Here is a 144,179-nt window from a genome sequence, read left to right as displayed (position 1 = left end):
GGTCTTCGTCGGACACAACATAGAGTTGATCTTCAGTTTCCCATAGAGCTGGAGCACTGTACATTTGCTCTGGATGACCACTTGCAACATTGTTTCTTGAGGGTCTAATGCAAAGGTTGTCCCAAACGGCAGCCACGGAATCCAGATCATCTTAAAAATGTTAATGTTAAAGAATTGTTTCAAACCGATTTATTTGATCTAGATTAGGACATGAAAACAGCAAAAACGTGTTTTATATTGTATTGATCATTGCAGGTAACAGTAACATATTTTATAGTAAAGAGAAATATAAAATATGTGTCGAAGAAAGTTTACATGTATGAAGTCGTTACTTTATGTAGGAACAGTTCTACTTGCATGACATAATACAATAAAGTGTACCTGAACAATAGCCATGAAACGAAATTGGATAAGGTTTTTGTCCAAGAAATCTCCCCTGAAATCCCCATTTTCCCCGAGACCTTTGAACGTTTCAATCCAAAAATGTGTACATTCCTTTCTTAGAAATGACCACCAGACTTCGATTCTTTGATTTGATGTACTGGAACCATCAATGAAGCATCTTCCGTCTTGTGGATCTGTATTGTCACGTCGAAGATACTGTTGGTACTCTCGGACATGTACATTTTCTGTACCATGGTCAGCCCTTACAATGCGTGGGCAACCTCTGTGGGTCCTAACGGCCTCTAAAAAGTATCCACCAATTACCTTTGGATTGTTGTTGGTACTGTTGACCTAGATCCATATTACTTTTCTTGAAAATCCACAAACACAAGCGTGGATACAAAGTCCAAATGGTTTAAGTTTATCATATCCATCTACATGCCAAACAAAATTTGGTCCTTTGGCATAATAGGAACGCCGACGTTAGTCGCCGAACTCTCCTTGATGCAACTCCCACTGGATCTAGATGGCGCAAAATAAGTCGAATGTCTTCCATTCTAGCCTTTACACCACTTTGTTGACATCTAGCGTACATGATACGGTAGCAACACAGTTGTCCTGAAGCTGATAGTTAATCCTGTATAAAACTCACAACATCCACGAGAGGGCTGAATCTACGACGACTCAGATTCATAGTCCTTAGAATTCTCTTAAGGTGCCGCACACTTAGTTTGAATCCATAGATGTTATCAAGAATGTACACAATATCCTTGTAATTGATTCAGAGATGGAAATAATGTGATATTACTTCACTGCGAAGGTCTTGATTCATAATATGACCAAGTTTCATAAGTAATGGAATGATGAAAAGTATAAAAAATGGCCGACCAAAACTGCAATTCTATTGGTTAACTTATCTCGTGGCCACGACTTATTATCTCATGGCCACGACTTATTATCTCGTGGCCACAACTTATTATATCGTGGACACAACTTATTATCTCGTGACCACAACTTATTATGTCGTGGCCACGCCTTATTATCTCGTGGCCACGCCTAATTATATCGTGACCACAACTTATTATGTCGTGGCCACGCCTTATTATCTCGTGGCCACGACTTATTATCTCATGGTCACGACTTATTATATCGTGGCCACAACTTAATATCTCGTGGCCACAACTTATTACCTCGAGGCCGCGACTTATTATATCGTAGCCACAACTTATTATCTCGTAGCCACAACTTGTTATGTCGTGGCCACGCCTTATTATCTCGTGGCCACGACTTATCATCTCGTGGCCTCGACTTATTATCTCGTGGCCACGCCGTACTATTGATATTTATTTTCTCATCCGATGTCCCTTCTACGGTTCCGTATGATGGAGTCGAAAATATGAAAGGAGTTAAACGAATCAAGTTATACAGAAAAAGGTGTAACAATATTTATGTATATATTTACTACACGCGACGCATTAGACCTACATCTAGTCTCTGAAATAAACATATCTTACAGAAAATAAACAGTTGTTAAATTATCGAAATAAAAATATAATACAAAGGAGCCCAGAGACTCTTTATTTTTAGATACTGTAATAATCTAGACTTGCCGAACATTATAGACTTGCATGGGCTGGATTGGATTTTTTTGTATCAGGGTCTGTAAAACACTAGCGACGCATTGACAGCGAAACAAACAACTTGTTTAAAAATCAACCAGTGTCGTTGTTTGGTTTATAATGAAGGATGAATTAAAGTCTGGACGGCAGCTTGTTCTCAGCAGCTTCTACAATTTTGGCATCTTTAAATTCTATCAATAATTATATAATAATATAACCGTAATCTTTAGACTCGCATATGTACAGGGGATTGGGTGGCTTAGCGTTGACTTGTTTGAGCTTGGTTTGATTCTCCATATGGTTCCATATGTTAAGCCCATCCTTTGTGTGTCTTACAGTATTGATTGGAATATTAATAAATATTAATAAATAAATAATTAAAATTAAAATAAAATTGTACAACTATAATCACTCGGTATTTCTACTGACGCCGGATTTATTTCGAAATGCTGTGCGTTTTGTTTGTCACTTAATTCACAAACAAACAAACAACACAACTAGGACTAGCGAGGATGCAGGACCAGTACAATGTCAGGACATGGCAAATTAGCCAAGTGCTCACACCCCCTCCCCCACCCACCCACCCACCTCGCCCCACCAAAACGATTTGTATGGTAATTTGTTTGGTGTGATTACTTTAAAAGGGTATGCTCTCATTCAGGTCAATTTACATCGTCTAATTTATATTACCACCTATTGGTCTGTTTGTTCCTTATACATACAATAAATAAATAGCTGTAAAAACACGAGATAAGAGCATGAAATATGCACAGCGGTACCCCATGCAACACAAGGAACACTGCCTCGAACCATTACGCATGTGTAAAAACAGCAATAAAACTTATGACCGCCTATAAATATACAAAGCCAAACTATCCGAAATAAATACAATAAATCAACAGAAGGGTCATCCATTTAGATTTACGACACATTACCTACTCAAAACCTGCATATCGAGGTACGAGCAGTAAAGCCTGGAATCTAAGCGTGGAGTCGGCCAAGGAGTGGGTCTTCCACTTCCTTCTTTCAACCTTTCCAGCGGAGAAACTGGCCCCCTGATCAGGAAAGGGGCGGTGAGCGTGTATGTCAGAAACACGCCTACCCTCATGTTCTTCGCAGGAATGCAATAAATAAAAATAATAGTGACCCATATATCCTACAAGGCCGAAAAAAAGAAATATTGACCAATGTATTCTATGAGGCCGGACTTCGTGTGGTTAGTGTTAAGGTGGCGATGGTTCCTGGTAAAGTTGGAATAAACATGGTGGAATCCCCCATACGTCCACCGACAAGGCCGCCAGATGGGAAAAGAGACTCGTGCTAATTTGAACCTGTTTGATACGAATGGTTTATTGGCCGGAATAATATGAGTATATATATATATATATATATATTGTGTGTGGTAGTTCATCGGGTTTTAGCGGTGAGTTCGAATCCCATTACTGGTACAACGTGAGAAGCCAGTTATTGTGTATCCAGTCTTGCTGAAATAGTGTGGTGTTAAAACCATACTCGCTTAGTAACAAAAAAAAATAAATGACTAACTCACTGAACATATAATACAACAATAATGAAACTGTAATAATCACAAGTACAACTGTATGTTTTAAGTGACCGTGGTAATGGAAGAATTGATGGTTCTTCAGCAGTATTCTAGAAATTGGCTTCACACTTGGCACTCCTATGGGGAGTCGAATCCGGGCCTTCGGGCATCCCCACCCCCAACCCCGGTACCGGGATTTGGATTAATGAGATTCCATTATTTAAAGAGCGTGCTGCGCGAGATGCGAGATGCGAGATGCGAGATTCCGAACAAATGGAAAGTAATAAAGAAAGGACACATTTACCACCCTCCCGACAGACGGTCAGTCACCCCGAGACGAGAAGCAGGGGCGTGGCCCATGGGGATGGCGTTCACATGTCTGACGTGAAAGGTGGGGGTGAGAGGAGGGACACTTGTTCTGTTTATACAGCAGAGGAGGGTCCGGGGAGGGAGAGTTCCGGAATTCTTATCAGGGATGTCTTAGCTATCTACTTTATGTTCGACAGACAGGTTGGGCACTAGCCTTGCAGTCCCGAGACTGACATTCTTGGAAAGACTGCCGTTAGTGTACCGAACCACTTATCCAAGTCGTGTTTAGTTCAAGTTTAGTTCATTTTTAGTTCGAATATCACACACCAGAGATATTTGTTTGTAAATTTTTCCATATGTGTGAAATGGATTAGAACTACGTAATTATGCGGCCCGTGGGTGGCAAAACAAACAGGGTTTATTGTTTCATTAAACCATGCAGCTATCGAGTTTCCGACCTCGCTTGCTCTAAGCCTCGCTTTAGACAAACAATGTAATTACCGAGTAATCACTATATTCAAAATTCCAAAAAAACGGAAATCTCTCCACAAATAAATGGAACGACTGTAGCAGTATGTAATACAGCTGTAGCAGTATGTAATACAGCTGTAGCGGGATGTTGATGTTGTTCACTGTATTGTACGGGATGTTCTTTGAATATGAAGGTCAGGTTTGACGAATCCTATCCAACTTACCATGTCGTAGTTTATAATGGATGTCCCACTGAAACACAAAGTATATTGACTCGGAGTCAACCTGCCTTTTTCCCACCAAATTAATGCCGAACGCCAGGCAGGGTAACGACAAGCACCATCTTTTAATGTATTTTAGTATGACTCAGGCAAGGATCCGAACCACCGACCACCAGCCCTCCGGGCAGACGCTTTATCCACTAGACCATCTCTGAGTCCGGACTGGTACGAGCCGCCACAGCCGCATGTTCACTATATTAATTAACTAATGCTAAAACGTGACTAAAACACCGTTTGTAACCCTGAAGATCCGGATTAGACTTCAGCAACCCGTGCTCGTCAGAGGGGCGACTATGGTTGTCGTAAGAGGCGACTTACGGAATAGGGTGGTCAGGCTCGCTTACTTGGTTGATGCCTGTATCCCATTTGCGTGGATAGATGCTCATGATAACAGTCACTAGATTGCCTGATCCAGATTCGATTATTTACAGACCGCCATCATATAGCTAGAATATTGCTATTATAAACAAGTAAAACCCCATTTGACCATAGCCACCCTGATGTTAGACTAAAGACCTGCATCACGTCGGGCTCCCCCCATCCCCCTCCCAACCCACCCACCCCCTCCCTAGCTTGCACGCCGTGATGTGACTGAAATACTGTTCACAAACTCAGTCCGATTCATCAGAATTAAATTTTAATTTTCAGTTATCAAGAAGATCTATATGATCACGTGCGTGTCATGATATGCGTGCGTGGTGTGTGTGTGTGTGTGTGTGTGTGTGTGTGTGTGTGTGTGTGTGTGTGTGTGTGTGTGTGTGTGTGTGTGTGTGTGTGTGTGTGTGTGTGCGTGCGTGCGTGTGTGTGTGTGTATACACCAACAATGTAATTATGAAACAGTTGAAATCGAATCACCGTTTCCAACTTTCTCTTGATATCACACATCATGATATTATTAGAAGTGATAACTTTGACCCACTCGATTCTCCTACACCGGCGAAGTATCCACTTGTGACATGCAACAACACAGTCCCAGCCATCCTCTGTGATTAACCATTGTCCCTTTGCGGGGAACTGCCCACAGCAAGGTCTTGTAAGAAGCCATCTCACCTATAACACAGCTGATAAAATAGACACGCTGCGATATCACCGGCGGTAGCTGTAATTCCTAATGGCGACCAGTATGTTTTGAGTTGTCTTCGTACATTACCTAATTGCTGTGTGACATAGGCCACCGTCCGTTTACTGCCAGAACGTGTTTTATTGCAACTGGGGCAACCACGCCCCAGCCCCATGTCTCCCCAACTTTGGATGATCTTTGTAATAGATTTGAAATTGTCGAAGGCTACCGGAATTTACCGATATATATTTTTTTACTCCTTGCAATATTGGTAGATGAAAAATAATGATGTAAAAGGGGCTTATTTTAAATACGTATTGACAATAAACATTAATGTGTTGGTAATAAAAAAAAATGTTTGTTTTGAAGCAATGATGGAAACAAGCGCCCTTCTCAAGAATATTTTATAAATAACTAGCCAGGAAACACAATACGCGTATCACACTCGGAGAAGCCACAAGGATATGCCACCATTAAGACATACGGATATGTCTACACATTTCCAGGGAAATTTAGAATAAACTACACGACTGTCAACACGTAAAGTTATTGTTTCGTTTTGTAGGTGATAGTGGTCAGTCTCGCTGTAATACAGGCCATGACTATTTACTTCGCGGAAAACAGCTAATGCTGTGGCATTGCTGAAACCACCAATGTGGTAGGAAAGTCCTCACTTTCCTTGTAGTGTGTGTGTGTGTGTGTGTGTGTGTGTGTGTGTGTGTGTGTGTGTGTGTGTGTGTGTCATCACTATAAGTGGTGTCTCCACGCCACTGAGGGGTAAACGCCTATATGACACTTGTGACATTGGGAGCTCCTCCCACATTAAGCTAAGACGGCGTAATATAACTGAAATACAGTTCAATGAAGTGGCGACTATAGTCATAGGCGACTATGCTTGACGTAAGAGGCGACTAACGGGATCTGGTGGCCATGATCGCTGACTTGGTTGATGCATGTCATCGTATCCCAGTTGCGTGGATCGATGCTCATGATTTCAATCACTGAATTGTCTGGTCCAGACTCGATTATTAACAGACCGTCGTTATATACTTTGCTGGAATATTGCTGAGTGCGACTTTAAACAACAAACAAACAAACACAAACTCACTCACTGATACAACATAAATACAATATAGAAACTGCTAGGAAAGCATGACATGATGCCGGGTTACATAATGACAAGACGCAGAAGCTAAACAGAAGCAAAGCAGTAGCAAGGGAGAAGCAAGAGCAAGGCAGGCGCAATGCAGGCGCAATGCAGTAGCAAAACCCTAGCAAGTAGAGAAAGCAGATGCAAAGCAGGCGAAAAGCCAATGCAGAACATGCGCAAAAAAGAGAAAGCAGGTGCATTGCAGGTGCAAGGTACGCGCAAAGCAGGAGCAAAACATGCGCAAAAATGAGCAAGCAGACGCAGTGCAACAGCAAAGCAGGAGCAAGGCAGATGCAAAGCAGGTCGAAAGCAGATGCAAAGTGGGAGCAATGCAGTAGCAACCGTTGCGCAAAACACAGCAAGCAGGTGCATTGCAGGTGCAAGGTACGCGCAAAGCAGGAGCAAAGTACGCGCAAAGCAGTAGTAACACAGCATGCAGTACAAAGCAGACGCAAGGCAGGTGAAAAGCAGTAGCAAATCAGTTGCAACACAGAAGAAAATTAGAGCGCTCAAATTATAAGTAACACTGGCTTGCACTTGCCCTGCCAGCCTGAAGTACAGCGTAGGATGAAATACAGCTTCAACGTCGAACGCGTGTATACGGGAATATATGCATAATTGAAGCAAGGATGAGAGTGAAGCCAAATTTCCGTTAATATCAAAGACCATATACATGTATGGTCTCTTGTTAATATCAAGACAAAATCGCTTCAGTGTGTCCTTCTTGTTGTATTAGTGGCAGAATCTTTTATATAACACTTTGCAATTCCTGGAATGCCAATGGCGAGAAAATGACCCACACATGCGCAGTGAACATGAAACGCTGAACCGTCACATCTGAGATCACTCCGCCAGGCACGTAGGGACTATATTTCATCCGTCCTGTGACTGCCCCAAACCCACGCACTGTCTGGCGATATAATGGCATGCGTCCTCAGCAAGCAAATTACGTCGCTAATTAATCTGTGTTTATGTTACGGCTTTTGAACTCATCCCTTGCATTCCATATTGGAATCGCAGCAGGTGTTATCGTAAAGAGAGGTGCCATCATTTGCACGGGATTTGTTTGTAACATCACGGACTTGTATGGTTACATACAAACAAGCACAGTATAGATGTAACTGTATATAAGAACTCATCAACGATGCTGTTGATAACGACAGTGTTCAGCATTTGTAAGCGACGTGTGTTGTTGTTACAAAAGAGAAAAGCTTTTTTCAAATTTTAAATAATTGATTTTCTGCCCGCCATGTGTCATGTAACAGTATCATGTAAGCAACATTCCCAATTTAGATTAAATATTTTTATAAATATTTTAAGGACTTAAATGAAATCACTAAAATATATTTGTCAAATGAAAGGATATAAGGACATCTTGAAATATTCAGATTAATGTCCCCCTTTTCTTGAAACATAAAGTTTTTATTTTCATTTAAAGTTCATTTAAAAAATAAAACAACAAGATATTCATGTATTTTCTCTAAACCGACAAACCCCACTCATCCAATTATGAATTTTGGTCTCGGGAGACCAAGTCTTCGAAGGCAGCACAGTTGCCTCCCTTAGGCGTGATTGGGGGTTCGAGTCCCAGATTATGTTTCTAGCTTTTGCAGCACCATCTCTGTGCCCATGGGTTTCACCAATGTGGCACGCGTCTACGACATGCATCACCCCGGGCTGTCCTCCCATATCAAGCTGATACGCAGTGACATTATTGGAGTACTGTATAAAGCGGTGTTAAACCAAATTAACTCACTCACACAATTAGATCTGATGTTCTCGCTTGGTGACTTGGATAATAAATGGTTTGAATATCTCAACATGGGTACAATATGTGAAGCCTATCTCTTTACACAAGCACATCCAGTTATTTAGCACGGGAGTTTCAATGTGAAAACATCCGATGCTGATACCTTTTCACAAAATTCGATATCCATACAGTGACAAGCACAGGTTGAATGATTCAATGGGTTTGACAAGGCAGATCCTGTGATGAAGGGTACTGGGATTTTTGCAACATTGTCCTCAACGGACGAGGTTGATACTGATCACACAGATTTTGGAGTTTGGTAGTTACCATGATGTTGTTGTTTCTCTAGTTTTCGTTTTCAACAATAGAATTAAAGAAATGATTGAAGCAATTTAATATAAAAAACACACTTTCGTGTCATTATTGTTAGAAAGAGATATGGTTACTGGCGTTGTACTAGGTAGCTAACATTATATTCATCTTGCATTGATATATGGTAATACATTCGGAATTGATGTATGATGGTAAATATGCATGCAACATAGAAAACAAAGGGAAGATGCGATCTTACTCCAACTTTTCAATGAAAATGTCCATACAGCTGGAAAGTATTTTAGCCCTTCTAACTACACTAAGGGAAAAAAGAAACTATTCCTCTCAAATGATTTTATCATATGTTTGATTTTCAATTTAAGGTAGCGATATTATATCCCCAAAAATGAAATGTACTGGCACTTATATAATGAGTCAGCACTCCAAGAATTTCTAGATTGATTTACATTTTTAAAGATTATTTGATTTTTAAAGCTTTTAAATTTTTTTAAAAATCACGTAATACACATGTGCTGATATCTCAGAGATCTTATCCTTGAAAATCAATAAATTTGGGTGTTTTTTCGCACAAATTTCAAACATGGTAGAGGTCATTGTGATTACAAATTCAATTATTACCAATGTTTTCGTTGAACCAACTCTTTTTACACAGAATTACCCAGCCACAGATTACCTTTTACAAACTGTTGCAGGAATAAGAGATTGTTATATAAACATAACCAAATTAAACAACAGCTCTTTCAATTTTCAATTACTTAAAAAACAAACTCGGTATACTTGCGCCTCAGTATATATATCTCCATGCAATATAGAACATTTTCAAAATCGTATTTATTTTCCAGTGAAACATAACTTCCTTGTCATAAGATGCGACACACACACTCACACTTTAACTATAGATGAATAATTATTAAAAAGTCCTTTCCCTGTTATAGTCTAGTTTACGTCATATCGGCGACATAGAACTATCTACACGAAGCTAGAGCGTGAGTTGTCAGGCCAGATACATTATGCACTTACAAACTCATAACATATTTACATGGTTTTAACTTAGCTGTTTTATTTTAAGTCCTTTGTCTTGCTTCCGCTCAGCCACCATGGTAATGCAGCAGGAAGTGATTTGTCATACACGGTTTTGCGTAAAATACAAACAAGCCACCTTTAGTGTTGTATATATTGTACAAAATCATACAAGGTAAATGTGTACCTGTATTGAACAAACAGATCTCCTTTAGTGTTGTTCACACACACACACACACACACACACACACACACACACACACAAGTAGTTTGGGATAAGGGTCCAAGCACTCCAGGGTACATAAAGATACATTTCCTACACTAAATGATCATACCTTCTGGTTAAAGGGGTTCGATTTAAGTGATGAAATCTTAACTGTCTTTATGCGTACTTATTACCCGAGAACATATCCTATTTTCCTGAATAAATACATTTAATACAACAAATTCGTTCATACCTGTCAATCCTTTGCGATATTTTCTATAATACTGTACACGCAGATGTATTTAACAATATATGTTTAAAGTAACTAAACAAAACAGGAATTAAGGTATATAGATTTTAATCGCATATTTTTTAAAGCACTGTAAAATATTGAAGGAGGGTTCATCATTTACATTAACAACCCTTATATATTTGACATTGTCAAAACGTGTGTAGTCTTAAAATGCCCGTCAGACAGCATTAATATTCCTTTGTTTGCCTACACGCATCTAAAGCAAAATACGTCATAAAAAAATCACCACATTAAAAAGACGTTGCTCTTCCCCACTACGCCTATCACAGTTAATAGCTTCGAATACAATGTCTGATTTGTCGACGTGTCTTATTACTCGACACGTGAAGAATTCCATTGGCAGACTGGCGTTCAACTGGCACGCGTATCCTAACATTAACACCTCAATAAAACGCCATTCCATATGCCCCATACAGAGGAGACATCTCCAAAGGGTCCGCGTGATGAATTCAACATCGTCCCGCAACATTTAGAGTGGTTTAAAATACAGAAGCCTAGTTTGCACAGTAATATATGACTTAATGAACAAAGCCTGTTATCGGGACGTCTCCTAGATGGCGCTATTTGTAGACGTAATGGCGGGACGGAAGGGGAGGTAATTCTCGCATGCTTTTATGCATTGCATATGGGCGCAAATAGCTTTTCGTGGCCTAAGTTCACCTTCTATTGCACTGCTACACCTTAAGTTAGCCCAATATTGTTTGATGGTTATTTAGTCATACCTTTGGTATTTCATTGTTTTCAAACCTATTTTAAGCATCATACATATCATACAGTTAAAGCAAAATTGCGTTGGTTAGGCAAACTGTAACGAGTCTTTTATGTTTAAACAATTTACGAAAATTCAAAGAATGGCATCTGCATATGATTGGCTTAAATAATTTCTGATAGTTTAACTTAAAGAAAGGTTGACTTAGTGGTCACAATATGTGATGAATTAAAACATTTTGAGGCACCAACAAGCTGATCACATGTTCGTTATAATCAGTGCGTTGTTGAGAGTTACAGTATATACACATTTTTATAAAGTTATAAAGGATATAAGTAATAATTATCTAAAACAACTGGAAACTTTTTAACAACGATCTAAGAATTAAGTCCCTTTCAAAAGGCATTATATATTTTCAACTACGTGTATATATTTGGACTCTGTACACCTGTTTCGTGTAATGACATGTGGCTAACTGTTCCACCATGATGACTATATCTATACAGACTGACAGACAATTTATTCTTATTTTGTGGCCACGAGGCCAATAGTACAGTGACAGTTTTAAAAAAGGTATGCCTAGGGCGCCTGTTAACATCAGCAATTCTATACAGTTGTAGACAATTTGCATTTATCGTTTGACATTTTGTTTAAAAAAAGTGAGTCGTTAAATAATGTTTTGTATTTTGGGATTTTAGAAGATGTATAAATTTTTGTTGATTTAGGTTGCTGGTATAGAAATTAGGAATGTATTTATTTATTTCTACATTCAAATAATATATTGAGTTTATCTTCATGCAAGTTTAAACAATACTGGCACATAGCTATACAATCATCATTAAATTTTGATTCTCTAAACAGTTGAATATTTAAATTAAAGACACCAAACAGAAATCGTATGATAATGTGTTGATATGAACATAAACGTAATACACTGGCGTTTGACATATGTTACATCTTGATATTTACATAAAAGTAAACACAATTAGCCGCGCTCACCGGGTGACTACTGGTGTCTGATTGGATGATATAAGAGTAGGCGGGGCATGCGCTACATGAACGATGTCACTACATTCGTATCTTTGTCTGCAGTTGTTTTGTGGGCGTTATGATTAAATAAGCGATTCCTGAAGTTATTATGTTTGACTATTTATTTGCATTAATTGACTTCAAAATGTTTGCGTTTACGACACAGTGTGCGCACCGTTCCTGAATCAATGAACTAATTATTGAATGTTCATTTCAACGCTTGTGCGCTTTTGAATTGAGACAGCACTAAATGTATAGATGAAGCTGAGTTTTTCCAATATCCCAGAGGTGAGGTGAAATGGGGTTTAACGTCGCGTCCAAGATTACAGATATACAGCATATATACAACAAAAGACCGGGACTAAAAAATAAGTTCGTTATATCGGTCAGTTCGTTATAAGCGTGTTCGTTATAACTGTAGTTTACTCTATATCATTTCTCAGATAGCCCTGCCCCCAAACTGTTTAAGCTGCGGCTTCTGTGACCGCATTGAATATTTCGTAGAGTGCGTGAGCCTTGTTTCAACGCAACTTTGAACAGTATTCCAGGTATATTGCGACGTGTCAGGATATGGAGCTTACAAATCTAGAAACAGGGTGTACTGAGCTTCGAACTCAAGGTCATAGCTTGGTTGCTGTTGCTCCAAAGGGACGCAACTCTGCACAGCGAATTGTGGCGCCATTGATGACAGGTATCCCTTTTAAACCACCTGTATTGACAGCCACAGGCTGGGTTTTCCGGTCTTCTAACTGTAATGCTATTACATCCAGAGGGTAGCTGATCTGTTACAGTTATCATTCATCACAGAGCGGAGGGGATCCTGATGGTCGAGATGTTGGCTCGTTACGCCGAACACCCGGTGTAAAGTCTATTACTGATGTTCCCTGTTATGAAATGGCTACGCTCACTCACTCACTCACTCACTCACTCACTCACTGTGAAAGACGGTCCATTATAGATCCACACAAAATGAAAGACCAATGTAACTGTGGACGGGTTGGTGCTAATAGTTAAACTGGCTGACCGTGTGTCGTACGCCGACGCATAGATGATCATACTGTCGATCACTGGTTTGTCGGTTTTGCTGTAGTTGAAATACTGACGAATGCTGCATAAAAGAATGAAATCACTTACACATAATAATTTTAAGGTGATTGAACAACACATTCCGCTGTTTGTACGTTTATTTCTCTGTTTAGGAAACCGATGTATAAGAGCAGTAGCTTAAACACAACAACACAACACTACACATGTGTAACATACCACAACACAAAAACATTAGTTTTGCACAGTGAATTCGGAATATCTGCATTTAATTTAAATCAAAGCCAATCATGATGATAAAAATAGGTAATATAATCAGCTATATAATCAGCATAACAAAAAAAATATAAGACAGAAATGTTTTGTGTATGAACGATTTGATGGACTGTCATGTTAGTCCTAAAATATAGCAGCGAACATAGAACGCTATAAACATAAACAATACAACACAATACAAAACACAACATAACAAATATATCACAACAGCTGCAACATGTTGCATAGCAACACACAAGAAACACAATATGAACATGTACACAAAACAAAACAAAGAAAACACAATAAAACACAATAAACACGGAACACAACACGACAAAGATAAAACAATATAACACAATGAACAAAGATAGAGCAATAAATCACAATAAACACGGAACACAACACAACAAAGATAAAACAACATAACACAATAAACACGGAACACAACACGACAAAGATAAAACAACATAACACAATAAACACGGAACACAACACAACAAAGATAAGGCAATAAATCACAATAAACCTCGGAGCACAACAAAGATAAAACAATATAACGCAATGAACACGGAACACAACACAACAAAGTTAAAACAATTTAACACAATAAACATATCACAACATTCATGACATATAACTCAACACGAGAAACATGAAATATTACAACACAATAACAGGCATCCGAGAACACAAGAAGCATAACCTATGACATGACATTAACATAACATGGGTACAATGTGTGAAGCCCATTTCTGGTGTCCCCCGCCGCGATATTGCTGGAATATTGCTAAAAGCGGCGTAAAACCATACTCACTCACTCACTCATTAACATAACAACACACATAAAACACAACACAACACCAGTAAGACACATGAAAACACAACAAACACACAACACAAGGCATTAAATAAAGGAAAGGATATGTTCACCAAGTCTCGTTTCCCGTAGTAACAACTTGTAAACTTTAGAAAGGTGCCTCCCGACTCGCTCGACGGGCGTATTGGTTATCTGGAGATGCGGCTGAAATATGTCAGCGCAAATTACGCTTGAAAAGTGTCACTAATTACCTTACAAACGCGCAAAATTAAACAGCGCATTAAACATGCGCCGCCTGGCTATATCTGCAGATCTCCCACGCCGCTATCTTGTCTATCAAAGGGAATTATACGCCTCTTATGTTTTATGGCATTTTCGACAATTTCCTCGATAAAAGTAAACAGCCAATCAGATTTATGGTAGTCACGTGACACTGATGTATTGTACCAATGGGACACGGCACCACTATACTAGAGACTTCAAGTTCCTGGCAGACGTTTTAGGAACCTGTTATCAGGAGATCGGTGCCATTATCTCTTGATTCAAAGTAAACCAGAAGACAATGGATGAAGAAGAAATTCCCCTGGAGTGGTTTTGAAAAATATATTATGTTTAGATCGCTCATAGATGGATAGATGTGTATTTATACTATCATTTTCGGATAGAATAGAATTCAAACCTTCGAGGTGTTATTAACATATGCCGAGGTTTTACATTATCAAAATGTGATAGGATAATAACGAAAAAATCTAACACCGCCTATATAAAGTCTATTAAACAGTAAATATTGTAAATACAGAAATTTAACCTACACGTTTACATGTTATTCTCCGGTATCAAATTAAAGCTTAAATCAAATTTACTACCCCATATTATAAAGTTGGCTGGTACACCTTCTGGTATTGTCATCAAAGTCTATGGGGTCCTTCTATTGTTTTAATAACATTCGGGGCAGCTGTGGCACCGAGTTGACCGATTTACTGTCCGTCTGTATATTTGTTTGGGTTAACTTTCTCAAGTTAAGGAAGCAGTAAAATTGTTTATCTTGTTTACGACCTACAAAACACTGACCCTAGATAGGCCCCATGGGTCAGTTCAGCAGATTCAGTGGTCATGATGGCCTCGTCATAAAGCCCGGGGCCATGTGGGGTCCAACGAAATCTGTTGGTGGTCGAGGAGATGACTGGTTCAGATGGCAGCGTGCGCGTTGCGCACTATATGAAGTGAAGACAAGAGCCCAGTCGTTTCGGTCATGTTGGTCTTGGAGTAATTTTGGTGTTGTTGTTTTTAAGTTTTGAGTGACATGTAAAATTAGCATATTACCATTGGGACTTTAGTTGGGAATATGGAACGTTCAAATACAGCTGAAACATTTGTGATGTAGCACAAGAGACGTGTTATCGAGTTTACGGTGAAGTTTTATTCATGTAACAGTTTTAGGTACCCCTGATACAGACTAAAGTTCAGTTTCATGCTGCCAAGGGCGGTAAACTAATACAACTTTGAGTTTTGTCTATTTTGTTTGTTGAATTGAAGGAAACAAAGACGTGTTTTCAAGATACAAATATTGAAAATATTGTTTGATATCATAACATTTCTGTTTATAGTACGATTTTAATATACGAAATTTGTTTGTGTTAATGATAAAAATGTGTGTTAAGATTTTAATAAAAAACTAACGAAAAATATTATATGGGATAACAGGAACGCATGGGTTAATAAAAGAATATGCCTGTCCGTCTGTCTGTGTGCGCGCGTGTGCGTTGCTTTTCTGGCCACAGACTCTTGCATATGTACAATTTATATTTAAGATTATTTACATTTTACAACAATTTTCTGCTATAGAGTATATATATTGTTTTTACCCATAGGACTTTGCATTATGATTGAACAAAACTTAGACAATTCGTTTAACACACCTATTTTTTGTACTATTAAACACACTGTGGAAGTTTAACCCATAGGGGTTATCCAGGTAGCAAATGAATTCTATAGCTTTCAAAATAATTATACATGTAACTGAAAAGTACTTACAATTCATCACCAACGACCCACTTCCACTGGAAGCCTAGGACAAGACGTATTGACCTGATTTAGTGAGAATCACTGTTTTTTCACATGATTTATTAAAATATTGTTCAGCTACAAGTTCGGATTTAAATATTGTATATGTTATACCTTTTGATGATTCAAACATTTCAGAAGAGAGAGCATTGATATTTCAATGAAAAAATAACATGGAGCGTTTTACAAGGTACTTTGAGTTAAATCATATGTTAAAAAGACTCAGTGCCACCGAATAGTGGCATACGAATGAAAGTAAAAATCACTTTTGGAAAAGTGAAAACTGGTGTTTCCATTCCAACACATCGAAGGGCATATGTGGTAAAACCTCATTACCACGTCCTCCACTGAGGGAAAAACTGAGGGATAAACATAACCTGCACGGCAACTAGATAACTGCCAAAAGCTTATGGTTTCAATACCAGGAGTAATTTAAGTGTTTTTGAAAATAATTGTACCCGACATCGAACAAATGATAAGCAGGACTGTTGTAAGTATCCCTCATAGGTAAACCCGTTTTACTGAATGTGGTTTTGCGGCGAAAAAACAAATAATATATAATTCTGACATATTTCAAAGAATAATGTCTTAAATGTTCCGTAATCAATACTTACTAACCTGTTTCAACAAATCGCACGGGAAAGCTCGTAAACGATTACCAGTGCACTATAATTAAGGCATTTAAATACGCCCCACGCAATCGGGTTGTTTCATGAAGGTTCACGGAAATGTCCGACGGGATCTGACAGTAGGATTCAGTGCACAGTTTAACAATACATGTTAATCAGAAAAGTGACGACTAAAGTCGTCCCGGCTACCGCCCAAACATGATGGTCCGACGAGGCCGTAGAGCTGATTTTATGACCGCTTCATTTAATTATCTGCAATGTCGATGAGAATTGAATCTAGATTGCTTCGATGATAGTTAGGTTTGTTTGTTGTTTAACGTCACACTCATCAATATTCCAGCTATATGACTTGCTGGAAACATATGTTCTTACCGAGAAGACCCACGGCTTGTTTCGACGATAGAAGCGGACCGTTTTCAGAGTAACTTTCAAGTGTTATGAATGTTTGAGTAAAGACTCCACGACCTACTCAATGGTAAGGAATCAGGGAATTCGGCAGAATGAATGGTGCCTATGGAAGCATGAAGCATGCCAGTGTGTTAGGGTACCTTAACCTCGATTAAATGCGGGGCCTCGAATAAACACCGGGTCTCCATTAAACGCCAGGCCTCGATTAAACGCCAGGTAGCTAATATGCACGCTATTCTCCCCATCATTTTTCCGATTAAACGGGGTCTGAAAGAAATATATGTCCGAGCGTTTAATTGAGGAAATACGGTAATACTTACCTCAGCCTACTTCTAACCTTATTCATTGGATAGTGTGGGGTTTATCACCTTTGTAATATTACACATATTACATTATCATAATTAGCTGAGGTTACAAATCGTTAAGCAATATCACAACATGGAGCATGATTAAATGTGTGAGGTGAGCCCAAATGATTTTCCCAATATTTTAACATGTGAATTTTGTTTAAGGCCACTTTGAACATAATTTCAGTTATATCACAGTGTGTCAGCTTGGGGGAAAGCCTAGAGTGATAGTGAAATCCAGGAACTTGGGTACCTGCTGCCAAACCTAGTAACACAATCAGGGGAAACTTGTATTCAAACCAAGACCACAGGTTTCTCGCCTCCCTAAGTATTGCAATTGGGCACAGTGAAGTGCCATAGATGATTGGACCACCATGCATGCCCCCACACCCCAATCCATCCCCAAAACTGTAGATATTTACCCCTGTTACAAAGAAATAAAATATGTCTGCAACATTTTATGCTGGAAGGTCTAACACAATTCGGTAATCTCTCATGAATCTGTCAAGATCAGGTGAGCTTCAAGAGAAGTCAGGTGAGCTTCAAGAGAAGTCAGGTGAGCTTCAAGAGAAGTCAGGTGAGCTACAAGAGAAGTCAGGTGAGCTTCAAAAGACGACAGGTGAGCTTCAACAGAAGTCAGGTGAGCTTCAACAGAAGTCAGGTGAGCTTCAACAGACGACAGGTGAGCAATAAAGACTGTCAAGAACGTGTACACTTTGATTAATGAATTTATTGCTTCCAACATCACATTTGTTGGTGACCCGCACCAGTTATAAAAAGTCAAATATCGAGAATATCACAGATTAAACAAGGGAAAAATAACCCCATGCATGTTTCAAAGATAAAATATCTGATTGTATGGGCAACACGTGACTATGAAATGCAATTCACGGACAGGTCCCACCCTTGTCAGTATCAAAGTGTCACAGCACACAAAAAGGCACATATTATTTTCTCTGCCTAATTCTATTGTCACGCCAGACCAGAGTTTCCTGTTTTACAGATATTAGCCTAGGTCAGTATGTTAAGACAAAAGATGTGACCATGCATGTATAGCCTTTGCCAGAGCTCAATTGCACAGGAAGACTTACTTCTGAATAAAGGAATAATTTAACTATAATACATAACAAGGGTTGACTGATAAGTTCTAAGTCTTGCATGGAAGGAATTGTAATAGTGAAATCTTTTGATGTGGACTTACATGATGTCACAAAAGTATATCCACAAAGACCTGAGTTAAATGAGCAAATTGTTTTGCTGTGTAAAAACAGGAAAATAACCAGCCGTCTCTGAAATGGAGAAACTTGAGGAAAATGTAATCAATGAACCCTTCTGTTATTGTGAGACTGTTTCATTTTCCTTAAACATGTTTTGAATAAACATGGGAATTTGAATACACTCAGCTGAAAAATTACTTCATTTTTCTCCCCAAAATATGGCATATTTTTTTTAAAACGAGAAAAACATTTAACTGCTCTGACAGCATAAAGAGGAAACAGCTGTCACATGTGCCTGTAAAGTATAGGATATTCTCTCAGGAATAACAAGGAAATAATGTTGACGAGGAACTTAGGCACAAATGTGAGTCATGACTGTAGCTCACCTAGAAGTAGTCAATCAATTAGAATGTTTAACAGTTAAAAAGGACCTCCACCAAAAGCAGTGGCATTCATGAATACTCAGGCTAAACTAGTAACAAACAGGAAACAAGTAACTAAATGTTCTCAATGTTTCAAAATTTGCAGGAATCAATTGGCATTTTCTAATGGTATACATTTTTTTTTAATTCTTTCACCAAAAATACCTACAGTTAATTCCCAATGACTTAAACAAAATATGATGTCATCAGGAGAAACATGCCTGCCTCTATACAGCTTTCTCAGACCGGGAATTTCAGTAGACAGAAAGTACACATGTGATGAGCCCTACTATAACTACACACATACCATGTTTCATGACATTTTGAACAAATATGGCAGTAATGACTTTAAGATGGTTCAAGGTCAAATCAGTAAGGTCAAATCGAGGTCAATATATTAAATATCGCCAAAAAATTAAAAAAATATATGTTGAACCTCACTACTAACGACAGACCTCTATGGTTATAATGACTCGTTATAATGCCACCCTGGTTGTAATGCAATGTATTTTGTCAGAACAGATTTCAGCAGAGCTAATTTCCCAGGTTATTACCACACTGGTTATAATGCCAATGTCAATGTTTTTCAGGACAAACGTTCCACTTCCCTGGTTATAGTGCCTATTCATATTAAAGTATTTCATGTAAAATTGGCAATGTAGTTAATTGTTTTGAAATAATTGTTTCTTCTAAATTAACAAACTAATCCACTGATCTCAGTTGTCATCATAGCCAATCCTCACGAAGAGAATGTTTCACCTTCATCAAATAACAAAACAAATTAGGTGTGTTAATGTTACTGTCCTGTTTTGTAATAATATTCTCAATCACCGTTTTCAAACATTTAATTACAAACATTACGTTGCAAATGGATACACAGTCCTCCCTGATTATAATGCCTACCTGGTTATATTGCCATATTTTCTGTTGGATGAAAGTTGGCATTTGAAGCAGGGAGGACTGACATATGTTCCAAATTTCATTATATTTTGAACAAAAATGACTTGTAATAGCTGTTTTAAATATGGCTACCATGGCAGCCATTTTGAAAATCAGATAAACATCATGTGCAAATTGGGGTGTCATCATTGGTGGGAACAAGCATGTGATATAGTTTCAGCTTCATTGGGCAAGTGGTTTCTGAGAAGGTGTTCACAGAAGGTGTTCACAAAAGGTGTTCACAGAAGGTGTTCACAGAAGGTTTTCACAGACGCTGACAATGCCAGGCTATGACATATGCTCACTTGACTTTCAGTCAGGTGAAAGTACATTTCAACTGAAGGCACAATTATCACCCATTTGTGTTTAAAATTGTCACGCAAAATGTAAACTTACAAGGCACAGAACATAACTTTCAAAACAAATATTAATATTTAACCCGTTGTTTGGAATTTTTTTAAAAACACCACTGTACAAAATGGAAGATCAAAGATCTTTTTGTAAGACATTCATAAGTCTGAATAAATGCAATGGACAGCAAATTATGATTTATCCATTTGTGAAATCATCCACCCTCTGAGCGATGCATATTCTTGTCACTGTCTTGGGATGTTCTCTTCTAAGTACACAGTCTGAAAAAATAACAGAGTGGTGTAAGGGAGATAACTCCTATCACAAACGAATGCATACTGTGGAGCTGAATAAAACAGACACCTTCAATCAATACCCATGTTTCCCATCACAGCTTATTACCATATATCTGAACATGCTGAGCTACAGAATAACTATATGTGTATATCATCATTTTAATATTTTCTGAATATATATAAGGTGAGGTGAAATTGGGTTTAATGTCGCGTCCAAGATTATTGCACTTATACAGCGACGTGCATGCACGAATGTGTGTGTGTGTTTGTTGCGGCTTGTACTAGTCCGGACTGATGCCGATTTATAGTGCTAGCTCACTGAGATACCATGCCACAGTTTAACATGAATACCCCACTCAGACACAGTATACTGACTCCGAGCTGACCAGTCCTTGATTTAGCCCCTTAATGCCGAGCGCCAGACAGGGTAACAACAAGTACCATCTTTTAACGTCTTTTGGTATGACGTGGCCGGGGATCGTACCCCGGACCCTCCGCTCTCCAGGCAGACGCTCTACCACTAGACCACGGAGGCGGCCTGTATATCTAAAGAGACTAATCCTAAACTTTTGAAGTATGTGAAAATAGTTGCCCAACAACTTCAAGTATTTGAAAGCACATCAAAGTAGAGAAACAATTACTTTGTGAAAGTGATTTATACAAAAACATTTATGTGTATTAATATGGCAATCAGATTTGGCCACTTTGAATACTATCATATAGTTTATGTTGGAGGGAAAACCCAAAATGGTTGAAAACCACCTGTTCGAAAACAAGCATGGATATAGAACTCACAAAGCAAGGGTCAAATGATTAGTGCAAATCTGGGATTCAAACACAAAACCAGCAAATCCTGGCACCAAAGGGAGAAAACTCTGCATAGTGAACTGAGTTGGACTGTGTCCCCCAAACTGTCTAAAAGAGCATTACAACATGTTTCTTATTGGCGCTTAAATCCTTTTGCCATTTTCAGTGAAGCATTCTCATGAAGAATAACATGGTCTGTACAGTCGTCTACTAACCCACAGGTCTTCCTGCAGTAGTCCTTCAGGAAGGCGTCGTAGTAGGTTCCGTTAGGGGAGCAGCCGAGGGTGCTGTTAGACCAGAACCAGCAGGATAAGCTAGGAGACCGGTCAATACACACTGTAACAAACACAGATTGGTCAATACACACTGCAACAAACACAGACCGATCAATACACACTGCAACAAACACAGACCAGGCAATACACACTGCAACAAATACAGACAGGTCAATACACACTTTTACAAACACAGACCAGTCAATACACACTGCAACAAACACAGACCAGTCAATACACACTGTAACAAACACAGACCGATCAATACACACTGTAACAAACACAGACCGGTCAATACACACTGCAACAAACACAGACCAGGCAATACACACTGCAACAAATACAGACAGGTCAATACACACTTTTACAAACACAGACCAGTCAATACACACTGCAACAAACACAGACCAGTCAATACACACTGCAACAAACACAGACCAGTCAATACACACTGCAACAAACACACACCAGTCAATACACACTGCAACAAACACAGACCAGTCAATACACACTGCAACAAACACAGACCGATCAATACACACTGCAACAAACACAGATTGGTCAATACACATTGTAACAAACACAGACCGATCAATACACACTGCAACAAACACAGACCAGTCAATACACACTGCAACAAACACAGACCAGTCAATACACACTGCAACAAACACACACCAGTCAATACACACTGCAACAAACACAGACCAGTCAATACACACTGCAACAAACACAGACCGATCAATACACACTGCAACAAACACAGATTGGTCAATACACATTGCAACAAACACAGACCGATCAATACACACTGCAACAAACACAGACCAGTCAATACACACTGCAACAAACACAGACCAGTCAATACACACTGTAACAAACACAGACCGATCAATACACACTGCAACAAACACAGATTGGTCAATACACATTGCAACAAACACAGACCGATCAATACACACTGCAACAAACACAGACCAGGCAATACACACTGCAACAAATACAGACCGGTCAATACACACTTTTACAAACACAGACCAGTCAATACACACTGCAACAAACACAGACCAGTCAATACACACTGTAACAAACACAGACCAGTCAATACACACTGCAACAAACACAGATTGGTCAATACACATTGCAACAAACACAGACCGGTCAATACACACTGCAACAAACACAGACCGATCAATACACCTTGCAACAAACACAGACCGGTCAATACACACTGCAACAAACACAGACAAGTCAATATACACTGCAACAAACACAGACCGGTCAATAAACACTGCAACAATCACAGACCAGTCAATACACACTGCAACAAACACAGACCAGTCAATACACACTGCAACAAACACAGACAAGTCAATATACACTGCAACAAACACAGACCAGTCAATACACACTGCAACAAACACAGACCAGTCAATACACACTGCAACAAACACACACCAGTCAATACACACTGCAACAAACACAGACCAGTCAATACACACTGCAACAAACACAGACCAGTCAATAAACACTGCAACAAACACAGACCAGTCAATACACACTGCAACAAACACAGACCAGTCAATAAACACTGCAACAAACACAGACCAGTCAATACACACTGTAACAAACACAGACCAGTCAATACACACTGCAACAAACACAGACCAGTCAATACACACTGTAACAAACACAGACCAGTCAATACACACTGCAACAAACACAGATTGGTCAATACACATTGCAACAAACACAGACCGGTCAATACACACTGCAACAAACACAGACCGATCAATACACCTTGCAACAAACACAGACCGGTCAATACACACTGCAACAAACACAGACAAGTCAATATACACTGCAACAAACACAGACCGGTCAATAAACACTGCAACAATCACAGACCAGTCAATACACACTGCAACAAACACAGACCAGTCAATACACACTGCAACAAACACAGACAAGTCAATACACACTGCAACAATCACAGACCAGTCAATACACACTGCAACAAACACAGACCAGTCAATACACACTGCAACAAACACACACCAGTCAATACACACTGCAACAAACACAGACCAGTCAATACACACTGCAACAAACACAGACCAGTCAATAAACACTGCAACAAACACAGACCAGTCAATACACACTGCAACAAACACAGACCAGTCAATAAACACTGCAACAAACACAGACCAGTCAATACACACTGTAACAAACACAGACCAGTCAATACACACTGCAACAAACACAGACCAGTCAATACACACTGCAACAAACACAGACCAGTCAATATACACTGCAACAAACACAGACCAGTCAATACACACTGCAACAAACACAGACCAGTCAATAAACACTGCAACAAACACAGACCAGTCAATACACACTGCAACAAACACAGACCAGTCAATAAACACTGCAACAAACACAGACCAGTCAATACACACTGTAACAAACACAGACCAGTCAATACACACTGCAACAAACACAGACCAGTCAATACACACTGCAACAAACACAGACCAGTCAATATACACTGCAACAAACACAGACCGATCAATACACACTGCAACAAACACAGACCAGTCAATAAACACTGCAACAAACACAGACCAGTCAATACACACTGCAACAAACACAGACCAGTCAATATACACTGCAACAAACACAGACCAGTCAATACACACTGCAACAAACACAGACCAGTCAATACACACTGCAACAAACACAGACCAGTCAATACACACTGTAACAAACACAGACCAGTCAATACACACTGCAACAAACACACACCAGTCAATACACACTGCAACAAACACAGACCAGTCAATAAACACTGCAACAAACACACACCAGTCAATACACACTGCAACAAACACAGACCAGTCAATACACACTGCAACAAACACAGACAAGTCAATACACACTGCAACAATCACAGACAAGTCAATACACATTGCAACAAGCAACACCCTGGAAAGGATGTGGGTGTGTTGGCTACTTACATGTGGGGGATGGAGTGGTGATGGGGGGACTTTTGGAGCACTGCAGCTCAGGACAACACCCTGGAAAGGACTGAGAGCTGTCGGCTACTTTGTTACAGTTGTCATCGTCTGGGTTTTCATCATTTGTGATCTCTCTACATCTGAGGAAGGAAATGTGATTGATAATTAAGTAGAGTTTTGAGTGAAAACAAACATTACATCTTATCAATGTCAAGGATGTAATATATTAAAGGTTGATATTCCCCATGCTTTCATTGTTTGTTTGTTGTTTAAAGCTACACTCAGCAATATTCCAGCTATATGATAATATATGATAGATAGGCATTCCTGGATCAGACAAACCAGTGATTGATATTATAAGCAAGGTCTCGGGACAATCAGTAAAGTCTTTTTATTGACTATTTATCATCCAACTTTTTGCATTTTATAAACAATATTATAATTAATAACCAGCATTTTGAGCATAAGAAGACAGCTAAGCAGCTTCAGTGGCAGAGAGATTTGTGATGTCATTTAATTGTGATGTCATTGTAACCAATATTACAATGGTCTGCAAAGCATTGTGTTGCAATTTCATGTTTGATCTCAGCCAAGAGGTTTTTTCTGTAGAAGCCAGTCTGGGATGACAGATTTTGCAATAAGACACAGTGCATGCAATATCAACACTATCACCAAAGCTCAGTAAATACAATGTTTATTCCTATTAGTATTACAGGATATTTGAATGTTTTGAACAGAATTCCAGATACAATATTATCACATAATTTCAGCTTGATGTGAGAGGAAAGCACAAAGTGATGCAGGTCTCAGATATCTACCACTTTGGTAAAACCCATGAGCATGGGAATTGTGCTGACAATCCTGCAAACATAGTTGGGTTGAACCAGGATTTGAACCCAGGATCATAGGATTCAGACATGCCTAAGGGACACAACTCCGCACAGCCCCCATGCCCCCAATCAATGTTGGATATAGTACATCATGGCACTGAGGTTCTGCTGATGATTCTCAAAAGCTTCATGAAAAAACAGTGGAATTTATCATTAACATAGAGTATATTTAACCTTGTAGGTCTCACCTTAGCTTACATAGTGTATAAATGCAGTTTATATGCCTTCAGGTGCATATTAATATTTTATTACAACATTTTATTCAGCAGCGTTAGAAATTGGCACTAGTCCTATAGTCCTTGCCAAACTGCCCAATGGTAAAGGTATCATAAGGACTAGTAGAAATTTGCCCTTTTAAGGGTTTTGCTTTATGTTATCATTATAAGGACTAGTGGACGAAAACTGTTAGTTTCTACCGCTGTTCAGTATATAATTGATGCTTGTAAAGGCGTCAGCACAATAAATGATTAATGCTACTTACGTCTCAAGAATGATAAAGTTAGCCGACTGTGCCATGAAGCAGATATTGTTGTCACATGCTCCGGGTTGTGAGGGCCAGGTGTCCATGTGACCTTGTTCAACATCAGCGTTATCTCTGCAGACTCCTGCATCATGTCCATACTACACACTTCAACTTACATGTCTTATTGCCATGGTTATAGTGAATCCACAGTAGCATAACTCACATTCCAAATCTTTCTGAAAGGACGTGGTAGGATATGGGCCCTTTTTGTCCATTGAAAATGTAAAAGTTATAGAATACTTGAAATAATGTTATGACAATTATCAGACATGTTCATATGGCTGACAATTAACCTTATTTTCTTTCTGACACCTGCAGGTTTTGGACATCTGGCATGATTAAGTTACTAAAACTGGCAAAATATTAATTGTGAACATTTTATCTCTATCTAGTCATTATAATAGTCTTGATCTACATATAAGAAAATCAGCAAACTTGCTGTTCTCATATTAGAAAAATGCTTCCCCCAAAGGTCGGAAATATGTCTTTTCAACAATCTAATTCAATTTCATATAAATACTTCAAAGGGGTACCCCAACAAGGGGTAAAAACAACTATTCTCCAACAAGGGGTAAAAACAATCATTTCTCCAACAAGGGGTAAAAACAATCATTCTCCAACCAGGGGTAAAAACAACCATTCTCCAACCAGGGGTAAAAACAACCATTCTCCAACAAGGGGTAAAAACAATTATTCTCCAACAAGGGGTAAAAACAATCATTCTCCAACAAGGGGTAAAAACAGTAATATTGTTGAACTACTCCGAGGCCCATGATAACTCTCGTGACAGTCTCGCTTATAAGCAAACCTGATACGTCGATTTAACGTAAGACCAATATCTATCCCATCATGAAAGAAATGAAACTAAAGCTGTCTTATTTTTCACGAAATGAGCCGAGATAAAAATCGATATTCTGGCTGAATAGGGAATTTGAAAGAAAGATATTTATCAACAAAGATATAGTTTACCTGTGAGTTTGAGTTGACTTCTTATCTTTGTAATATTAGTGGAGGAGACAGTCAGTGACAACACTTCGTCTCCATGCTGTGTCAAAATGAAGAATAAAGTCGTAAAGAGAATCTGTAAGCAGAAACGTCTGCTCCACGGCGAGTAATTTCCTTCTTCGGCCGCCATGTTGTTTACAACAGGTGCCCGTGCCAACGATAATAAACGTTTATTTTACTTCTTGTTTGACTTGTATTTTTTAAATATGGTCTTGTCTCAATGAATTCATAAATTGAATTGAAGTATTAATTCAACTGCACTTTTCTTTACATTCGCATCGCTGAGAAATGAATATGATGGCTTCTACCCAGGTGTCTGTCACCGTCAGCTTGGACTGGTTAGCTGCCACGAGTCGGCTTGCTGGCTAACGCAACTGTGCGTGACAAAAGACTGGACTACCGTCTGTGATGACTGCTGAAATAAACTTTGAGGCATATACCACTGGTTAATAGGTTACCCATGATCTGTGAAGATTTCGATATTACAAAAGGTGCGCGTTTATTAAGTTCTTCAACATATACAAACAGACAAAAAGAACGATGTAAGCTCATCGGATGCATCCGTTATTTGTAGTCTGATGAAAAAAAAAGTATCCCTGGATGCGTAACATGGATGCGCTTTTTCTTCGCGGATGCAAATTTTGCTTATAATGGACTATAATTTCGACTGGTTTGACTTGTGTTGAGGCCTCCCGCGTTCTTGCTAATCAATGAAAACACATGTAAATATCGTACAACCGACAAAATTTATAACTGTAATATCAGGCAGTTACGTTGTTCAAGGAATGTATCCGTCAATATCCACATAAAGGAACAATATCCCATGTATCTGAAGCTGTGCAAAGAAACCTGTTCAATGTCACATGGCTTTGTAACAATCTAATATTTTCAAAGGTATGTAGCGTTTCGGTATACTGTTGACTACGGTTATAACGAACTCGAGGGGACCACAAAGTTTAGTTCGTAATAACCGTAGTTCGTTATAAGCATACAAACAGCATATATACAACAAATGGTCGGGACTAAAAGTAGGTTCGTTATATCGGTCAGTTCGTTATAAGCGTGTTCGTTATAAACGTAGTTTACTATATTATAACTCGTGTTTGTATCTCAACTGATCACTTAAGTTTGTCTCAAGTGTTTCACATCGGTGTTAAGTCTCATTGGTCGGCTGAGATAGCACACGAGACAGCTATGTTCCTGATGTCCACGGTTCTTTACAAAAAAATCCAGTTAGTCAGATAATGAAGAGCAACCAATCAACATATCATCGGCTAATCCCCACCCTCCAAACTGTGGACACAATACCTTCTTTTTTGTTCACATTCATGGCATAACTTGTAATGATGTTGATAATTCATGTCTTTATGTTGCATTTTCGCCAAGCGAGGATAAGTGAGCATTTCACATCACAGTCAGCAACTGTTTCAGTCATATCACAGCAGGACAAGTACACAATGGCTTGCATGATATGGTATCTTGAAATGGAAGATTTGAAATGATGACAGTAAACTACGGTTATAACGAACTCAAAGGGACCACAAAATTTAGTTCGTTATAACCGTAGTTCGTTATAAACATATATACAGCATATATACAGCAAATGGCCGGGACAAAAAAAAAATTCGTTATAAGCGTGTTCGTTATAAACGTAGTTTACTGTATTTATAGGTAAGGCTTACAGGCATACTGTCTATCATGCTCATGTCTCGATGTCTGCTTTGCTCACGAAATACTCTGTATTGATGAGGATGACGATATTGCCGTCGAGACAAAACTATTTGTTTTCTAGCCGATGGAGGCTGAATGTCTTATTTACACATTTATGAGCTGTCGGTCTTTTTTTTAACTATGCGAACCTGGGTGCCGTTTCACGAAAGCCTCTTAGGGCTACGATCTCCTAAACCACGTCGTATGCCACTTCAGAAACTTTTAAGGCCGCTTCACAAAGCCCTCTTGTACGTAACGTCGTAAAATCACCCTAATTCTACGACAGCCCCAGGGCTATATCCTAAAGTTGTTACGACCTCGCAATTTTAAACCATCATGGCGACACATGCATTCCATTTAGAAATCATCAGAAGACAACGTGTCTTCCGGGACAGAAGTCGGGCATGAGATGTTTTAGATGATACTGGTTTGATTTTGCAATATCGATTCCCAATACATGTCATCATTGAACTGGTCAATCGAGTTGATGAACAGCTATCTTGACTGACTCAGCGTCCGCGGTACTAACTATAGAGGTCCAAGTGTTGTGTAGCTTGAGGGTTTTTTTAAAAGCGAGATCGGTGATATTCACGGAGTTAGCAAGTCAAGCGTTCCCAGAGTACCACGTCAGCAATTCTAGGTAATGCATATGGAAGAATTCCCCCAAATATGTGTGTCCCGAAGGTTATTGGATGTACTGACTGCATCCTCATCCCTATACTGAGGCCTAAATGCAAACGACTGCGACGGCTTTGACTTCAAGATATTCAAGATAAGCGCAAGTATCTCATTGCTGAGAAGAATGCTAGCGCTTTCATCCCGAGTTAAACAGTCCCATCACCCGAGATGAAGTACAGAATGCCACCAACAAAGCAAAAGTTGGAAACCTGCAGGACTTAACTTACAAAGTATTAAATTGTTTGGTAGGCATTTCTTAGAAGTTGACGGATGACAAAGTTAACACAATTTATGGATAACAACTTCTTTAAATACTGCAAAGGCGACGTTTCAGTAGAGACCCTTAGGCTGGAACTTGGTTCACAACGGTGTAAGGATTTATACCGAAACGTCGCTGGACGCAGAACAGTAGTTTATCTCACATTATATGTATTGAGAGAAACAAGATGGGGCCAAGGAGTTCAGTCAATGCCCAAACTTACTGATATTACCTATAAATCATCTCTATATACAGAAGATTATGTCAACCTCCCGCGTTTCAAAAGAACACTTCACTGGTGCCATTCCGGTCAACTACATCCGGGCTAGATCGCGAGTAAAAGTCAGACTTGTCAACAGCGCGCGCGTAATGTCGCGATCGCACGCCTACCTGAACACGCCTCTGGGTCAGCGCCCCTTTTGTAATTATGATGAAAGGGGAAGTAACTCCTACCAAACTTTTGCTTTTTTAGACCACAGTCATAAATTAATCCACTTTCATTTGTGTACACCTCCATATTCATGTGTTTCGTTTCGCTAAGTTAAGCCAAGTTCGGTGCTGGAGTCCGAAAATATTATGCATGCTTAATAAAATAATGTACACTAGTCAGTTCAGCTAGGGTATTATTCAGTATATGACATACCACATTCTTTGGCCATGACCCCATCACTAATAGTTCTGATTCTCTGTGAAACAAACACAAACAACAAAATTATGATAAAAATTTATTTTGACATTTTTGATACACGTTGCTAAAGTGTGTAGAAACATGTCACTCAAAACTGTAATTTTATGTACAGTACACCACACAATCCTGTAACGTTGCAGCAAAAATATCAACATCTCATGTTGTGTGATTACCCAACTCACAAAACGTGAACTCTTTGTACAGCATTGGAATCATTGGAATTAAACAAACTCTGAAAAGCAACTCTCAAAATAATAAAATATGACAAATCCCCAAAATAGTTTACCATAAAATATACACTTTGCTGAAAATCTTTCAAAACCTGCAATTTATTTAAACTTAAAATACAGGGAAAATATTAATTCTGTTCAGTTTGAAGTTACTTGTGACTTTATTTTTGGAACCTAATTTTTAAATTCTACATTGCAACCGGAAACTAATTATTTTCACGATACTGGACACATACATGTATTCCCCAAACAGAAAACTTTATACACATCTAAAAATATTTTGACAAAAAGTATTTTCACTTAACCCCTTTGAGATCACGAGTTCTTAACATAAATATCTATTGTACAACATCAATGAAGAGTGTGTGTCCGCTGTAATAATATGAAATGAACATAAATATGTCAATATCATACATCGATTGATGAAATAAATTCTATTTTTGAAATGGGATTAATTGCTATAACCACCTTTTTTCAACTAATCTTACTAAAAATAACTAAACAGAATCTACTTTAAAAATTTATCCATTTTAGTTTCTAAAAATGTTACAATTCAGGAGATGCTACTGAGGGACCATATAACAATTAATCATATAATGGGTAGGTTTCTTGGCAGGATAAAGCCAATGGATAAAAATGGTATCCATAGGGGTCATTAACTGATAAAGATGCAAATATGAAAGGTTAGGTAGGTACTACTTTCAGTGCTTACTAACAAACATGGCATCGCACTTGTCAATCAAGTCAGAATTACCATCCCCAGAAGCTACTGTGATAATTGTTATAGTCAAAACAATAGTCTAAGATACTGAAAATCAATGTCTAACTGGGCGGTAACTGAGGCATTTGAAAGTTTTGGCAACTTTGGAGATACAAACTGCAGAACAATTTAGCGAGGACACTAACCTACTAGCATCAGCCTCCATATCTGTGATTGTAGACCTCTTCGGCTCGGGGTCTTTTACCCAATTTCAAACAGTTCGATTTTGCCGAAATATCAGTGAATTGTTACCTTGTTTCATTTTGTTGCTGTGTGTACATCAGACTCTTAACTTGGGAAAGGATAAGACAGGGCAGGCAGGCTCCAAACAAACATGATGTCTTTTCGACTTTTACTCTAGCGGGTGAACCGACACATCCAACAAGGCTCGCAAGATACAATGCTTATTCCAAATACTGGATGTTTCCCATTTCAAACCACACTCGCATGATAACCTCTGTGTTCTATGTCAGTTCATGTGTGTTGACTAATGCTGTATTTCATTGAGTCACCATGGAGCACATTCTACATTTATACTTATTTTATTTGCATTCAGAAAATGAAGACTGAAAAAACCCAATCTGTTCACAAGTTTCTGTAGTAGTCTTGAAATGTAGAAATATCTGCACATTAATCAGACATTCTGAAACTCTGTATTAAATAAGCCTATTGTATAGACCCTCAGACTCCTTTCTTACAATGCCTGCATACAAGCTCATAGTGTATTCCAGTAATTTGATTAAACGTGTACTGATTTGTACACATATTAGTTTATTTAATGAGTTACATACCATGTATTCAATTCCTCAAAGCAAATGCCATGAACAATTTAAGTAAGCTATTATCAACAGAAAAAAACTAAAATGATGTTTGTTAAAAAATCACAAATATATAAGATGGCAATTTCATATTTCCTATTGGCAAACAAGATTTTGAACTACATGTTTTCATGAATGATTTCAGTACTGTGGGAGATGGTGCATGTATCAATGAGAATCATAGACAACATTTGTAGTGAAGTAACTTGTCCACTTATCACTGCTTATTTATTTCAGGTAAGTTTGTCTTGTTACTTTCAGTAATACAATCCCTGCACACAGCATGGATAACAGAAATTATTTAATAAGAGCATTGTCTATTTTGGAGACAAAATATTTCATTTGAAACATGACGGCTGAAGGAATAAAGAAAAGAATTTTGTCTTCAAAAATATTGGATATGAATTAAGGCCTACTCAACATTCAAACAATATCGATTTCATAGTCCAGACCATGAACGTGTCTCAACATTTCCCTTACTTCAACTATGAAAATAAATAACTATTTACATTTATAAGAAACATATAGCACAAAAACAACATTCCTGAATTCTTGTCAGTTTAAATCTACAAACTTCAATACATTCCTTTGAGGAGGAACGATATCACCAATTTCAAACACTTCCTGCTAAAACGTTAATATAATAAGCAGGTGTAGCATTGCTGTATGTAACCTGCCTCTTTTGAAAGGCTTCTTTTGATTGGGCAAACAAATATCTGTGCAAGGCATTTGATTGGCTTATGCAGGGATGTGTTTCATTACCTGTTCACTGATCAAAGGTGGTACAGCAAAAGGCTATGGGCCAGATACTCAACACATCATTCTCCATAGGGTTTCATATTAATTAAGTACAGCAGAGATAATTTTTTATTACCTCACTTTCAATAACATTTGATCAAACCTGCCTACACAAGTTTGCAAACACTATCAACACTAAACAATGGCTCAAATAACATAAAAGAGTAAAGTTGACACAATATATGAATAGCAACTTCTTTAATTACTGTAACGGCGATGTTTCGGAAAAGATCCATATACTGTTGTTAAGCAAGACAAAGGATCTAAACCGAAACGCCGCCTTTACAGTAATTTAAGAAGTTGTTATCCATAAATTGTGTCTACTTTGACATACATCAACTTTTAAGTAATGACTATCAAACAATAGAAGAGTAAGGCTTACATTACCAAATTTCACTTTCGGTAATTCTTTTACGTGAAATGAATAAATGAAAATTTAGGAACAGACATTGTATACATTTTTAAGCAATACAAAATGTGTGAGGTAATGGCATGAAATATAAGATCCCTATGGAGAATTCTGATTTTGAGAACATATTTGTCACCTCACTGCAGTTGTCATGTAAGTGTGTAGACTTTCAACAGGAATTCATGAATGAAAAAACGAGAGAATTTACAGCATGTTTATAGAATATATACACTCATGGACATATTCACAGAAAATGGTAACAGCACTGTTGCTATGGAAACATACAAATGTACAATAAGTACAGGTACAACACCCTACATGGGTCACAGGCTGGGATGCAACAACAGCATCTTCATCATATCCCCTTAATGCCTGTCTGTCTTCATTACCACATTACTTGTATCATAATCCTCACAACAGAACCCATTTCTCCCTCCAGTAAACTTGTATTACAGTAATTAGAGAAATTTAAGTCCAATTTTGAATAGCACACATATTTTCTTTTCATGACATTCCACCAATAACATACTTTATATGTAACAGAATTCTACCTTGAAATGGAATGAAAATATGAGTATCACATCTTTACAGTATTCAACATCCTGTAATGAAATATTTTTAAATCTAAAAAGTGTTCACTTTTCTTGAAAACACAAAATATTGTCACTTTCCAAACAGGTCAGTTTGGAAATGCTCAAATTGAATATTGATAGATAATATTCAAAACTGACAAAACGAATCTGCCCATCCCCGCCCATGACACCATAGTATGTCTGCTGAGGAAAGGTATGGGTTTAAATGCATATATGTGTGTGGCAGACCCTGAGATTGCCTGAATGTATACATGTACACAATCTGAGAAACCCAGAACACTCACTCACCATGTACAGAACATGCACAGCATCTGCACAGAATATTACCATCCTAGTTTGGAATTAGAACCTTGAATGATAGCCGTCTTCCATCCTAGGTTAGCTTAAGTTCATCCTTAAATAAAAACATCTCCAACTGAAGTTCATGACTCATGTCAACCTCACATGTATCCCGCCAGTCCCTTTTTCTGTTAAATTAGTTTGGCCTTAGCCCAGCTTTACTGAAGCACTGTTTTGAAAGGTGTCATTTTGCCTTCTCTGTAATGTGTCTGTGGCTTTCCCTGTCAAACAAGCTACAAAGTTACAACATATAGGATAAATAATGCCTTGGAATACTGCAATGAACCACTCACCAAAGGCAGCTTAGTTCAAGAACTAACTGTAAAGGCCATAGCCAAATCTATTATCTCAGTGAGGCCCATGTGGCTGTTGTAGGAAGATGAAGTATCTCTGAAATTACTTGACTACAACTCTGTCATATCTCTCCATAATCCATACCCAACGTTTCTGTACTAGGATATGTGTTAAACGACCTTAAAAGTGGAAAACTAAGAGATTTGTGTAGCGGGAATGTAATTCATGACACTGAGTACACACTGCATCGTGTGTGCTGTATGACTTATAAAAAAAGCTTCAGGACATCCCGGTATGCTGCATGACACTCAGTACACACTGCCTGACACTCAGTACACATTGCATGACACTCAGTACACACTGAATGACACTCAGTACACACTGCCTGACACTCAGTGCACTGCATGACACTCAGTACACACTGCCTGACACTCAGTACACACTGCATGTCACTCAGTACACACTGCCTGACACTCAGTACACTGCATGTCACTCAGTACACACTGCCTGACACTCAGTACACACTGTATGGCACCCAGTACACACTGTATGACACTCAGTACACACTGCCTGACACTCAGTACACTGCATGACACACAGTACACACTGTATGGCACCCAGTACACTGCATGACACACAGTACACACTGTATGACACACAGTACACACTGCATGACACCCAGTACACTGCATGACACACAGTACACACTGTATGACACTCAGTACACTGCCTGACACTCAGTACACACTGCATGACACTCAGTACACACTGCATGACACACAGTACAAAATTGTGTGACACTCAGTACACATTGCATGACACACAGTACAAAATTGTGACACTCAGTACACATTGCATGACACACAGTACAAAATTGTGTGACACTCAGTACACAGTGCATGACACTCAGTACACACTGCCTGACACTCAGTACACACTGTATGACACTCAGTACACACTGCCTGACACTCAGTACACACTGTCTGACACTCAGTACACACTGCATGACACTCAGTACACACTGCATGACACTCAGTACACACTGTATGACACTCAGTACACTGCATGACACTCAGTACACACTGCCTGACACTCAGTACACACTGCATGACACACAGTACACACTGCATGACACACAGTACACACTGCCTGACACTCAGTACACACTGATACTCAGTACACACTGCATGACACTCAGTACACACTGCATGACACACAGTACACACTGCATGACACTCAGTACACACTGTATGACACTGGTACACATTGGGCGAGTGACAGGCATGATGCTGTGTGTGATGTGGCACTGTTATAATGCTACTAGGCATATGTCAGACGGATTATGAAGGGTTGACTTAATCAAATACTGTTCTTCAATCATTTCAGGGCATTACCTCTTCCATGTAAATATTGTCATACAATAATTGTATTTGTATATCAGGCTAGGTATCTCACTGATACTTACTACTCAAAGAAGTTAAAGAACACCCAACTTCACATTACTATAGTTAATCTGCCATGGCATGACAGATCAACTTTTGTAATATGGAAGAAATGGGTGTTCTTTCACTTCTTTTGAGTAGTATAAAACACACTTAATAAGATAAGGAATACCTTGCTATGCCTTCAAATAGTCAAGGTGTGATGATCACTCCTGAGTGAACTGAATGACTTTGCTAAGATGCTGGCAAGGGAAACAATGGACACAAATAAGTTAATACTTGAGGTTATTTCGAAAATATTTTGCTGATAATAATGGTGCTTGATTTTATTCTAAAAAAACTGCCCTTGAAATAATTCAGCAACTAACAAAAAGGGTTGATATGGAAGTAAGCACACCTTCAGGCAACGACAGCATCGGCTTTTAGACTTTCAGAAACTTTAGTTTGGATCATTCATGCTGAAGAAAATAGTCAAAGGCCTTATTATGAAAAGTTCTGCAAATGTCATGCTGGGCATGTATCGGTGAAGAAAGAACAGTATATACAACCTAGGAAGTATTGACGAACAGGCTAACGATATTTTGAGATTTTCTGATAGTAATCAGAATTTGTCCATCCTTGAATGCTGTCATTTCTCCCACCATTCTAGCATGCAACCAAATGATCAATATGACCTGACTGCCGAAACTACCTCAGTAACCCATTCAAGCTGTTGGTCCACACCAGTCACTGCAACAACGTTTCCACTTTCGAACCACCTCCCTGCCATAAGTCACCCAGGACATTAACATATATCCATGTACACAAACAGGTGCTGACAACAACTAACACATACAATATCAGCAGTTGATTCTTGTGATAAAACTTGATGGCAACCGTGCAACATCAAACTCCATGTTTCAGAACTTAGAAAAGCATAACATCATTTTCAAAGTGATCAAGTAGGCGTCTGTATGTTCTTTCCAGTCCTAACAGATTACATAATAACCTCATGGTCTCTTCATTTCAATGCATTGTTTTTTCATTCATTTGCCCTCCCAGCAGGTCAGAAGATAAACATCACATACTAGTATTTCATTTCCAACAGTTCAGTATATTGGGAAAATAGTTTTTCTTGAAAATTGATTCATGCTCATCGCCAAATGTCATTTTTTATCATCTGTACGGGTTAGGATGTAAACAAATAATAACAATTTACTATTGAAAGTTAAAAGTTTTGAGAAGAACCTGTCTACATTTGAGTCTTAATTGTTAAAAAATATATATATATTACAAAAAATGTCTAACAAGTCATTTCCTTGCCTATATTGCCAGTTTGAGCAAAAGTACTGGTACATGATATCGACTAATACATCTTAATATCATTTCTAGTAGTAATCATGGTCAATCTTGAATGAGGTATGTCACTGCAGTAATCAAGTAATTACAGGGGTATATATTAAATATATACATTCCTGGCAAGGTAATCAAGTTAACACAGGGGTATATATTAAATATACAGATTCCCGACACAGCAATCAATACAAAATCCTGACTACAGTTTATGACAATGTCTGTCTTATAATCATAATGGATGATCATTGATGATTCACCGGAATTGCGAATTTTTTACTCCTGGTAATGTAAAAGATTTTGTTCTGAACTTCATGTATACATTTATGTTACGATGAAATTGAAATACAAGACCTACACAAAACCCCACATCATTTATGTCATGTCAGAATGGTCAGTAGTCCTTCAGCCTAACCTGTGCATACATAAAATATGAGTGAGTGAGTTTGGTTGAACGCTGATTTGAACAGAATTTTAGTTATAGTGTCAGCTTGTTCATTTTGATGTGAAAAAAACCCTCCTAGAATGAAGCAGGTGTAACACCATTATTGTGAAAACAAACAGGGGGAGGTTGATAAGCAAGAAACAATCAGGTCCAATCAGGGATTCCAACCAAAGATTGCATGTATCTGCACTGCCTTAGGGACACAACTCTCCACTCTCTTTATGACTGGGCACCCATGTCTCCACAGCTTACATTAATACCCAAGACTATTTATAAATAGTGAGTGCGTATGGTTTTACGCCGCTTTTAGCAATATTCCAGCAATATCACGGCGGGGCACACCAGAAATGGGCTTCACACATTATACCCATGTGGGGAATCGAACCAGGGTCTTCGGCTTGACGAGCAAACTATTTGTAAATAAAAGACATATACTCTTAATACTCTCAAATGAGTTTGAAAGATTTGCCAGGATGAAAATATCCTCGTCATACGCACTACTTCTGGATATTGAACTTCTCATCAAAGTTAAACTTAATAGAATAATTACTGGGTTACATAAATGTTGTACTTGCATTGGTCATTGTGGAACTGATGTACTGTAAATATCACACCCGATACTGACACTTTAACTGGAGGAATGAAGAGCCCTCTATAGACAGACAGAGCTGATACCATCTCATCATAATGACCATATTATTATTGGATAAAATTGAGCTTTTTGTGTTTACCATACTTCCTACAACTGGAACAAGTTTTTATCAAATATCTTCCATGGCCTTTCTATTTCTACTACAATACTGTAAGTAAAAGAGTTAACTAGAAATGGGGCCTAGCTGATTTTGGCATGTAGTCACACTATGATGGGACCATGGGAGAGCAAAAACAACCAGGGATGTGGAAATCTTAAAATGTAAGTCTGCTCCACGCGCTACACAAAAATGCTTGTTCAAAGACAACTTGTACTTTTTTTAATTAGGGAATGTTTTTTAATCATGAATCTGCCCTTTTGCAACAAAGTCAACCAGGGTTAGAACTTAACACTAGCCATGGGCTGGGATAGTGCAATGTTTTAACATTACAAGGGCATTTTATCATTACCTGGGCCCCGTTCCTCAAAGCGATCTTAGCACTACGGTGATCATAAACCTATGTTAAAGTATGGGACTTACGATCACCTTAGTGCTAAGATCGCTTTGAGGAACGGAGCCCTGGCCTAATAAATATTTTGAGTTCAGTTCTTCAGATAATCATGAATAGAAAGGACTTAATAACGCTGATACTATAGACGCATATTTGCTTAACTAGCTAATCAATCAATTGTTATTGTTATGTCTTTCTTATAACAAACAGGTCTAAAACAGTGAGCTGAACATTGAGCAAGATGTGAAGATTTAGTGGATTAATGAGACATTATCCCCAGTAAGACCAGCTAAGAAGAAATTCCCAAGTAGTGCAGGTTGGAACCCACAAGTTAAGGATACATATGGTCCTAAAGCCATCATTAGTTGGTTTACAAAAGACTTGACCTAAAAAAGTAGGTGGTTTAAATTGTCAAAATTAGTACCATTACTAATGAATGAAAAACAAACAAGTTTTGACATGGCAAGATAATGGAAGATATTTCCTTGTTTTGTTTCTGTTAGAATAAAGATTTTTATACATATTATTCACCATTTCCTACAAACAGCGGTGATAAAATGGGTGGTTTTTCCATTTCCCCTAATTGTAAAACAGTCTTCCAAGAATCCTTTGTCAAAAGTTATTTTTCTTCTTTTGAATTTAAGTATTTTTCAGGGTTAAAAAAAAAGAATATCAGGTCTTACAAAGAAAGGAAAATAATAGAAGCCAAACTAGAATTCGAAGCCACCTCATTGCTAAGGGACACAACTCTGCACTGCAAGTTGCAGACCCTTGGATAACCTGTTCAGATGTATGGAAATTTGAATTTTTCAAAATATGTGACATGTTAGTTCCACATCCCTGAGATCAACATACACTGTTTATCTTATGTCATGATTAAGAGTGTTTGCACCCATACTTCAATTCTACACACTGTCCCAGTCTCACTCTACATTTGTTAAAAAATAGTCCTGAACATTATTTGGATAGAGGAAGCCATGCTGAAGAACGGTTGAACATGATGAACCATAAAGACATTATGTAAAGTGCATTGAAATGAGACTTGAGAGTACACTGCTCATTAACACCTCCACTCTTATCTTGTAGTGTATTGTTTGGCTGGTGTACCTGGTTCAATAGTAAACAGTTTGTGCTAGGTCAACAAATTAACAAACTCGTAGTAAAGACTGTGTTATGTTGTGATGAGGCAGGTAACACAGAGCCGAGACGGACCTATGCAGTCATCATGACAGAAAGCACCACATTTCTTGCACATAACCATAGCCTTGAGACTGCAGGCACACGATGAAGGATTAATTGTCGGCGTGCCTTCAGACACGGAAGTCGCTGTGACCGTCGTTCCAACCGCCGTTGATGTAAGCGGCTGCAACATCACGGTAGTCATGTTTGAAGCAGCGGTTATCATTTGCACATTAGGTATTGCTGAGGTTGTTGCCATTATTGACACTTTTGGGTTGGCAAGTAAGTTAGCCACTTGGGTCTCCACGCTATTTGATACAATGGAAGATGTCACTGGCTGGGCACTGCTAGCCGTAGTAGTCTGGTTGCTTCGAAGGGCGACAGTCTGCACACTGAAGCTTCCAGACACTACCGACTGTGGGTTGGGCTTACTATTGCCTTTCCCCACAATAGAAGCAGGTCGAACTACGTAGCGTGGAGACCCTTCACGACCTGCTTGAGTAGGAGTGCCAGCTTTGGATAAAAAATTAACTTCTTCAGAACTTAAGTTGAGGCTTACTTCTCCCTGATTGCTTCCCGTCTGATTCGAGGCGTCACCTCCAACGCTCGCCGATCTCACAATTGTCACAACTTCTGGTTTGTTCTGAGTAGGCGGAGCGCTAGAGGCTCGAGGAGGCGTGCTGCTGGCCAACATCGCCCGTAGATTCTCGTGTGTGAGGACGCACCGGACACCAGATGAAGTCCCACTGGTGTACACCTTGCCTGTAGTGGCGGATGAAGCTTGAACCGAGTTGGTCAGTGTTCTTGTACTGTTTGCACCAGCACAAGTTACCACAGTGCTGGAGGGAGCACTCACAACCAGCACCGTGTTTGGATCTAAAGAATTATTGGATGTCACAATCAGAATCTGTTTCCCTTCTGTGTTCCCAGCTGAAGTGACTGATGGGACCGTCAATACCCTGGTAGGAGATGCTGTTCCGGAGGTCAGCGATGCTGCAGGACTTGCGGTCGATCGACTTGCTTCTCCATCTGATGGGACGCTTTGATCTGACTGACTGCCAGACTGAGAGAACAGCAGTTTGGAGGCACTCATTTGGCTCTGTTGCGGCCCAGTTGCAGGACCAGGACTGTTCACTTTCACAATACTTTTCTCATATTCAGCCTGACATATAGCCAATGATCTTTGTAAATTGATACCATTATTGGGTTCGGTCTTAACAGGGGTTGCAGTTTTGGAAGGTGTCTTTGGCCGTCCGGTGGAGGTTAACAAGATATTGGGATGATTCTTGGATAGGGCAGGACTCAAGGATGGTGCTGGGCGTTGCTCAGTTGTAGTAGGCACAACTGTAGCAGCCGCCTGCTGAGCACGGGCACGTGTCTGTGCCTTTATCTGAGCCAATGTCCTTGTTTGAGCCTGGGCTGGGACTCTCCCCACAGGGGGACTAGGACTTGTCAACAGGCTCCGTACTGATGAGTTTTGGGACACATTAGTCGAAGACCTGGTCTGAGGTGGAGAGATGATTGACACAGTTGTCTGAGCTTTAGCAGCTTGAGTTCGAGCTTTGATCTGAGCTAAAGTCCTAGTCTGCCCAGCGACCTTAATAATTCCCGGGGTTGTAACAACAGAACCAGTTTGAACAGACTTAGCACACGAAACGTCAACAACCTCTGGAGGAGTGTTCGTTAAAGCTGTCCGTAACGGACTGACCGGTTCAGCTGACTGTGACTTCTGACTCCGAGCAGCCTCAGTCTGAGCCTTGATCTGAGCCAGTGTCTTAGCCTGAGCTTGCCGCTGACTGGGTGACAATCTTTGCTTCTTGGCTGGCGTTGGGCTTACTTCAGCTTTGTCTACTTTGGTCGTTGAAGCTGCAGCATTGGCTGTGGTGGATGTGACGGTTGCAGTCACTGTTGTTGAGACAGTGGTCAGCAGTCCCACCTGGGCACTGGATGCTGTAGAATTGCTGTTGGTTATACTATGTGATCCGGCTGGCATCACTGACTCCACACTTGCTGCTACGGCTTTGGATAATGACTTGTGGCGCAACATGGACGACACCAACATGCTTCGTTTATGGGCTGTATTCTTCTTGGCAGCAGGCACGGAGTTCACAGGCTTGATAGGCGATGGACCAGTTGCTTTCGGTACATCCTTTAATATCCTGCAAGAGACAAAAATGTGTGTCATCATGTTAAATAAAAACTTTAAAAATTTATCTATAGACAGGATCTATAAAGTTGATAATATCAAATGTTTGTTTGTTGTTTAATGCCACACTCAGCTATATTCCAGCTATATCTATTTGGTCACCGCTTACAACCGGCAGAGGTTCCTGGGGACCAGTATTAACCCCGAATCCCAATGGGGATAATATCAAATGAATTCAAACTGAAATATAAGTTTCAGTTCAAAGCAACAAATACAACCAAGGACTGTTGGTAAAGTTAGTGAGGTTTGACGTTTTGAACAGTAAACTGTTATACAAAGGTGTGTCAGCTTAATGTGGGATGTATGCCCAAAGTGACTCAGATCATAGAATTTTTCCAAGTTGGTAAAAACCCATGGGCACGAATGGAGGTGTTAGTACATCAAGGATCTTTAAGGGAGAATCAAGCATTTATGCCCACAATCAGCAGATACTGCCACAATGAAGGGACACAACTCTACACAGTAAGTTGTGGTGTATTAGACCACCAAGCCACTCAGTTAAAGAACACTCATCTCTAAGCCCTAACATTTAAATACTGTATATGAACTAATATTTTCATCTCTAAAACCAATCTTGCCACTAATAAATAGTTGGAACTTGATATTCTGAATTACATAAACTAATCTATAATAATGATGATAACTAGACAAATATATGGAACATCTTTTACTCACCTTTGTCCCCAGAAAGTCTCAAAATGTTTAGCCTGAAACATGACAATTTCATTTGTTAGGGTCGTTACATTTTGAAACTAGTTTTATACTATTCCCGCAAAAACTAAAGAATTCCCAAATGCAATAAACGTATAAGACCCGGGAATATATGACACAGATACATAACAAATGACATGGAACCATTATGTAACCCGTGCAAAGGGACTTTCTTGTACAGACCTATGGGTAAGGGGAGATAATGTTCAAATTATCTCCCTTTACACAATTAGAATCAATTACAATACAAACAATAAAATGTCATAGAATGATGAGTAAACTTATGAAACAGTTCTCAAGCCATTGTCAAAGAGCGCTTATTAAGTACAAATACTCGCTGCAGGAACATACTGTTTATTATAATAACAGACACTGTCTAAACTCCTCACCTTCCAAGGGTCAAGTTTGGTCTGTTCCTTCTCCTCTTCTTGCTTCAAGCGTTGCATGTTTTCTGGAGTAAATTCACCTGAAACAAACAGAATTCCTGTCAGCAGGTTCTCACTGCACACAACATATTGTTTCCCAAACACATACATAGTGAAAATGGATGCAAACAGATGTTACCATGGTTACCAAGTTCTGGTGCCACGAAAAAGTTTGGTTGTTTGACTCATGGAAACTGATCAAAATAGTTAATTACATGTTGATACACACTACTGACATTTCTATTCTGGAATGAAAAACACTCAAGGTTCAGCGTGTTAATGGTAGATTCTCTTCAGTTTTACATTATAATCCCCATCTTTTATAGGATCCAGGCTCTGAGTATGTTCAATGATGTGCATCAGCAAAGTTCAAGTGAAGTGTACCACATATCACTGCTAGACATTATTACAGAGAGTCTTCTAGACTCTTAAACAGATAGACGCAGCGAAATCCCTGCAGTCATACAAACACAAACCCTGCTGACAGACTATCTGAAAGGTAAAACTGTTCTAATGAAACCAACTGCAATGATGAGCTCCCTATCAAAGAATCAAAGCAATCTATTGTGTTACAATTGTATGTTTCAAAGGGTGAAGACTAAGTACTCTCTCTCTCACCTTCTGATAGCCTTTCTCTCCACTCCTGTTGTGCTTTGGCAAAGAACTCATTATTCAATGCTGTTGGACTGATGCTGCATAAAAACAATCAAGATTCAGTTTTAATATTCAATATATAATCCTTATTTCACAGTTTCCAAAAATGAAAAGTATGAAATTTTAGTATAAATTTTATATTTATACACTTATCTTATCTCACACTATACATTTCTTCTTCTTCGATCCTATGTGGAAACATGCTAGAACCATGTTATCAGCTTCTAAAACAAAAAACACTCACCCGAACACACCCCAGCATCCCTATGGTTACTGACCAAACAACTGGGTCAATTACGTGCTCCGTGCATGGCAACCTTACATGAACTGACCTCTGTCTCTACCAACTCATTCTCTTTCATAGAGCCATCAGGCTAAGGGAACTGAGATGAGGGGGTGGTCAGGTGGGCAGATCGCATGTGAGATAGGATAAAATTTCATTTTTTTTTGTAAACTTAACCTATCTCACACTATGCATCTTATCGCCCGGTTGGACGGTAGCCGCAGATTCCCTAGCCTGTATAGACTAAAACCATGAGATATACACGAGGAAGCAGGATCTAAACAGTGCAATAAGTAAAAACTAAAACACTGCCAAGTGCCTGAAAGACATCAACTCATGAGCGGGGAAAACACACGAACAACCGGTGATACCGATACGTTAATCAAACTAAACTGCATGAGATCTGGGATACATGCCGAACATATTTTCACATACGTAATCATTCATTAATCGACCGTGTACCTGTACACACAAGCCATACAGCCAACGACTTGAAATTGATAATGGACCGGTATCGACTCTTCAAACAGGGCGCAGCACTATCTCCGACGCACAATAGGGTGCAACTGTTTGGCATCTCTTTTAACGCTTCATTAAAGATTCGAGTGACATGCACCCAACCAGGACGAGAAGAGAAACGATCGACAACATCCATAAGAGGATCTTTGAACCGATAGCCTACTTTACAAATACTCAAGTGGTACAAAGGTTTGGGACATCATTTGGATTGGCTGCGCCTTGTGGAGACTTCCAGGTTGAAGACTAAAGTTTCTACAGACGAGTTAATCCACCCTAGAAAAGGGAACTGGGTCTGGGTAAACCTCTAACAATCAAAAACAATCAACACCAAAGTTAATGTTCAAAGACTTATTTAGTATAGATACCTGTAAAGGTCAGGAACAAGCTTATATGACGTCATCTGTGTTTTTTGGCATGCGACAGTTGTTGCACTAAGAGCAAAGGGCTGAGCTTGTGGAGACCCTGGACATCAGTGACTGAAATGCCCCGAGTGAATAGTGAGGCGAAAAGCATCAGACTTCCAGAAGCACCATTTCATGATAGCGGAGAGGGTGCAGTTACTGTGTATGGCGGAAGCACCTCTCGTGAGGGTTGGACATTGCAGGTGGAGGCAACCTAGCAAATGTATAGGCCCGGAGTATGATGGAATGAAGCAAAAATGAGAGCATTTTACAGGAAATCTCAGTGCCCGACCCAGTCAACAGGGAATGATGAGTCCCTTCTGAAAGTTGGTATCTTTCTGAACTTCCTGATAGGCCTCCTGTGTCCGGTCGAGCGAGAAGGTGATGAGACGACAACAGGAGTTGATACAGCCTGGGTCAAAACTGGTCATCCCAGATACAGTGCTGTAGCACACCACGGCAATGAAAAGCTGTGACTGAGCTGGTGTGATGGGATAGTAGATCGAGAAGAACGCTCATGATTTTCTCCTAGATGAGGAGCACCATACTTCTAACTTAGGCATCCTCTTGATGGGAGATGGAGGCAGAAAGAGCTTCTGTTGCAGACACAATAGATGAAACGAGTGGCAAAGTATGACGCACCATCGAGTTCAAATGTGTAAGTTCTCAATTTAGACGAAAGTTCCGAGCACTGTAGGAGAGCCTTCGAAAGTGCCTGAATGAATGAGTCAAACTTGCAAGAAGAATCGGTGTAGGGGCACTAGATTCCGGAGTAGCTGAACTGGGAGGATCCCCACCCGGAGACTTCTGTACGGAGAGAGTGGATGCGAGAATAGCCACTTCTACAATCTAAATACAGTGACGGATGTCTATCCTTAGGGGGAGGGGACCGATGACGGTCTTTGTGATGAGATTGTTGTAGAAGGACGACAAACTGGAGATTGACTACAGCCTGCAGCCAAACAATTATCCCAGTAACCCGGCGGGTATGGGTAACCAGGTCAAGAATAATATGAATCCCTATGGGGAAGGTAGCCCTCCCACCAACACGGGTCATCTGAGTGTGTCATTTCGAGTACAGTCCCAATCTCTGCAATCCAAGTGTTGATGGTGGTAATCAAGACAAGGTTAAGGATCCCTGTAATAGGACGAATCTGTACAGGCATACAAGGGTAATTAAACTGGGCAGCGGTCACCGGAGGCCGACCAGGCACTCGAATCACACGGAGCGTGCAAAGAGGCCCGGCGATCTGGAGAGTGGAAAACTTGATCATTATAGCAACCTAGCAAATGTATAGGCCCGGAGTATGATGGAATGAAGCAAAAATGAGAGCATTTTACAGGAAATCTCAGTGCCCGACCCAGTCAACAGGGAATGATGAGTCCCTTCTGAAAGTTGGTATCTTTCTGAACCTTCTGATAGGCCTCCTGTGTCCGGTCGAGCGAGAAGGTGATGAGACGACAACAGGAGTTGATACAGCCTGGGTCAAAACTGGTCATCCCAGATACAGTGCTGTAGCACACCACGGCAATGAAAAGCTGTGACTGAGCTGGTGTGATGGGATAGTAGATCGAGAAGAACGCTCTTGATTTTCTCCTAGATGAGGAGCACCATACTTCTAACTAAGGCATCCTCTTGATGGGAGATGGAGGCAGAAAGAGCTTCTGTTGCAGACACAATAGATGAAACGAGTGGCAAAGTATGACGCACCATCGAGTTCAAATGTGTAAGTTCTCAATTTAGACGAAAGTTCCGAGCACTGTAGGAGAGCCTTCGAAAGTGCCTGAATGAATGAGTCAAACTTGCAAGAAGAATCGGTGTAGGGGCACTAGATTCCGGAGTAGCTGAACTGGGAGGATCCCCACCCGGAGACTTCTGTACGGAGAGAGTGTATGCGAGAATGGCCACTTCTACAATCTAAATACAGTGACGGGATGTCTATCCTCAGGGGGAGGGGACCGATGACGGTCTTTGTGATGAGATTGTTGTAGAAGGACGACAAACTGGAGATTGACTACAGCCTGCAGCCAAACAATTATCCCAGTAACCCGGCGGGTATGGGTAACCAGGTCAAGAATAATATGAATCCCTATGGGGAAGGTAGCCCTCCCACCAACACGGGTCATCTGAGTGTGTCATTCCGAGTACAGTCCCAATCTCTGCAATCCAAGTGTTGATGGTGGTAATCAAGACAAGGTTAAGGATCCCTGTAATAGGACGAATCTGTACAGACATACAAGGGTAATTAAACTGGGCAGCGGTCACCGGAGGCCGACCAGGCACTCGAATCACACGGAGCGTGCAAAGAGGCCCGGCGATCTGGAGAGTGGAAAACTTGATCATTATCATTTGATCATTGAGCAGGGGAGCAGGAGCATCACCCCATTTGGCGATTCCAAGAGGCTTTCTTTCCACAATCCTTAGAGGGACATTCAAGAGCATGGAATCAGAGCGGCCAATGAGCAGAGGACATGCTGTCGTAGAACGGTCAGACGAACTGACTTCCCTCACACTGAGTCGAGAACAGAAGCAGGATCGACCGCCACCATTGACTACACAGTCGTCGAAGAACAGAACACGTAGTAGACCGAACGTCTGAAGGGAGAGGCTTAGGCTTTGTCGTGGGGGGTCAAGTTGTGTGAAGACATGGTCAGTCAAGAAACACACTGAACGTAGCTTGTCCCTCCCCCTCTCCAAAACCATCATATTTGGGTTCAAGAAAGACCAGGAGTTGGCAGAGATACACAGGTGATCAGTTCATCAGGTCATGTAAGGTTGCCATGCAAGAGAGCATGTAATTGACCCAGTTGTTGGTTAATAACTATAGGGTTGCTGGGGTGTGTTCAAATGAATGTTTATGCTTTAGAAGCAGGAAACATGGTTCAAGCATGTTTTACACAAAGGTATGCAGAAGATGAAATAATAAAGAAATATAAAAGTAGTAATAAGTTTTCAGTTTGCAAAATCTTTCCACAAACAACATGCAAATAGTAGTAAAAGCATAAATATAAATTTCTTGTTTTCAAGTCATCTACAACTATCAATCAGTCCTGTTCTCACATGAATCCTAAGTCATCCTACCTGAGTGAGTTCTCTGTGTCGGGTAGTTTGTCACACTCAGGCAGCAGTGTGATGAGTTTGTACCGGTATGCAGCAGGCAGCATGTTGAAAGTGTCATAGTTTAGTAATGCCTGCAAAACAGAAGAATCACGATGTAATCAGCCTTGTCTGGAATGGAAAGTAAAGAAGAACGTCTACTCGCCCGAATAGTGATAATAATTCCCACCTCCAAATTTTTGAAATTCTACTAACCCTTAGGATATCTTAAACATCAACAAAACTGGTCGGGCTGTCTGGCTAGTCCTAATTTCCATCTTTGTTGTGATAAATGATTACCAGGCTGACAGGTATGTTGTCTCCACACAGACTAAAATTTCTCAGTCTGAAGCTAATTTCTAACTATGTTTCCGCAAGCAACAACAGATGGACCAAGAAGAATTTACCATGTGTGATTATGATGTGAACAAATGTTTTTCATAAGGAAATATTTGTCAACCCATTGTCCACATATATAATTGTGAGCAATTACATCCTGATGATAACTGGGCATGCTATACTCAGCAGTCGTCGACTTCAGCTACTTGTTAGAGGTCTGAGTCAAGTAAAATTCTGTTCAGTCTAGTAAACTCGGCTAAGAACAGACTATATGAATGTACTAAAACTTAAACAAAGAGCCAAGTTCAGGCTTCCAGAATTTGCACAGACTGTCTCAGGAATTTGCCTTTTGTATGCAAATTTGGGATAAATATATTTGTTCTCTAAAATTGGTACTTTTTTAAAATTATTATTTTAGGAGGTATTTTAACATTACATTTTAACATTGCATTCCATATATTATTAATAATGTCAAATGAAGACTTTTCCTCTTTTATGGTCTTGTAATCAGTGGAATACAAGCCATTAGCTGTGGCTATATTCACATTAAATACGACAATTATAATTCCCAGCCTCTGAGGTCTAGATAAGCCCTGATACATTGATTGTGCCAATACCTTGAGGTTTGTGTTTACAAGGATGGAGTCTGGCGTCATGTCAATGCAGCCCTCCTTTGTCTGGGCTATCTGCGCAGCTATACTCTTCCTCTTGTTGGACCGCTTGCGTGGCTGAAAATTGATTTTAATGTTTTATGAATGGATGCGATTATTTATTCAGTAACATTGGTTTAACCTAATACATTCACTTAAACATATAACAAAATACTTAAAATCTGTAAAGTTTAGTGAACAGGAAAATACTGCAAAAACTAAGAGCAGCACTCATAACAGTTTCATGACACAGTAATGTTTGCAGCAGGGATCCAGAAACCAGTCTGTGCACCGGACTTGTCCGGTTGTGACTGCAAAATGTCTGATCAGAAAAAATAGTCTTTTTCATAGACTCATTGGCCAAATACCTGCCACATACTGCTACCTGATAAACTAAATGGTGACGTGATTGGATACTGCCAAGCCACTTAGCCAATCAAATTGTTGGGCTTAGCTAAAGCACTGGAAGGGAGCTAACTCTATACCAAGTTGATAACATTCAATATGCAGTCAAGAGTGTGCCAAAGTCAATATAGGCATAATGTCCAAAATATTTACATTTTCACTCTTAATTAGCGTTTGTTTGGAGTAACAGTTATTAAAACAAATATTTAAGGTATTATCAATATTTTTTGCTCAGTGCATGACTTTGATCTATGAGTGAGTGAGTGAGTGAGTGAGTGAGTGAGTACGGTTTTACGCCACTTTTAGCAATATTCCAGCAATATCACGGCGTGGGACACCAGAAATGGGCTTCACACATTGTACCCATGTCGGAAATCGAAACCGGGTCTTCGGCGTGACGAGCGAACGCTTTAACCACTAGGCTACCCGACCGCCCCGACTTTGATCTATGCTTGTATGGGGAAGTAAAACATCATGATCCACTGATGCACTGATGTGTATTGTCCCACCACCTCCACATCAGATGACAGGTGACCTCACCAATAGCTATCTATCTTTGATCCCTGTTGCAGTACAACTATCAAATAAGCACTTCTTGTTTGAATCCCTTTTCGGGTTTGATAAAACCAACATGCTCAATGCAAGACAACCTTAAAACAGTCCCACGTCTGTAGCTACATTAATAAGGAAATCATATGCACTTCCAGTTTATGACTGTGACCCTAATATTCTGCCCAAATACATGATCTTACGACTGAAATGATGCAACATGTTCGAGAGTACTAGCCTATGACAAGAAATAGATGTTATAAACAGACACAGTAAATATCCCCAATAAGGGAAATAAGCCCAAGATAAAGGAACCAGTCAACACATGGTAAACATGGGACCAAGATAAAGGTACCAGTCAACACATGGTAAACATGGGACATAGATAAAGGTACCAGTCAACACATGGTAAACATGGGACATAGATAAAGGTACCAGTCAACACATGGTAAACATGGGACATAGATAAAGGTACCAGTCAACACATGGTAAACATGGGACCAAGATAAAGGTACCAGTCAACACATGGTAAACATGGGACCAAGATAAAGGTACCAGTCAACACGTGGTAAACATGGGACCAAGATAAAGGTACCAGTCAACACATGGTAAATATGGGACCAAGATAAAGGTACCAGTCAACACATAGTAAACATGGGACATAGATAAAGGTACCAGTCAACACATGGTAAACATGGGACATAGATAAAGGTACCAGTCAACACATGGTAAACATGGGACCAAGATAAAGGTACCAGTCAACACATGGTAAACATGGGACATAGATAAAGGTACCAGTCAACACATGGTAAACATGGGACCAAGATAAATGTACCAGTCAACACATGGTAAACATGGGACCAAGATAAAGGTACCAGTCAACACATAGTAAACATGGGACATAGATAAAGGTACCAGTCAACACATGGTAAACATGGGACCAAGATAAAGGTACCAGTCAACACATGGTAAACATGGGACCAAGATAAAGGTACCAGTCAACACATGGTAAACATGGGACATAGATAAAGGTACCAGTCAACACATGGTAAACATGGGACCAAGATAAAGGTACCAGTCAACACATGGTAAACATGGGACCAAGATAAAGGTACCAGTCAACACATGGTAAACATGGGACCAAGATAAAGGTACCAGTCAACACATGGTAAATATGGGACATAGATAAAGGTACCAGTCAACACATGGTAAACATGGGACCAAGATAAAGGTACCAGTCAACACATGGTAAACATGGGACATAGATAAAGGTACCAGTCAACACATGGTAAACATGGGACCAAGATAAAGGTACCAGTCAACACATGGTAAACATGGGACATAGATAAAGGTACCAGTCAACACATGGTAAACATGGGACATAGATAAAGGAACCAGTCAACACATGGTAAACATGGGACATAGATAAAGGAACCAGTCAACACATGGTAAACATGGGACCAAGATAAAGGTACCAGTCAACACATGGTAAACATGGGACATAGATAAAGGTACCAGTCAACACATGGTAAACATGGGACATAGATAAAGTTACCAGTCAACACATGGTAAACATGGGAAATGGACAAATGACAGCTGAATCATGGATTTTAACTTCTTTACTTTTTCAGTGCACTGTTTTGGCATTGTGTGAAAAAAGTAAGTTAATTTGTCTTCATTCATACTACAGCTACAATGCCACTGAACGATGGAAACTGGACACACTGCCATACCTTCATACTAAACTGAGTGGAGGCCAGAAGATCCCGGAGAGTCTGTGTTTTGTTGGGGGAGGCGTGACCTAGCAGGCCACCAATGGCAGAGGCTGTCTGGTTGTTGTTGACCTTTGTGGGGCCATTCTTCTCTGCCTGTTGACCCTGGCCGGACCTAGTCCCTGTGCCCCCAGTCTGGCTGCTGGATGACGATGCTGCATTGTTTAGTGTGGGTGAGAAGCTCACCTTTGCTGCAAATGACAATATTACATACATCACGGTTCACACTGACTTTTCTGACATGGACCCATACAGCACAATGTTTAAATGCCCCATTGTATTTGAAAATGTGGGCCTTTTTTTTAATTTAGGGGCTAAAAGCACAAGGCACTACTTTGGCATTATCCTTGATACCTATATATTAATTGGTTGCTGTACAGCAGAAAATAAAGTGTTTTATGTTTATCATATATTGACAACCTTGATATCGGGTTTAACCATGTTAACATACTTATTACTTAAGAAAAAATGAATAAGACAAGAAACTATTCCTGTTTGATATTACGACGGAAACCTTTGTTTTTGTGCATGGTGCGCACATAACTGGGGTACCACCTAAAATGAAAACTGAACTGATGCTATTATACTGTGTAATGATTATCAGTGTTCAAAATCAAGCCTTAGACTTTGGGGGTGCCTAGAAAGATACTTAAGCAGAAATCCTAAAGACTCTTGGAGCCTCCTCAAACCAATTCTATCTAGGACACTAAGAGAAGCGATAGAAGTTAGCACTTGTCCTTTAGTCCTTGCTAAACTGCCCAGTCGTTAAGGTACCATAAGGACGAGTAGAAATTTGCCATTTTGAAGTGTTTTGCTATGTTATCATTGAGAACTTGTGGACTAAAAATGTTAGTTTCTGTAGCAGCTGACATTCATCAAAGGTCAAATAAACCTTTCAATGTAATACTTCCCCATTGGGTTAACATGGTTGTGGTGAGTGAATGAGTCATTATTGTTTAACACTTGATCAGCAAATCATGCAGCTATCCATAGCTTGTTGAAAGACGTGTAAATGTAGTCAGCAGAAAGAGTGAGTGAGTATGGTTTTACGCCACTTTTAACAATATTCCAGCAATATCACGGCGGAGGACACACATTGTACCCATGTCGGAAATCGAAACCGGGTCGACGGCGCGACGAGCGAACGCTTTAACCACTAGGCTACCCGGCCGCCCCTCAGCAGAAAGAGACAGTCAGCACCTTAAATTAGGGCAAGTTGATTATCGGAAACACGTCACTTTTCTTAGGCATCATTTTTTTATCCCGATTTTGGTCTTACCTTTTTTTGTGCGAAGAGACTGCCTGATGCTCCTGCCTCCGGCTCCCAACGTGACACTTGATCCGCTTCCTGAAGTGCTGGGCTCCATTGTAGTCCATGACAAGTCTGCACGGCTCCCTTGTAACCTTGACAACTCAGGTCATACTCAAGTCTGGAAAAATAAGTTAGGATATAAGAATAAAAGTCAAGGTGACGTCATAACTGTAATGATAAAATTGTAATTTCTAGGGGTCGGGACGGGATGGAGAGATGCACATACTTTTGTTTCCTCAAAATATTCATTTTCCCTAAAACCCCTAAAAATGCTTCATAATCTTTTTCAGAATGTGTCCAGCATAGGACCAGCAATACCTAATAAAACTTATAATATATTACAGACATCTGACTACAAATATAGAATGCAGCACAATGATCATGATCTGGAAAAAAATGTTATTCCTAGCAGGATAAAATCAACATAGAAACTGTTTCAATAGGCGTCCTTTACAGATAAATATGCAAATATAAAATGTCAGGTAATATTTTTAGTGTTCATAAAAAACCTGTCAACATGGTCAATGTCCTTGTCTATCATGGTCTATTGTCGTTTGATCAAAATAATAGTCTTAAGATACCAAAAATCTAAATCTAAAATGGGAGTAGGTGAGAAGGTTTAGCAATTTCAGTCAGGATATCAGTTCCCATACATGTGCTTGACCTATGCGGCATGGAGTCTCCTCCCAAAATAAGACCAGTTGTGTATGGCTTCCCTTTGACAAAGGGCAATTACTCTAGCTGACAGACTGATAGATTAACAAAAATCACTGACAAAGTTGAAAAATTGTAGACAATTGTCTTTTAGCCCTTATGGTAGCTACATCACTGTCAAAATTTCATGTGGAATGATAATGACTGTTGTCACTGTCTGACTGATTATTCATTGACATTGTAACATAAGATTTCAATGCATACATTCCAGGACAACTTGCAATGTTTAGATACCATTTGTGAGAGAAGTTTATAGATAAAATGGTTATCACGCTTGTGTGTTTAGGAATAATAAATATCCAAGGCTCGCTAAATACAATGTTTGTTCCTAATGCAGGATACTTACCATCCCAAAACACACAAGCACACAACCTCTCTCTCTATATATATGCTAAGGCTAAAATCTCGTGAAAGATGCTGAAAGCAATTTCAGACTGGTACTAGGCACAAAAGCCTTTGGCACAGACTACAAACATATGCAAGTCAACCACACCTTCGAATTTACTTTCCCTCTTCCTCTTACCGGTAGTCTTAAATTGCTCAGTTCAAATAGGAGCATAAATATTCATGTCAGTCATGCCTGGATAATCAGATTAAAATATCATCCTGTTGAATCAACTTGAATGTGAGGTGTTTACAGCCAGCATCAACCACAAATATTTAGCAGCCACTTGCAGTGTAAGGCATAAGCATCTAAGCTACAGCAAATTTTGCATGTTCTGAGGAATACAGTGTTAAAAAATGGTGTTGTGTGAGTGTGTCATCTTCTGGTGATCCTCTTGAACACTTAACATTATGGTTATGACAAGGACACCTTGAACTTTCATATTTAATGCACAACCCTGGAAATACATGCTTTGGTGTATCTGGGTATCGCTTGGGATTTGAGATGATACTAGGGATGCAAACTGGCACAAAGCCACCTCCTGAGTCAGTTTGTGTAATGTTAACGGTATCCCGAGAGGCTAGTACAATTTCAGCCTTTTTAGGCATTTTTCTTGTGTTGTTATCACTACAGGGGCTAGCAAGTGTTCCAAGTGAAGATAAGTTCCTGCAATTCGATCCTGATAAAGGAGCATTGACCATGTTGAATCAATACATATGTAGCACTGTTAAGCCATGTTATCTGTTTCTGGAGTTGAAACTGATCTTAATCAAGCATAATCCATCAATAATCAATTATCATCAGAATGAAGAAAAAGAAGAAAAAGAAGCTGGCTTGCAAAGGGTAATTCATTTTACACCAACCTAACCAAGGGAATAATGCTAAGTAAAAAGGGCTGGCCTACAACATGTACAATGAGGGGCAGTTACTAATCAAGCTGAACCAGAGCATAACTGCATGACCACCGATCATAGTTAGATCATAATGACACACAATACCAGTGTTCCCGCTGGCTTTTGAAACTGCCAGTCCTTGTGGACTGACATCTCTAAAAATTACCAGTCCTCCCTAATTTTTGCGAGTCCCAACTTTCAACAAATAAAAAAACATATGGAACTTATTTGGTTTTAATTCTTGCAACATCATGTTCAATGCAAAGATGTCATCTCTGAAGTAACTCAGTTCGATCTATACGCCATCCACACAAACTTCAGTCACAATTTTCTCTTCTTTTTTATATATTTCGAGACAAGTCACTACAAATGGATATTTAACCTAGAAATAGACAAGGGTGAAGCCTGATGCTAAAAGACAAGCCGACTTGAACATCACCGATGTTTTGTTCAACAACAAATATTAATAAATAGAGGTTATCACGCGAGTGTGTTTTGGGATGGTAAATATCCTGCATTAGGAATAAACATTCAATTTAGCGAGCCTTGGCGAGCTAAATACATAGTGTTTATTCCTAATACAGGATATTTACCATCCCTAAACACACAAGCGTGATAACCTCTTTATCATATAATGTCATTCTTCAATTCTGTGCTTGAAAATCGCTTCCCCTCACTCACAAACATTACCTAAACATTGCGAGTTTTCCTGGAATGTGCGCATTAATATTTATTATGTCACAGGGTAGGTGATGTGTCAGTCGGACAGTGACAGTAGCCAATATAGTTCAAACTGAAATCTGTTTCTTATACAGTGGTGAAGCAACATATACGCAAAACAACAATTGTTTTTACTTGCCTTTCGCGACAATCCATCGGTCTGTCTGCTAGAGTAACTGCCCTTTGTCAAAGGGAAGCTACTCTAACCCTAGTCTATGAGACATCACGGCCAGTGATTGTTCACAGTCGGCCTGGTCTGTCATAAGAAGTATACACAGCGCCAAAACGAAACAAGGTAACAATTCATACATATTTCGCCTAAACCCAACTATTTTTATTTGTGGAAAAGGTTTCAAGCCACAGAGGTCTACAAGCACAGATATGGCTACTGATCCCGCTTGGCTAGGCCTAGTGCCCTCGCAAAATTGTTTCGAAATTTATATCTCCAAAGTTGCCCAAACTTATAAAATGCCTTAGTTACGTCGCAGTTCGACACTGACTTTCAGTATATAAGACTGTTTTTTTAAATAATTGTATCAATTATACCTGTAGTTTATCCGGATTCACGATGGTTAATTCTGACTTGATCGCCGAATGACAAGTGCGACACCATGTTTGTTTATAAACACTGAAAGTAGTCCCTACTTGACCTTTGATATTTGCATCTCTATCCGCATATGACCCCAACGGATATCGTTTTTATCTGTTGGCTTTATCCTGCCAAGAAACCTACCCATTATATGATAAAGGTATTTTATTTGCCGGTCCACAGGGACTGTCAGTCACATGAATTACCAGTCCAAGCCTATTTTTACTGGTAAATGGGAACGCTGAATACACCACAAAATGTAACTAATTGTAAGCACCCCTATCTACATTAGACACCTCTTATCACAAGCATAGGACGCTTGGAGCTATTCTACTCTAAAATCCCCACTGTGGTGAACAGACAGTAGGTAAGGCTTAAAGGGCAAGTTCACACGGAAATGAACCATTTTTTCTTGTACTTTTTCCACATTAAAAATGTGTTAACATAGAAGTGTCATAGACAAAAGTATAAAAACATCATATTTAATTAACATATTTATTGCACTAAAACGATTTATATTTTTCACATTTACCATGTTTACCAAGTGTTCTATTTCCATAACAAAAACACCATGGCTTATGCCCCTTGCAATATGACGTCATTGGTGCCAATTGATAAACATTATGATGTCATCATGCTTTGTTAGAGCCGCTTCACGTGGTGTAGGTACAGTTTTGTGATTCTAGCATCTTAGATGCCAGCCAGAATTGTGTTATGCTGAGTCACCATTGCGCCGGAGTGTGTCGTAGACCATGTTGTTTAACCGCAAACTGGTCCTTGATATCTTTTGCGTTGAGAATAGACAGGGACCCAGTTGAATTGGCACCAATTACGTCATAATCTAAGGGGGATAACTCAGGCCTATTTCGCTTGTAAAATGAAGGCCTCATAACGGCATATCACTTTCACACTATTGTGAGCTTCCTACTTTCACTGTGAAAAAAAATGAGTGTATATTTTCAAACACAGATACTAACTAATTCTAAAATTGCGTTTTGTTTAGAAAAAGAAAGAAAGTGATTTTTGTGTGTACACTTCCCCTTTAACACTGATGTGAACAGACATGGTTATATCACATGATCACAGTGTGTCAGCATGGAAGTGAAACCTGAAGTAATCAGCGAATCATGGCAAGGACGCGGGAAACAAATGCGCTGCATAGTGTCAGGGACATCTGTAATCATGTTTCAACTTCGGATTCTTCGTATACTAAGCTTAAAATAGTTAAAACAGTGTCATATCAGTGAAATATTGATACTTCATCACAGCTTAATTATCATAATTATTCATCAAATTATAAATAACTAAAATTACCAGAGGAAACAAGCTGACATTCAAACATCTTTTCTAAGACATCCAATCTCATTAGCCAAATCAGATCTTTTACGGTGATACGATATATCCCTCTGCAGGATTGGTTGGTTTGTTGTTTTTCCGCTGCACTCAGCAATATTCCAGCTATATGGCGGCGGTCAGTAAATAATCGAGTCTGGACCAGACAATCCAGTGATTGATATCATGAGCATCGATCCACGCAATTGGGATCGATGACATGCATCAACCAAGTCAGGGACCTGACCACACGATCCTGTTGCTCGCCTCTTGTGACAAGCACAGTCGCCATGTGTTGCTGAAGACCTTTTCTAACCCGGATCTTCACGGGTCCCCCCTGCATGAAGATCCGAGGACATCTCAATAGGTTGTGCTAAGCATGTTAGGTGAAGTATCCAATAAGCATGTTCACCTAATCAGCACAGAGGCTCTTAAGTTCACAGTATGAGTTAGCAAAGCTTTCAGACAAGCATATCTGATTGACAAATCTCAAAATATAAACTGGGAGTTCTGAAAGTAAATAACAATAGGCATGCTATGATATTGTTGTGGATAGTGCACAAAGCGCCATGGCATCTACACCCAAAAAGGAGTGCTATAAGGGTATATTTGCGTTCAAAAGGTTTTTTTAAAAGCTAAGATCGAAATTTACGGATCAAGGTGGTTAAGAAATATAGTCGAATCATTTCAGAAAGCTAACATCTGATTAATTCAAGATCCCAATCATCCTTCATTTAGACTTGGGGGGGCACAGTTCACCAGGTGCTTCTCTCATGAATGTGTCCTTTCGGGATGTCATGATACGACTAACCCCCAAAATGATATGAATCTCTTAACTTAATCCGCTGTAATTTAGCATGAATTTTTATATTTTACACAAACACTGCAAAAAAGACATGAAACTTCCTGAATATCTGGTCTGGTATTTGAAATTAAAAATGTCGCATTTCAATTGATACAGTAATTTTCAGATAAAACAAGTGTCAACACCAGTTAGAAAAGACAAGAACAGATTCTAAGTCTCAAAACTATGTACATTGCACAATGTATATACAGTATAGATTATTAAAGATAAAATATTACATAAAATGTAGGTAGGATCCATTTTGCCAAGTCATTCCTTTGCGTTTATAAATGTTCCATGAGTGAAATGATAAGTGATTAAAATATGAATCGAAACAGGATTAAAATATGAATTGATACAGGTAACACTGGGTAAACATTGTACCACATATCGTATCATCTGAGAATATTATTGATGCATCACTATATCGGTGAACCGGGACATCCCTTGTGTTCCTGGATGTTCACACAGAGAGGTATTATTCTTGTTGTCTCAAACTGTATCAAAGTAAAAGATCTGATATTAATGAGATTGTAACTTATAAATGTAAGGCATCTGACAGCATTGCTGCTATCATCTAGGCAATTACATTGTTCATATAGCAGCACATTTATCACTGTTTATTCTGTACCAAATCACACCTCCTGTAACTCCAAACTGTGGGAAATATAACAACCTTGTTTCTAGTGGTTGGACGATACATTTGTGCATTGGCGGATCGAGTTTTATTTTTTCTCGACACAAATTCACAAAGCATAGCCACAACTGTGATGTAGACAAGTTTGGTTTCATGATGAGTCACATTTTATAAATTGCAGATGATAGAAGTTGTGCTCACAGGCATCACAGGGATCGTTATGCACGAAACTTCATGCAGGAAGTGGACAGATTTGGTGGTGGCAGTGTGATGATGTGGGCAGCCATCTCCTACACTGGTAGAACAGACTTGGTGCAAGTTCTGGGGAATTTAACAGCACAACATAGCACGGCCCTCCAGATCTCTAGATTAAAACCCAATCGAACATTTATGGGATGCACTGGATCAACGACTGTGAGCATGTCAGCAACAACCACAGAGCCTCCCACAGTTGGTACAAGCACTGCAGGCAGAGTGGATAAACATTACCCAGGCCATATTCAGGATCTGACTGCTCCCATGAGACAACGATGCCAGTCTGTTTTGGATTCTAATGGTGGCAATACAATCTATCAGATCTATTGAGAATCTAAAGGTCCATGCATGCCATATGGAACATGGGTCAATGACAATGATGTGTGCTAATTTTGAACAATCGATTACCATCTGTTTATTATTTATATCATCTCCAAAATATACATCTAATATCACTTTCGCGTTTCGTTTCGAGTATACATGGGTTGGTCTTTTTTTTCAAGTTTCCTTTCCTTAGGTGTTTTATGAAAAAACTATAACATTATTTGAACAATGTTATCATTCTAACAGATCCTAAACACAGTTTAACATGCTACATGGAACATGTTTTGTTCCAAAACACCAGTGGAACAAATCAACATTAGGACCACTCAATATCCTCATTGCACACATTGCATCTGATTGAATTTATAATTAGGTTGGTGTGATTCACCTATGTACCAATACATTTAGGAGATAAACATACTGTGTTTTCAATGTAGAGCTAGGTTACCTGTAGATTTAACCCCGCTAAATTGAATTTGGAGCCAATGTCATTCTACCATGACTAAATAAAACGCAAACTCTTTGGTGTCAGCAAATATACTGAGTGAAGCGGCATGGGTTGAGTTCAGTGTTTTGAGTGGGTTATCGATCTGAATTACAGAATGACCCAACAAAATATGGTGCTGTATATACTCAAGCAGTTTGTTTACACCGTAATACTTCACTCGAACATATGACAGGCATTGAAAGCATATAAGCGCGGCAGCTTGGTAAGCTAACATGAGGTGGGCATCCCTAAAGAAAACAAAGCAAGCAAAAAATATGACGTCACAGTTGTATATAGAAAAGTGCCAAAATTTCAAGCTCTGTTGTCTCCAAAACGTAAATACATCCCCTTTGTAGATTTCTGACGTGTTTTTCTGCACGAAATGTATTGCCACAAATCCTTTGAATATTGTAGTAACCGCATCTGTGCATTTTATAACCTGAAATTGTAGATATAGTTATTTAAATATGCCTACCGACAATGACTGAAAATAGTACTATTCTATGAATATTAGCTTCCACGGTGATGCAGCCGTCAAACCAGCTGTTTCAATCAGAGGGGGTTTATTGTGATTTAATAGCCTCTGATTGACCAATCAGAATCGAGTAAATTCAAAATTCATGGTAGAATGTGTACTTACGCCTGATGATCAGATAACATATGCCTACCAATGTTTTAATTCATGTTCTAATTCTGAATTGAGAAACCGGGCCTGACAACAATTTCGGCTAGTGTTATCTTACTGCCTGTCACATGAGAAAATACTGAATCATGATTCCATAACTACCATTAACATGATTAGAACTAGTCTGAATTTACCAGCCATGCAAATTATCCGGTTAAGAGAAACTGATTGAAGATAACAGTGGCTCTTGTCAGTCGGGCCACAAGGAAAAATTCAAGCAAAACAAGCATCACAATTCATATTGTATCATGACTCAAGAATACTACACTGATACGCATAACTGACACCTCTCCCAAATAACAATTAGACCTGGTTACGATATTCTGGTTGGGACACCAAATTCTATTTTCTTGTATTTTTGACAGCATTGAATCGTTACAATACAATCATGACAATACAGACATGTGATTCTGAAAACTCAGTTGATAATCTTATCGCTTAGTTTTTCGCAGATTTACCATGTTTACATATTGCTTGGATCATGTGTATGAAGAAATTTTAGTTTTGTGGTTTAGTTTCAAATTCGTAACAATTATGACTAACTTGGGTTAGTTAGCAGCTATGGGCATAATGATGGGAATGATGAGTGAGGTATGTGTATCACGACCACCTTATGATTTATTATTATGACAAGACAATGCTAAACATGCATGTTCTTCAACTTTGTCAGTTTTCCAAACGTCACAGACACCTGCTTATTTAATTTACTTTGATTGCGAAATAATACGCTCAATTGATTCATTTTTTGTGTGGATACCTATATGATACAATGTAATGTCCAGAACAAAGGTTTCAGTTATAAGCAACTTTAATGAAAAGCTCAGAACTTATCGACATGATCAATCAACTTTTGTACATAATCATGATAATGAGGAGAGTTGTAAAATCTAGTATGAGGGGCAAGTTGTCTATTGGCTTCCCATACACTAGTAGTAACACTAAAGTAAAATTAATACATTCTTTTGTAATTTATACCATGTCATACTACCCTAAGAAACATAATATCTGTACATCTGGACATTGAAATGCCAGCTGTCATCCATGTCACCTGGTCATTTGATAACATATTCTGCATGAAACATGAAATATAATAGAGTATGAAGGGTAGACATGGTAGAGGTGATATACATTGTACGCTACTTAGGCATGTCAACTGGTATTATTGTTAATCCTCATTTATTTCACTTGCTCCAATTTTCACATTGTTCGAAGCACTATGACTAATATCCATCACCATGTAAACATTCTAGCTGCTGTAGTGTGAAAAACATGCATCATCTACATAGCTACATGCAGCAACAGCACCATCAACACTGACAAAGTGGTTAACTTCTATGTAGGATATTAATATCAATGAGTATGATGACATTCATGAAAAGCCCAGACAAAACAAATTTCCTCTGGAGCTGGCAAAGTCAGAAACCTACGGCATGTTTTGGCAATAATTTAAGACCAAAAATCTTTTCGAGTTGACAAATATTTAGTTGGAAAACGCAATCAAAATGCAAAATGCAATGCACATCACCTGCAGAATGCTATCGGATATTGATCAGGTGAACCGTTGTTTAATCATTTCTGAAGACGCATTTCGATCAATATGCCGACAAAGACAAAATATAATACGTAACGGCAAATTGCGGCATTTTTTCTGCCACTTTGAAAGTTTTGATAGAGTAATTCTTGATAATATTGGCGGAAACTGTTGCATGAAAAACGTTGCAATTTGGGCCTTGCGTGTGTGTAAATAAATGCAAAAATCTGGCTATAAAACTCACAGTTGTGGCAATCAGAGAGTTAATCTTGTTTCTTTGAAAACTAATTTTTCAGTATTTATCCGTTATAGCTGGAAATGCTTGATAGATTCCACAATACAGGACAAAACTTTGTTGTTTATCTGCTTAGAAGTTGTGTGATCACCGCCATTTTCCTAGGTCAAACAATCGCTTGCATTCGTTAAAAGCCGGCTATCTCCGTTTCTTTTTTTCTTCTCGGTATTTTCCGGACATTATACTCGTGAGGTTACGGACATATCCGGTAAATTCCGCCCGTAGTGACAAACTGGGCGTCAAAATGGCGGCCGATGAGGTAAAAATATCAACATTGTGTGTTTATAGTTGATCGTAGAAACAAAATCTTACCTGTTGCATTTTTTTAAAGAGTTCGTGTGTTTTAATTGAAAGATTTTAATTGTGTGATGTGTTTTAATTTACAAACACTGTTCTGTCACGAAATGTTCACAGTGATATTTTGAATTTACAGGCCTAATCCATGTTCACATGTAGTTTCGTGTCAATGTGAAACATTACATACTTGGTGTATATCCTAGAGACTAGAGACAAGTTTACTGGTTTCGTTACGAGTTCTCTGTATATTGACTGATTGTCATCGAAGCTATCCGGAAGATATTTTCTAATTTGGTAATGATATGGAAGTAGATATCTATGTATTTTAATAAAATATATTATAAAGTTTCATTAGTTTTGGTGATTGAAAATAACATGTTTTTAACTTATGAAAGCTTCCATTACAACGACTTGTGTCAGGTGCAAGACCCCCAAATCCCCCAAAACTTAGAAACTGTTACTATGGAAGGAGCTCCCATACACCCAATGACAAAATTATGCTGAAGGTGTTTTTGTTGGCATGTCCTGTTTCAAAGTTAGAATTGGTCTGAGCTAGCTATATTTGTTGTAAGATTGTCAAAGCGACTATAGATTAGATGGTCAGGCTCAGTGTGGATTGGGTTTTTTTCTGGTCCAGACTCGATTATTGACAGGCCACATCACAAGGCTGGAATATTGCTGAGTGAGGCATTAAACAACACCTAAAGCAGTTCACTGTTGATGATTCCCATTCAAGCAGCACTTTTCCTTATCTGTCGCAGCCTCGGCAGCCCAAGTAGTTCCATTTTGCTTTTATGGTGCAGCCTCAGTGAAACTACATAGAACAAAGACCAGTTGTCAAAGTCACGATTAGATGGATAGCATATAGCAACCAAGGGAACTTTAATATATATAATTAATGCAGAAGTGAATTCTAAATTTGGATAACTGACAAGACTATCTACACTTAAATGGGTGTGGTATATACTTTTTAAAATGTTTTTACCCAGTGTGTATTGCTGTCACAGTATCAGTGATATTTTCAGTAAAACTGAAGTCTACAACAGATTGAGTTTTGAAAGACATGAGTGGTATACACTGGGAATTCTAGCCTGAACCCATTTTTGAAGCAAAATGACCCCTAAATCAAACTAAAGGGAAAAGGTCAACACATCTTGAAAAAAGGCTTTTGATGCCAAAGAAGTATAGTTTGACAGTTTATTGTTAGGGGTCAAGTGAATATTTTTGAGACTGTAACCCTCCTACAATTTATGTGAAAACCATTGCATGAATGTTACATGTACTGTTTTGTACCCCATCGTTCCAGCAGAGTCCTTTAATCTGGAAACTCTGTCATTAGGGATGCTGCTAAAGAGTCATTACTACTTAGTACTTGGCAGTACTTGATAATACATTAAAGATGAGTCCAACTCAAGTCCAGGATGATTTGGCAAGTCTAGATTGCCTAAACTCTGAAATGTTGCGTTGTTCTGGCCTCTATTTGGATTTTATTTTTTATTTTGTAGATATATATTTTAAAATACAACTTTTACTCTGGGACTAAATATTAGTCTCACTTACCACCAGCATCTATATGTATGATTTCACTGTCCAGATTGTCAGTGTTCACTAAAGTAACCAAATCGCTTCATCCTTGGTAGCAACCCATGCTTCCCATAAAAGGCGACCATGCTTATCATAAGAGACGGCTGACGGGATCTGGTGGTCAGACTTTTCTGACTTGGTTGATGCATGTCATTGTACCTCACCTAAGGGCAGTCAGTTAAAAGCATTCGCTCATCACGCCGAAGACCCAGGTTCGATTCCCGACATGGGTACAATGTGTGAAGTCCATTTCTGGTGTCCCCCGTCGTGATATTGCTGGAATATTGCTAAAAGCGGCGCAAAACCATACTCACTCACTCACTCGTATCTCACTTGCGTGGATCGATGCTCATGATGTCAATCACTGGATTGTCTGGTCCAGACTTGATTATTTACAGACCACTGTCATATAGCTGTAATATTGCTGAGTGCGGCATTCAACAACAAACATCCTTTCTGGTCATCACAAGACAATTCCACTCTTATTTTCAGATCTCTGGTCAATGTAACATCACGTCAATGTAACAAAGTTTCCATGATGTCAACAACAAAAGTAGTTCGGTTGGAGGAGGTGAGCTACGCAGAGGGCAGCTTCTCCTCCCCAAGCAAGGCAGGAATTTTGAAGAATGAGGAATCTCCTTCAGATGGCCTGCTTGACAAAGGTGAGTTTTTAAAGCTGGTGTATATGAAGTGTAGAGCTCTTGCATGAAGACAAGAGCATTTGTAGAGGGTGGTGTTGGGAACCACTTTAAAACCTGGAGCAATCAATCGTCAATCTGGAATGATTGGCTAATGATTGACTGATGGTCTTCATAGTCATTGTCGTCTTGCTGGAATCATATACAATATTATGGCAACAAAAGAAAGGCAAGATTTATGATTTGTACCTATTTCACATACTTTCATTGTCAAACCAAGATCTAAAGAAATACTGATCGCGTTTTAACTGACTTGACATTATCACATATACCTCATGGTAAATCAATCTAATTAAAGTCAGCTCTTTTACTTCAATACGATGCCACTCTGTGTGAAGATCTGAAAACACTCCATGGGTAGTCATGCCATGTGAAGCTTCTACTGTTTTTCAGCCAATCAGCGTCAATGACTCTAAGTTCTTGGTACTAGTGAGTGAATCAATGATACAGATATGTTTTAGCATGAATTTATTGCACATTAATGACAGTACTACAAGTCGCTTTGTCTCCATGTTTCAAATGGTTTGAAGTTTGAACGTATACCAAAAAAGCCCATTTTCTGTACGGACTGAATGAGTAGGGTTTTACGCCGCTTTTAGCAATATTCCAGCAATATCACGGTTGGGGACACCAGTGGCAGTAACGGGCTTCACACATAGTACCCATGTGCGCCTTTGGTGTAATGAGCAAACGCTTTAACCACTAGGCTTCCCTACCGCCTCTTCTAAACTGAGTAATTTTCTCCTCAGATGTTGATGGCAGTCAAGAAAAGGAGGAGACAGAAGAAGCTAAAGGTAGTAAAAAGTCTTTCAGTTTTTCACATTGACCCTTGCCTTGCCCCTTGATGCTGCAGCATGTAATCTGCTGGTCAAATATCAACATATGTTCTCCTGATGACCCTTTCATTGAGTAATGAGCATGTTCAATATGTGTTGAATGACACTCAAATGTATGCCACAGCGTACCTGACAGGTTTTAACTTCCAGACGACAACATGTTTCCTCCATGACAAGAATCCTTTTGTATTTGTTATAACAAAGATCGCTCGACATGACAAACTCTCGGAAATTATGTCCTGATGTCAAGTCTGTGTACTATGATGTGGCGGTAGAATTATCAGCAGTAGAGTTACCGGTAAATGAATTATTTTGTAATTGCTCTAATCACTGTGGCAATAAGCCAATATTTGACAAATGACAGACACAAGTTTCATTCTTGCTAATTTATCGTGTAGAAAGATTTAACACTTTGTGACCAATCCCCCGTGGGGACTCTGGTTTAAAATAGGACCCCACCAGCCTATCTTGTCATATGAGATACGAGATGGATTGACCCAAACATTGCTATGTTGTGATTATACAGTAATAGAACAGAAAATTTTCACAGTTCATAATCTGATCATGTCCACTAAAAACTTTAAAAACTGAGGATGTGTAGAGGTTGCTGTGATGAGGGTAGATGTTTTGTCTCCAAAAATAATTAACATATGCTGTCATGCAGGGAAGGTTTTCAGAGTTATTGAGTTATTACAGTACCTCAGAAGAAAGTTTTGTAAAACTTTTCCTATCTCACATTATACATTTCTCCTTCTTCGATCCTGGGGTGGAAACGACCTAGAAGAAAGTTTCCAGCCTTAAAGAAACACCTCTACCCAACACATCCCATTCATCACCATAGTCACCACTGTAAACCATTGGTCACCACTGCATCTCACATCTCTTCGTCGACACCTCACTGTTGGTCGAGGAGGACACGTTCAGGACAGGCAGACAGTAGGGCGTTGGTCAGAAGACGACCGAAAGTTGCACGTAAACAATCTGGAGTTCAGAGCGATGATTCTTGCCATCAACCATCGGGCGGATCTTCTACGATCGTCTCAAGTCATGATCCAATCAGACAATGCACCAGTGGATTGGTACATCAACAAGATGGAATCGACCAAGTCAGCATCACCTCTCAGAACAACAATGCAGTTCCTCGACCTAGTTTACTCACTTCACATCCAGGTTTGGACCAGACACATTCCGGAATCCAGAATGTGATTGCAGATGCCTTATCCTGCCCAGATCATCCATCCCCGACAGAGTTGCAACTACATCACAAGTTTTTCGTTAGATTTGCTGCCTTCATCGAACTCCAACCTCAACCTCTTCGCAACCCGTTTCAACAAACAGTTGCCATAGTTCATATCCCCAATACCAGACCAGCAGGCAATGCTCTAGCCGTCTCATAGGAAGGACTCAGACTGAAGGTACCATCATCTTCCTCTATGACCACACCTACTACTCCCACTTCACTCAAACCAGTTACACCCATCACCGGACACACTTCATCTTTGTTTTTGGCACATCTCCAGAAAGCTCCTATAAGTAGCCAAGGGTTATTCTCTTAAAGTGGCGCGGACTATCACTGATGCGCATCACACTTCTACTAAAGCTCTGTACGATCATATATGGAAGGCTTGAGATCACCTCTTCGACCACTACATCACCTGAACAAATTGCTGATTTCCTTAACACAGTACTTCAGCGCAGTACCAGGAAGCTGAAGGGTTATGCTTATGGCTGCTATCAATTCCATCATTGCCACAACCAAGGCCCAAGGTCTCCACTGTTGCTGAGCTACATTCATTGATTTGCTCCATCCAGCTTCTGGATCAGTCCTCTCATGTTGGCCTAGCAACCGACAGCAGCCGGTCACCCATCCTGTAGATACAGCAATAAATACCTAAAGCTACTTTATTGTTTATTATTATTCCATTGGGCCGTTTTATACACTCATCTGTAGAGACTTAGTCTGCGTCTTAGAAGTCACTTTCCAGTGCGGCCATTTGCTTAAAAGGTGTCCAAATCTTCTACCTGCTCACCTCTGTTTTTGTGAGCATGATGTCTCAGTAGTTGATTGTAGACCTATATGGGTATTGTCGGACATTTCCTCTTCGTTCTAAACGTACTCAATCTCTGCGGTTGTGGTTGATAGCTTTGTCAAAACGTCCAAAGAGATGCAAAGCTGGGCCGCCAATATATTGAATCGTATGTGTGAAGTCTGTCTTGTAGAACCTACAAGCCGAGTAGGGGGTGTTTGTAACAGAACACTTGCTCTTCGACTGGCCGAGGTGAAAGTCGTGGCTGAATAAGCTACGTCTAATTCAAAGCTACGTGGTCATTCATTTGATCGGCGTTGTGTGCAAAATCACGAAACACATGATTTATCTGAGGTCATGCTGTATCTGTCTTTGTTAGTTGTTTAACGTCGCACTCAGCAATATTCCAGCTACACAACGACGGTTTGTAAATAATCAATTCTAGACCAGACAATCCAGTGATTTACATCATGAACATCGATCTGCGAAATCTGTCTTAGTAGCAAAAAGAGGGTTTTCAGAAGCAACCCTTACACATGTTCCTATTCAACACTAAGCTTTCTGACAATCATTGGATTTAATCATTGTTTAGTATCAGCTTCCTTGTGTACGTCTCATGGTTTGGTCCTATTACAGGTTAGGGTATCTGCACCCCACCATCCAACCATGGGATAAATGCATATTGTAAGATAGGATAAGTTTTAAGAATTTGAAATTTTACAATAAATTGTATATTTATATACTTCTTCCTTCTCACACGCTAAACGCCCACCCAGCCACCCCTACATCAAGGTTACACCACTCAGTATGCTCTAGAAAGAGAATGAGGGTGCAGGGAATGTTAGGTGATCAGGTCGCAAGGGGTCACATCTCACGGGATTGCAGTGGTGTGTGACCCATGGTTTACAGTGGTGACTATGGTGATGTATGGGATGTGTTTGGGTGAGATGTTTTTTTTAAACTGGAAACTTTGTTCTAGGATGTTTCCACACTAGGATTAAAGAAGGAGAAATGCATAGTGTGGGATAGGATAAATATATAAAAATATGTAAAATTTTCAAAACTCTTTCCAAGTCTGATCATCCATGTAGTTATGGAGACGTGAAACAGTTTATGGATAAAAACTATATTTTTTTAAACAACGTTTCATGTCTCCTTACCCTTTGAGTATCATGTTCTCATGTTTATCCAACATTTAAATGCCTATCAAAGAATTCAGTGCAGTTACGTTCATGATGTATTGAGAGGTTTGTACATGAAATGAATATTTATTTCCAATATTTCAGATAAAGTGTATCCTCTTCCTTCCAACTGGCCGAAGATACCTCAGCTTGCCAGACGTCGTAGTTGCGAGCTGACAAGGTCAACAGAGCCATGTGTGAAGAAGGCGGTATCTCACCTAGAGCTGGTACAGAACATTATCGATGAGTGGTTCAAGAAGGCAGAGGAGGAGGTGAAGAGCAGGACATCCAGCCGAAGAGAGTCCATTGTGTCCCTCCCAGGTCAGTCCAGAGTTGTGTCCCTTTGCTGAATCCCCATAGGGATTCCTTGTAAAAATTGGGCTTCCAGCAGCCAATGCTGATCGTAAGAAACGACCAAATAGATCCGGTTTAAAGAGCTCCAGATAAGCTTTTGGTGTTGTTGGTATTTTACCCATGTATTTTAAAATCATTGGGTATCTGTAATTCTATCTGGGTATTCAAATTTCTGTTACCCACTAGTTTTTACACGTGTGTGTATTTAAGTTAAATATTTAAAAACACTATTCATCTAGTCCCTGCAAACTGGTGTCATGTGGGTTCGAGAGCTTTATAGGACTCAAAAATACCACGATACTTCCACAAGAAAGTGTGATGGCAAATGATGTAACTGTCATCTTGGAGTTTGACAAGGTTGACAGAATGCCCCTTTATAATTTCAAAATAAGTTGCAGATTTGCTAATCGAATACGCAGGGTTACTTCACAATATTTTGATGATACGCACAAGTTTTATTTTTGTAGCGTATCTGTAATGTTCGTTGCGTATTTGATACGCTTGGATTTTATTTTACTGCATATTTCTGCATTTTTTATGCATATTTTACGCACATATGCAGCTTATCTGGAGCTCTGGGTTTAGAAACTCATGACTTGTGTGTCATACCCTGATGTAAATGGACGTGGCTTATGATATCAATCACTGGTTGGTCTGACTCAGTTATTTACACTCAATCATTATGTAGCTGGAATATGGTGTGACATTAAGCAACAACAAATTTAAAAAAACATGTACAAAAGTAAATGTACCTGGGTTCCATTTTATACCCTGACCATGGACCTCCAGTTCTAGATATAACGTCTGTATCGGTTCCTGTTATGTGGTTTAATAGTGTCAGATCTTATTTTTGATATCATATTATTCCAGAAACCAGAAAACAACTGCGGTTCGTGGACGATCAGGCAGCAACAGCCAGTTCGACAGGTCAACGGTCACGCACAGTCAGTGAAGCGTCTCGGGCTTCCTCCCAACTGTCTGTCCCAGAGAACCTGTCAGTCAAGGGGGTCGGGGCAAAGGCTGAACAAGGTTTGGGGAGGATCATATCTGATCTCAGTACCATGGCAACATGGCATCTATTACAGCAGTGATGACTAGCTTAAAGGCTTTAGATTAGCTAATCATTACTATGAGAAATACCCTGCAAGCTCTTCATGGTAAAGGAATATTCAGTGCATTTGGTTTAATAGAATTCGAAGCTTATTTAATCTTTTGATATTCCCATCAACCTCTCAAAGACACATTAAGATCAGGGTGGCGTTGTACAAAGCGATCTTATCGCTAAGGCAATCGTTACTTTAATACCTTAACATAGGACCCGTGAAGATCCGTGCTAGAATAGGTCTTCAGTAACCCATGCTTGCTGTAAAAGGCGACTATGCTTGTCGTAAAAGACGACTAACGGGATCGGGTGGTCAGACTCGCTGACTTGGTTGATACATGTCATCGATCCCAATTGCGTTGATCGATGCTCATGATGGGGATCACTGGATTGTCTGGTCCAGACGCGATTATTTTACAGACTGCCGTCATATAGCTGGAATATTGTTGAGTGCGGCGTTAAACAACAAACAAACAAAAAACAAAACATTAACATAGACTTACGACAGTCGTAGCACTTAGGTTGTTTTGTACGACACCCTGATGTTTTACTCTGACATGATAGCTCTTTGTGTAAACATCCGAGGACATCTCCAAAGGAAGGGGCATAACTCTTGTAGACCTTCTTACATACCGCCAATAATATAGTAACCTGATAACACTTGTCATGATTGGTGACTTAATTGATCAGGTGGTCAGGCTCAGTGACTTTGTTGATTGCTAGCCATTGTACTACAACAGCATTGGACATTACTCATAATATCAATCACTAGTTTGTCTGGTCCAGACACGATTACCATCATAATGTAGGAATATTGCTGACCATCATTTGAAAACAATGAAAGAAATGTATTTGCTAGCTCAACTGGTGTCTATTTGGTGTTTACAGAGGCTTGTGAGGTCGAGAACCAAGGTTTGGACATTCCTTACCTTGGGGCTGAGGACGTGATTGACGAGGTCATCATTCTGCTGGCCAGGCTGGAGAATGACCGGCATGAGACCGAGGGGAAGCTGGGGCAGGAGAGGGGGAAGGTCACTAAACTGACCACCAAGATTGATGACCTGTGTCTACGGAGGCTGAGGGATCTGCCCGTGCTTGTTCAAAGAGGTGAGGTCAGAATCAGCCTCAGTGGAGTTGGTCTGGCTGCACTGTATTGTTACACCTGCATGTTATTTTGCTGGTCGTTGTTGTCTTTCAGGACCTGTCATGGCAAGAGTTGTCTCCCATGGCTACTTTCTTAATTTGCTTTCATCTTTTGTAGGAATTAGTCCGCCTATATCTTGTGTTTGAATTTATTATGCTTTTGCCTAAATGTATTTGAAGGTCGTTTCTATACAGTAAACATGATACCGTATTGGGCGTATTAAGTGTTCTGCGCCAATAATCGCCCCTGACCAACATCTGTACCAATCTGTAAGTACTCTTTATAAGCGCCCCTACTGAGACCAAAAACTTTCATTACTCTCTCTATTTTCTTTTGTATATACAGTCATGCCTCGTTTATACGGACACTTACGTCATTTCACAATTCGTCCGTATAAACGAATTTCCGTATAACTGAAACCAGCTTCTTACTGGAAGAGTTACTTCCCTTCAATTATGCAACTCATAACAAAATTACTTATGATATTGTTTTTATTGATTTCGGCGAAATCGTGTGTGAAGCAATCGGAAGATCGCACAACTCACCGTTATTATACCGAGAAAATACACACAGGTAATCTTAATCCCTAGATATAAAACAATGCCTCGTTATGTTCTCTTAAGACGTAATCAAGGTCAACTTTGACCTCTGACCTCCACAGACTCCATATTTATTGAAGGGGATTACATGTACAATAAACAAGCTCGTCTCAAACGTAACTCAATGTCACTTGGTTAATTGACTTCTCACGAATCAAAGGATTACCACCAGCGGAAGTGTATTGTCCGGATAAGTGAGACAATTTTGAGTGCATTTCAGTGTTTTGTGTATGAAAATAACCGTCCGGTTCAGGAAACTGAATTTCCGTATATACGGGTAAATTTATATAGTTATTATTTCGTTTTGAATGAAAATCGTCCGGGAACCGAGGTTTCCGGATATCTGAAGTCCGTATAAGCGGGGCATGACTGTATTAAAGTTTTGTTTATTAATCCTAAAAAGACAGGCAGGGTAGAAGGCGTATATAGTTGCCTAGTTACTATTATTAAACAAGTTTTAGATTTCATCGCCGTTTGAATTAATTTTGTTCACTACCATTCAATATTTGACAACAAATTTGACTCACTTATGCTTTTAATAATTGTACCCATTGTAAATTTTCAAAGTGCCCAGGGCGCTTATTATGGCAAATACAGTAATGCTTGTTGGATTTAATCTTTTGATACATGACTTTGTTGTGTGACACTTATCAGAGGGGTACACAAAGTATGTGATCTAGACTACCAGTTGTCAGGCTTCTATTTCTGTTGAAGCTTCAGTGGCTGAGTTGGCTACAATCTCATTAAAATCAGATCTTACCGTATTCGACGTAATAAGCGCCCAGGGCGCTCTCAAAATTAGAAATAGGGAGCTTTTATTAGAATATTATTTTGGTGGAAAAAAACAGAGTTGAAAGATAAATTTCGTGGCCTGAAATGTTCATGAACGACAGATATATTTTTCCAAAATTAAATGCCCATAATTAAGGGTGCGTATAACACACAAGTGCGTATTATACGCGAATAAATAAGTATTGTGTACATTGATCAATCGGAAGGGGTGCTAATTGGGATTGTTCACTAGCCAATATCTTAGCAAATGTCGCCGTGGGCGCTTATTAGAGCGGGGCGCTTATTACGTCGAATACGGTATTTCTCGCTACTGCTAAACAAAGATCTGAGGACATCCCATTATGGGTCAAGTCAGACCGACCTTGCGCGAGCTTTGACCGACCAATGGAATGACCAATCAGAAGGCAGCTTTCTAGTGCTTTACGGCACAAATTTCAAATTGGAGACTACGCTTCAAAACATATTTTGACAAATTCTCGATTACAAATTTGAAACCTGAACAAAAATACATTCTGGAATGGCTAATAGATGGTATAGACTGTATGGATTCTGTCGTTTAACCCGTAATTGTCGTTCAGAATACCCCATGTTAAAGTTTTCGAGATTGCATGACTAGAAATCACATTCCGACTGTCACTTTCATAATCTGGTAAGCGACGCACTGATTGGTCGGATGAAAGGTTGTTCTGACATGACCCCTAATGGGATGTCTTCAGATCTTTGTTTAGAAGTAGCGAGAACTAAGGTCTGATTTTAATGAGATTGAGTGGGCTAGATGACTGGTTTTGTGTGCCGGTGATAAGATGCCTCACTCTGGCAGTATGGGTTTGAATCCTAGATGGGACTAAGAACTAGAATTTGTACTTTACAAGTGTTATGCCAAATATAACATTCCTTGCTTCGGAGTAGTTTGTAATTTAGTAGCTATTGAAGTTTATTGGTCTCTTATTACTAATTAAAACTGTACAAAGAATTATCATTTAGTGTAAGTGTAAGATTCTATACCGTATATCGCTGTGTATAAAGCGTCCCCACGTATAAGACGACCCCCCTGTACACGCTTTGGAAATCAACCCAATTAAAGCTGTACAAAGAATGATCATTTAGTGTAAGTGTAAGATTGTATCTGTATATCGCTGTGTATAAAGCGACCCCTCGTATAAGACGACCCCCCTGTACACGCTTTGGAAATCAACCCAAAATCCTGTACTCCGTGTATAAAGCGACCTGGAATGAAGCACATCACAAGTGTGCACATAAACCTTATATTTGCAATGAAAATATGTTTATTTTGCTTTGTTTTTTCTACGATGATTGGGGGCGGTCGGGTAGCTTAGTGGTTAAAGAGTTCGCTCATCATGCTGAAGACCTGGGTTCGATTCCCGACGTGGGTACAATGTGTGGAGCCCATTTCTGGTGCCCCCCGCCATGATATTTCTGGAATATTGCTAAATGCGGCGTAAAACCATACTCACTCACTCTACGATGATTGTTCGCGTTTGTAACTCCAGCACACGTCGCAAATGTTTTGTGTTTACATGGTGCCACACAAAATTGGTGCCTGTAAAATAAAATTCATAAAATAACATAAGAACATATTTCAAGTTACGAGATAGCAGGACAACTTTAAAATATGAAATTGACTATTGATAAAATCAGCAGTTTGAACTAGGTGAGCTACAGACAGAATTTGTCCCTTACTATATTCCTTCTCCACTCACATCAATGTTCAGGTATTGCATGTCTCACCTGCACTCACATCTCTGTCCCCATCAGAGCATGAAGCATGTATACTCGACCTCAATGAGCTGCAGTGGCATGTTGCGTACCGAGGTCGCAATGAGGCGCGCATACAGAACAGGAGAGAAATTGCAGATGTTCTCAATAACAGACTCAAGGAGGACATCGCTTTTGTACAGAGGCATATGTAAGTGATATGTAAAATGTTCAGAGTCATATGTAGAATGTTCAAGTCATATGTAGGTCATATGTAGAATGTTTGGAGACATATGTGGGTCATATGTAGAATGTTCAGAGTCATATGTAGAATGTTCAAGTCATATGTGGGTCAAATGTAGAATGTTCGGAGACATATGGAAGTCATATGTAGAATGTTTGGAGTGATATGTAAGTCCTATGTAGAATGTTCAGAGGCATATGTAAGTCATATGTAGAATGTTCGGGGCTAATTTTGCAGAGAAATATTTACGAAATATTAATTTTACTGAATAAGCTTTGTGTATTTGGTAGTTGTCTGTTTTGCAGGATGATGTTTACATTTACAATTAGCTGATCAAGTGTTTCTTCATTTCCTTATGTTTTTAAGTCACATGTTTACAGCAATAGCTTCAGCATTATAGTCTGGAAGGTAATTTAAGGTACCGACGTTTACTACAATATCTGAAAAACTATTGGACCTACTCCAATCAAAGTTGGTATGAGATTATTAAACAGTCATACATAACTGGATATTACATTTAAAGACAATCGGTGTATGAATAAAAAATCTGTCTATTTAGCTATCACTATATTTCATCAACAACCAGACATGTTAGTCACGGGTGGAACGAGCATTCATTGAAATAGCCATCTGCATAGTGCTATCCCTGCGTCACAGGGCCATATGACACAGTTGAACCAATCAACTCAACTCGAAAGGGTGCACAGGAATCACCTTAGCGTTGGGCTTCTCAACGTGCGTGATTCCAGTGCACCCTTTCGAGTACTGGAGTAGGTCCAATAGTTTTTCAGATATTGTAGTAAACGTCGGTACCTTAAATTACCTTACAGACTATAGTCATAGTAGTAATACACTTGTTGCCTTAAGAGTGTCAGGGATTGAACACAGAATCAGCAAGTGGTCAATATGCGTTGTCAGTTTGGAGAGTACTCACTCATAGAGACTGGAAATCATTTTCAATCTATTCAATATTATGAAAACTCAAAATCAAAATTACCGTATTCGACAAAATAAGCGCCCAGGGCGCTCTCAAAATAAGAAATAGGGGGCTCTTAATAGAATATAATTTCGTTGAGAAAAAAAGCAGAGTTGAGAGATCGTACATTTCGTGGTTTGTGCTGACAGCCTGAAATGATACAAAAAAGTCACGACAGGTATATTTTCCAGAATTTAATTGTCCATAATTAAGGGGGCATATAACACAAGAGTGCATATTTTACACAAATAAATAAGTCTTGTGTACATTGATCAATCGGAAGGGGTGCCAATTGGGATTGTTCACTAGCCAATATATTAGCAAATATCGCCGTGGGCGCTTATTAGAGCGGGGCGTTTAATACGTCGAATACTGTAACTGTTGTAGCCTCATTGACAACACATTGTTGAGCCAAGTCTGTTGAGTCAGCTTGCTATAACAGTGGACTGATGGTGTCATGAGATAGGGTTCTGTATGGATGATAGTGTGAAGTGTATATGACTGTGTCTGCAGACCCCTGGTGCAGGAGAAGCTCCTTCTGGAGATGGAAGCCATGGACAAAATCAAGAAGGCTCAGGCCGAGGTGAGATTGCATACACTATAACGTCAATTACTACAATTATACCTTATCCTGATTCATACTTATTGCTTATCTCTTCTCATCATCCCTGAAAGTAAAATATCTCACCCAAACGCACCCCTGCCACGGGCAGGAATTTTTTTCTCTAAATTTCTATCAAAATTATCAAATGACAGCACTGATCTCTTAGCCACTGAACATGCTGAAGCTGGTTCGCTGTACTTTGTGCACACAGGACACTAGGTTATTACTGTTTACAAGCTGAAAAAGTTGGAAGTTGTTTTTGATGATAAATAGAATCTCACTCTTATGCCTTTTGGTATCAAATACACTGATTCCTTGATATACCGCTGCCATCGGGGTCCAAGATCCTGTATATATATATATATAGACACTCATCGATAAAGTTTAAAATTTCTCATCAAGCCTTGGAATTTTTTACATGATGTATATTTTATATCAAAAGACTCTTGGCCTGAGATTCTTTGTCTCATTCTGGGGGTAAAGGAGTGAATATATAGACCTGGGTTGCCAGTATTATTCAGTGTAAATTCTGTTGCCAATCAGAAGACCTGTGACAAGATGACCCGTTAATAAATGTGTATGAATCAACTGCCTCATGTTTGCTGTTACAGACTGACCAGGAGCTGGAGATGACCAAGCAGCGACAGGCCAAGACTGAGCAAAAGTCTGAGGATGCGGTCAACAAGGCGGAGAATGAACGTGGACACATCAAGCGAGAGCTGGACACTGTCCGAGACAATCTTAGTCAGATAAGGTACACAATGACTTTGAACCCTTTGCTTGTAATAACTGAATAGGTATTTTTGCATAAATGGTTAACCACTTGGACAATATCTGATGTTTATGGCTCGATACAGGATCAGTGATGACACTGACATTCATTGGTTTTCTTGCTGCAAACTTGCAAAAACAAGTTGTAGATTTGTGTGATTTGCAGATGCCACTATACAATATATTAAGACTATATTTGTATCTTCTGATGTGATGCCTTGGCACGAAGTTGGTTGCAGTACGCTATCTATTGAGAATCATTACAACCCTAATACATGACTATTACAAACTTCATACACAAACTTTGAGAAGGACCTCCATCATTGGGCATCTTCCCGAAGCAAGGGAGTTAAGTAACTTTGAAAGTCAAGTTTCCACCCTTGCCAAATTAGGCAAGAATTTCTGGGCTACGATCATAGAACCACCAGTGGTTAGTGCAAGTTATGTCCCTTCTATGTCCCCGCTGCAGACCAATCAGGTTCCACCTCTCATATCACTTGCATTTGCTTCAAACAAAATGGACCCAGTCTCAGTGATCTGATGGATAATCAAGATCTGTATAGTAATAAAACAAGTCGTACCTCATGAAGTGCATCAAATCACTTGAGGACCTTGATAAAAAACATGATAATATATGGAAATATCTGTTGATGCCCAGCAGATGGTACACATGCTCTACAAATCCTGCGTTTAAATGAAATTGGCGTGGCAGTTGCCATTTTGTTTATGAACCAGATGTCAATTTAGTTACGGACTTTTGATTTGACTATGCATAGACTCATTAGTCCAGCCAAAATACAACTCCGTAATTCCAGCCTAGTTTGGCAAGGGTGGAAACTGGACTTTTAAAGTCAGTTAACTCCCTTCCCTTGAGAAGATGTTATTGAGGTGAACAATCTACACCAAAGAAGAATCATGTTGCTGATGATGCTAACAGTCACTTTGTCCCCTCCAGTGAGGATCTGTCGGAGGCGAAGATGACGTACAATTCATACATCCACCAGCTGAACGACATCCGCCAGCAGCTGAAGGACAATGAAGAGGAGATGAGGATCCTGGAGGTGAAGAACGAGAATGCCAAGGTGGCGGAGGAGATGCAGGCAACCAAGGTACAGTGCGTATTTCGGGGTGTCAAGGGCAGGGCCACTGATTGTACCGATTGTAATGCTAAGATGATCGTAACTCCCATACTTTAACACAAACTTACGACTGTCATAGCGCTGAGGTAGCTTTGTGGAACAGTGACGCGGATGGATTAACAGTGCCCTATACTTCATCCAGGATCATCCAGTGTATTGTGTGTCCATTCTATATGATATATTCCCTGGACCCATTGACTTCAATAGCTTTGTTTGGAAAGTGACCTTATTACAGTGTTCAAAATACCTGCCTGCCCGACCGCCCGAGTCGGGTTGATTTTAACTCGAGCTGCCAGATTTTCAAATCCCCCTGCCCGACGGTCGGGTTAAATTTCATATGTGAAAATATTCTAAATATTTCCCGATGATAAGCATCAATTCACATGTTATGTTGAATGATAAAATGTAACCAAAGAGAAACCCCGTTACCTTTTAGACAACCTAAAATTTAGGCCCTATTTAGGAATAAGGATATTTACATGATGTATTCTAGGATATTAAATACAAATCTGACCTTTTCTTGCATTACTTCATGTTCAATGAATTCGATTTAAAGTTTTAAATTAAATTATCCTGAGAAACAAATGATTATAGTGGGCAGGCAGGTTTTGGTCAGGGCTGGCAAGTATTTCAGCTAGCCAGTCCTGTGGTCTGGTTGAAATTTTTGGGAGTTTCATACCCTGCTTATTATTTGTTTTTCTCTTATCACTATTTTAGCACAGGAGGGTGCTTGAAGTCAACAACCAATCAAAATGTCCCTTCTGTATCTTTAAGTGGAGTTATACTTACACACAAGAAGACAAGTACTGTTGATATCTCTGCTCATTTCAATTATGAAAGGACAGTGTAATTTGGTTGGACGTCTAATTTTGGAGTCATGTCATTTGAACTAGTCTTAAATGAAAATTATGGTGGCAATGTATCATTACGGGATTGAGATTCTTGCACGAGATAAAGGAGATTGCCCATGCCTGTCATTTGGTGGTGATAATGTGTCATCATAGCATATTATTTATCCATGCACGCACGCACGCACGCACGCACGCACGCACGCACGCACTCACTCACTCACTCACTCACTCACTCACTCACTCACTCACTCACTCACTCACTCACTCACTCACTCACTCACTCACTCACTCACTCACTCACTCACTCACTCACTCACTCACTCACTCACTCACTCACTCACTCACTCACTCACTCACTCACTCACTCACTCACTCACTCACTCACTCACTCACTCACTCACTCACTCACTCACTCACTCACTCACTCACTCACTCACTCACTCACTCACTCACTCACTCACTCACTCACTCACTCACTCACTCACTCACTCACTCACTCACTCACTCACTCACTCACTCACTCACTCACTCACTCACTCACTCACTCACTCACTCACTCACTCACTCACTCACTCACTCACTCACTCACTCACTCACTCACTCACTCACTCACTCACTCACTCACTCACTCACTCACTCACTCACTCACTCACTCACTCACTCACTCACTCACTCACTCACTCACTCACTCACTCACTCACTCACTCACTCACTCACTCACTCACTCACTCACTCACTCACTGGTATGGATGTTTCTTTGTTTACATTGTCCAAAATTAAAATTAGGATGTATTCTATTTACATTTCAATATCTGGCTGTATTTTGATCTTTGAAAGGTTGCCCCGAAATACTCATGTTTCAAACATCAACTATTTTTCACCAGGTCCGAGATTTCCAAACAAGAATCGCAGAGACGGAGTTCGAACACCGCAAGTTGAAGGCAGACAATCAACAGCTGGAGCAGAAACTAAGGACAATGGTAAGGGGCTCACACATCTTTCAATTCATTTCTTTTATCCAGCCAATTCAATTAATCTTTCTTTTCATTCCTTGTATCTATCCAGTCATTCCTTCTTTCTGTCCAATCAAGTCATTGCTACTGTGTATCCTAACATCCATCCAGTCACTTCATTCCATTGATCCAATCATTCTTTCTATCTATCCAGTCATTCCTTCTATCTATCCAGTCATTCCTTGTATCTGTCCAGACAATTAATTCCTTCAGTTTATCCAGCCAATTAATGTCATTGATGCAGTCAATTTATTCCATTGATCAAGCCATTCCTTCTATCTATTCAGTCATTTTTTTTCCATCTATCAATTCATCATATCATAATCAATTCCTTCCTTCTAATTGTTCATTCCATCCATCCAGTTATCCCTTGTATCTACCCAGCCCTGTCACTTCTTTGCATCCAGTCAGTTCCTTCATTCTATCCACTTATTCTCTTCATCTTTTTTTTGTCAGTCCTTTCTTCTATCCAGTCAGTTCATTCCATCCATCCAGTCTTTGATGCCATGTGTCAATCAAATCATTTTGCAGAATATTCATTTAGTTGTTCAGTTGTTTGTCTATTTGTTTGTTTGTCCCTGTCTTGATTCATTGATCAAAGCATAGTATAGTTATATTCCTTCAATTATTTTCTCAATCAATGAGAGGAGAATGTCAAAAATATAGACGATATTTCATGTGTTGAGTGAAATATCATGTTCCTCTCATTGAGTGACAGGGGAAAAGGAGAAATTTTCACAAGTGGCATAGCCAGGAGTGAAAATATCTCCTCTTCCCCGATCACGAGATGAGAGAAACATGATATTTTATGAGACACATGGAACATCCTTTTTATTATATACTTTTTGTGTGGTTGTCTGCCAGAATATTAAATTATTTCATTACAAATGTAAAACCTTGAAACATAAATTCACCCTACCTGACACACAGGGACGGCTCACCACCTCTGGTATCTGCTACGTAAAAAGTAGTTCATGTTTGCAAAACTTTAAAAAATATTTTCAGAAGTATGAAAAAATATTTAGGGCCACGAAAATTCTTTATCATACATTTAGATATGATTATATACAATATCAACTTTAACAAAAATATTCTTGAAAACTTTTTGACCGCTGTTGGAAGTGAAAGAGTACACACTGGTCAAGAAACAAAAATGGCGCTTTGCGATATGTACGGTCTCGATAGATGAGTTAAATGAAAAACGAAACATTTTCGAGAGAATTTTAAACGCCAAGAAGTGATATTAACTCCATAAGTGATCATCTGTCAGTATTTTACCTTGTCAATGTGGAATGTAAAACTAGAAAAAGGACGTCAGCAAATTGTTTGAATTGTTTGATTGGCATTGTGTCAGCAGTTTGTGAAACTATGATAAAGGGAGACAATATAAGGGGAGGTAACTCTTGTATGACAATAGTTTCATGTTTACTACAGTGAAGTATCAGGTGTTATGTACACTGCAATGAAAATATCACTTTTCTCAACTTCAGAAAACTCAGTCTTTCACACTGAAGTATTTAATTAAATGAAACAAATGAAGTAGTAGTCACTGGAGGATCCAGAGGGGGTATACCCACTTCTTCAAACGCCTTACATGTTAACTGTGTACTCTGCAAAGTCACTTAGTGACCTCTGGCAGTGTGTGCACTCCACTGTTTCCAAATCCTTGATCCACCTGTGGTAATTAAGTTGAGTCCGACACTGTTTCCTCTGCTGCCACCAGAAAGCCCAGAACACTCACAAGCAAGACGAGCTGAAGCACAAGCTCAAGCAGCTGGAAGGGAAGCTGAGGACGCTGCTGAGGGAGACGAAGGAGGCCAAGATGGACAAGGAGGACTGTGAGGACAAGCTGGTCAAGTGGTGAGGACACTCTTTGTTCTGTAACTGTTCTGTCAGTATAATAATGCTGGTCAGTGTGTTTCATACTAGGGCTGGGGCGAGTCCAAAGTTACTACCCCGGTACTCACCCCCCTATTACCCGACCTTACCCGTGTACCCGCTGTAGGTCTCAAGAGATAGTACGAAATGTCCGAATAGGAATCGTTTGACCGTAGCCTTTCAAAATGTATTGAGATACATGTATAAAGTGATCTGGTCATGCATACACTGAAGTTTACTGACGTTTTATGTTATATATTCAAGCATAAAAATATCAGAAAGCATTGTCAGAAAGAGATGAGAATGTTGTTGATTTGATGTGTTCTTTTCAATTGTTGTATTTAAACAATATAGGCCTATCACGTGACTAACCACAGGTACGGGTAGTACTCGAGTACCCGAGTTACCTGTCCTAATCCTATTTCAAACTATCACCTTTGTAAATTGGAGATTTATTTAGATACACATTAAAGAATATTAGTTTATAGAAAGACCATGTAATGTATGATTATACCTGACCTCAAGGCCCCTTACAACTGAATGATATCAATAGTGGCCCTGTACCTGTGCCTGAGCCTGACCTGTATCTGACACTGACCTTGACCCAAACCTGAATCTGACCTTGAACATGACCCTGACCACGACCCTGACAGTTGACTGTTTTCAGACTAAGATGATGAAGTTTGTAACAATTTAGTTGTTTGTTTGCTGGACATAAACAGTGTCACTGAGACTGACAGCATCAAATTATGTGTATACACTTAAAAAACTGTGGGTTGACATGTTTCTTTTCATTGACGCTTGTCATAAAGAAATATTTATATAATAAAAAAAATATTATGCCTTCAGTGACAACAAGAAGGTGTATGATGAGAAAAACATGGTACGCATCAATAAGGAGATGCGACGTACGGACACCTTGTTCAATACAACTATTGAGGAACACGCTAAGGTGGGCGCCATGAACCAACACATAAAGGAACAACTTCGAACTGAAGAAGACAAGGCTTTCAAAACGGAGGAAATGATTAAAGTAAATAGTTCTACTTTGTGTAATAATCATTCTTATCTTGAAGTATACATAACAAATATATGTAGATGAAGGTTCTATTATTTAAGTATTGCATGTTAATTTTACTACTTCCTGCTTGATGGCACGGATGGGTCACACAACTGGCTGTGAGTTGCGTCCCTTGGGCATGCCACAAACATATGATTGTTGGTTTGAATCCTGGTTTGCCCTGTTTATGTCACCAGGTACGTCACACGATACCCCATCTTCCCGAGGCAAGAGAGTTAACTGACTTTAAAAGTCCAGTTTCCACTCTTGCCGAACTAGGCTTGAATTCCTGGGCTCAATCGTGGTGCCACCAGTGGTTATTATGAGATATGTCCCTTCTAAACCTCTCCCATTGATCAATCAGATTCCACCTCACTTGTATTTGATTCAAACTAAATGGTGGCGCCCAGTCAAGATGATCTGATCGATAATCAAGATCTATATTGTGTTAAAACGGGTCTTACATCGCAAAGTGCATCAAATCATGTGAGCACCTTGATTAAAATCATGAAAAGATTTGGAAAATATCTGTTAAAAACGAGCTGGCGGTGCACATGCTCTGCAAATCCTGCAATCGATCGAAATCAGCACGACAGTGTATGAACCGGATTTCAATTTCGTTGCGCGATTTTGATTGGACTCGTTAGCACAGACAACTCCATAATACCAGCCTAATTCGGTTAACTCCCTTGTCTCAGGAAGATGACCATACCCCTGCTCATAGGTTTCACCAAAGTGATAAATGTCTAAGACCTGTGTCACTTGGGGCTTTCCTCCTGCATCAAGATGACACGCCGTGATGTGACTGTTTTACTGTTCAAAGCAGCGTTAAACCCAACTCACTTACTCACTACGACCTGATGCTTTCTAAGACAATGATTGCTTGAGAAAGACTTTGTTGTGCCTTTCCTTCTACTGATCTACTGATAACCCTGGAGTCATCTTCCCAAGGCAAGGGCGTTAGCTGTCTGTAAAAGTCCAGTTTCCACCCTTGCCTTACTAAGCTGGAATTTCTGGGCTTGATCTTAGCGCCACCAGTGGCTATCACGAGTTACATCCCTTCCATGTCCCTCCCATTGACCGATCAGATGCCACCTCTCATATCACTTTCATTTACTTCAAATAAAATGGAGTCGCCCTGTGAAGAAGATACGACCAATAATAAAGATCTATGTTGTAATAAAACGGGTCTTACTTCACAAAGTACATCAAATCACGTAAGCACCTTGATTAGGAACATGAAAAGGTGTGGAGAATATCTGTTGACGCCAAGTTGTCAGTATATATCTTTGGCAAATCCTGCAATCGATCCAAACCTGCATTTTACTGACTGGATGTCAATTTGCTTACATGATTTCGATTGGATTATGCATAGACTCGTTAGCCCAGCCAAATATATAACCCCATAATTTCAGCAAAGTTCACCAAGTGTGGAAACTGGACTTTTTTATAGTCAGTTAACTCCCTTGACTTGGGAACCTGCCCTGAAGTAGACCTTAGAGGAATGTGGATTCCTATGGCAATCTAGCAGAAAAACAAGTGTAAACTGTAGTGTCACTATGCTCAAGGCATTCCACATAAAACTATTCTGATGTCCATTGGTCTGTATTAAGAGTATTAAAAGAATTATGATAAGTATTTCTTAAATCTTTTCTGATTTAATCTAAACTATTGCATTTGGTTTCAAATTTGAATAAGATTTCAAAACCTATAAATTGGAAACACAGAAACTCTATTCCACCAGGACAAACTCATCTAACTGTCAAAATAAATGCCAACTCTTTGGTAGCAGCAGAAGTGATGAGTTATGTGGCATTGGTTGAATAAATTTTTTAAAAGGTTGAATTGATTTTAGGGATTAGTGAAGATAATTTTGATCCACATATATTTTGACTTTCATCTTTCGCCCACCCATCTGCTCTGGGACAAATTAGTTAGAAAAATTCTTTTTTTAATAAAACACTCTGATGTTACTGGTCACAATATGAAATGAGTTGGAAAACTGCATGCTGATCGAGGTGGTACCTGTCAAGACAGTTGACAAACTGTTATTTTTTTACAGTTACAGCCCTTCATCCATGTAATTATACTTAGAGCATAGTGGCTGCAATGGGGACAATATGAACAAACAAAATTCTAATGTGCCGTGGGCAGGGGGTACTGATAAAACTGTTTGCTTGTTGAGAGTAATCCCAACCCTGAGTATCCCATACCTTCAGAACCAGTGTGAGACGCTGAAGAAGCAGGTGAAGGATGAAGTGCACTCTCGCACCGTACTGCAGGCGCGCATCAACTCCGACACCTCCGAGATTGACAGGACCCGCCAAGACTCAGCCAAGAAGCAAACCAAGGTACTGTAGCACTGATGAGGATGTTGATGGATCAATATGTTAGGTGCTAAACTGCCTGTGATACACTTCTCAGGGATGAAACAGGAAGGCATGTAGTTGTTAAAATGTCTCAAATACTCAAAAGCATAGCAAGGGTGTTGTGCTCTAGTGGTAAAAAACCAAATCACATTTTCTACAGTATAAAACTATTACCATGTTCTTGGGTTATCCTGGCAATCACTCATATCAATATACGAAATTAGAAATCATATCAATGCAAAATCAGACATTTTATGAATACAAAAACTCACAATAGATATGTTTACCCAACTCGCACACATGAGTCCCAAAGAGGGACGGGTCAGCCGAAATTGCTAAGGCAGAAGGCGACCTCTTAAACACTTAAAGTAACAACAACAACAACTATATGTGTCTGCTCACCCCTCAGGCCCAGAAGGTAGCGGACGAGGTTGGGTCAGCAGTCAACAATGTCCTGGAGAAGGTGCAGAAGCTGAGGAAGACCAAGGATGAGAAGGAAAAGGTGAGGAGGCTAATGCATAGAACAGGACAATGACGCCTTATTCAAAGCCTTAATGGACCTACCAAATTCTACTGTTTTCACTGTGTTTGAACTGATGTGATTCTAGCATTGGCAATACCCACTCAGCCTTGATCTTTGAAAGGTCTACACATTTATGACATTAGACCTTCATGTGGAAGAAAAGATATGACTTATTGTTTCCTAAACACTGCCAACACCTTGGAAGCTCTATTTCTGCTAGTTATTGTAATATGAAACATGATATCTGCTAGTGAATGTAATATGAATTGTGATCTCTGCTAATGATTGTAATATAATGGGCGATCTCTGCTAATGATTATGATATGACTAGCGATTTCTGCTAATGATTGTAATATGAATGGCAATCTCTGCTAATGATTGTAGTATATAACGTGATCTCTGCTAGTGATTGTACTATACATGGCAATCTCTGCTAATGATTGCAATATAAATGGCGTTCTCTGCTAATGATTATAATATGAATAGCGATTTCTTCTAATGATTATGATATTAAAGCTGATATCTGCTAATAATTGTAATATGAAATGTGATCTCTGCTAATGATTATAATATGAAACGTGATCTCTGCTAGTGATTGTAATATGAAACGTGATCTCTGCTAGTGATTGTATATATGAATGGCATTCTCTTCTACTTTTGTAATTTGAGCGGTGATTTCTGCGAGTGATTGTGATATGAATGGTAATTTTTGCATGTGATTGTTTTTTGTGAATTGTGATGAGGTGATGATGTGTGTTCCAGCTGAAGTCAGATCTGGACACCAAGATCAGCAGCATCCAGAAGCAGCACACGGAGAGTCAGACCACCTTCCTGGAGAGAATCGGCCACCTGGAGCCGCGCCACAAACTACTCAAGGTCACTAACTTACACCCAGGGGATTCACTGTTAGAATTGGTCCTCATACTGGTCATAAGAGGCGACCCAGTGGATCATGCTTGCCGGAAAAGGCGACCATGTTTGTCGTAAGGGCGACTAACGGGATCGGGTGGTCAGGCTCATTGACTTGATTGATGGATGTCATCAATCCAAACTGCGTGGATCGATGCTCATGATATCAATCACAGGATTGTCTGGTCCAGACTTGATTATTTACAGACTACCATCATAGCTGAAATACTGTTGAGTGCAAAGTTAAACAAACAAACAAACAAACAAACACTTACAGCCATGTCGCAGTATATAAAGGACAATAAAAGAATTGTGCATGTATTACTATGGGAGAATGGACTGTATACAACAGTTGAAGGCTTGTATTCCATAGACAAGTTGCCTATATCAGTCTGTGGTGATAACTGTAGTATCTACTAGCCCCAAGCTTCTCAAATGGCATCATTTTCAGTCGAAGTTGGTGTCATTATTGAGAAACTATTGTAAGTTGAGTTTACAGAACAGAGAGAAATGTCAGTAGGCCCCGTTTATGGACAAATGGCTAAAGTCGCAGGCTGAGTGTTCCATTGGGTTTTAATGGACTACGCAGGGCACCTACAGGGTTGTATTGAAGTGTTGTTTAGGCTGGTATTGATGTATACCTGTGTTGGTCTCTGTAGGACGAGGTGTTGAAGCTGGACAAGCACCTTGACCACATTCAGTGGAAGTCAGACATGATGAACAAGAAGATCGAGGACATGGATGCCTCGGAGATCATGATGAAGAAGATCATCAACAAGACAGAAAAGATCATTGATAAACTCACGTATGTCCGACTGCTTTGTAAACTTCCCATTAGAAGTCTAATATATAATGCATTCATGTTTTCGATGATATTGGTAAACAACCAGCTATGTTATCTTTAAGCTGGATGTTTTTTGTGATTTTGTTTTCTGAAAACAATACTAAGGCGTAATAACTGCTGTGTACAAGGGTTTGTCTTCATTGCCAAGTTTGGAATTGAGGAGAATAGAGTTTGTGAAAAGATTTATATTTGTTGTTAACTTGTTTAAAAAACACACTCATTATCAAGGGATCACAGATTATTACAACTGACACTGGTAAACCAAGCAATATTTCTATAGCACTCACATATATTATTGTTCTGATATTTTCCTTCTTCAGAGAGGAACTAGATGAACTCCAAATTCAGCTGGCTGCTGCCAAGAAGATAGAAGATGACCTTCACAAGTCCTACAACGAGGTCCTGGGTAAGATGTGTGCCATTTTTATGAATTAATTGTCTTAATGATGTTATACATGTAATACAGTATCATTATAATGTCCACGGTCAAGGTCATATTCAAGTCATCTTCACTTATCCAGGGTATTGTATCTTCATTCCCGTGTGATAAATATTCTAGATCCATGTGCTACCACAGCTTTATTTTCAGCCTAAATGGAATAGCATCATGCTAAAAAAATAGCCATCTAATCAAATTATTCTCATAAGCGAGAGAAATTCTGTGCCATGTTAGACATGGAGATAGAGACATCACTTCTGCAAAGAAGCTGTGGGAGTGCATAGGTCCAGGGTATACCGTATTCGACATAAAAAGCGCCCCGCTCTAATAAGCGCCCACGTCGATATTTGCACCCCTTCTGATTGATCACAAGACCTAATTTTTTCGCAAATAATACGCACTCGTGTGTTATATGCACCCTTAATTATGGGCAATTAAATTCTGGAAAAATATATCTGTGGTACATAAACATTTGAGGCTGTCAGCATAAACCACGAAATTTATCTTTCAACTCTAAGAAGAGCCGGGTGGTTGGGTAGCCTAGTGGTTAAAGCGTTCGCTCGTCACGCTTAAGACCTGGGTACAATTTGTGAAACCCATTCCTGGTGTCCCCCGCTGTGATATTGCTGGAATATTGCTAAAACCCAAACTCACTCACTCACTCTAATAAGAGCCCCCTATTCCTAATTTAGAGAGCGCCCTGGGCGTTTATTACGTCGAATACGTTATATCATTATGAAATGACAATGTAATACACAGGATAATTGACGATGTACTCAAGGTAAACGCTTTAACATCTTTTCTCATATGCATGTCAATGATATGAGGCATTTTGCATTTGCAATAGAGCCAACATAGAGATGGTCATATCACAGGGGCTGTAATAACCAGACCCCTTTTAATCCTCTTTAATCAGTCCTTTTTTTATAGACAGTCAATATCAGCCTGGGTGGTAAGAAAATGTCCCTTTGTGTATTGTCTGTTCAGCTAGCTTTCCCATGACAATGTCTTCCAAACAAGGTGAAATAGATACACTTGCAAATAGAGCCACTGCCACTCTTTGTACAAGACTTACCTAACTGTGAGCCGTGAGTTTTGGGGTGATCATTTACAGATTGGGATCACAGTAAGGGTTATAATCAATAGGAAGCATGCTAGATACAGATTGGATTTTTGTTTTCGCATATATTACAAATACTTCCAACTTATTCATGTATTCTGTTTTCTTATTGCAGAGCGTATCCGTGAGAACAAAAGTAAACATGAACACCTGTTGGAGAACAGACAGGTAGTTCTTAAACAGCATGAGGTAAGAGAGGCTTGACCTTCAGTTTTTAAAGAATGAGGGGCATGTAGCAGATTTTCTCATGTAGGAAGCTTTAGGTAGCTGGTGACAAAATGTTGTTTATGTTCATTACTGTTTTGATTATTTATATAGTTATCCTCTATCAAAAGGAGGGGCGGTCGGGTAGCCTAGTGGTTAAAGCGTTTGCTCGTCACGCCGAAGACCCAGGTTCGATTCCCAACATGGGTACAATGTGTGAAGCCCATTTCTGGTGTCCCCCGCCGTGATATTGCTGGAATATTGCTAAAAGCGGCATAAAACCATACTTACTCATTCACTCACTGTTAACAGGAACAAGACTGCTTAAGATTCAGTTTCAGCATTTGTGTTCTTTGTGTTCCGTTCCAAATTTCTGTTACGTGTTATGATGAGTGCTTAATTTGCAATAGCAGAAAGCAAACAGTAAACCCTGTGTTTCTAATGGTCAATTATTATGGGGTGTGTGGTGGAATGTGGTGTTCAGATCAGTCTTTGAACTGTGTCATATTTTGCTGTCACACCTACCCACCCACCCCCACCCCATTTTATGTAATTTTGTTTTCATGACCCTTTCCCTAAATACATGTCCCTAAATTCCCTGTCATTTTTGTTCATGCCCCCTCCCCCCATAGTTCTGATAGATATTAGTGTCACAGTCACCCCCACACTCCCACATCCCCACAGACCCTCACATCCACACACCCCCACACCCTCACATCCCCACACACCCCAATATCCCCACACCCTCACACACCCCAACACACTCACACCCCCACATCCCACACCCTCACACACCCACATCCCCACACCCCCACACCCTCACACACCCACATCCCCACACCCCCACACCCCCACACCCCCACACCCCCACATCCCACACAGCCCATTCTATATGCTAAGTCCCTTATTCCAAACCAATTCCTACAAGGTTGTTTTGTTTTCAATTTAAATAAACCAAATTCTTTCACTTGATACAAATTTTCATAATAATATCCTGTCAGTTAATTCTTATGTAAATAAATTTACACTGTGTTTGTCTTTACATGTTGCAGTTGACCTCTTGTCAATACTGATATTAACATGAAATGGTTTTGTCTTAGACAGTACAGCAAATTGATCAAGAAAATCCAAAACAAGAAACAACAGTCTAGTCTGTAATTGAATCAACTTTTTTAATGGTAAGGACCACCAGAAAGGGCTGTGTTGTTAATGTTTCATTTTTGGTGCACACAGTCTGAGAAGAGGCGTTGCTTGTACCGGAACAAAGACTTTGCTTCCCAGTACCGACAGCTGCAGAACGACTTCATCATCATGAAGGAGAAGCTTCTACGAGGGTACGAGGACCGGGTCAAGTTAGAGAGTGCCATGACAGACACTAAGCAGGTAAGTCCAGACCATGGCTTAGAGTGCTGTCACATCTTTAAATTAAATTAAATTAAAATAAATTTTTAAAAAGTGACTTTTCAGTTGCAGTCAAATTGTCCCACATCAAGCTGATATGTCGCGATAGAACTGTAATGCAGTGTAGATAGCTCGCTTGCTCACTCACTCACTCACTTACCCACCCAATCTCATTCTCACTGACTCACTCAACCACCCACCCACACTCTCTCACTCACTCACTTACCAACCAACCCATATCTCACCCACACACACTCACTCACTCATTTACCCACTCTCACTCACTCAGTCACTCACTCGTCCGACCAGCCATATCTCACCCACGCTCACTCACACTCATTTACACTCTTACTCACTCACTCACCCACTCAGCCACCCACTCACTCACTCACTCACTCAAATCTAATGCTTCTCTCCACTTCTACCTCCCCAACAGTTACAGTCTTTACAGAAGAAGCTCCACGGTGCCCTCACAGAGTACTTTAAACTCAGTGGACTTTACAACGAGTCTGAGCTCTGCAAGTTGGAACGAGAGTCCAGTCAGAACGGTGTCCGAGTGTCCCAACTCCAGGACAAGATGGATGAAGCGCTGGTCAGTATCACCCACTTCCTCCAGACACAGATGGATGGCCAGACAGCCCGGAAGATGGCCTGGAACACTGTCCGGATGCAGGACGAGGCCCGAGCACAGGGCCTGAAGACACCACTGCCAGACTATGCCAGCAGACAAAGCACCGTAGTGTCTGCATGATACTGAATACTGTTATGATAATGTACCCATGTGATGGCTTAAGTAATGTTATTTTGAAATTCTGTTACTTTGTTTGATATTTACCAATAACCCATTCAGAAACCAATCATAATGTTGAGTTCTTAATTACACAATATCCAAAGACTGCATTCAAAAGAAGAAATAACCTTTTTTTTAACTGAGGTGTCCTCAAGATAGCAATTTGGAATAGATGTCTATTGTTTCTAAATAAATTCAATCATTTCATATCTATTGAGAATAGCATCTTCAATTCGTCAGGCAAAAAAGCAATTAGTTGCATATTGTTTCATTATCAATAGGTTTTTTTATGTTGCATGGATTGTTGTGATCTCAAAGAAGGGACCTACATGATAAGTAATGCTTGAATTGCATTTGATATTATGCCAGTTTGAAAACCATATTTTGTACTGAGTAAATGTATGTTTAGATGTAGTGATCACTTTGTTGTGTCCAAAGAAAAGACTGTTATTGAAGAGGTCGATGTTAGTCGACATGGCCTTCTATCAAAGTTATGTTTTCTATGCCAAAAAGTGGAGTGGAAGTCATATTCTGTGATACAGTTTGCTATAAATCGATGTCATTTGTTATGGTCTATCTTTACAGTGTTTTCCGTCCAAGGTTTAAGTGCCTTTACATCTTTTCGACTTTTAGTTAAACTGTGTTTCCTCATTCCAGATATACTGGTTACGCTAACTTAGCCAAACATTCAGATTATACCTTATTCCTTCAGGTTTCCATAGAAACTGTCAAAAAACCTTGTTACACTGACCAATCATATCGCTGTGATTAACATACAGTATTGTACTATTGTACTATTACAGGACTGGTGAAGTGATATGATTGTCTAATGCAGCTTGGGTCTGAAGTATTAATATTATGATTGCCTATTTATTGATATAATGTTGTCATTGTACAATTAAATTTTAACTCTACAACTTTGGGGTTGTATGTTTTGTATTCTTCACCTCCCGTTGTGTAACAATTAAAGAGTTATCAACGAGCTACAAGAATTACAGGTTATCGGTCCCAAGTAAATGCATGGTTGTAACCCCGAGCCTTTGGCAAGGCACTTACAGCATTCATTCATGATGGACAGATTTCATTTGATATATCATCTGAATGGTTTTGAAGACTAAACAGTATTCACACATTCAACTCCTTAGTCGGTTGCAAGTTTCACATTTAAATTTATTTGCACCAAATGTCTTTGAGTAAACTTATGACCATGCACACTCTCTATTTCCTGTGTTCCACCAATATCAGACCCTGTCTGTCTTAACGTTTTGACTTATCCAAAACAGCTGAAAGGTCAAGCCTGAGAATTTCGAGGATGTCTTGCACAATAATAGGACTAATAAATTTATATTTTTGGTTTTGTTGTTTTGTTAAAAAGAAAAAAAATCAAAATGTGAAGTTGTTTTAAGAATCTTCTGAGAAACTTACAAGATCTGGGAATTTGAAGACACAATGATAACATATGTCTCAGCACAATGTCATTCAGGCCAGTAAAAAAACATAGATGGTTGTTTTCATCAGTTCAATAGTTTAAGTAAATATAGTTTAAATTGGCGTGATCATGTTCTGTGGTATGGTGCATGTACAGAAACATGTCATGACGAAATGATTGGAATTACATTGGGAAAAGTTATTTTATTGTGAAATATGTCAGAGTGCCTTGTGTCTTGTATTTTATCACATATACATATGCAATGTTTGTTAAATTTATTTGAAAAAAAAAGATTCAAGAATTCATTTAGTCACAAGGTGAGGTGAAATAGGGTTTAACATATCGTCCAAGATTATTGGACTCATGTAGATACGTTCATACAAGTGTGTGTATGTGTATGTGTGTGTGTGTGTGTGTGTGTGTGTGTGTTGCTGTTTGTACTAGTCCGGACTGATGCCGATTCATAGTTATAGCCCACTGAGATACCATGCTGCAGTTTAACATGAATACCCCACTCCGACACAGTATGCTGACTCTTACCAGTCCTTGTTTTAGCCCCTTAATGCCAAGTGCCAGACAGGGTAACAACAAGTACCATCTTTTTTGTATGACGCAACCAGGGATGGAACCCTGGACCTTCCATTCTTCGGGCGGACGCTCTACCAAATTGACCAGGGAGCGGTCCATTTAGTCACAAGCTGTCTCAGGCTAATCAGAGACAAGGACACTACTTTGTTGTCCATGAAATGGAATATCATTTGGACATGTATTCCAGTTTCTGTAAATAATGAATAGTCTTATTCATTAAATATGCTTACAACTGTGCTAGTTGTCATCTCGAATGTCCAAGCAACCAGCCCTTTTAGACATGGAAGAAACAACTATCCTGGGCCCACTTGCACAAAGCGATCTTAGCACTAAGATGATCATAACTCCCATACTTTAACATAGGCTTACAATAGTCGTAGCGCTAAGTTTGTTTTTTGCAAGTGGGCCCAGGTCATGGCTTCTAACATGCATCTGTAGGCAATTCCTGCAGCAACACATACTGCTCAACTTAAGTGTCTGTATGGAGGTAGATTAATCTTTTTCGGGGCGGTCGGGTAGCCTAGTGGTTAAAGCGTTAGCTCGTCATGCCGAAGACCCAGGTTCGATTCCTGACATGGGTACAATGTGTGAAGCCCATTTCTGGTGTCCCCCCGCCGTGATATTTCTGGAATATTGCTAAAAGCGGCGTAAAACCTCACTCACTCACTAATCTTTTTCATAATTACATATACTGATGGACATGAATAACGGAACACTAAGTTTTAGACAATAAGATGATATGCTCTCGTGGATTTCCAGCATTGTCTAACAAATACGCATTGGAAACAATGCCCACAAACACATCTCAACATTTGATTCTGACATGTGTTGAATTTGTATGCGTGCTTTATATTTCACTATATATTTCATTGTTCCCTTATTCGTTTCCATCAGTATATCTACAAAATATGAAAAAGTCCAAATGGAACCCAGAACAAGGCTTAATTTCAGCTGCGGGAATCTAGATATCCTAGACATCCTAGACAGCCAAAGTCATCCTTGATTTGAGTTGCATTCCTTTTTACCATATTCTCAATGGTCTGGGACACAGAATAGTATGGAGATTGTATGTGGTCATACGCATTTACTACTCTGTCAACTGTCTCAGGATCCTTATCAAAAGTCTAGTAGTATACTATAACACAGGCAGTTGGTCGGAGTTCTGTCAATTGATACATGTCGAATGTTACTAGCCTACCCAACCAAGAAGTTGTGCATAAGACGTCCTGTTACCCCAACTCTTGGGTACTAGCGATTGGCTTTTGGTCCCGTTTCACCATTGAGCGTAAGAAATGAGGGTGCCAACCCCCTCTTCGAATTACATCAAATTCTTCACTCTCGTCCTCATTGTTCACCCCGAATACTACTGAACAAAAAATGGAAAGTCATTGAGAAAATGGTTCGATTTGAAGTTCTATTACTGAACAAATAATAAACTACACCCTTCAAAAAAAAGAAACGCATTGTTGAAAAATAAGGATATTTATTAAGCGGATGTAAAAGTATCTACACAGAATATCCGTGAACACAATCAAATGGAATTAGACACAGTGATCGACAAAAGTATTGTCGTCATTGTCAGCATTAATTCAGTGCAGTCATTGCACATGTGTAGCCACAAGGGGGCGTCATGGTCAGCACCTGGTCACACCACTTCTTGCAGCCGTCACTGCTCGACATCTCCTTGTCACAGATTGCACGTGCCAAGTCGTCGGATTTTTTCGTGGGGAATTCTTCGCCTTTCCTACTGTAAGGCGTTGGCAAGTTGCGCCAGTGTGTGGGGGACACTGGTGACGTTGACGGACGCGTCGATCAAGTTCGTCCCACAAATGTTCAATCGGGTTGAGATCAGGCGATTTGGACGGCCATGAAAGGACATTGATGTTCTCATTGACAAGGAAATTAACTGTTGCACGTGTTATGTGGGGCCGAGCGTTGTCATGTTGGAGCAACTCCCTCTGGCGGTCCAAAGTTGGGAGGAGGTGAGGACGCAGAATTTGGTCGATGTATCGGTTTGCTGTAAGATTGCCCTGGACAACCACTAACTGTGATCTACCCGTGTCGGATATGGCTCCACTCACCATGACATTCCCTCCACCTGTCGAACGCAGTTCGGCGCAAAACGTTCATGTCGACGTCGGTATACACGTTGTCTTCCATCCCGTCGTTGAAGAAGAAAACGTGACTCATCGCTGTACCAAACGCGTCGCCATTTCCTGAGATCCCATGCTTGTAGTCTGTCGCACCACCGGACACGTCGTTGACGGTGTAGACGTCGCAAGGCAGGTCCAACTTTTGGTCGTCTCGCTCGAATTCCACTTCCCTCAGACGATTTCGGATGGATTAGGCGGAAATTCTTCGCATACCAGGCAATTGTCCTGCAGTGTCGGCTGCTGTAGCAAATCGATTCCGAAGGTGATGCAAACGGATGTACCCATCCTGAGCAGGGTGGTCACTTTTGGTCTTCCACTTCTGGGATGATCTTGAGTCGAAATAGTGCGGGGATATCGATCCCATAGTCGAGATATGATCCCATAGTCGAGTGTCTAGCAACGGCAGACTGGGACTCCCCTGCTTCCAAACGTCCAATGGCGACATTTCGGTCAGCTGCAGTTTATGTTGGCGTTTTTCGATCTCCGTTCACGTCAGAAAATTCGCAATGAACTGATGAATTTTGTACGGTCTTTTATAGTCAGTGTCTCTACTCTACTTTCCAACATTTTGCACGTGCATTGTGCTGATAACATTTTCTGACGGCAATTTCCGTGCATCCTTTGCATTTTTGCTGATAAACGTTTACAAAAAATATTTTGATATGTGTTTGCGCCAAATGCACAACAAACATGACATGATTAACGGGAATCCAACATAAGAATTGTCTTTTTTTGAAGAGTGTATATGATGGAATTTTTTACGTACATCTATATTTTTTTATTAAAATGTTTTGGTACTGCGTATCAAACACGATTATTTGCGTACAGCATGCCACACTCTGAATAGACTCCCGAATCCCGAGTACCAAAAGGGGGTTGGCAGCCTTAGATATAGGCTACCCGTTTCACAAGGCGTGCACCGTCTTCATAAATATTACGGAAGGCACGGCGCAGCGCCACGGGCAGTTTGTTGAAAGGACCACATGCTTAGCTGTTTTCCAACTGGGGTGTCTTGTGAGGCCTACCATATGTGACGTCACAGTGCTTATAACATCACAGGGCAATCCCGCCCACACAGTGTGTCACAAATGATATGATGTCACCATCGAAGTAGGATGACGTCACTCATACATTTACGTCACAAAGAACGACGACATCGCGCCAATACAAACAGACAGGGTAGAGGTCCCCAATCAAACATGCCATTTCCTGCAATCATGGCGCCTGTTGGCACCATGATGGGGACACAAGTCCGCCAGGACTGGATGATGGATCCGACAAGACACCCACGGCGCATGTTCAGACATTCTTTGTCCCACATCAAAGAACTTTCGACTTATGTAAGTCATGCATGTTATCTGTAGTCATGGATACGAACTTTATGTTGCCAGATAGATGTATGCTGGGATTCTATTATTATTATTTTTTAATCGATCTGTCTAAATAGGCGACATTTGTTCCATTTAGAGTACTGAATTCACATACATTCTTTTTCTCTCTGAAATATATTACCTATTTTTCTTCTCAAGAATCGACAACACGAATTCACGAATTGGGATATACCATTTATTAATAATCTCGGGGGCACGGGTGGCCCAGTCGTCCAACGCGTTCCTTGAGAACGCCAGAAACCTATGATTGTGGGTTCGAATCCCGGTTCGCCCCAATTATGTTTCTTGGTTTGTTAGCACCATACCCGTGTTCGTGTGTTTCACCGAAGTGGTAAACGTCTGAGACCTGCATCACCTCGGGCTTTCCTCCCACATTGAGCTGACACGCCGCGGTATAACTGTAATACTCTTAAAAGGGCGTTAAACCCAACTCACTCACTCACTATTAATAATCTCAGTATTTGAAAATGCAAATTTGCCTACCGGACGGTTTTGTTAAAGAAATCCTTTCAACTAAATATGATCTTTCCGGGTTACCATCAACATTAGTCTGACGTAGATTTCATACCACTGGCAGAATGCAGGATTCTACAATGTCATAGTAGGGTTGGAATTAAATTGCTCCAGTCTTATGTTGAGTTGCACCCAAAACCCGTGTACTGGTGCTTGCTTCAGGAGCCGGGTATGTACAAGATGTACTGTAGGATGTGTGAAATGAAACAGCCCCGCAAACCCGTAAAGGAGATGAGGAGCCCACCAGCGCCTAAAGAGAAGGTCGAATTCAAAAGTAAGACTTGTATTCCAGGGCCCACTTGCACAAAGCGATCTTAGCGCTACGACTATTGTAAGCCTATGTTAAAGCATGGGAGATACGATCATCTTAGCGCTAAGATCGCTCTGTGCAAGTGGGCCCAGGACCCGTAGCGCTACGGCTGCCATAAGCCGGTGTTCAAGTATGGGAGATACGCAATCGTCTTAGCACAACGAAGGCCTCATATTTGCACATTTCATCGTACGTGTTACGTCCACAATGTTTGATGCTACTAATATAGTTTCACGCTGCAGCATGACTATTTGAAAAATGTGACGATAAAACTCAAAATATGTAGAAACATGTACTCTCGCTTGATATCGTATGTTATAATATGGTTTATAAACATCGAAAATTGGACATTAACATTGAAAAATGTTCGTAAATAGAAGTTCCATAATGGCTTTCAAGAACCTTATCCCTACATTTCAACAAACACGTATTAATTTCCGTTACTATTTATTTGTTTGTTGTTCAACGCCGCACTCAGCAATATTCCAGCTATATGACGGAGGTCTGTAAATAATCGAGTCTAAAGAGGTCGAATTTAAAAGTATTCGAGGAGGGGTTGGCACCCTCATATCCACTGATTGACACCATGAGCATCGATCTACGCAATTGGGATACGATTACATGCATCAACCAAGTCAGCGAGTCTGACCACCCGATCACGTTAGTCACCTCTTACGACAAGCATAGTCGCCTTTTACGACAAGCATGGGTTGCTTATAGACCTATTCTCTTTGGTTAGTAAAAAATATATTTACTTTCGAAAGCCGTTGTGTGAGGAGGCAAGCCCCAACCACCCCACCACCCACTCCCAACCCCTGTTAATGTAGCGAGGCAGTTAACATTGTGACAGAAACACTGAAGGAAGGAGATTACCAAAATGTTGGAAAATATCCGGTAAACCGCAACCAAACACCTATAAAAAATTACCGATCCGATTTTAAAAATGGCCGCCACGGCAGCCATAGTGGATAAGTGGTGCCGTTTTCATGTTAATTTTACAGCAATTTGTGGGTGTTTCGTGCTGTATGGTACGAGGCAAGTTTCTTTTACGTATTTCACTGGACCGCCGTTTCCTCTGAAACATAACGGCTAATATGAAGCTTTGAATACATTCTCTTAGAGACAGGGACGTCATCACAACTTACACATGCATTCAAGACGAAATTTACCATGTTATTTGTACAGGTGTGTTATCGTTCGTGATGCGATCATCATAACGCTTGATAGTTGCTGAACCATTAACACGATAAATAAAATTCTGTATAAATAAAATTCTGTATATATTTGTACATGATTGTACAGTGTCACTATCTTACACACTTTGCTTCTTTATATATGTTTTTTTAATTATTTAGAATCTAACCCTCAGGTGAACGTCGTTGGCAGGGGTGGCCCAGTCGTCGAAGGGGCCGCAATTCGATGTGCAGAGTTGCGTCCCTTGGGTACAGCACAAACCCCAGTTCGCCCCGATTATGTTTCTTAGTTTGTTCACCGCCAAAGTGGTAAACGCATGAGACCTGCATCACTCCGGGCTTTCCTCCCACATGAAGCTGACACGACGTGATATAACTGGAATACTGTTCAAAGCGGCTTAAAACCCAACTCACTCACTTACTCACTCGTTCAGGTGAACTCCCTTTTGACTTTGTTTATACAGAAAGAGAGAACCAGTAAATTATCACTTTTATGTTTAATTTGTGATGATGATGATGATGATGATGATGATGATCCTGATTTTTGCCAGGGCCGGCTGCCCCAACGCTCCCCGCTCTCCCGCTTCACGGCCATCTGAAGTGTCAGTGCTACCAGAAGTCTCTGAAGGTTCTCCGGGACATCCAACATTCCACCACGCCCCTGGGTCGGGACAGAACCAGTTTTGTGCCGGACAAGTAAGATGCCCAGCAAGGGTTTAATTCTAGACAAATATCCAACTTCAGATACACCCATAATTCAACAGAACACTTGAGTAAGGGGAATCCTCTGAATAGTCTTGTTCTGGATTGATGAAACCTTACAGTATATAACCAGCGTACGTAGGGGAAATCAAACACGTTGCTACACATCTGTGGAGACTGTAATATTCATTAAGATAAACTCCATTGAGGTGGGGGGAAGGGTCGTGAGGAAAGCTCACAAATATTTGAGTCAACACCCTCCACCATCGTCTCCTGCATAAAAATCACATTCTACATGCCGAGGGAAGAATTCAAATTCAGGTGAGGTGAGATTAGGCTTACGTCGCGTTCAAGAGTGTTGCACTTATATAGCGATGGCATTCTCGTGTGTGTGTGTGTCTGTCTGCGTCTGGGACCGCCTCCGTGGTCTAGTGGTAGAGCGTCCGCCCGGAGAGCGGAAGGTCTGGAGTTCGATCCCCGGCCGCGTCATACCAAAAGACGTTAAAGGATGGTACTTGTTGTTACCCTGTCTGGCGCTCGGCATTAAGGGGCTAAAACAAGGGTTACAACAAGTACCCTCTGCTAACATCTTTTGCTATGACCCCTGGCCTTCCGCTCTCCGGGCAGATGCTCTATCTGCCATACCAATCCTATTTAATTGTACGTGGTGTTTGCCAAAGATCTGCATCACTTGGGTCTTTCTTCCACATCAAGCTGACACACTATGATATAAACCAAATTCATTCATTCACTGTTGCAGAGACCGCCTCCGTGGTCTAGTTGATAGAGCGTATGCTTGGTGAGCGAAAGGTCCGGGTTCGACGCCCGGCCTCCTCATACCAAAAGACGTTAAAAATGGCACTTGTTGTCGCCCTGCCTGGCGCATTATGGAACTAAAACAAGGACAGGTCTACTCGGAGTCAGTATACTGTGTCTGTGTGGGGTATTTATGTTAAACTGCGGCATGGTATCTCAGTGTGCTAGCACAATAAAACCGGCATTAGTCCGGACTAGTACAAGCAGCCACACACACATACACACGTACATGCACGTCGCTATATAAGTGCAATAATCTTGGACGCGACGTTAAACCCCATTTCACCTCACCTCACCTTAACGCGATGTGAACCCTATTTCACCTCACCCCCACCACGATGCATGCTCATGGTGTCAATCACTGGATTGCCTGGTCCGGACGTGATTATTTACCACGCGTCATATAGCTGGAATATTGCTGAGTGCGGCGTTAAACAACAAACAAAAACCTCCAGCACTGTTGCAGGTTGATGACCAACGTGTGGGGCAGCTATATGTCGAATGAGCAGACGCAGCTCCCCCTCTCCACCCTGGTAGTGCGTTGGCAGCTCCGGCGTTACATCCCCAGTTACGACATGCGCGAGCTCCATACCATCCTGTCCTGCTTCGGCAACATCACCACCATCTACCAACAGAGTCCCAACAGCGCCATGGTCATCTTCGACAGCATCTCTTCCGCGTGCCGAGCGATGCAGACGAAACAACTGGGACAGCTCCGGAACAAGATCCACTGCAACTGGTGGCATCGTCTAATGACCAACAAGAGCGTCTATGTCTCCAAGAGGGGCGTCAGTGTTAAAACGGACCGCTATCAAAAACTGTTGATTTAGTTGGATTATTTGCGTTGTTTGTTGTTTTGTAGGAAATAGATATATAAATTATTCATTGCTGGGCATTGACACAGCTCAATATTTATGTGGGGTAGCCTAGTGGTTAAAAGCGTTGGCTCGTCGCGCCGAAGACCCGGGTTCGACCCTCCTAATGGTTACAATGTGTGAAGACCATTTTCCAGGGTCTCCTGCCGTCATATTGTTGGAATATTGCTTAAAGTGGCGCAAAACCATATTCACTCACTCACTCTTATTTATGTTGATAATTTGTTCCCCTGGTCCCGTTCGTCAAAGCGATCTTAGCGCTAGTATTGCCGTAAGTCTAAGTTAAGATCGTCTTAGTGCTGCGATCGCTTTGTAGAACAGGGCTCTGGTTTTAACCAAAACGTCATCCTTTGGGCGATACACGCTAGTGGACGTATGCTTCAATCTCAATAACATCAGATTTTTACTCCGATGCAATACGTCTCTCCTTTCATGGAAAAAAAATCTGATTTTAATGAGACTGTGTGTACATTAACACGTAAAAGATGTCCCCACATGTTTGTTGTTGTTTTGTGTTCATTAATTTAACCTTTAACCGTTACGGTAGTTGGATTGTAATTTACCATGTTACGGTAGTGAGGTTGTAATGTACCATGTTACGGTAGATGGATTCTAATTTACCATGTTACGGTAGTGAGGTTGTAATTTACCATGTAACGGTAGATGGATTCTAATTTTTCGTGTTACAGCAGTTGGGTTGTAATTTACCATGCTATGGTAGTAGGGTTGTAATTTACCATGTTACGGGAGATGGGTTGAAATTTACCATGTTACGGTAGTAGGGTTGTAATTTACCATGTGACGGCAGTGGGATTGTAATTTACCACGTTACGGTAGTTGGATTGTAATTTACAACGTTACGGTACTGAAGTTGTAATTTACCATGTTACGGTGGTAGGGTTGTAATTTGCCATGTTACGGCAGTAGGGTTGTAATTTACCATGTTACAGTAGTGAGATTGTAATTTACCATGTTACGGTGGTAGGGTTGTAATTTGCCATGTTACAGCACTAGGGTTGTAATTTACCATGTTATAATAGTAGGGTTATAGTTTACCATGAGAACCTACCCATTGATGATGACAAGAAAATGAGTTTGCAATATTATTTGATTAATATGCCCAGCTTGGCAAAAGAGATTAAGTGAAATGTGAAGGTTAAAAGAGATAAGGTTCAGTGTTTATATTTTATTTCACTATATAACAGGATAATGCTAAAATATAGAAAATCATAGAAAAGCAATTCGGCGGTGTTTATTCAATATCCTTGATTTTTTCACGTTTCTGCTCATGTCCAATAAGTTTACGTGTATACTTTAGAAACATCACTGGAATATACACACAACATTGTTTTCGATTCTGTGGTCTTTTTTCATGAGAACGTACATGTTTATTTGTTCTACTCTGCTATCATGTATTGTGTTTATTAATATTCCATTGTATAAATCTGAGTAAGAAGTCAATTGCATAATAAAATGATTAATTGATACGTCACGTTTTTGTATTCCCTAATTGTATAAAAGCACTGGATGAAGCTGTTTTTTTGTTGAAACTGAAATATCAGTCAGTCAGTATGTCAGTGATGACAAAGAAAGTGCCAAGGCATTGTTGCCTTGTACATTCAAAGTTAGCTGGAAATCTTGGGCCATCATGTGAGGAAAGCGTGACTATTCTTTATCAGTGTTGGTTGGTTGGTTTGGTGTTTAACGCCGCACTCAGAAATATTCCAGCTATATGACGGCGGTATGAAAATAATCTAGTATGGACCAGACAATCGAGTGATTGACATCGTGAGCATCGATCCACACAATTGGGATACGATGACATGCATCAACCACAGGGCCACGTATAGCCATACTATACTGACTGTACTGATTACATCTTTTTTTAATGTAATCAGTACAGTCAGTATAGTATGGCTATACGTGGCCCTGTGGCATCAACCGAGTCAGCGAGCCTGACCACCCGATCCCGTTAGTCGCCTCTTACGACAAGCATAGTCGCCTTTTACGGCAAGCATTCTACCATGAATTTGGAATTTACTCGATTCTGATTGGTCAATCAGAGACTATTAAATCACAATAAACCCCCTCTGATTGAAACAGCTGGTTTGACGGCCGCATCACCGCGGAAGCTAATATTCATAGAATAGTACTTTTTTTCAGTCATTGTCGATAGGCATATTTAAATAATTATATCTACAATTACAGGTTACAAAATGCAGAGATGCGGTTACTACAACATTCAAAGGATGTGTGGCAATACATTTCGTGCATAAAACACGATAGCAATCTACAAAGGGAATGTATATCCGTTTTGGGAGAGCTTGGAATTTTGGCGCTTTTCCATGTACGACTATGACGTCATATACTTTGCGTCACAATGAGTGATATGACGTCATAATGGTGACGCGCGATGTAGAGCGAAAGCCTTGCAAAGCTTGCTTTGTTTTCTTTAGAGATTCCCACCTCACGTTAGCTTACCAAGTTGCCGTGCTTATATGCTTTCAATGCCTGTCATATGTTCGAGTGAAGTTTTATGGTGTAAACAAACTGCTTGAGTATATACAGCGCAATATTTTGTTCAGATCGCCAACCCACTCAAAACACTCAACCCAGGGTACCCGACCCCAGTAACCGAGTTACCCGTCCCAGCCCTACGACAAACCTGGAAACATGATAGGGGTGGACCGGATTTCGGCCCCTAAAGTTTCTGGCATACCCAAGGGACGCAACTCTGCGCAGAGATTTCATTATCTGTGTAATGTGATCTATCTGACAAAGCCATTTCTGAGATGCAATATATTTTATCTTTCGCAACATGATATTCTGAAGAAAATACCACTCCTTTTCGTTTTAATTTGTCTTAAAAGAGCTAAGATTATACGATGACATCTAAATCCTCTTGTAGTGCAACACATCCAACTGAAATACTTTTATTTTCTAAGAAGATAAATTATTGTTGAAAATATTTTCATATTTTGTTGAATTGGTTATCTTTTTAATGTTTTTAAAATATTCAAATTTTGCCCTTTCCACGTTATTAACAAATCCGAGTCACATGGTCCAACACATCTTCATAAAGTTTTGGCCTTGTGATTTCAGATGAGAAGAGTTCAACTTCAGTGGTTTATGATTAACACCTCTGTGATCATGATGATAAGAAGGGTTTTTTAAATACTATTTCAAATGACACAGAAATGGTATATATTAAGTTTAAGTTGGCAGTGGTTTCTGTGAATGGCTGGCTTCTTCTTCATTTGTATTTCTGAAGTTTCTTGCAGTTTCCTTTTTGTTCAGTATCTGATGTTAGTGTGGAGACTCTTGGCTTGTTGCAAATACTCAGGATGGTCCTTATATTGTTATTTTTGTCCATTAATCCAACCTTTGGTAAACATATGAGCATGTGATTTAAACATATTTATTTTCACAAAAATATGTAAAAGGATTGGTAAACCAGTGAGGCTCTATGTTATAACCCTCCATTACACATAATACATGATACAATTTATACACCAGTGAAGGCTAAATGTAACAAATGAATTGTACATGCCAAGCTAGATATATCCTTCAGCTTATATTAATCAATTCATTTACTTAACTGAAAATCTGCCAGTTTTTAATAGAATCTAAACTTTGGATTTGATCTTCTTTAATCAAATATGAATTTCCCTATAGCACTGTTTGTTAAGAGTAAGCATGTTGGAATAAATACATTTTATTTCGAAGAACAGTAATTTGTACACACACAAAAAGAGTGTAAAGCATCTTTTGTATAATATCCACAGGAACAAATTTTAGTATCCACAATATGTATTTTATACTGATCTGCGTTAAGATCGCTGCAGTCAAGCCTATGAGTGAGTGAGTGAGTGAGTGAGTGAGTTGGGTTTAACGCAGCTTTAAACAGTATTCCAGTTATATCGCGGTGTGTATGCTTAATGTGGGAGGAAAGCCCAAAGTGATGCAGGTCTCAGACGTTTACCACTTCGATGGAACCCACGAGCCCAGTTATAGTGATGATAAACCTAGAAACATAATTGGGGCGAACCGGGATTCGAACCCACAATCATAGGTTTCTGGCGTGCCCAAGAGACGTAACTCTGCACAGTGAAACGCGGCGCCTTCGACGACTTGGCCACCCCTGCCCCAGTTATCTAATGAAGGCATCACGAAAAATTGATGTAAAGAAGAAAGTGGTTGTTATTCATAAACAAATATCACATATTCATCATCTCGTTTTCCTCTGCACGCAGCAGAAGTAGAGAGTTGTCCGAGGAGACAACTCTGTCGTTTTTTCCTTATGGAAACAAGCGGCAGCGAGAACTTAGATCTGATTTTAATGAGATTGGGTTTCTAATGACAGACCCTATTGCTATTTTCATGTAGGCGGATCCATAAGTAAAGAAATCAAACCATTAATCGCTTTATTGAGTCTGAATCAGTGGGCTGAGAGCATAGTTTGTTTGTTTATTTGCTGTTTAACGCTGCACTCAGCAATATTCCAGCTACATGACAGAGGTCTGTAAATAATTGAGTCTGGACCAGACAATCCAGTGATTGACATCATGAGCATCAACCAAGTCATCACCCGATCCTGTTAGTTGCCTCTTACGACAAGCATAGTTGCCTTTTACAGCAAGCATGGGTTGCTGAATGCCTGTTCTACCCCGGGTCTTCACGGTCCATAAAGTACTGTATAAATATCATATCCTTTTTATGTAATATGACGAATTGCTTCTAGTTTGATCATAATTGCAACAAAGTAGTGTAGCGGGTCTACATAGTTGTGACCACAGGAACAACCTGGGCTGTCAGTTATGAATCTTTTGAATTCATGTCCATTTACAGAGTGAGCACAAGGGCCTTGCTCTGGAACATCAGTGTGTTCCAAGTAGTGGGGTGGTATGCCACACACATAACGAACAGTACACCAAAAGATAAAACACATGTTTATTTTTCAATTCTACAAACTGTACAGTTCAGTATAAAATAATCAATCAATTGTAAAATCAAGAGCACTACATTTTACTTTGAGCATTACAAAGATCAATGCAACTACAAAACATTTTTGAACCAATTTCTAAAGTTTTCATAAAAACTAAACTGTCAAACATTTTTTTCTCCACTTTTCATCATTCATAAAAAAATCCATTAATTTGGGGGCACTGATGGAATGTTATGCTGGTTCTTACATTATGTACAGATATAGCAATGACAGATAAACTGTCCAACCTGAAAATATTATGAATATCTGGACAAAACAGATTTCTGAGACAGGAAAAGTAAGTATTACCATCAGGTTTTCATGGGCTGTAATTCAGGACAAGTCGCTTGTATGATAGTATACGAGGTGTGAGACAGTGAGAACAGTCATCATGACTACCCAGACATATTTCTCCAGTACCTATTGTTCTGTGACCTCAATATTCTTGCACTGATGTGGCCAATGGATAGCAATTAAAGCACAATATGGTGCTAATGGTTTTCATGAATGAAAAACAATAATTTCTTGAATAATGTCAGTACAGTTATTTGGTACATAAAATGTAAATGTGCCTTTTTTTTCCTGAGGACATAGTTACATAGTTTTGTATTTTACTTTTGATCACAAATTTTAAAATATCAACATAATATTAAATAGTGATGGCACAAGTTGTAAAAATATATACAATGTTAATTTGTATGTACATGTGCAGTTTTGAGTGGTTTATTTGATATTGACGAATGTTGGTGCTGTTGCCACGCCGCAGTTGTTGTCTTTCTGAGCCATGAGGACATAGCCGTCGTTCCCCCAGTACGTGGACCATGAGTTCTTGATGAGCCAGTAGGCCTGGTTGTTCATCACACCATAACCCACAGCCAGGACAGAGTGATCCAGGGAATCAGGGTCGCTGCCTGCAAACACCAATACCATTAATAAGAACCTAATAATCTATTTTGTATAGTGCCGAGTTCTAGCCAGGCTGTTCACAGGCGCTTTACATTATTATTACCCCGATCAATGGGGTCATTCTCAGCTCCCTGGGGATCATACAACCCATGTTGCATCCTGGGCAAGGGAGGGGTCCAAAATATCAAAATCCTCTCTCAGATAATTTACTGCCTACAACATACTACATTTGCTTTTCAAAAATGGGGGAGGGGGGATCCAGGTCCACTGGATCTGCCTATGCTGGGTACCCATTCACTGCTAGGGGAACAGACACATGTTTTGAACGAAGTAACATGCCTATGGGAGACATTACTGGGTATGAATAGTGTCCTAAGCATCATGTTCCAAGTGTGGCTAAACTTGCATTCAGCATGTGATTTGAATGACACATCTCCCATACATTGCTTTGATAAATGGTTATGTGAAAATATGTTATGTTACCTAAACATGCTAAATAATTATCAAATTGATTTTTGTGGCATATTTTTTGGATATGGTAATTAGGATACAACAAAGAGAAATTGGTCCCTTTTCTACCCAGGAATCTCCTTTAAAGGTACAAGCATGAGTAAGGAGGATCTATTCTAAGCAGGAATCCTCAATGATAAATGAGCACCTATTCTACCCAGGAATCCACATTAGGGTACAAGCATGTGTAATGAGGACCTGTTCTACACGTGAACCCCCTTTAAGGGTACAAGCAGGAGTAATGAGGACCTGTTCTACACATGAACCCCCTTTAAGGGTACAGGCATATGTAATGAGGTCCTGTTCTACACATGAACCCCCTTTAAGGGTACAAGCAAATGTAATGAGGACCTGTTCTACACGTGAACCCCATTAAAGGGTACAAGCATATGTAATGAGGACCTGTTCTACACATGAACCCCCTTTAAGGGTAGAAGGAGTAATGAGGACATGGATACATGATAAAACTTACCACAAGCAGGTTCATAATAGACTCCATTAGCGTAGAAAGACAGGGACTTGTGGGAGGCATCAATGCTGACAGAGACTGGACCTTCATTGGCAATGGCCACTCTCAGTGCTTCTTGATCATAAGGTGTGACATTGACGTAGCCGGACAGCTGGACAACAGGTGACACTTTAGTGGCATGGCAGGTTCCATCAGCACCGAGGTAGGGGCCGTACTGCTCTTCCGAGGTGAGACCCCCTGTCTTCATGATGTACATGTAGGACCGGAAGTCCTCGCCCCCATCACAGGCATTGTTGCCCTCCCCCCAGGAACAGTCCATCAGCTCTTGCTGGGAAAGGCGCACCAGGTTGCCAGTCTGTGGGGACAGAGAAGGGGGTGAGTCACTGATAGAAGAAAAACAAGGGAGTCCTTGATGTTTAGTGTTATTCCAAAGTACCTCAATGGGGGACATCAAGAATGGTCCCCATGAATAGTACATGTAGATAACTGAAAATGCTCAGTGATGAGTCTTCCGCATAGTGAGTGAGTGAGTATGGTTTTACGCCGCTTTTAGCAATATTCCAGCAATATCACGGCGGGGGAGTCTTCCGCATAACAAGCCAACGCTTTGACCTGGGAACACAAACAATCTTCAGTTCTTACATTAGGTTTGTATCAAGGACTCTTTCTGTTCTTTCATAATACCTGACCCGTGAAGATTCTGGGGTAGAATAGGTCTTCAGCAACCCATGCTTGCCGTAATAGGTGACTATGCTTGTCGTAAAAGGCGACTAATGGGATTGGGTGGTCAGACTCGCTGACTTGGTTGATGCATGTCATCGATCCCAACTGCGTGGATCGATGCTCATGATATTAATCACTGGATTGTCTGGTCCAGACTCGATTATTTACAGACCGCCATCATATAGCTGGAATATTGTTGAGTGCGGCGTTAAACAACAAACCAACCAACCAATCATAATACCCAACATCGAAAAGAAAGAGTTTCTACACATAGATAGATCACATGTCTGTGCTTGCACTTGTACGGACTAATGCCGGTTTTACAGTTGCCACAAAATAAGATAGATACCCCACACAGACAGAGCAAGTGTACTGACTCCGAGCAGACCTTCTTTGTTTTATCCCTTTAATGCCGAGCACCTTGCAGCGTAACAAGCACCATATTTTAACATTTGTATTGCAAAATAATGCTATACAGTGTTGCATTGAATGAAATTCCAACTTGTCTGCTGACATTGTTGTGTTTGATGATCTAATGCCTAAATACCCAGAAAAACGTAATTTGATTTCTGTGGCCATTTTTCTAAATATTACAAAAAATCGAATATTAGTTGGCAATGACACATATGAGGTACTGGGAGACTTTTTTTTGCCCGTGTCTATACGAGTAGGCAAGTGAGGAAGTGAGGCAAGAGTTTCAGCAACACTGCAGTCAACTCAAAACAGGAAACACCAATGCAGGTTGTAACTTGGATTATCATATGGGCTTGACATATTTTCCTTGTAAAAATCATATTTCATAAAAAATATTCTAAACTAGTTGACATCAGACAGGATCATTCTCATCACGTAATAGGACAGATATTCAAAATGTTTGGTCGTGTAAAAGGAACTGAAGATGCATTGATTTGTAGTTTTCAAACTGATTATCTCCCCTTGACCATGGCTGAACCATCTCACAGTGCCCCTCACCTTCAGAAAGTTGGCACCTTCGATGGTGCCAGTTGTACCAAAACTCCAGCAGGAACCACAGACAGCCTGGTCTTTCACTGGGGTGACAGCACCTGAAGACAGAAGATGTTACATCATCATGTCAATAGTTCAACTGTGACCAGGTCAGTGGAGGTCATAGTCTGCATCAAAACCTTTTGTTTGCAGATGCTAAATCTGTGGGACTTATATATGAAACCTATGTCTCCACACCTACAAAGATATTCAGTTCTTCACCTTTAGTAAAACTCTCCAACAGTCATCAAAAATTGTACCAAAGTCTTAATTTTCATTCTTTTTTTGTCTTAATCCTGTTTCAACATATCTTTATGTCACCATATTTCTACATACAATTCCCCTAGCGACTATCTTTATTCTTATGTTCTGACAGTTACATAAATATATGTGAGACACCAAACGGTTAAGAATTAGTTCACCTAGCTTGACTAAATCTTAGTCCATATATTGTCGAATTGGTCTTAGGTCTGTGTCATATTTTTCTGAACCCCATCCTCATGCCCCCCTATAATAAAAGACCTGACCCTAACTAATGTGTTAAAATTTATAACTTACCAGTCCTTGTTTCAGCCCCTTAATGCTGAGTGCCAGACAGGGTAATAACAAGTACCATCTTTTAACTTCTTTTGGTATGACATGGCTTGGGATGAAACCCTTGACCTTACGCACTCCGGGTGGATGCTCTACCTCTGGACCACAGAGGTGATCCTCAAATATCAGCCATAGTGAAATACAGGAAGCAAAATCGTTTATCAAATGGCATGTCTCGTAACTGTTCCATGGCAACAGTTATTGGACCACCCTTTTAAAAGTTTCCCCTTCTTTGCGTCATGTGGTGACTCAGTACTTATAAATCTTTCCAACTTCTTACCAAACAGCCTCCAGTCCACCTGGTCGGGGACGTTCTTCAAGTTGTACTTGGTCTTGTCGAAGGGCAAGCCCCCGTGGTCGCCGTGGGTGTAGTGGTAGCCGTTCATCAGCTTCATCTCTTCATTGGTGCGATCGGCCATGTGGTTGACAGACAGGCGGTAGCTCAGGTTGTTTCGGTTCTTGGAGTAGATGAATCTGTAGACAGAATGCAGCATGTACTGTTGTTCTCTTGCCATAACTTGAATTTATCAACACATCTTGTGATTAAAGTTTACATATTTCTGATCAATTACAACAGATTAAGTTTGGTCAGCCCATTTGAAAAACATGATCGGTTCAGTCTTTTTAAACATTTCAGATTGTTCTTCCCCCATTTCCCTCTTCAGAGGCACCTATGGGCGAGTTGTCTTTAGTGCCGTATCTGGACTTTCATTCCAAGCCCCACATTAACCTGACTCATGATATAAATTAATCACTGCTCAAAGCAGCGTTGAAACCGAGCTCACTCACTCACATTCTCTCCAAAACTTAAAGAATTAAAGTGATGAAATACGTAACACATAAACTCATGCCTAAAGCAGCCCACCCACCTGACATTTTGTCTGAAGATATGTGTTCTCTGTGCATGTTCCTTGTCAGACACGTAGCTCCTCTTGTGCGTCTTCTTAAAGGTGTCAAACAGTAGATTTGTATGGCTGTCATCGTGGTGGATAAACTCCCTCATTGGGTTCATGTTGAGGTGATGACTAACTCCAGGCCCCGGGAACCCACCACAGGACAGATCTGCAGGGGAAGAGAAGCAGATACAGGACTTTACAATGAAGACTTTGTCAGTGGATAATTAGAATTGTTTGTTTGTTTGTTAGTTGTTTTACGCCGCATTTCAGTATTCCAGCTATATGACGACGGTCTGTAAATAATCGAGTCTGGACCAGACAATCCAGTGATTGACATCATGAGCATTGATCCACGCTATTGAGATACAATGACATGTGTGAACCAAGTCCGCGAGCCTGACCACCCAATCCCGTTAGTCACATCTTACAACAAGCATAGTCGCCTTTTATGGCAAGCATGGGTAGCTGAAGACCTATTCTACTCTGGATCTTTATGGGTACAATTAGAGCGAGCAAGTATGGTTTACGCCGCTTTTAGCAATATTCCAGCAATATCACGGCGGGGGATACCAGAAATGGGCTTCATACATTGTACCCATGTCGGGAATCGAACCCAGGTCTTCTGTGTGATGAGTGGGTACAATATGAAGTGCGAGATGCCTGTTAAAAGTGTCTTAATATTTCTCATTGCCATGTCCCCTTCACACATGCCATCACATGGGTTACCATGGTTACAGGAGTGAGTGAGGAAGTGGATATTGTGGCCAGAAGCCCATTATAAGTGTCTTCATATGTCTCATTGCCACGTCCCTCCTACACATGCCATCTCAAGGGTTACCATGGTTACAGGAATGAGCGGATGCTGTTTTAAGTTGTCAGCAATAATTCACCCATTTAATTACAACCTTTGAATAATCCAGTTTGGATCAGACAGAGCAGGTATACAGCAGAGGCACCAATACTTGCTGTCTGGATGATGACCCACAACAAGCCAGGTTACCAACATGGGGGTGAGTTTGGTTTAACATGTTCAACACTGATCTGAACAGTATTCCAGTAACATCATGGCATGGCAGTTTGCTTTGGAAGGGAAACCTGACGCAATGCAGGTCTCAGATGTTTACCACTTCAGTGAAATCGGTAAGCACTGGTATGGTTCTGACATAACCATAACTTAGGCAAAGCTGGATTTGAACCCATAATCATAGTGAGTGAGTGAGTATCGTTTTACGCCGCTTTTAGCAATATTCCAGCAATATCCCCGCAGGGATACCAGAAATGGGCTTCACACATTGTACCTATGTCGGGAATCGAAACCGGGTCTTCGGCTTGACGAGCAAACGCTTTAACCACTAGGCTACCCGACCGCCCCCATAATCATAGCTAACAGATGCAACTCCACACAGAGACCTTAGTAGTGGCTCCCTAGACGACTGGGCCACCTGTACCCACTGCTAATATGTACCCATCACGCAAGACCAAGATATTTAGCTTGACAATCTTCAAATGATCTAATGGCTACCCCAAGCCTACAAACAATGTGAAATAATACAAAAGAAATGGAAAATTTGGTTTGCAATATCCTACATTAAAACCTTTGCTCATGCAGATTGATAATATGTTATATCCTATTTGTGAAACAGTTAATGAACATTGAGGTACTCAACATCATCCTAAAGGTGAGTTGAGTTTTATGTTGCTTTGAACAGTATTCCAGTTATATCATGTTATATCATCATGATCATGGCATGTCAACTTCATTAGCGATGTAGGTCTCAGACGTTTACCACTTTGGTGAAACCCATGCACTAATATGGCGCTGACAAACCTAGAAACATAATCGGGGTGAACCATGATTCGAACCCACGACCATAGGTTTCTGGCATGCACAGGGGAAGCAACTCTGCACAGCAAATTGCAGCACCTTTGACGACCGTGTGGCGTAAGAGTAACTGATGTGCCTTATTCAAGTTCCCCTAACATCAAACTTACTCTTTGGTGTCTCGAACATAGTCTCCGATATAGCCATTCCACCTTTGTAAGTTTCATAGTCGAGGGAATATTTATCATAATGAGACCCCAGCAGAGTGTCATATCCCATCATTTCATATCTAACAGGGTATTTTGTTTTGCTGTCGGTGTACATCACATACACATTCTCCTTTGTGCCTACAACAGTCCGCTTTGTCCACAGGTCAAGCTGTAAACCGCTCATCATTTTAGTTTCGGAGAACTGAAAGAAAACAACGTCAAAAGTTACAGGCTGAAAGGACAGACAACTTGTTCTCATGCAATGTCAAATCGGTTTGAGCTGTGACTTTCTCTTTTCAGAGTAAACGGTGTATTTCTCATGGGCTTGTGAGTAAATGTGTTTCAAGCAATATTACCATGGTTACCATGGTTACAGCTAAAATAAAATACCAATTAAAAAAAATGATGACAGCTGTCGTACTCGATGTAATAAGGACTGTGCTCCTTCAAGTGCCCCCTTACAAACATCTAGACCCATGTAGCCTCTACGAAGACTGAAAATGTGTGCAACAGTCGCTATTTTTGTGTGCATATTACCAACTTATTACAAACAACTGCAGTGCAGATGGGGTATAGAAATGCCTTGTAACTATTACCGAAAAACTTTTGTTTCACGTACGTCAAAAATCAAACATAATTCATTGTGTGTGGTTATAAGCTAACAATCACCACTCCTTGTCAATTTTTTAAGATCCCATGGCACTTACTACAGTGAATATGGTACATAACATTGATTCATAATGATCAAATCAAGGCCAGGCAGTTGTCTATAGAAACGTTCCCCACTTTCAGGTATAATTAAACAGCCTGTTCAATCTTTATTTCACATACTGAAGAGGCCACAGGCCTATAGTACAATTTGAAGGATATACAATTTTATACCATTTATGTACATATCTCACCAAATCACCTCACGTCATTCCACCTCGCATCTCAATGCAGTCGCATAATTTCACACATACAGTACAATGCCATATCCTGTAATTTCATAATTTCTATTTTACCATATCACAACTTGTTATATCATACAACATATTCTATAACATCAAATCATATCGTATCATTATTATAAGATCATACTATATAGTATTATTTCATATACCATTATCATATCATAACATACCATACATACCATCGTACCATATATCACACCTACCCCGTATATTATATCACATTTCAACATGTCATATCATACAACACATTAGCAATTTCATGGCTTGTCCCATCATATCTTATCATGCCATGTCATTCCATGCCAATTTATTTCATATCAATCAATCAATATTTATTAAACACTGGAAGACCGCAAGCCATATAATATGTACACTAAAAAACAGTATTTACACAATTTCTATAATACACATAACATATTGCATCATATCCCCTCATGTATCATATCACACCACAACACTTATCATATCATATCACATCATGTCATGTCACATCATATCATTTCATATACATATAACTATACTAAACCATTTGTAATATCACGTCCCACAATATCATATGACAGCCTAGTAGTTTAATACCATTTCTAACTCTTTTGTTTGTAGTTTATTCAGATGGCAAATATCTATAAATATGTACCTAATGTATATACACAATAGTTTCCTAATACCAAGCAGCTAAGATTATTCTTTCATAAGGTTCTGTCGGTATAAAGAGGCATAATATATGTACATGGAAACATTTTGTAAGATACTTCCATGAAACAGCCATGAAACCATCCAATCCTCACTTTAGTGGTCCCTTTGACACAAACATAGGGCAACAATAGGGCAACAGGGTCTGGCTACATAACAGTAAACATAATTTCCTGCAACATCTGTTTAAGATATCTGTTGGCTCCTAAAAACTTAAGTTTGGCTCCTCAAATATTCATGTTAGCAGCTGCTTGGCTCCCTAACACACAAAAAAACTTAGACTAGAGAGCTGTTTATTTTGAATCAGACACCTTGCTTGAAGAGACATGTGGGAATCAATTCAGAAAGCGTTAATATTTCTATGTCAGAAAATAATCAGAGGTAAAAATGGTAAACATGGTACAGGTAGAAGTGTCCTTTACCATGTCTATTGTAACTCCTAAGTCGAGTACACCACTGAACAGTGCCAAATGAATCGTAAAAATGTTAATCTTGTACAAACATAGGAAGAGTGTTAATCGTCCAGCAGCAATGTGGGTAAATGGTAAGCTTGTCAGGGGGGGCTTTGTGTGGGTTTACCTTGAATCCTGTGAGATCTGGCAGAATTGACTGTACTGTAGTGACAGTGTCATTGGTGCCATTAGTCTGGAAGCACGTCTCTGTATTTACAGTGTAGTTGGACATTGGCGCCAGCTTGTAAGTAATGCCATACTTTCCCACATCAGCTCTCAGGATTGTGACAACACTACCTGAAATAGGGATAAGAAGTAGGGCTGGCTAAAAAAACATCAATAATTGGAATTATTGTCGATGGAAAGAAATATTAACGATAATCGATACGAAAATTGTCATTGATAATATCTAACATAAATTGTTGTGATGAAATTAACGTTTTAGGTTACCTAAGCAGATTTGTTTTTGTCCATTGCCAAAGACGAAAACCAACTGATTTTGTTAAACTTAAATGTCCACAAAGTAATCCATGGGTATTATGACATCTTTAGCAGTTTTCGAGCAATATAACGGTGGTGGTCATCAGAAATGGGCTTCACACACTGTACCCATGTGGGGAATCAAACTCAAGCCTTCAGTGTGACAGGCAAACACATTAACCACTTAGCTACCCCACCACCCTAGCTCTGACTTAGAAATCAGGGTGCAACTGTGGTAAATATTGCATTGTTATATTAACAGGTTGGTATGCAATAACAAAGAATTATTCTGAATTTGTGCTCAACTTATAGTACATTTTGCATATCTAGTGTCTATCATAATATGACATATGACCTAATATTGACCTGTTTTTACATAGACGTTATCACTGAATCACCAACAGTATTTGTTTTCTGTATATAAAAAATTGAGAAAGTTATCTTTTAGGCATCACATATAGATAACGAGTGTGTATTGACTGGCACTAGGTGCACTATTATAAGCATGTATAACCCGTGAAGATCCGGGGTAGAATAGGTCTTCAGAAACCCATTCTTCACGCAAAAGACTTGGTTGTCATTGTATAACAATTGCGTGGATCGATGCTCATGATGTCAATCACTGGATTGTCTGGGTTCAGACTCGATTATTTGCAGATCACCGTCATATAGCTGGAATATTGTTGAGTCCAGCGTTAAACAACAAACAAACCCCTAGATTGACACCAAATCCAGCACACAATTCCATCATTAAGGTTTGTTTGGTTTGTTGTTTTTACGCCGCACTCAACAATATTCCAGCTATATGACGGAGGTCTGTAAATAATCAAGTCTGGACCAGACAATCCAGTGATTAATGTCATGAGCATTGATCCACACCATTGGGATCCATGACATGCATCAACCAAGTCAGCGAGCCTGACCATCCGATCCCGTTAGTTGCCTTTTACGACAAGCATAGTCACCTTTTACGGCAAGCATGGGTTGCTGAGGACCTATTCTACCCCTGGAATCTTCACAGGTCCATCATTAAGGACTGAATGAATGTTGTTTTAGGCTGTGGTCAGCCACTCTATAGTGGTATCACTATAGCCTGTAAACAAGCCTGGATACAACAAACTAGTGGCTGACGCCACGAACAACAACCCCCTGTCCAGGTGTGATGCCAAATAAATAGCCAGGGCTAAAACTTTAACTACCTGAGCCATTGTCCCTGTGCACTTTAGATAATCATTAACTGTAAGATAACTATATACTATATGTATTCAACACAAGTTAACAAACACCCACAATAGGAAGGCTGTGTGTTGCAATATACGTCAGCCCTGATTAACTATAGTCATGTGAAAAAAATGGGTGTCCCTTTACTTCTTTTGAGTATTTATTAGTATATATCATAAAGATTGAGTTAGGAAACAAAGTAGAGTTTGAATGACTTGAAGCCAAACACAGAACTTTAGCATCTTATCATTAACACATTTCCCACAGAAGAAGCTTTCTCAGATAAATTTTCAACAAATAGCCTTCTTCCACTATTTACAATCCTATCAGGCAGATGATGCACACTGGAGTGACGACAACCGCATTAGTTCACCCCGCGGCTGTGTAAGTACCAGGATGTACATGATTCATATATCTGTCACATCCTGTTCAACAACAGACAGGCAGGTCATCACAACAATACTGTCTACCATGCAAGACAGATGTGTCCTGACACGAGGTAGTCAACAGAGGCAAGATCTGAACCAGCACCACCTCCCCATCATAGTGCAATGCAGGGATTGATCACGACAATCTCCGGGGCCAATTTCAGGCCTAGACATACCATGTTATTTGCAGGAAATGTTGTAAAACAACAAAAAAAGTATTTTTTGGTTTCACCATAGCTTTTATCACCATAGCTTTTATCGCCACAGTTAATACAGACAAACCAGTCAATGCCATGTTTAAAGATAGCAAAAAAAACCAACCTGGACCAATAGACAAGAACTTTGGATGAGCTCAATATGTGTTGAAATAAGAAACAGTTAAACACATAATTGGATTTGTTCCTAGACTAGTGCCAGTCTCCTATATGACATACCTCCATAGTAGTCGATCCTGCTTCTGTTATTCTTGCTGTCAAAGTAGGCTGTGAAGGGCTCATTGATTTCAGCATACGGCAGTCGGAGGATGCCATTAACGATATAGGTGGAGTCGAATGTAGGTGGAGTGGCTTTCACATGGGCGGAGGCACAGAGGCCTAGGTATAACACAAACACATATGCAATAATATCATCACATCCAAACATGTCAGCAGCAATAATAGAATATGCTAAATCTCAAACATAAAAATGTTGTGGTTTGTATTACCTGGTCAACACAATACTTAGCTTCTGCCTGTTCTACATGTTCTATGGATGACTGAGAGTATAAAAAAACACAGAATAAAAATATCAGACCTGCAACATATTGGAGCATGTGGAGGTTTTGCGGGTAAGAGATCCAGATAAGTGAGTGAGTGAGTGAGTTGGGTTCAACGCCGCTTTTAACATTATTCCAGTTATATCACGGCGTGTCAGCTTAATGTGGGAGGAAAGCCCGAAGTGATGCAGGTCTCAGACGTATACCAATTCTGTGAAACCCACAAGCACAGGTATGGTGCTGACAAACCTAGAAACATAATCAGGGCGAACCGGGATTCGAACCCCCAATCATAGGTTTCTGGCATGCCCAAGGGGTGCAACTCTGCACAGTGAATCATGGCGCCTTAGACAACTGGGCCACCTGTGCCCCCAGACCCAGATATGCTGTGTATAATATGCAAAATGAATCACCATTATCCAATTAATTATATTGCTTCCGTACAAATGCACATAAAATACTAAAAAAACAATAGTATAACAACCCTGTGCATAATTACTCCCATGCAGTCTTTCCAGCTTGAATATCTGCGTCTCCACAGATCTGCACAGCCTACATTAACTCTACTGCAGTGAATAGTGAACAAAGGCTCAGTCATCATAAAGCATCTTCCCAAGGCAAGGGTGTCCACAAGCCTGTGTCAAAGCCTAGTTTCTGGAAACAAGACATTGATAAAAAGGCTGGTGGACACTCCTGCCTCGGGAAGATGTCGTAACGTAGATGTGTACATCGCTGTTGTGAGCCAATGTGACATGTGACACACTTGGGGCAGCACATGAAGACATGCAAACTAGAGCCCTGCATTCTAAGCACTACCGATTAGTAAACAAATACCCCAGCGACTTGACCTAAGGGAGTAAAAATAAATTGAAAAACCTAAAATATAACAATCAATACCCAATATGAATGCATCTTCTCAAGGCAAGGGAGTTAGTTAACTGACCATAAAAGTCCAGTTTTCACCCTTGCTAAACTCGGCTGGAATTCCGGAAATTCATTTTGGCTAGTTTAATGAGTCCATGCATAGTCCAATCAAAATCATGTACAAATTAGACATCCAGGCTGTGAGCCTGATGGATTTCAACAAGTAGATTTAGGTTGACTGCTGGATTTGAAAAGCATGCGTACCGTCAACAGATATTTTTTTCAAATCTTTTCATGTTTTTAATTAAGGGGCTCAGTTGATTGAATTCACTTCGCGAGGTAAGATCCATTTTATAACAATATAGATCTTGATTGTTGATCAGATCTTCCTGACAGGGATCCGCCATTTTGTTTGAAGCAAGTGCAAGTGATATGAGAGGTGAAATCTGATTGATCAGTTGGAGGGACATAGACAATGAGTTCACACAGTAGAAGACAGTGTTACATGATACAATCTCATTAAAATCAGAATTAGTTCTCGCTAAACAAAGATCTGAGGACATCCCATTACGGGTCACGTCAGAACGACCTTTCACGAACTTTGACAGACTACTGAAACAACTAACAAGAAGTTGACATCAGCCAAATAAAAAGCATCTTTCTCGAGCATTACACTGCAATCGTTTCAACTTGTCAACTTCCACCTCAGACTATGCTTGAAATATATGTTGACACAGTTCTCGATTAAAATTTTGAAAACTGAACAAACGAACATTCCGGTATGTCCAAGATATGGTTCCGATTGCTTGGCAGCGCTTCCCAGGTATTGTGCAACGCCTCCTCTGTTCGCATGTTTATCCCACGGAAGCAAGAGATAGACAATAAATTTGATTGAATCAGTCGTACGGACCTTAACTGTCATTCTGAATACCCCATGTACCCCATAACATTTTTGAGGTTGCATGATTAGAAAACACATTCCGACTGTCACTTTCCTGATCTGGTAAGCGACGCTTTGATTGGTCGGATGAAAGGTCGTTCTGATGTGACCCCTAATTTGATGTCCTCAGATATTTGTTTAGCCATGGCAAGAACTAAGGTCTGATTTTAATGAGATTGTACATAATCCTGACTGAAACCTATACTGTGATAATGGGATGGTTGTTAATGATGCATACTGCTTTGATACTGTAACTATGGGAACACAAGCATATTGCACAACTACTTCAATGTTAAATCACTCATTGACTGCTGGCAGTTTTAGACATTAGTATCCACAGAGCTAGTGAGAGTAGAGGGCCACCCTGAACATGTCATATTCCCGAGGCAAGGGAGTTAACTGACAACAAAGCAATAGTTAAGCTAGAAACCATAGTTTAGAATAATATGTGAGTGAAAGCCCAACACCTGCTTCAAATTTAACCACAACCTTAAGCCAGAGACCATATATACCAATGGGTATATATGGTGTCTGCCTAACACTGAATACAAATATGTGCAATTTTGCTTGTACTGTTCCATATCGTATTTAGTAGATATTGCATAAATGATTTTTTAATACTTGCTATGATTATTTTTTAAATATTCGCGAGATGCGTAAGGGAATGAAGTTTTACCAAGCTGCAAATCATACGTGAATGTACAATATGCCCCCAATTTTCATGACACAGAATGGGGATAAACACGGTCGCAAAACGTATCTGAAAACTCCACTCAAAGATGCGAAAATGACCCACCCCCATTGGCCTGGGGTTGTATAATTCGAATAGCATATACATGATATAGATCTATATATCCTCAATTATATAATTGTCACTCTCGCGTACAATTTAGGTTTTAAACTAATTCTTCCAAATGGTCTAGATTTCTGTAACATAATTCTAAATATCACCACTACCAAGCAACAAATGCAGCTAAAGAAACTGTACAAAATCTATATTACCTGCGACTGCCAAAACGATCACAACCTGCAAGCTGCTCGCCATGTTGTTGAGTGAAGTCACATGACTAGTCACGAGGCCTTGGCGTTCTCGTCATGTGATGAGGATTGCTCACATGCCGTGGGCAATCTGAAAGGCTTGACGACTGTAATCAAATACACACAATGCTATATATCAGTGTAAATGTTTAAAATCACATATGTGAAACCGAAACCGTTTAGGACAGGAAACAAAGAAGTCTTATATGTGCGCGCGCGGAAATGCATTGTTTTAAAAGAGAACATATACACGAGGCTTGTTCACAGGGCCTGTCCTCATTTCGCCTACACATTTATCAAAACAAATTTACAGCTGACTGCACATAAGTCAAGTGCTGTGTTACCTCTAAAATAATGAACTGACCCAAAAGAAGGTTAAACAGACAAGACAATCTTGAAGCTTCATACATTGTTTAATAGCTCATATTTACATTATGCAGTAATAATCATAATGACTCATGATTACTGTAGCTTTAGTACATATCCAACGGCATCAAGAAATTGCATTACAGTTTTTCTTCCACTAAGTAGCTCTGTCTTAAGTCTTTCAATTCTTTGGTCCCTTTGTCTGTCAACACGAGCTCGGGGTCTGCATGATCCTCCAAGATCAATTTGTTTCCTGGAGCGTCTGTCTGGCTTTTCAATCTTCTTGATCTCCTTCAAGTAATGATAGATGTTAGGGAGAGATCGGGGCATTCTCTTTTTCAGTCTCAGTGGAACCTTTTCACATGGTTGTTGGATCGGGGACCGGTGTTGTCGTGCTGGTTCCAAATATGGCAGGGGAATCTAGCGTCGTCATCTACCCATGTGCTGGTGACATAGTCGTTAAAATCACCAATCTGTTGATCATCAGGTCCTTGCTCCATCACCTCAACCCATGCATACTGTACCTGGTCAAGTGGGAGAAGTGGCAGGGCTGCGGCACGTCGAACATGGTACTGAATTGCTGGATTGTTCGTGTATTCTCGTACAAGACCTCTCTCAACTACCTGACGCCACAAAGCTTGTGAATAGTGAAACAGACAACCCCTAACATAACTATCAGGAAAAAACTCTGCAATGGCAGTTATGACTGCTGACTCGTAATCAGTCTGAAACACCTCTGGAGAAAGTTCAGTACCAGTTCTGGTTCCTACTGTGTCCTTCAACAACCTAAGTAGTCTAACATATGTCTGTTTGGTCTTGTTAGGAAGCAACGAAAAAGCAACAGGATACATTTTACCATTTACAAGACAATGAATAATATACACTTGGAGCCACAAGCTAGGACAAAAAAGTACCAGTTCTGCGTTGTATATCTGCTGTACAGGAGAAATGTCGGTCTGGACACGCTGCTTGAGTCGACCAATGAGTCTATGCCGCTTGGATTAGATTAGAGCTTGGATTAGTTAACTGCCTGAGATGGACAATGCCCATTCATATAATAGGGGGGCATTGCCTGCGTAAAATTTAGCTAAGACAAACACGAGATAGAACCATTTGTCATATCATACATGTATGTGGGTGGTTCTACCAAAAGTGGCAATATTGACACACGCTTTCATCACAAATTGAGTCAATAAATGTATTTGTTTAGCATGATAGTTGTAACCTATGTTAATTTGTGTTTATAAAGACAAACTCAGCTGTGAACTTTGCTCAATATTAATTTATACAAACATGAAGAACATAAGAAATCAATATCAAATATCATTACCACAACATATATAACTAATACCATAAATCGTAAATTAGTTGGACTTAATCTCAGAATTATTTCTGCACACACTGTAAGTTGCAATCCGGTCATTTAAAGTGTGTTGATTATATATTCTAACCAAAGAGGACACAAATATGAATAACTCACAAAAGTTATACTGTACATGCTTCTAAAGTGTTTGTTTTATATATAATACATATATAAATATGTTTAAAACAAAATGAACTTTGCACTAATAATATCCAAAATGAGCAACAGAATCAACACGAACTTGAAATTATTGTTGCATTATCCTGCATTTATATAGACAAATAAGAGAGACTTGCAAGTATGCTGTGGTAATGGGATCGTTTTGGTAATGACAACACAGTAATGGTAATGAGAACACTGTTCCAAATAACCTTCAGTTTTCATTTAACATGTAGATTGAACATTACCACTGGTTTCAGACCCGTGAAGATGCGGGGTAGAATAAGTGTTCAGCAACCCATGCTTGTCGTAAGCAGCGACTATGACGGGATCGGGTGGTATGGCTCGCTGACTTGGTTGATGCATGTCATCGATTCCAATTGCGTGGATCGATGCTCATGATATCAATCACAGGATTGTCTGGTCCAGGCTCGATGATTTACAGACCGCCGTCATATAGCTTGAGTGCGGCGTCAAACAAACATACAAACAAGGGTTTCAGGTAACCCAAACCTGTATCATTATTTAGTTTTCACTGTAAATATAGACACCATATTTTTATATAATGTGATTTGTCTAATAATTTGTCGCCCCCCCCCCCCCCTCTCTCTCTCTCTCTCTCTCTCTCTCTCTCTCTCTCTCTCTCTCAATAAAATAGGTTTTATCATCTGTGCTTACTGACATTGAAACACGTCCTATTGTTATCACATGGATATTACCCAGGTGCAGTCACCGTGTTCGTTCTATATATTGACGCCCGGTAAACTGCGGCCCGTTTTTTTTTCAAGTTATACACTCGTGTTCCAAAAGTTAATCTACACTCTACAAGCCTGGTTCCCCGGGTACACGGCTTTCTCCGTTATTTCAGTGTGACACAGGTCTTTTTCACATCTGCTGTTTGGCACGGGTGGCCCAGTCGTCTAAGGCGCAGCGATTCGCTGTGCAGAGTTGCATTCCTTGGGTCGCCCCCAAAACCTATGATTGTGGGTTCGAATCCCGGTTCACCCCGATTATGTTTCTAGGTTTGTCAGCACCATACCGTGGCTCGTGGGTTCACCGAAGTGGTAAACGCCTGAGACCTGCATCACTTCGGGCTTTCCTAACACATTAAGCTGACACGCCGTCATATAACTGGAATAATGTTAAAAGCGGCGTTAAACTTGACTCACTCACTTCATTGTATAAGACGGAATGAAATGCGATACATGTAACTTTTGTTTGATGTATACTTTAATCTAGGTCAAATATTTTATGAGGTGGCATTGCGATGAAATGCTAAACCGTAAACACGGCCCCGTCCCACAATTCGCAAGTTGACGACGCGCATAGGGAGCCGGGAACCAGCTTAAGGGGCATTCACACGGTACAACTAGTGGTATACAACTTGTTGTATGCAATTAGTTGCACAACCCAAAGTTGTATACAACTCGGCATGCACACGGCGGCGAGTGGTGACACTTAGGATACCGAAAAACAGAAGTTACCGACGTGAATCGGAATCGCCATTTTTGTTTACAAATTGACGTGTAAATGTCACGTGATTTTCATATGCGTTTTGATTGGCTGCGTTCATACAACTTGTCGCATGAAAATAGAGCATGTCCTATTTCGTACAACTCGCGTCCAACAAGTTGCATACGTCAAAAGTTGGACCGACTTGCCCGTTCACACGATGCAATGTGTTGCATGCAACAAATTGTATACAACTAGTTGTACAGTGTGAATGCCCCTTTACTTAAGCCTTCGCCGATCTATGACGTCACGTGTCTATGACGTCATTATATTGTCGCTTCCGAGCAGAGGTTCAACATTGCGCACACGGACTCGAATATTTAATGGCATTGTTCAAGGGGATAAATCAGAGACGTAATCGTAAGTATGCACCGATCGTGTTCCTTTCACTAGAAGTTTCTAGGGACATCACGTCGAACTCTTAATTAAAGCCATGCAGCTAATGAAACCAATGTTATTGACAGCTGTACTGCCCCGTTTTAACCTTTGTAATCAGTCCAGCAGTCTGCGGTCTAGTTGTTGCAGTATTCGCCCTGATGTTATCTTGTAATGCCCCGATAACAGGTTACCTTTGTCGTTATCAGTAACAGACGACCTTGAGGATGCACTAACCTATTGAATCTGAATATACAATGACCGACCTTCCATACATGGCTGCACATAAATGTGTGTACTGGCATGGATGTTATATTACAATTTGTTGACGTAGGCATTTATTTGTATCGATGTATTCACAGTTGATCAAAGAACGAACGCAACAAACTGATCGTGTAGTTATGCTTGGGCGCACAAGTATATTAGAACATAAACATGCAAGAGACACATTAAGTTGTGTGACATACTCCCAAAAGACTTTGGTTGATGGATGTCATCGATCCCACTTGGGTGGATCGATGCTCATGTTATTAATCACAGGATTGTCTGGTCCAGACTCGATTATTTACAGACATCGCCGTCGTATAGCTGGAATATTGCTTAGTATGGCGTTAAACAACAAACAAAAGCTACTACTACCACTACTACTGCTACTACTCTACTCCTTCTACTACTACTTATACCACTACTACTTCTTCTTCTTCTACTACTACTACTAGTACTACTACTACTACTACTACTACTACTACTCTACTTCTACTACTACTACTACTACTCCTTCTAATACTACTACTGCTGTTACTACCACCACCAGTACTACTATTGCTACTACTACTACTACTACTACTACTACTACTACTACTACTACTACTATTACTACTACTACTGCGGCTACTACTACTACTACTTCTACTACTACTACTACTACTCTACTACTTCTAAAACTACTACTGCTGTTACTGCCACCAGTACTACTACTACTATTACTGCTACTACTACTACTACTACTACTACTACTACTACTACTTCTACTGCTACTACTACTACTACTACTACTACTACTTCTACTACTACTACTACTACTACTACTACTACTGCTACTGCTACTACTACAACTACTACTACTACTGCGGCTACTACTACTACTACTACTACTACTACTACTACTACTACTGCGTCTACTACCCCCACCGCTACTACTATCCCAGATTTATTCTAATTACGTTACTTGGTTTGTCGGCGCCATTTCCGTAGTCGTGGTTTCAAGTAAGACCCACACTGCTTCGGGATTTCCCCCTTATGGGGAAATAGCACGAGTTATGCCGTGAGATAACTATGGAGTATAGCGTGGGCCATAATCAAAAGGTCTAAAAGTGAAGTGTGACGAACCCCTGCATTTCTTCATTCCAGATGTTGACTGCGATAGAGACTCAGCATCGCCGGGCTAAACTCAACCGGAAGACAACGAGCACTCTGAGCGTCACCTCTCAATCTGAACTTGATAATAATAATAGCGCCCAAAACAAAAACAAAATAAAAATAAAAACCCCAATCCAGCCTAAGGCAGTCCCTGCGAAAAAGTCAGGGAGCGCAAAACAAGAAGTCGCAAAAGACGAGAAGAAGAAGCCAAAGAAAGAAAAGAAGAAATTTGGAAAATTCTCTGTATCACTCCCTTCGGGTGTGCCCAAAATCATCAAAATCAAGGGGCCAGGCCTTGGCCACAAAAAGAAGGAGAACTTGAATAAGAAACCCCAGGTTAAACCAGCTGAGCCCTTCATCGAAGTCATAGGAAAAGAGGAAGTTGTTGTCAACAGGGTTCATCTCTATGACGAAGAGGCAGAGAAGAACATTCAGTTGAAATCGCCGGGTCCAAAAACACCCGAAAACTATGGCCGCAGTGTGGAGTTTTACAGGCATATCAACGAAGCGCGAGCCACCTATGTTGGAGCTGCCGCTCGGTGTGGGATCCAGCTGCTGACGGGGCGAGTAGTCGGGGACATTGATGATTGGGAGAAGTACTGTAGTGAGAAGAAAGAGAGGGAGATACAGTGGAGGAGAGAATGCCGGGAACGCGACAATGCGCGGGAAAAGGAGAGCAGGAAGGTCGATGAGGGGAAGGGCACCTGCTGCTTTGCTGTGGGAAGGTGTGGACAGTGGGTGAAGGCACAGTTTAAAGATATCTTCCCCTGCTGTCTACCCGAGTGAGGGTGTGGTGGGGTGGGGTGGGGTGGAGTGTGTGGACCACCCATGTGTTGGGAGGGCCTTGTGTCAAGTGTGTGGAACATTCTGATGTCCAATGCTGGGAGAGCCTTGTGTCAAGTGTGTGGAACATTCTGATGTCCAATGCTGGGAGAGCCTTGTGTCAAGTGTGTGGAACATTCTGATGTCCAATGGCTGGGAGAGCCTTGTGTCAAGTGTGTGGAACATTCTGAAGTCCAATGGCTGGGAGAGCCTTGTGTCAAGTGTGTGGAACATTCTGATGTCCAATGGCTGGGAGAGCCTTGTGTCAAGTGTGTGGAACATTCTGATGTCCAATGCTGGGAGAGCCTTGTGTCAAGTGTGTGGAACATTCTGATGTCCAATGCTGGGAGAGCCTTGTGTCAAGTGTGTGGAACATTCTGATGTCCAATGGCTGGGAGAGCCTTGTGTCAAGTGTGTGGAACATTCTGATGTCCAATGGCTGGGAGAGCCTTGTGTCAAGTGTGTGGAACATTCTGATGTCCAATGGCTGGGAGAGCCTTGTGTCAAGTGTGTGGAACATTCTGATGTCCAATGGTTGGGAGAGCCTTGTGTCAAGTGTGTGGAACATTCTGATGTCCAATGGCTGGGAGAGCCTTGTGTCAAGTGTGTGGAACATTCTGATGTCCAATGGCTGGGAGAGCCTTGTGTCAAGTGTGTGGAACATTCTGATGTCCAATGATTGGGAGAGCCTTGTGTCAAGTGTGTGGAACATTCAAGTGTCCAAGACCAGTGTAAAAAGTGTGTTTACTGTGTTTTACGTACATTTAGTATGCCGTTAATTCAGGGCCCCTTGTTTGGGAGAACATATAAACGCGTCTGATATATTCAAGTATACTTAGAGTACAATGGATACAACTTCATATATACCGTAATGTTGTTTTCTCACTAGTGTTCAGGTTACAGCATTGTCCAACGCAATTACCTCCCGCTGGGTCACTTTAGGTACATGTGCATCGCACTGATATATAAACTGCCGGACAAAAGAAAGTATATGCTGGATTTGACTAAACAATTACAAACGTTACCGAAACGTTACTGGGCCGAAACGCAACTATGATACTCGTATGAAATACATCTCCACCGATTAACCAGTTCTTGTCTGTGTCAATTTTGCCCCCATCAAAAATGGGTGTATACTTTATTTTGCCCGGCAGTGTATTATATATAGAACTCAGTCGCATGCACCGTGAGTTGGCCAATGTTGTTTCATGTCGCCCTAACAGCATTAAATGTATATCCCAGCTTACTTGAGAGATTTGGGGTGGACAGGGGCAGATCCTGGCACGGCCAAGGGGGAGCAAAATGCAAAATACAGTAAACAACGGTTATAACGAACACGCTTATAACGAACTGACGGATATAACGAACTTACTTTTTTGGTCCCGACTATTTGCTGTAGTTTGGCTGTATATATGCTTATAACGAACTACGATTATAACGAACTAAAATTAGAAGACCCTTTGAGTTCGTTATAACCGTACTTTACTGTATACAGGAATATGTATACAGTTTTACCATAAACATGATACTGTGATGAAATGAGATTGAAATCAATATAGAGTTGTCTGCGATTGGCGCAGCATCATGGCAAGAAAGTGGGACTACATTTCTTATATACTTTATTTCAGAAAAGGTAATCCATTGTTTCATGGTGTCACTACAGTCTATAATGACGTCATCGATTCTACAAAGTATTGATATTCCTCTCTTGTCCCCGCAGTGTCTCTTTTTCAGAAATCGCATCTACCATTACCACTAAGACGATTAAACGCGCCAGCAAGAAATTATAATTATTTAACTGTACTCAGACTGAATCTGTAAAAGACAAACAAGTGGTCGATATCATGATAGTCGAAAACCTAAAGCAGTCTCGCGACCATACCGTATGCTGTTTCCTGTGTAGGGAAATACTTCTCATTTTGGGTCCAGATAAACGGGGCTATGCTGTATTAATATTCGCTGAAATCAATTGTATGCTGAAGGTGATTACACTTATCTGTTAGGTATATTGGGGCGGTCGGGTAGCCTAGTGGTTAAAGCGTTCGCTCGTCACGCCGAAGACCCGGGTTCGATTCCCGACATGGGTACAATGTGTGAAGCCCATTTCTGGTGTGATATTGCTGGAATATTGCTAAATGCGGCGTAAAACCAAACTCACTCACTCACCCACTGTTATATATGACATTTTGCTTCTGTGTTCGAAATTGCCTCTGCCCACAATTCCGAACAGAAGATGTTGGTGCAAACTTTCTTGCAACAAACAGAATTGGTTTTGAGAACCCAAGGAAGCCGAGACTACAATCTGATTTCTGATTCGTTGACCGATAATAGTTGTTTGGTGCCGTGTACATGCTAGTGGGCGTGGTAAAGCGCTGCATAAATACGCCTCTAGTTTGTTGTTTTTCGACTTAGTAGGCAATATTCTAGATATATCAGGGCGCCAGATTGGATAACAACAAGTACCATCTTTAAACGTCTTTTGGTATGACGCGGCTTGGGATCGAACCCCGGACCTTCGCCTGGCGGACGCTCTACCAAGAAACCACGGAGGCGGTCTGTTGATGATGATAATAATCCATACAGATACTTATTATCGCCCAATGTTGTTGTTGATGATGGTGACGTCGATGATGGTGATGGTGGAAATCAGATCACAGGATGAAACACAATGAGTCATGTGATTGTTCCACCGTACGGGATTAAACTACATATATCCAGTGAAGTCCACTCCGTGAGTCACGCGCCCATACACTCTATCATGTTACTGATGAACATATCTGTGTAGGATAATGCCATGATACACATCAGCTGACTCGCTGTTCTGCCGCTGTTGTCGAATCACGTCCAGGGCTTGTAGCTGTATACATCAATCTGACTGGCTTATGCGGGCTATTTCAGTCACACAAATCCTATCATATCAAAACTCTGACGTTGCAGAATTTAAATGGTTATACATACAATCATGAATGAAGCGTATACGGGCATGGGTTAATACAAAGAGGGTTTATTGGTGGTTGACGCTGTTGCCTGTACCGTATTTCCTCTATTAGACGCACGGGCGTCTATCAATTTCGCGCAAGCAGTTGACCAGGCGTTTATCAAAGACATGCGTCTATTAGAGGTCCAGCGTCTATTCTGTTTAATGTGCACACAGTAGCAACTCACTACCCTACCGAATACACTGTGTACATAATCAGTGTTTATAGGATCATTAATTTCATCAAATAACCCAGGCTTATATTTTTAGGACAGAGCATATGACTCGGCGTCAATTAGAGGCCGGCTTGCGTCTGAGGCCAGGCGTCTAATAGAGGAATAACGGTATGTGAATGACTTTACAAGTGGAGTGAGTAAGCCGGGAGCGTTTGCACATGTGTTACTCGTGACTTTATAGGATAATAGGATTAGCATTGTCATTAAAGTAGGGCTCGCCAAGTCGATTAAAGTCGGTTCAGTTCCACGTGAGGGACATGTATATTTCCTTCAATAACAACAGTGTACGCTGTAATAATAATATTCTCCATTTTCAGCAAAGGCTCAAAGATAATTTACAGCAATACTGGAGTGCTCCTGTAAACTCTTCTCCAAAATGTGATCTTTATAAGCATTTTAAATCCATGTTAAATGTTGAAAGGTACTTGTCATGTCCACTCCCACTCCACTCAGATGTTCAAATTTTAAAATAGCTTTAGAAACTGGCAGATATAGTAAAACAGACCGTTCACTCAGATTTTGTAACTGTTGTAGTAGTAAGGGAGTTAATGTCATTGAGGATGAATTTCATGTACTCTTTAATTGTAATTTATATTCTGCCCTAAGACAAAAATACTTTGTTAATCTTCCTATGCCTACTCATTACAGTAATTCTCATGTAATAAATATTCTTAGTAATTATAATGAGCAAACATTATTTCTAGTTTGTAAATTCTTATACTATGCTCACAAAATAATTAATGATAAATTCTGTGCCCTGTAAATGTCATGCTCACATGTCTGTATTTTGGGCCATTGGCCTTTTACTGAATAAACATGTCTGTCTGTCTGTCTGTCTGTCTGTCTGTAATAACGGTGTATATCCACTTTCTGACAATATCGTGAGAAATAGTTAAACTAGTCGGATATGTCCACTTTAGATCAACGATAGTCGGGGCACGGGTGCCCCAGTCGTCTAAGTCGCCGCACGTCGCTGTGCAGAGTTGCGTCCCTATGATCGTGGGGTCGAATCCCGGGCAGCCCCGATTATGTTTATAGGTTTGTCAGCACTATACCATCGTCGTGGGTTTTACACGAAAGTGATAAACGTTTAAGACCTGCATCACTTCGGGCTATCCTACCATATTAACCTGACATGCCGTGATATAACTGGGATACTTTCCAAAGCGGCATAAAACCCAACTCACTCACTCACTAACTCCACGATAGTCTTATACGGTTAATAATTGGTTATTGAAGCGAGAGGTTATTGTTTAACGCCGCATCAACACGAAATACAAATGCAAAACGTCACTGGCATGTTGAAGGGAAAGAAGTCCTGTTGTACCTAACCATCACCTCATCCTCAAAATAACAAATGGATCCCTAAAACACACGTACCCCGCCTTTAAAAAAGACCCCCGATCAGCTTTAATCAAATGTTGAGTGGAGTAGTGTATAGGTTACACACGACGTGTCAGATTAGCGGGGGAAACGTCCAACTATTCATAACACGTAAATATGAGATCCAGCCCAGCGGATGCACGTAACTAAGGCAAGCGTCTGTGACACAAATACAATCAAATACATCAAAAATGCATTACCTTCCTTTTGATAGTAAATATCCATTGTAGGAGAAACACGTTTAGACATTACTGGGATGAAACGCTAACAACGTTCACCCATCTGCGTCCCTATCAGTGGTCGTTGTGTGTGGATTGAAACATACCATCTAACATGATCAATATGTAATATCGTATGCGGTATTAATAATAAAAGAATATATCGAGTCCCTATAACATATGCGCATGTGTGCCTGCCTTTCTAACAGCTGGCAGAATCAAATAATCTAAAAGCAGGATAGCAATACTGCTGATATAAAGAAAAGAATGATTCAATATATCAATACGTTTGCTGCACCAACCCAGACATGGAACACTCTGAACAGACAGGCCTGATGATCAAACACCAGCTGCAGGGCCCACTTGCACAAAGCGGTCTTAGCGCTAAGATGATCGTAACTCCCATGCTGTAACATAGGCTTACAATAGTCTTAGCGCTAAGATCACTTTGTGCAAGTGGGCCCTGGTTTCATACGGACAACACCCATCAGACCTAACTTGGTTTTACTCTTAGTGTAGATGAAAAAACCCAACCCAATTTACAAGCCACGTTTTTTAAACTATTATTTGATATGGAACAACAGTCGTATGAATCTGGTATTGTCACTCGTTTTCAATCAGTCTATCTGCACTTTTGTATCTTTAAGTCCAACACACAAACACACGGGGTTTTTTCAAATTATTTTTATTTAATGATTTTCATCATGTCACTACAGTAGTCCGTCACATCTCGTTGTGACGAATTGAGTCCCTTAGCCGTGCCAGGATCTGTTGCTCGTGGGTTCAAATCCAGGATTCGCCCCATTTATGACCAGTTGTGACCATCCTATACGGTACTCTGTATTTCAATGACGCGCAAAACGTCTTTGGACTTTCCTTCTACGTCAGGTCAATGCCATGTAGACTACATATATAGGTAAAATCCTGTCCAGAACGATGTAAACCAAACCTAAACACTCACAGGTATTCCACAACTCTGAATTCTAGGAGATTAACTAGGCCAACAGGAACTTCATTGTACCTTCATTTTGTTATACGACAGTTTTCTCATGTCAAGCAGTTCGAATGTTTTGCCGAGTTATTTCCCCTTACACATCGCGGAGACAGTCAAGTGCCTAGGTGTTGGCCCGAAAGGCAGATTTTACGACCGCATCAAACAACTCATACCATGACATTTAACCGATTGAGCTCAAATACCCAGCGTGTGATTCAACATCGGCATTACTTCAGTCATATTTCGATAGTTTACTTTTTAGTACTTCTACCACCACTACAACTACTCCTACTGCCACCATGATACTGCTGCAACTGTTATTACGACTATGTCGTACTACCCGTAGTATTAGCCGACTCCATCAGTGCTGATCGCGAACTCAATACAAATGAAACATGGTGACATTTTTCATCGTTATATCTTTGAATATTTCTCATCAAGTATACCATTCAGTCAAACACTCCACAGTTGGATGCATAGTCTTCAATTTGCCTTAGTTCTCAATGTTGCTGAATGCGGTAGAAAACAACATTCACCCACTCGGACACTATCTGTTATCAGTGAGTGAGTGAATATGGTTGTACGCCGCTTTTAGCAATATTCCAGCACTATAACAGCGGGGTTATCAAACTAAAGAGAGCTACCATCATTGTTCCTACACAACTATGAAACAATTCTGTTTGAATGGTCCGAGTATATAGACAGGCTTTAAACAAGCGGTCGTAATTTCTGACACAAGTGACTCAGTCCCGTCTTCCCGAGGCAAGGGTGTTAACTGACGGAAACTGGAATTCTGTAGTCAGTTAACTCCCTTGCCCCGCGAAGATGCCCAGTCGTTGAAGGCACTACGATTCGGTGTGGGCATGATCTTGGATTCGAATCCTATATTCGCCTAGAATATATTTTTGTTTGTCCGCACCACATCCATGCTCGTGGGTTTCACAAAAGTCGTGAGCGCCTAATACCTGCTTTCCTTCAATTTCAAGATCAAGATCACACGCGGTGATGCATTTGAAATACGGTTCAAAGCGGAGTTAAACTCACTGACTCACTCTGTTCACTTATAAAACGTTTGCTTACGTGCACTTTTTGCTGATAACACTAAATATGTCCAGTCGCCGCCTTTTCACATGTTATGTATTAATAAATCGCTCATCGCCTGACATGGACCGCCTCCGTGGTCTTGTGGTAAATCGCGCGCCCGGAGAGCAGAAGATCCGGGTTTCGATCCATGCCCGCGTCATACCAAAAGATGTTAAAAAATGGTACTTGTTGTTACCCTGTCTGGCGCTCGGCATTAAGGGGCTAAATCAAGGACTGGTCGGCTCGGAGTCAATATACTGTGTCTGAGTTGGGTATTCATGTTAAACTGTGGAATGGTATCTCAGTGGGCTAGTGCTATAAATCGGCATCAGTCCGGACTAGTACAAACAGCCACACACACACAGGTGCATGCACGTCGCTATAATCTTGGACGCGACGTTAAACCCCACCTCACCTCATCGCTTATACCTTGAGCAACAACATGGAGAAATCGGAGATTAAATGAGCTTCTAGTGATCCAGCCTGGAATAGCAGCAATGTTGTTCAATTGAAGCAGGTATATAAATATTGATCGAATGTGTTCTGAGAGGTGTGGTTAGGTGGGACAGGGTTTCAAACAAGATACTGTTTGTTAATTTCTTCTGTCTTTCTAAAGCTCCCCAAAGGATATTTTAGGAACGTTCGTTGACATATGTGAGAAACTTCGTGATTTGTTGGCGCAGCGTTGCTAGCAAACATACACTGATTCAAGTGTACGCAAATTGTGAAAAAACCCATTTTAATCTGTTTTTTAAAGCGGGGCTGCTTGTTGCGAAGCGTTGCTAGCACACATACACTGATTCAAGTGTACGCACAGTTGTAACCAAAAAAACCCGTTTAAATCTGTCTTTTTAGCGGGGCTGCCTGTGGCGAAGCTAACATTTAGACAATAACATTAGTCTAACGGTGAACTGTGAGCACGCTCACGGATGTGTCTACCTAGGCCGACAACTGTGATGACTCAAACCGAATCAGTTCCTACAGCAGGAGACTATAAACATGACAAATCTTGCTCTGAAATCGGAGTTGTGATGATAATGCGGAATTTGGCTAAATCTTATTTTTGTAAAACGTAGTAATGAAATCGACAAGGAGACGGTATCCAGTATCCTTAGTTAGCCTGTAGGTGTGTCACATAAAGGTTCTGTAGGTGTGTCTCATAACGGTTCTGTAGGTGTGTCATGTAACGGTTCTGTAGGTGTGTCATGTAACGGTTCTGTAGGTGTGTCACATAACGGTTCTGTAGGTGTGTCATGTAACGGTTCTGTAGGTGTGTCATATAAGGGTTCTGTAGGTGTGTCATGTAACGGTTCTGTAGGTGTGTCATGTAACGGTTCTGTAGGTGTGTCACATAAGGGTTCTGTAGGTGTGTCATGTAACGGTTCTGTAGGTGTGTCATATAAGGGTTCTGTAGGTGTGTCACATAACGGTTCTGTAGGTGTGTCATATAAGGGTTCTGTAGGTGTGTCATGTAACGGTTCTGTAGGTGTGTCATGTAACGCTTCTGTAGATGTGTCATGTAACGGTTCTGTAGGTGTCATGTAACGGTTCTGTAGGTGTGTCATGTAACGGTTCTGTAGGTGTGTCACATAACGGTTCTGTAGGTGTGTCATATAAGGGTTCTGTAGGTGTGTCTCATAACGGTTCTGTAGGTGTCATGTAACGGTTCTGTAGGTGTGCCATATAAGGGTTCTGTAGGTGTTTCATATAAGGGTTCTGTAGGTGTGTCATGTAACGGTTCTGTAGGTGTGTCACATAAGGGTTCTGTAGGTGTGTCTCAAAACGGTTCTGTAGGTGTGTCACATAACGGTTCTGTAGGTGTGTCATATAAGGGTTCTGTAGGTGTGTCATGTAACGCTTCTGTAGGTGTGTCATGTAACGCTTCTGTAGATGTGTCATGTAACGGTTCTGTAGGTGTCATGTAACGGTTCTGTAGGTGTGTCATGTAACGGTTCTGTAGGTGTGTCACATAACGGTTCTGTAGGTGTGTCATATAAGGGTTCTGTAGGTGTGTCATGTAACGGTTCTGTAGGTGTCATGTAACGGTTCTGTAGGTGTGTCACATAACGGTTCTGTAGGTGTGTCATGTAACGGTTCTGTAGGTGTGTCATATAAGGGTTCTGTAGGTGTGTCACATAACGGTTCTGTAGGTGTGTCATATAAGGGTTCTGTAGGTGTGTCATGTAACGGTTCTGTAGGTGTGTCATGTAACGCTTCTGTAGATGTGTCATATAACGGTTCTGTAGGTGTCATGTAACGGTTCTGTAGGTGTGTCATGTAACGGTTCTGTAGGTGTGTCATGTAACGGTTCTGTAGGTGTGTCATATAAGGGTTCTGTAGGTGTGTCTCATAACGGTTCTGTAGGTGTCATGTAACGGTTCTGTAGGTGTGCCATATAAGGGTTCTGTAGGTGTTTCATATAAGGGTTCTGTAGGTGTGTCATGTAACGGTTCTGTAGGTGTGTCACATAAGGGTTCTGTAGGTGTGTCTCAAAACGGTTCTGTAGGTGTGTCACATAACGGTTCTGTAGGTGTGTCATATAAGGGTTCTGTAGGTGTGTCATGTAACGGTTCTGTAGGTGTGTCATGTAACGCTTCTGTAGATGTGTCATGTAACGGTTCTGTAGGTGTCATGTAACGGTTCTGTAGGTGTGTCATGTAACGGTTCTGTAGGTGTGTCACATAACGGTTCTGTAGGTGTGTCATATAAGGGTTCTGTAGGTGTGTCATGTAACGGTTCTGTAGGTGTCATGTAACGGTTCTGTAGGTGTGCCATATAAGGGTTCTGTAGGTGTTTCATATAAGGGTTCTGTAGGTGTGTCATGTAACGGTTCTGTAGGTGTGTCACATAAGGGTTCTGTAGGTGTGTCTCAAAACGGTTCTGTAGGTGTGTCATATAAGGGTTCTGTAGTTGTGTCACATAACGGTTCTGTAGGTGTGTCACATAACGGTTCTGTAGGTGTGTCATGTAACGGTTCTGTAGGTGTGTCATATAAGGGTTCTGTAGGTGTGTCATGTAACGGTTCTGTAGGTGTGTCATGTAACGGTTCTGTAGGTGTCATGTAACGGTTCTGTAGGTGTTTCATATAACGGTTCTGTAGATGTGTCATGTAACGGTTCTGTAGGTGTGTCATATAAGGGTTCTGTAGGTGTGTCATATAAGGGTTCTGTAGGTGTGTCATGTAACGGTTCTGTAGATGTGTCATGTAACGGTTCTGTAGGTGTGTCATATAAGGGTTCTGTAGGTGTGTCACATAACGGTTCTGTAGGTGTGTCACATAACGGTCCTGTAGGTGTGTCTCATAACGGTTCTGTAGGTGTGTCATATAACGGTTCTGTAGGTGTCACATAACGGTTCTGTAGGTGTGTCATGTAACGGTTCTGTAGGTGTGTCATATAAGGGTTCTGTAGGTGTGTCATGTAACGGTTTTGTAGGTGTGTCATGTAACAGTTCTGTAGGTGTGTCATATAACGGTTCTGTAGGTGTGTCATATAAGGGTTCTGTAGGTGTGTCATGTAACGCTTCTGTAGATGTGTCATGTAACGGTTCTGTAGGTGTCATGTAACGGTTCTGTAGGTGTGTCATGTAACGGTTCTGTAGGTGTGTCACATAACGGTTCTGTAGGTGTGTCATGTAACGGTTCTGTAGGTGTGTCATGTAACGGTTCTGTAGGTGTCATGTAACGGTTCTGTAGGTGTTTCATATAACGGTTCAGTAGGTGTGTCATGTAACGGTTCTGTAGGTGTCATGTAACGGTTCTGTAGGTGTTTCATATAACGGTTTTGTAGGTGTGTCATGTAACGGCTCTGTAGGTGTGTCTCATAACGGTTCTGTAGGTGTGTCATATAACGGTTCTGTAGGTGTCACATAACGGTTCTGTAGGTGTGTCACATAACGGTTCTGTAGGTGTGTCATATAAGGGTTCTGTAGATGTGTCATGTAACGATTTTGTAGGTGTGTCATGTAACGGTTCTGTAGGTGTGTCATATAACGGTTCTGTAGGTGTGTCATATAAGGGTTCTGTAGGTGTGTCATGTAACGCTTCTGTAGATGTGTCATGTAACGGTTCTGTAGGTGTCATGTAACGGTTCTGTAGGTGTGTCATGTAACGGTTCTGTAGGTGTGTCACATAACGGTTCTGTAGGTGTGTCATGTAACGGTTCTGTAGGTGTGTCATGTAACGGTTCTGTAGGTGTCATGTAACGGTTCTGTAGGTGTTTCATATAACGGTTCAGTAGGTGTGTCATGTAACGGTTCTGTAGGTGTCATGTAACGGTTCTGTAGGTGTTTCATATAACGGTTTTGTAGGTGTGTCATGTAACGGCTCTGTAGGTGTCATGTAACGGTTTTGTAGGTGTCATATAACGGTTCTGTAGGTGTCATATAATCCATGCAGTGATTAATATCATAAGCATCGATCCACGCAATTGGGATACGTTGACATGCATGAATCAAATCAGCGAGCCTGACCACCCGATCACGTTGGTCGCGTCGTACGACAAGCATGGGTTGCTGAAGACCTATTCTACCCAGGATCTCCACGGGTATTAAATTGCATGCGTATGCGTATGCGTGTACGTGTACGTGTACGTGTAGAATCGGTCTTCAGCAACCGATGAAATTGCATGCGTGTGCGTGGGCGAAGCCCAATGATCTGTGCTACTTTCACGAATATCAGTTGAAAAATGTGTTGGTCTATTTGAACGTAGAGATATATAGTCGTTGCCGGGGTAAACTGACCTCCTTTTCTTAAAAACCAATTACCTTTCATGTTTACTTAAAGCAATAAACTGTAACATGGGGGTAAAGGTACATGTCGAACTACCCCACGTCCTGTCAAGTCAACATGGCCGCCACCGTGATAGGTTCAAGGGTCATGGAGCGCTCCACGTCAAACCACAAGACAGAAACAAGTTAGTCTAAATTCCTGTGAAAAGTAAATCATTAAAATGATAATTGTACATACTTTTTGTCACAATTAAACACTCGGAGCTAAGTTTCATCTCAGCGCCATCCGTATTCCCCGCCTTATGTATATTTGCCTGTCTTACTTTCACTGCAAATACAGCTTGGCTTGGTGAACATACAGTGAACACATCGTTGGAAGTGGTGATGGATGATGCGTCTTCATCTGTAACATACGTACAAACGTGCTGACCAGTCTGACTTTGGTTGGAACAGTCACAATTGAAACCAGCTGAGGAAAACCGAGGGAAAAACCCAGGTGTTTTGTTTTTCTAACCCGATCCTTTTTTTCCGAGAAGGATTACTATCCCGCCCAGGGGACACCGACAAATAAGTGTCAGAGTAAATTTAAATAAATAAAGTCATGATATTTTATCGAGCGAAAACAAATACCAGCGTGTACCTGCCACGCCTCCAATACAGAAGTGGACTCGGCCGGCACCTGGTGAAGTTCGCACATTTAAAACATGTTTCTCATGACAACAACGAGTATCCATCTCATTATGTAAAATACACGGATAATGACGGATATTTTATAAAGCAATTGCGCATCTCAGTGCTTAATCAATTAACATGAACATGAAACAAATGTAGTTTCTTACATATTGCAAATTATAATTTGTACACATGGCCTCAAAAGACTTTTTCTTGTAACTCAGTGGAGGCGAGTTAGGGATCAACAACAAATTCCGCGTGGTATGCACTTATAGCGTATAAGATGATATGTATTGTGACAGTCAGCTCATTGATACTGTGGAAGGTATACAGGACCGATCATACACATATACATTATCTATGGTGTATTTCTAGCCGAGGCCTGAAGGCAGGGCGGACTTTACTTCTACTGTACAAGCAGAAGGTTGTCGATAGCTGGTCCCTGCGCTGTACCACCTTTTCTCTTTATGAAACAAAACATTAATACATTGACTGGGAATTCGTATCCCCCTACTGTCACATGTACGGTTATACTGCTGCGGGTGCCGGTGCTGCTGGTACTCCTACAGTTGCTGCGGCTACATCGGTGCTGCCACAGATGCTGCCACGTCGATTATGATCACACAGCTGGTGGAACTACGTCGGGTCTAATAATACAGTAACTTTTTGTTGTTGCTGCTACGACGGTACCAATCATTCAGCCGTTGTTTCTGTTTCGCTTCTAATCATACAGTTGTTTCTGTGTCGGTTCTAATCACACAGTTTGTGCTGCTACGCCGATTCTGATCATAGCTGTGTTGCTAAGTCGGTTCTAATCATACATTATTTTCTGTTTCGGTTCTAATCACACAGTTTGTGCTGCTACGCCGATTCTAATAATAGCTGTATTGGTAAGTCGGTCCTATTCATACATTATTTTCTGTTTCGGTTCTAATCACACAGTTTGTGCTGCTACGTCGATTCTAAACATAGCTGTTGCTGCTAAGTCGGTTCTAATCATACAGTTGTTTCTGTGTCGGTTCTAATCACACAGTTTGTGCTGCTACGCGGATTCTAATCATAGCTGTGTTGCTAAGTCGGTTCTAATCACACAGTATTTTCTGTTTCGGTTCTAATCACACAGTTTGTGCTGCTACGTCGATTCTAATCATAGCTGGGCTGCCAAGTCGGTTCTAATTATACAGTTGTTTCTGTGTCGGTTCTAATCACACAGTTTGTGCTGCTACGCCAATTCTAATCATAGCTGTGTTGCTAAGTCGGTTCTAATCACACAGTATTTTCTGTTTCGGTTCTAATCACACAGTATGTGCTGCTACGTCGATTCTAATCATAGCTGGGCTGCCATGTCGGTTCTAATTATACAGTTGTTTCTGTGTCGGTTCTAATCACACAGTTTGTGCTGCTACGCCAATTCTAATCATAGCTGTGTTGCTAAGTCGGTTCTAATCACACAGTATTTTCTGTTCCGGTTCTAATCACACAGTTTGTGCTTTTACGCCGATTCTAATCATAGCTGGGCTGCTAAGTCGGTTCTAATCATACAGTTGTTTCTGTGTCGGTTCTATTCACACAGTTTGTGCTGCTACGCCAATTCTAATCATAGCTGTGTTGCAAAGTCGGTTCTAATCACACAGTATTTTCTGTTTCGGTTCTAATCACACAGTTTGTGCTGTTACGCCGATTCTAATCATAGCTGGGCTGCTAAGTCGGTTCTAATCATACAGTTGTTTCTGTGTCGGTTCTAATGATACAGGTTTTTCTGCTTTGTAGATTCAAATCAAACGTGTTGCTGCTACGTCGGTTCTATTCATAGAGGACCGCCTCCGTGGTCTAGTGGTAGAGCGTCTGCCCGGAGAGTGGAAGGTCCGGGGTTCGATCCCGGCCGCGTCACTCAAAAAGACTTTTAGGATAGTTCTTGTTGTTACCCTGCCCGCTCGACATTTACTGGTCGACTCGGAGTCAGTATACTGTGTCTGAGTGGGGTTATTCATGTTAAACTGCGGCATGGTATCTCAATAGGCTTGCACTATAAATCGGCATCTGTCAGGACTAGAACAAGCAGCCACACATACTCGTGCATGGACGTTGCTATATAAATGCAATAATCTTTGACCCGATGTTAAACCCCATTTCACGTCACCTTAACATATAGTTGCTGCTGCGTCGGTTCTAGTCACACAATATTTGCTGCTACGTCGATTCTAATTATATGTGTTACTGCTACGTCGGTTCTAATCATACCGTTGTTGCTGCGTCCACTACGATCTGCAACTACCACTACAACCTGCAATCACCACTACGATCTGCAACTACCACTACGTTCTTCAACCACCACTTCGATCTGCAACTAACACTTCGATCTGCAACTAACACTACGATCTGCAACTACCACTACGATCTGCAACTACCACTACGATCTGCAATCACCACTACGATCTGCAACTACCACCACGATCTGCAATCACCACTACGATCTGCAACTACCACTACGATCTGCAATCACCACTACGATTTGCAACTACCACTTCGATCTGCAACTACCACTACGATCTGCAACTACCACTACGATCTGCAATCACCACTACGATCTGCAACCAAACTACTATCTGCAACTACCACTACGACCTGCAATCACCACTACGATCTGCAACTACCACCACGTTCTTCAACCACCACTTCGATCTGCAACTACCACTTCGATCTGCAATCACCACTACGATCTGCAACTACCACCACGATCTGCAATCACCACTACGATCTGCAACTACCACCACGATCTGCAACTACCACTACGATCTGCAACTACCACTACGATCTGCAATCACCACTACGATCTGCAACTAACACTACGATCTGCAACTACCACTACGATCTGCA

At 40.3% G+C, this 144,179-nt stretch overlaps 6 protein-coding genes across 6 annotated transcripts; 3 read left to right on the top strand and 3 right to left on the bottom strand.

Moving 5' to 3' along the window:
* Window positions 1–18,487: 18,487 nt before the first annotated feature.
* LOC139479230 (uncharacterized) lies at window positions 18,488–27,667 on the bottom strand. The gene is made up of 5 exons (XM_071262085.1): window positions 27,453–27,667; window positions 26,442–26,565; window positions 25,071–25,210; window positions 21,991–22,111; window positions 18,488–20,953 (listed from the first exon to the last, which is right to left on the bottom strand). The coding sequence occupies exons 1-5, from the start codon at window positions 27,616–27,618 to the stop codon at window positions 20,941–20,943; spliced, it is 564 nt and encodes a 187-aa protein (XP_071118186.1). The 5' UTR covers window positions 27,619–27,667; the 3' UTR covers window positions 18,488–20,940.
* An 11,786-nt stretch (window positions 27,668–39,453) lies between these two features.
* Window positions 39,454–63,716, bottom strand: LOC139478579 (polycomb group protein Asx-like). Its single transcript, XM_071261118.1, has 9 exons — window positions 63,569–63,716; window positions 53,896–54,046; window positions 52,578–52,807; window positions 49,858–49,968; window positions 48,887–48,996; window positions 44,566–44,639; window positions 43,912–43,988; window positions 43,487–43,518; window positions 39,454–42,764 (listed from the first exon to the last, which is right to left on the bottom strand). Exons 2-9 carry the CDS (start codon window positions 53,981–53,983, stop codon window positions 40,598–40,600), a joined length of 2,889 nt encoding a protein of 962 aa, XP_071117219.1. The 5' UTR covers window positions 53,984–54,046; window positions 63,569–63,716; the 3' UTR covers window positions 39,454–40,597.
* Window positions 63,717–63,850: 134 nt separating this feature from the next.
* Window positions 63,851–93,946, top strand: LOC139480170 (coiled-coil domain-containing protein 178-like). Its single transcript, XM_071263202.1, has 21 exons — window positions 63,851–63,878; window positions 65,993–66,162; window positions 66,948–66,992; window positions 70,348–70,563; window positions 71,467–71,625; window positions 72,587–72,805; window positions 76,010–76,160; window positions 77,683–77,752; window positions 78,385–78,527; window positions 79,500–79,653; window positions 81,419–81,514; window positions 83,271–83,407; window positions 84,275–84,458; window positions 86,705–86,836; window positions 87,264–87,356; window positions 88,140–88,253; window positions 88,946–89,091; window positions 89,451–89,536; window positions 90,805–90,878; window positions 92,127–92,276; window positions 92,731–93,946. The coding sequence occupies exons 1-21, from the start codon at window positions 63,874–63,876 to the stop codon at window positions 93,043–93,045; spliced, it is 2,859 nt and encodes a 952-aa protein (XP_071119303.1). The 5' UTR covers window positions 63,851–63,873; the 3' UTR covers window positions 93,046–93,946.
* A 4,507-nt stretch (window positions 93,947–98,453) lies between these two features.
* On the top strand, window positions 98,454–103,009 carry LOC139478396 (uncharacterized). Its single transcript, XM_071260840.1, has 4 exons — window positions 98,454–98,594; window positions 99,321–99,432; window positions 101,213–101,357; window positions 102,646–103,009. Exons 1-4 carry the CDS (start codon window positions 98,454–98,456, stop codon window positions 103,007–103,009), a joined length of 762 nt encoding a protein of 253 aa, XP_071116941.1.
* A 4,981-nt stretch (window positions 103,010–107,990) lies between these two features.
* On the bottom strand, window positions 107,991–123,053 carry LOC139479046 (digestive cysteine proteinase 1-like). The gene is made up of 9 exons (XM_071261792.1): window positions 122,960–123,053; window positions 119,834–119,992; window positions 117,398–117,567; window positions 115,134–115,374; window positions 113,115–113,307; window positions 112,526–112,719; window positions 111,619–111,710; window positions 109,927–110,278; window positions 107,991–108,949 (listed from the first exon to the last, which is right to left on the bottom strand). Exons 1-9 carry the CDS (start codon window positions 123,000–123,002, stop codon window positions 108,762–108,764), a joined length of 1,632 nt encoding a protein of 543 aa, XP_071117893.1. The 5' UTR covers window positions 123,003–123,053; the 3' UTR covers window positions 107,991–108,761.
* Window positions 123,054–126,682: 3,629 nt separating this feature from the next.
* On the top strand, window positions 126,683–128,975 carry LOC139479309 (uncharacterized). The gene is made up of 2 exons (XM_071262171.1): window positions 126,683–126,755; window positions 128,181–128,975. Exon 2 carries the CDS (start codon window positions 128,181–128,183, stop codon window positions 128,973–128,975), a length of 795 nt encoding a protein of 264 aa, XP_071118272.1. The 5' UTR covers window positions 126,683–126,755.
* Window positions 128,976–144,179: the final 15,204 nt, after the last annotated feature.

This window comes from Haliotis cracherodii, unplaced genomic scaffold, assembly GCF_022045235.1.
Source record: "Haliotis cracherodii isolate W230 unplaced genomic scaffold, xgHalCrac1.p SCAF_4, whole genome shotgun sequence".
In the NCBI taxonomy this organism is placed as follows: domain Eukaryota; kingdom Metazoa; phylum Mollusca; class Gastropoda; order Lepetellida; family Haliotidae; genus Haliotis; species Haliotis cracherodii.
This window is presented reverse-complemented; position numbering and strand designations above follow the sequence as displayed.

Coding starts and splice junctions, on each gene's coding strand:
- LOC139478579 (XM_071261118.1), bottom strand. CDS start 53,983: ATGGAGCCCAGCACTTCAGGAAGCGGATCAAGTGTCACGTTGGGAGCC. Junction 52,808..53,895: donor GTCTCTTCGCACAAAAAAAG/GTAAGACCAAAA, acceptor TGTCATTTGCAG/CAAAGGTGAGCTTCTCACCC. Junction 49,969..52,577: donor CCACTCAGTTTAGTATGAAG/GTATGGCAGTGT, acceptor ATCAATTTTCAG/CCACGCAAGCGGTCCAACAA.
- LOC139479046 (XM_071261792.1), bottom strand. CDS start 123,002: ATGGCGAGCAGCTTGCAGGTTGTGATCGTTTTGGCAGTCGCAG. Junction 119,993..122,959: donor GATCGTTTTGGCAGTCGCAG/GTAATATAGATT, acceptor TGTTATACCTAG/GCCTCTGTGCCTCCGCCCAT. Junction 115,375..117,397: donor CAGATCTCACAGGATTCAAG/GTAAACCCACAC, acceptor GTTTTCTTTCAG/TTCTCCGAAACTAAAATGAT.
- LOC139478396 (XM_071260840.1), top strand. CDS start 98,454: ATGCCATTTCCTGCAATCATGGCGCCTGTTGGCACCATGATGGGGACA. Junction 98,595..99,320: donor TCAAAGAACTTTCGACTTAT/GTAAGTCATGCA, acceptor TGCTTGCTTCAG/GAGCCGGGTATGTACAAGAT. Junction 99,433..101,212: donor AGAGAAGGTCGAATTCAAAA/GTAAGACTTGTA, acceptor GATTTTTGCCAG/GGCCGGCTGCCCCAACGCTC.
- LOC139479309 (XM_071262171.1), top strand. CDS start 128,181: ATGTTGACTGCGATAGAGACTCAGCATCGCCGGGCTAAACTCAACCGG.
- LOC139480170 (XM_071263202.1), top strand. Junction 84,459..86,704: donor AAACGGAGGAAATGATTAAA/GTAAATAGTTCT, acceptor CCATACCTTCAG/AACCAGTGTGAGACGCTGAA. Junction 89,092..89,450: donor AAGATCATTGATAAACTCAC/GTATGTCCGACT, acceptor TTCCTTCTTCAG/AGAGGAACTAGATGAACTCC.
- LOC139479230 (XM_071262085.1), bottom strand. CDS start 27,618: ATGGCGGCCGAAGAAGGAAATTACTCGCCGTGGAGCAGACGTTTCTGC. Junction 26,566..27,452: donor AAGTCAACTCAAACTCACAG/GTAAACTATATC, acceptor GACATGATGCAG/GAGTCTGCAGAGATAACGCT. Junction 22,112..25,070: donor CACCACTCCATCCCCCACAT/GTAAGTAGCCAA, acceptor TGTTTGTTACAG/TGTGTATTGACCGGTCTCCT.